The 142864-nt window shown below is 45.3% G+C and overlaps 3 protein-coding genes across 9 annotated transcripts in view; all 3 read left to right on the top strand.

Moving 5' to 3' along the window:
• The first annotated feature begins 1855 nt into the window (after positions 1–1855).
• On the top strand, positions 1856–30802 carry ZNF367 (zinc finger protein 367). The gene is made up of 5 exons (XM_039474995.2): positions 1856–2606; positions 20658–20808; positions 22086–22205; positions 24541–24679; positions 28304–30802. Exons 1-5 carry the CDS (start codon positions 2196–2198, stop codon positions 28524–28526), a joined length of 1044 nt encoding a protein of 347 aa, XP_039330929.1. The 5' UTR covers positions 1856–2195; the 3' UTR covers positions 28527–30802.
• Positions 30803–33544: 2742 nt separating this feature from the next.
• SLC35D2 (solute carrier family 35 member D2) lies at positions 33545–96062 on the top strand. Of its 7 annotated transcripts, none has more exons than XM_074395591.1 (13): positions 33551–33779; positions 47767–47800; positions 52390–52476; positions 55244–55345; positions 56726–56793; positions 63655–63726; positions 64954–65022; positions 69167–69269; positions 70545–70637; positions 76923–76990; positions 92315–92393; positions 94386–94468; positions 95424–96062. In XM_074395591.1, exons 1-13 carry the CDS (start codon positions 33622–33624, stop codon positions 95521–95523), a joined length of 1116 nt encoding a protein of 371 aa, XP_074251692.1. In that variant the 5' UTR covers positions 33551–33621; the 3' UTR covers positions 95524–96062. The 7 variants fall into 7 exon arrangements, with proteins under 7 accessions (XP_039331180.1, XP_074251692.1, XP_074251693.1 ...); XM_074395592.1 differs by lacking the exon at positions 95424–96062 and adding an exon at positions 95261–95417; XM_074395594.1 differs by lacking the exon at positions 33551–33779 and adding an exon at positions 33853–34135.
• Positions 96063–116779: 20717 nt separating this feature from the next.
• The window catches only part of HSD17B3 (hydroxysteroid 17-beta dehydrogenase 3), a 70398-nt gene continuing 44313 nt past the window's right edge, over positions 116780–142864 (top strand). Inside the window, exons 1-2 of the mRNA XM_003938172.3 lie at positions 116780–117005; positions 120074–120120. Of these exons, the coding sequence (XP_003938221.2) occupies positions 116852–117005; positions 120074–120120 (201 nt within the window). The 5' untranslated portion in view covers positions 116780–116851. The remainder of the gene's footprint in view (positions 117006–120073; positions 120121–142864) is intronic.

The following is a 142864-nucleotide window of genomic DNA, read 5'->3' on the forward strand; positions in this document are numbered from 1 at the left end:
CAGACCCATTCTTCCAAAGGATTTATTATGTAATCTTGCACAAGCCTCAATTTTTCTCATTTGTAAAATGGGATTAATAATATACTGAACTGCTGGGTGAAATGTGAAACATCCATATAACATTGCATATCAGTACATACATGCTATTTTTGTAGTAGGCCTCCAGAAAATGGAGGCTATATACTGCTTCTCTTTCCCTCTCTTTCTTTTCTTTTTTCCCTTTCTTTTCTTTCTGGACTACAGGCGCCGCCCGCCACCACGGCAGGCTAATTTTTTGTATTTTTAGAAGAGACAGTTTTACCCTGCTGGCCAGGATGGTCTTGATCTCCTGACCTTGTGATCCGCCCGCTTTGGCCTCCCAAAGTGCTGGGATTACAGGCGTGAGCCGCCATGTCCGGCCCTATTTCTTAAACGGATACTTTCACTTGGTTCAAATTTCGAAAGATACAGTTACATGTTGTAGCTCTTGAAATCTTTTCACTTCTGTTCCCAGCCACGTAATTTCCCTCCATGATGTGTTAGTTTCCTTTCCATCTTGCCAGATATTTTGTATACATCTAAAAGTAAAAATGTACCTATTTTCACTGCTTTTACAATTTTACAGAATATCACATTATTGCCTGTTTTGGCTTTTAAAATAAAAATACATTCTTGAAATTGTTCATATCAGTATTTGCTTTTAAACAATTGAAGCTTAATGTAGGCATAGCCGTGCATCTGCGTGTCCCTCGCAGAAAGGCTCTTCGGCGTGTGCAGGCGAGTTCTAACCTCATTACCAGTGCGAACCGTTAGTCACTGGATATTCATTCACGCAGTCAGCAAATATTTAGAGACCCTACCGCGAGTCAGCCAGGGCCCTGGGAATCTGTATTCCCAAGAACAAAACGCAGCTCCCCAGCCCACACCCAGCGGGTAGAGTGGGCGCCCCCTCCAGCCGGTCCCCCGTCGCGCCCTCCGAGCCCCTCCCGGGCAGCGGCCGGCGCCCGCCAGGCGGGGCTGGGGTCGGGCGGGCAGAGGGCACCAGGACTCCGAGCGTCGCGGCGCGAGGACCGGGACGCTGCCAGGGAGGTGGGGGCTGCGCAGAGCGGGGTCGCCAGGGTGGGCGATCCCCGAGGCGACTTCCGGGCCTCGGTCCAGGGTGAGAGCGGACAGTCGTTCGGCTCCTGTGTCCTCCGCGCCGCAAGCGGCCCGCGGGGACTTCGGAGGCCGCTTCCCGAACTCCCCACTCGCCACAGACAGGGAACCCGAGGCCCACAGTGGGCAGGGGGCAGCGAGAGCTGCGCTGGCAGGGCTGGCGCGCAGCGCGTGCAGCAGCTGAGCAGACGAGCTCGATTTCGAAGCCGGTGCCCACCAGGACCTCGGGCGGCAGCGGCTCCGGCCGCCGGGCTGCGGGCGGGGCGGACAGCGGGCCCCCGGCCCTTTAAACTCGCTGCGCGCGGGAACCGCTGCCCAACAACCAACGGCGGGTGGGGCCGAGCGGGGCGCGCGCTCTGCCGCCCAACGATCGCCCCGACCCCGCCCCGCCGCCGTCCAATCAGCTGCCCTCTCGCCGCCCGTCTCCCGGGCCCCGCGAACCACGCGGAGGGAAGGCGGGGCGGGGCGGCGGGCGGGTGTGTCCCGGCGAGTGCGGACGCCGCGCGCTTCGCCAGAGTTTCGAACGCTGTTGGCCCTCGAGACGGAAAAAAAATACAAGAGCGGCGGCCAATGGCGAGGTGGGAAGGACCCGCGCGCGGCCCCGGCCCCGCCCCCGCCGGAGGGAGAGACGGCCGGGCCTGGCCATTGGCTCGCGCCGCCTGTCACTCGTCGGTGCGGCCAGCGGGCAGCGGCCTCGCGGTGACTGGTTCCGCCCAGGCGCGAAATGTAACGCGGGAAAAGCCAGGGCAGGCGCCGCGGCGGCAGGTTGTTATTTTTGGGGGCTCGGCGCCGCGCGTCCCGCTTGCCTGTCACCGCCGGTGCCCGGCCGTCCGCTGCTTCCCGCGCCGCGGAGGGCGCTCGACCTGGGGCCGGGGTCCAGCCCTGCCCGCGGGCGCCGGCCGCTCCGTTCCTCGGGTGGCCGCCGCGCAGGATCCCGGGGCGCGTCCGTCTGCGATGAGCCGGCGGCACTGAGCCGGCGACGCGGCGCAGAGCGGGCGAGGGACAGCGCGGGGCTCGGGGGTGCGGCCCGGGGCCGCCGGAGCTGCGGGTCGGGCCGGGCGATGATCCGGGGCGTGGAGGCGCCCATGGCGGAGAACCCGCCGCCGCCGCCCGTCATCTTCTGCCACGACTCCCCGAAGCGGGTGCTGGTGTCGGTCATCAGGACGACCCCGGTCAAGCCGGCGTGCGGAGGGGAGCCGGAGCCGCCGCCGCCGCTCATCCCGACCAGCCCCGGCTTCAGCGACTTCATGGTGTACCCGTGGCGCTGGGGCGAGAACGCGCACAACGTGACGCTCAGCCCCGGGGTCGCGGGGGCCGCCGCCTCGGCCGCCCTGCCCGCCGCCGCCGCCGCCGCCGAGCACCCGGGGCTTCGGGGCCGGGGCGCGCCCCCGCCCGCCGCCTCGGCCGCCGCCGCCGCCTCGGGAGGTGAGGACGAGGAGGAAGCGAGCAGCCCGGACAGCGGCCCCCTCAAGGTGAGCGGCGCGGGCGGGCGGGGCGCGAGGGGGCCGGGGCCCGTTAACGGCGCGGCAGGCGGGGCGGACTTGAAAAGGCGAGGTCGCTCCGGCCGCGGCGGGGGCTGCGGCTGACGGGATGCTGACGTCACTACCGCGCGCCAAAAACCGGCGCCCGGCGCGGGGGGGGGCGCTGTCACGTGACAGGTGGGAGCGGCGCGGGAGGCGGGCCCGGAGGCAGGTGCAGTGGGCGGGAGCGCGGCCCGGGGTCGCTGGGGAGACCGGGTCGACGGCCGCCGCCATCCTCCCGGCGGGCTGCCGAGTCCTTCCGACAGGAAGGGAGCGGGGTGGAGGCCTCGAGGCGTCCCACCGAGCGCGAGCGGCCAGGGAGCGCGCAGTGTCCGCTCGGTGACTGCAGATCGCCCGGGCCCTGTTAAAAGTTGCCCTGCAGAGACGGCCGAAGAGCAGGGAAGGACCCGGGGGCGTCCTCTGCGGCTGCGGCTGTGCCTTCGCTGCCTGTCGTGTATCCAGCATGCTGCTTGCTGGGTGTCCAGAGCGCATAGTGGAATGGGACGCTAAACTTGCTGGTCGTCTCAGACTGCTTAAAGCTGGGAAGGTTGTGACCGCTGGTTCAAACCTACATTTTTCAGGTGAGGCAGCTGAGGCTCTCAGTGATGAGTGAGGCGACCTCCCCACCATCGCACAGCTCGATAATGGGAGCGCCAGGACTAGGTCGAGGGTTTGTGGCCCTTAGTTCTGCCTGTGTTTGCGGGGGGCTTTTCTGCTGACTTATCCTGGACTCTGTACACTGTAAGCTCCAGGAGAGCCAGGAGTATTTCCATCTGCAAGACCATATGACTGTTGTATAATATACTCTGTAAATGCTCAATAAAGGTGCTAAAAAATACCTGTGTAATGGGTGCTAACAGGAGGTTAATATCCAGGTTCCATTTGTTAAGTGGCTGTATAAGATAAGCAATTTGCAAGACATAATAACGAGTAAATCACATAGTGGATATCTGCATCTGTACTAGCACATGATGTGTAAGTTGAAACGAGTTTGATCATTTTACATGCAGTCACAATGATGAAACTCTACATTGAGTTTTGAGGAAATTGATATATTTCGTGTGGCGTTATTATTAAATATAAAGTTATAAAACTACAGGTTTTGACACACTTCAACTCTGGAAACTGCACCTCAGGAAACATTTGAAAGAACAGAGCCTGGTGAGGTAGCTCATGCCTGTAATCCCATCCAGTGGCTGAGGCTGGAGAATCACTCGAGGCCAGGAGTTCCGGATCAGCCTGGGCAACATAGTGAGACCCCATCTGGCACCCTGCACCTGTAGTCCCAGCTACGTGGGGTACTGAGGCAGGAAGATCACTTGAGGCCAGGAGTTTGAGGCTGCAGTGAGACATGATAGCACCACTGCACTTCCGCCTGGGTGACAATGCAAGATTTCAACTCTTTAAAATAATTGAAACTTGCTGGGTGTGGTGGCTCATGCCTGTTATCTCAGCACTTTGGGAGGCTGAGGCGGGTGGATCACTTGAGGTCAGGAGTTCGAGACCAGCCTGACCAACATGGTGAAATCCTATCTCTACTAAAAATACAAAAATTAGCCGGATGTGGTGGTGGGCACCTGTAATCCCAGCTACTTGGAAGGCTGAGGCAGGAAACTCGCTAGAACCCAGGAGGTGGAGATTGCAGTAAGCCGAGAGCATGCCACTGCACTCCAGCCTGGGGGATAATGAGACTTCGTCTCCAAAGGAAAAAAAAAATTGAAGAAACTAATGATAAAAGCATTAATAATATTGCTGAGTATTGCTGAAGGCTACAGTTAGATGTATGGGTATCCTAGATATTTTTGTGGTAATGATTTATAAGTTTTAGTCTTTTTTAAAAAACACATTAGGTTATATAGTTGAACGATATAAAGGCATTTATCCACAAATTCTTTAAGATTTTGCCTTTATGATTTTATTATAAATCTAGTTCTGGGTCACCCAAGAAGATTAATGTTATATAAATGAAATCTATAGATACGTTGTTTTTGGCCTAAAACAGACTCATCCTCACTCACCCAAACATTTTATAAAAGTTGCTAACAGTGGCTGGGCACCATGGCTCATGCCTGTAATTCCAGCACTTTGAAAGGTTGAGGTGGGTGGATCATGAGGTCAAGAGATCGAGACCATCCTGGCCAAAATGGTGAAACCTCGTCTGTATTAAAAATACAAAAATCACCTGGGCGTGGTGGCGCATGCCTGTAATCCCATCTACTTGGGAGGCTGAGGCAGGAGAATTGCTTCAACCTGGGAGGCGGAGGTTGCAGTGAACTGAGATCGCGCCGCTGCACTCCAGCCTGGTGACAGAGTGAGACACTGTCTCAAAACCAAAAAAAGTTGCTAACGAGATGCATAGGTTTGAAGTGTATTTCCTGATGTATGCCTCTTTTCAGAGGTAAAGTATACCAGAAGTGAAAAACATGTAAAAGTGAAAAGGCTGTTTTATAGTTCTGCTTTTTTCCTTTCTCATGCAGTTTTTCCTATTGTAACTTTCATAAATTATTTGATAAATTGATTTGAATGTGTCTTTCTATTGAGGAAGCAATCCACATGCAGCTCCGAAAATTCCTTTGTTTAGCTTTCCCACGGCAAGAGAGAAGGGTCTGGAATATATCTTTATTTAAGGAAGTTGCTAGACTGTTTTGTGGGGCAAGAAAAAAAAGAAAAAAAATAAGGAAGTTGCTTAGTTTGATTTGTGGTCAATACACTGAACTTAAAAAGATAGGGAGTCCCAGCCCCTTTTCTCTGTTTTGCTTCTTTAAAGTATTTGTTCTTTATCTCCATGTGTATCATAGGAGAATTGTGCTGACTGAGGCTGCTCATTTTTGGGGAAGACAGGAGGCAAGTTAACATGCTCTCAATATGCCACATAGAGGCACTAACAGCTGTGGGTTTGAGAACAGCATTTGTGTTCATTTACTGTCTATTCTTTGCCACTGCTCCCAGAGGAGGTGTTAACATCTGAGTCCTGCACACCCTGCGTCAGTTTTCTCTTTGCCTTTTGTTTGTTCCTGCCCCACACTGCCTCCCTTGCCTGTGGGAACATCTACCGGCTTCTTCTGGCTGCTCATCACACGATTGCTTAGCACTGTGGGCGTATAATTATATATTGTCTTATTCTGGATTGTAGAATTCTGAGAGAGAAGAAGGTAGCTCTAACTGCCTTCTGCCACAGGATCTTCCAAGACTCCCCACCTTGTCCCTCTACTCAGACTGTATTTGAAGTACTTCTCCACTGTGGGGCTGGTGGGGTGTGGGTTCTCAGATACTGTTCACCCTGCAGGATCTACCAGCTTCCTATCCTGTTTCCCTTTTCTGTGTCACCTGAACACTACAAACACCTAGACTGCACATACTGTTACGAACAGCTGGCTTCTAAATACTTTTTGCATAATACATAAATTCATACTACTGATGAATAGTAATCTTTGAGCAGCATGTTAAACCTAACATGTTAATGTAGTAAGCACTGTTTATTGCCTGGCACAGAGTAAGCATTTCATAATGTTAGCAGCAAACTAATGGGCTCTGTGTTGAGCATTTTGAATTCTTTAATTCATTTTATCCTGTTTACCTGGTGAGGAATGAGAAATTGAAGAGTCCTCAAGACAAAGTTTAGTTAAGATTGTATGATAAGTGGCAGAACTGATTGGAACCTTCCAGAGTCCCTATTCTTACTTTGTATACCACACTGCTCCTGGGACTATCATGTGTAAATGGACTTCAGGGTTTGTTTGTTTATTTATTTATTTATTTTTGAGACAGAGTTTCACTCTTTTTTTTTTTTTTTTTTTTTTTTTGAGACGGAGTTTCGCTCTTGTTACCCAGGCTGGAGTGCAATGGCGCGATCTCGGCTCACCGCAACCTCCGCCTCCTGGGTTCAGGCAATTCTCCTGCCTCAGCCTCCTGAGTAGCTGGGATTACAGGCACGCACCACCATGCCCAGCTGATTTTTTGTATTTTTAGTAGAGACGGGGTTTCACCATGTTGACCAGGATGGTCTCGATCTCTTGACCTTGTGATCCACCCGCCTCAGCCTCCCAAAGTGTTGGGATTACAGGCGTGAGCCACCGTGCCCGGCCTATTTTTACTTTTTTTTTTTTTTTTTTTTTTTTTTTTTTGAGACAGAGTTTCGCTCTTGTTACCCAGGCTGGAGTGCAATGGCGCGATCTCAGCTCACCACAACCTCTGCCTCCTGGGTTCAGGCAATTCTCCTGCCTCAGCCTCCTGAGTAGCTGGGATTACAGGCACGTGCCACCATGCCCAGCTAATTTTTTGTATTTTTAGTAGAGACGGGGTTTCACTATGTTGACCGGGATGGTCTCGATCTCTCGACCTCGTGATCCACCCGCCTCGGCCTCCCAAAGTGCTGGGATTACAGGCTTGAGCCACCGCGCCCGGCCTCTATTTTTACTTTTTAAATATTAAGCCAATATAAGTAGACATAAGACATAACTGGCCAGGCATGGTGGCTCATGCGTATAATCCCCGTACTTTCGGAGGCCAAGGTGGATGGATCACTTGAGGTCAGGAGTTTGAGACCAGTCTGGCCAACATGGTGAAACCCTGTCTCTACTAAAAATACAAAAAAATTAGCCGGGTGTGGTGGTGCATGCCTGTAGTCCTGGCTACTCGGGAGGCTGAGGCAGGAGAATCCCGTGAACCCTGGAGGCAGAGATTGCAATGAGCTTAGATTGTGCCACTGCACCTCCAGCATGGGCGACAGAGTGAGATTCTGTCTAAAAAAAAACAAAACAAAACAAAACAAAAACCATACTATTTATGGCTTATCTATATCTCAATTGAGGTGCTTTATAAGAGTGCACTCGGCTGGGCGCGGTGGCTCAAGCCTGTAATCCCAGCACTTTGGGAGGCCGAGGCGGGTGGATCACGAGGTCGAGAGATCGAGACCATCCTGGTCAACATGGTGAAACCCCGTCTCTACTAAAAATACAAAAAATCAGCTGGGCATGGTGGCTCGTGCCTGTAATCCCAGCTACTCAGGAGGCTGAGGCAGGAGAATTGCCTGAACCTAGGAGGCGGAGGTTACGGTGAGCCGAGATCGCGCCATTGCACTCCAGCCTGGGTAACAAGAGCGAAACTCCGTCTCAAAAAGAAAAAAAAAAAAAAAAAAAGAGTGCACTCAATTCAGTGAACTGGAATTAAAATTTGAGAAGTTGTGAAGATAGGTCAGGATGGGAAGCAGGGTTAGGAAGAACTTATGCGAGTCATGGAAAGTTTGTATCTAAATCTAAATGCGAAAAGGTTCATACGCCTCCCTCTGAGACCTATTTTTGTTTTCCTTCTAGGTTGTGCTTGTACCCTTTTTGAATTCTACTTAAAAATGTGTCAAGGACTTTTAGGTTTTTTAGTTATCATATGACTAAACACTTTCAAAATCACTAATCTACATTCTAGAGGTATGGAGATTATTTTTAAAATTACATTTACTAAGGTATGCAAAAGTTTTTTGGCAGTTTAATTTTGTATTGCAAATTGTCAACAGTTTTGACAAGATTTGCCCCTTAGCCTACGGGCACACCTGGCTGCTGATGAGTATAATTGTCTGAAGATGCCTAGAAACATAGTTTTCTTATCGTTAAGGCCAAAAGGAAGAGGGTCCTCTAAGTAACATTGCTTATTTTAATATGTATCGTTAAAAGATGGTATTTATTCACGTATTTAGCACATTATATGATTATTTGTCTTCTCTTATTCTCTCAGATAAAAGAATGCACTTATTAATTAGCCAGGCGTGGTGGTGCATGCTTGTAGTCCCAGCTACTTGGGAGCCTGAGGCAGAAGAATCACATGAACCTGGGTTGCAGTGAGCCGAGATTGTGCCACTACTCTGGCCTGGCAACAGAGCAAGATTCCGTCTCAAAACAAAAACAAAAACAAACAGAAGAACACACTTAGTGAAACCCTTACCTGTATATGGCCAGTGTGTTGTATTATGCTGTACCCTTCAGCACTGCATTTCTCATTTGGAAAATATAAATGTGTTGCTGTTGGCGGAAACAGTCTCAGAGTTGCTAGGAGGCAGCCATTGGTTAACTTTTTTTGTTTTTCGAGATGGAGTCTTGCTCTGTAACCCAGGATGGAGTGCAGTGGCGCAATCTCCGCTCACTGCAACCTCTGCCTCCCGAGTTAAGGCGATTCTCAAGTCTCAGCCTCCCAAGTAACTAGGACTACAGGTGTGCATCACCATGCCCTGACACTTTTAATATTTTTAGTAGAAACAAGGTTTTACCATGTTGGCCAGTCTGGTTTCCAGCTCCTCACCTTGGGTGATCTGCCAGCCTTAGCCTCTCAAAGTGCCGGGATTACAGCTGTGAGCCACTGCGCCTGGCCAGTTTTTGTATTTTTAGTAGAGACGAGGTTTCACCGTGTTGGCCAGGCTGGTCTCAAACTCCTGGCCTCAAGTGATCTGCCTGCCGCAGCCTCCCAAAGTGCTGGGATACAGGTGTGAGCCCCCATGCCCTGGCCCATGAATGGTTAACTTTTAATGTTTCCCATTATTAGACATGCTTATTAATAGTAATGGTTAATCTTAAATTTTTGATATTAACTAGTCAGTTATTTCAGATTGCAAGAGTCAGCAGTATGTTCTTGCATATTTATTCGTTGACTTGTTTTTTATGTTTTTGAGACAAAGTTTCACTGTCAGCCAGGCTTAGTGCAGTAGCACTCTTAGGGCTCATTGCAGCCTTGAAATCCCAGGCTCAAGAGATCCTTCCACCTCAGCCTCCTGAGTAGCTGGGACTTTAGGTACATACCACATCTGTCAATTTTTTTTTTTTTTTTTTTTCTTTTAGACAGGGGTCTTGCCATGTTGCCCAGGCTGATCTCAAACTCCTGGACTCAATCCTCCCGCCTCAAATTTTCAAGTGGTAGCGTTACAGGCATGAGACACGGTGCCCAGCCTTTCTTACATATTTAAAAATACTAATTTTTTTTTTTTTTTTTTTTTTGAGACAGAGTTTCGCTCTTATTACCCAGGCTGGAGTGCAATGGCGCAATCTCGGCTCACCACAACCTCCGCCTCCTGGGTTCAGGCAATTCTCCTGCCTCAGCCTCCTGAGTAGCTGGGATTACAGGCACGCGCCACCATGCCCAGCTAATTTTTTGTATTTTTAGTAAAGACGGGGTTTCACCATGTTGACCAGGGTGGTCTCGATCTCTTGACCTCGTGATCCACCCGCCTCAGCCTCCCAAAGTGCTGGGATTACAGGCGTGAGCCACCGCGCCCGGCCAAAAATACTAATTTTTAAATGGATTTTTTTTTTTTTTTTTTTTTTTTTTTGAGACAGAGTTTCGCTCTTGTTACCCAGGCTGGAGTGCAATGGCGCGATCTCGGCTCACCGCAACCTCCGCCTCCTGGGTTCAGGCAATTCTCCTGCCTCAGCCTCCCGAGTAGCTGGGATTACAGGCACGTGCCACTATGCCCAGCTAATTTTTTGTATTTTTAGTAGAGACGGGGTTTCACTATGTTGACCGGGATGGTCTCGATCTCTCGACCTCGTGATCCACCCGCCTCGGCCTCCCAAAGTTCTGGGATTACAGGCTTGAGCCACCGCGCCCGGCCTAGATTTTTTTTTTTTTTTTTTTTTGAGAACTTTAGCAAGCAAGACTTGAGCTAAGTGTGGCTACTGAGGATCACAGCCAAGGAGTAAAGAAGATGAAAGAATTTGATGACCACCAGTAATTGCCACAAGTTGATTTGTTAATTTGTGCTTTAGTGATAAGTCATGGTCTTTTTAGGATCTTGATAATTCTTGCTTCATTATACATGGGAATTTCTTGAATTTAGTAAGGATGGGAAAAGACATCAGTTATGTACCTCTTTCTGCATTCTTAGTATCAACAAATAACTGATGAGCTCTTTATTTCATCAACAGACATTTGTTACTAACACACTGAGTCAGTTAGCTTAGGCTAAAAAGCAGGCTGCAGAATGAAACTTCAAGATGGCAATCTCAGCCTCAACGTGGCTCATGTTATATGTTCTGGAAGGGTTAACCACAGGTGTGTTTCTATTCTGTTCGTTCTAGAACCTGAAGGAATCTTTCCAAGCTGGGACAGATGGGTCTCAAAGCAGAGAGAAAAGAGAGATGGTAGAACTATGTGTTGTATTAGTCTGCTTTGCATTGCTATAAAAGAACACCTGAAGCTGGGTGATTTATGAGGAAAATAGGTTTATTTGGCTCATAGTTTTTCAGGCTTTACCAGAAGCATGGCACCAGAATCTGCTTCTGGCAAGGGACCTCAGGGAGCTTCCAATCATGGCAGAAAGCAAAGGGGAGCAGGTTTCACATGGTAAGAGAAGGAACAAGAGGGAGGGGGGGAAAGTGCAGGCTCTTTTTAACAGTCAGGTCTCACGGTAACAGTGTGAGCAAGGACAACATCCAGAAGTCCATGTGGGATCTGCCCTTATGACCCACACACTTCCCACTAGGCCCTGCTGCCTCCAATATTAGGGATCAGATTTCAACATGGGATTGGGAGCGGACAAACATCCAAACCACACATGCTATTTTCACTCACATTTTATTGGTCAAAGCAAGTTATATGGTTAAGTTCTACTCTGGACCCACAGTGAGAGGGGCACTGAATGTTTTTGCAATAATGTCTGCCACAGTGCCTTCTCACATTTTAAAAACGATGGTTAAAAACCCCAAAATATTTACCACCTTAACCATTTTTAAGTGTAGGGTACAGTAGTGTTAACTATACATAAATGGTTGTGCAACAAGTCTCTAGGTTTGTTCCTCTTGTAAAACAAACTCTATACTCAACTGAACTCGCCTTTCCTCCCTCTCTCTACTCCCTGGTGACTGCCACTCTTCTAAGAGTTTGATGACCTCAGATACTTCATATAGGTGAAATTATGCAGAGTTTGTCTTTTTGTCACTGGCTTGTTTTACATAGCGTAATTTCCTAAAGATTCATCCATGTTATGGCATATGGCAGGATTTCCGTCTCTGAAGGCTGAGTAATAATCCATTGTCACTCACACACTGAATCAGTTAGTTAGGCTAACTGTATATAGCACGGGTTATCCATTGATCAGTCAGTGGACATTTGGGTTGCTATGGATTGTGAATAATACTTACTGCAGTGAACACAGATGTGCAATATCTCTGAGATCCTGTTTTCCTTTCTTTTGGATATGTAGCCTTCCTACATCTGTTTTTTTTTTTTTTTTTAAATTAATTAATTAATTTTATAATAGAGACAGAGTCTTGCTATGTTGCCCAGGCTGGTGACCTTCAAGTGACCCTGTCACCTCAGATTCCCAAAGTGCTGGGATTACAGATAGGAGCCATTGTGCCTGACCCCACATTCTTAATCATTAAAAAAGTTAACTGTAATGGGTAATGAGAATTTATACTATCAACGAAAAACATATTTCTTCAGTTATTAATAATTTTTAGGTGTTTCTGTTTAGTACACTGCCTGTTTCTAAAGGAAAAATAGGTAAAGATTCCATTAAATCCTTTGAAAACTTTCTATAGACTTAGAATAAAAGTAAATATACAACTAAGTTGAATATTCATGGTATAAGACTGAAATTAGGTCATTAAGTTGTGCTGAATATAGATTTTGTTATCTAAGGATTTTCTTTTTTTTTTCTTTTTCTTTTTTTTTATGAGACGGAGTTTCGCTCTTGTTAGCCAGGCTGGAGTGCAATGGCGCGATCCCGGCTCACCGCAACCTCCGCCTCCTGGGTTCAGGCAATTCTCCTGCCTCAGCCTCCTGAGTAGCTGAGATTACAGGCACGCGCCACCATGCCCAGCTAATTTTTTGTATTTTTAGTAGAGACGGGGTTTCACCATGTTGACCGGGATGGTCTCGATCTCTCGACCTCGTGATCCACCCGCCTCGGCCTCCCAAAGTGCTGGGATTACAGGCTTGAGCCACTGTGCCCGGCCCTTCCCTTAGGTTTTTAATCAGGGTGAAATTACATAACAATCATTTTAAAGTGTACAATGCAGTGACATTTAGTACATTCACAATGTTGTACAATTTCAAAACATTTTTATCACCTCAAAAGAAAACTCAGTCTATTAAGCCATCATTCCCTGTTCCCTACTACATGCAGACTTTGGAAACCAACAGCCTACTTTCTGACTCTATAGGTTTACCTACTCTGGAGATTTCATTAAATGAAATTATATAATATGTTGCATTTTGTGCTTGGCTTCTCTTTTTAGCATACTGTTTTTTAGGTTCATCCACTTTGTAGCACATATTGTTTTCATGACTAAATAATTCTATTATATATGTATACATATTTCATTGCATATGTATATGTATATATATTGATACAAAACTATCAAACTTTTCCACAGTGGCTGAGCCATTTTACATTCTCATCAGTAGTATATGCTGGTTCCAATGTCTCTACATTTTTGAGAAAAAGCTATTTCCTACTTATTTCCCTTTTCTCCCCCGTTATAACCTTGTTGGTGCAAAGTAGTATTGTGGTTTCAATTAGCATCTCCCTAAATGATGAATGATTTTGAGCATCTCTTGAGACAGAGTGTTGCCCAGGCTGGAGTGCAACAGTGCAATCTCGACTCATTGTAACATCTGTCTCCTGGGTTCAAGTGATTCTCCTGCCTCAGCCTCCCTAGTAGCTGGGATTGCAGGCAACCGCCATTGTGCCCAGCTAATTTTTGTATTTTTAGTAGAGATGGGGTTTCACCATGTTGGCCAGGCTGGTCTTGAACTACTGACCTCAGGTGATTCACCTGCCTTAGCCTCCCAAAGTGCTGGGATTACAGGCATGAGCCACCATACTCAGCCGATTTTGAGCATGTTTTTGTGTATTTGCTGGCTATATAACTGCATTTGTTGGCCGTATAACTGCTTTGGAGAAATGTCTGTCCAAGTCATTTGCCTATTTTCTAATTGGATTTTTTTTGTGATTTTTGTTGTTGTTGAATTGTAAGAGGTCTTTTTGTATCCTTTATACTAGAACCTTATCAGATGTATGGTTTGCAAATATCATCTCCCATTCTGTAGGTTGCCCTTTCATTTTCTTCCTAATGTCCTTTGATGTTCAAAAGTTTTGGCTGGGCGCGGTGGCTCAAGCCTGTAATCCCAGCACTTTGGGAGGCCGAGGCGGGTGGATCACAAGGTCGAGAGATCGAGACCAACCTGGTCAACATGGTGAAACCCCGTCTCTACTAAAAATACAAAAAATTAGCTGGGCATGGTGGCGCGTGCCTATAATCCCAGCTACTCAGGAGGCTGAGGCAGGAGAATTGCCTGAACCCAGGAGGCGGAGGTTGCAGTGAGCCGAGATCGTGCCATTGCACTCCAGCCTGGGTAACAAGAGCGAAACTCCGTCTCAAAAAAAAAAAAAAAAAAAAAAAAAAAAAAAAAAAAAAAAAAGTTTTACATTTTGATTCAGTCCAATTTATTTATTCTTTCAATGCTTAGCTCTTGGTGCCATATCTAAGAATCCATTAAAAACGAAGTCATGAAGATTCATCTCTATGTTTTAAGAAAGTTACAGGTTTTGTTTGTTCATTTGTTTTTTTCAGACAGAATCTAACTCTGTTGAGCATGCTGAAATGCAGTGGCGTGATCTTGGCTCACTCAACCTCTGCCTCCTGAGTAGCCGATGCTCCAGGCACGCGCCACCCTGCTCGGCTCATTCTTTGCATTTTTGGTAGAGATGAGGTTTCGCCATGTTACCCAGGCCGATCTCATACTTTTGGGCTAAAATGATCTACCCACCTCGGCCTCCCAAAGTGCTGGTATTACAGGGATGGGCCACCATGTCCAGACATGATTTCTATAGTTTTAGTTCTTATATTTAGTTCTGTGGTACATTTTCAGTTAGTTTTTGTATATAGTGTAAGGTAGGCGTCTAACTATCCTTTTGTGTATAGAAATCCACTTATCCCAGAACCATTTGTTAAAGAGACGATTCTTTCTCTATTGAAAGTTCTTGGGTCCCTTGTTGAAAATCAATTGGCCTTTCATGTATAGGTTGGTTTCTGTACTCTCAAATTTTGTTTCATTGGTCTATATGTCTTTCTTTATACCCTTACCACACTGTCTTGATTACCAGTGCTTAGCAGTAAGTTTTGAAACTGGGAAGTGTGAGTCCTCCTGTTTTGTTCTTTTTCAAGACTGTTTTGGCTCTTTGGAGCCTCTTATAATTCCATATGAACTTGAGGATTGCCTTTTCCATTTCTGCCAAAGAATGGAAAACCAAACCGGAATTTTAATAGAGGTTGCATTGTGCCTGTAAGATTGCTTTGGATAGCATTGCTATCTTCAATATTAAGTCATCTAATTCCTCAACTGTATCCTATAAACTTTGGTATGTTATGTTTTTGGCATTATTTGTGTCAAAGTATTTTCTTTTTTCCCTTGTGATTCTTTGACCCATTGGCTATTTAAGAGTTTGTTAGCCGGGCGTTGTAATCCCAGCACTTTGGGAGGCCGAGGCGGGTGGATCACGAGGTCAAGAGATCGAGACCGTCCTGGTCAACATAGTGAAACCCTGTCTCTACTAAAAATACAAAAATTAGCTGGGCGTGGTGGCACGTGCCTGTAATCCCAGCTACTCAGGAGGCTGAGGCAGGAGAATTGCCTGAACTCAGGAGGCGGAGGTTGCGGTGAGCCGAGATCGTGCCATTGCACTCCAGCCCGGGAAAGAAGAGCGAAACTCTGTCTCAAAAAAAAAAAAAAAAGTTTGTGGCAGGGCGCGGTGGCTCAAGCCTGTAATCCCAGCACTTTGGGAGGCCGAGGCGGGTGGATCACAAGGTCAAGAGATCGAGACCATCCTGGTCAACATGGTGAAACCCCGTCTCTACTAAAAATACAAAAAATTAGCTGGGCATGGTGACGCGTGCCTGTAATCCCAGCTACTCAGGAGGCTGAGGCAGGAGAATTGCCTGAACCCAGGAGGCGGAGGTTGCGGTGAGCCGAGATCGCGCCATTGCACTCCAGCCTGGGTAACAAGAGTGAAACTCCGTCTCAAAAAAAAAAAAAAAAAAAAAAAAAAGTTTGTTGTGCTGGGTATGATGGCTCACACCTGCAATCTCACCACTTTCAGAGGCCGAGGCGAGTGGATCACGAGGTCAGGAGTTCAAGAGCAGCCTGGCTAATATGATGAAACCCCATCTCTACTGAAAATACAAAAATTAGCTGGGTGTGGTGGTGCACATCTATAGTCCCAGCTACTTGGGAGGCTGAGGCAGGAGAATTGCTTGAACCTGGGAAGTGGAGGTTGCAGTGATCTGAGATCATGCCACTGCACTCCAGCCTGGGTAACAGAGCAAGACTGTCTAAAAAAAAAAAAAGAAAAGAATGTATTATTTAATTTCTATATATTTGTTCCTGTTTTCCTTCTGTAAAGTTTCATTCCATGTGGTCAGAGAAGATACTTGGAATGCTTTCATTCTTTTAAAATTCATTGAGACTTGTTTTGTGGTCTAACATATGGTCTATGTTGGAGAATATTTTTGTGGATCTTCTGCCTAGTTGTCTTATTCATTATTGAAAGTAGGGTATTAACTGGGCACAGAGGCTCATGCCTATAATCCCAGCACTTTGGGAGGCCAAGGTGGGTAGGTCACTTGAAGCCAGGAGTTCAAGACCAGCCTGGCCAACATGGTGAAACCATGTCTCTGCTAAAAAAATACAAAAATTATCTGTGTGTGGTGGCATGTGCCTGTAGTCTCAGCTACGAGACCAGCTTGGCCAACATGGGGAAACCCATCTCTACTAAAAAAAAAAAAAAACAAAAAACAAAACTCCAGGTGTGGTGACAGGCGCCTGTAATCCCAGCTGTGCGATCCTGAGGCAGGAGAATCGCCTGAACCCAGGAGGTGGAGGTTGCAGTGAGCCGAGACTGAGTGCACCACTGCATTCTAGCCTGGGAGACAGGAGTGAGACCCTGTCTCAGAAAGAAGAAAAGAAAAAGAAAAATCAAAGAAGTAGGGAGCTCTGGCTGTTTTTGAACTATTTCTTCCTTTTGCAGGGGGCTCTGTTCTTCGATATATGTGTATTTATAAATGTTAAATGTTTTTGTCTTTTCACTTTTTTCTTTTCTTCTTCTTCTTTTTTTTTTTTTTTTTTGAGACGGAGTTTCGCCCTTGTTACCCAGGCTGGAGTGCAATGACGCGATCTCGGCTCACCGCAACCTCCGCCTCCTGGGTTCAGGCAATTCTCCTGCCTCAGCCTCCTGAGTAGCTGGGATTACAGGCACGCGCCACCATGCCCAGCTAATTTTTTGCACTTTTAGTAGAGATGGGGTTTCACCATGTTGACCAGGATGGTCTCGATCTCTCGACCTCGTGATCCACCCGCCTCGGCCTCCCAAAGTGCTGGGATTACAGGCGTGAGCCACCGCGCCCGGCCACCACCTTGGCTTTGATAGTGGGTAAAAACTCTACTCCTGTGTAGCTCTGTCCATCCCTTTCTTTAGCTTGTGTTTAAGTTGTTGCTGTGACAAATTAGAAATTGTTGTCCCATTAACATGGATTTATAATTTCTTTTTATTTTATTTTTTTTGAGACAAAGTCTCTCTCTGTCACCCAGGCTGGAGTGCAGTGGTGTGATCTTGGCTTACTGCAACCTCCACCTCCTGGATTCAAGTGATTGTTCTGCCTCGGACTACCAGGTAGCTGGGACTACAGTTGTGTGCCACCACACCTGGCTAATTTTTGTGTTTTGTTTTGTTTTGTTTTGTTTTGTTTTTGTTTTTTTTTTTAGAAGAGACAGGGTTTCACCATGTTGGCAGGCTGGTCTTGAACTCTGACCTCAGGTGATCCACCTGTGTTGGCCTCCCAAAGTGCTGGGATTACAGGCGTGAGCCACTGCATCTGGCCATAATTACTGTTTTATGCATTTGGCATTTGTCTTTTATATAGGAAAGACAAAAATGCAATAATTCTGGCTTTTGTATTTATGTAGTTACCTTTACTAGTGTTCTTTACTTCTCCACATAGCTTTGAATTACTGCCTAGCATACTTCTATTTTTGTGTAAAGAACTCCCTTTAGCATTTAATGTAAGGCAGGCAGATTTATTGGCAATGAACTTTGATTTATCTAGGAATGTCTTGATTTCTTTATTACCTGAAGAATTGTTTTGCTGGGTATAGCATTATACTTTTTCCTTTCAGCATTTTAAATATGTCATTTCACTGTTTTCCAGTTTCTCCTGGGAAATCAGCTGTTAATCTTTTTCTTTCTTTTTTTTTTTTGGAGACGAATCTTGCTGTGTTGCCCAGGCTGGAGTGCAGTGGTGGAATCTCGGCTCACTGCTACCTCCCCCTTCCAGGTTCAAGCAATTCTCCTGCCTCAGCGTCCTAAGTAGCTGCGATTACAGGCACATGCCACCCTGTCTGGCTAACATTTGTATTTTTAATAGAGACAGGGTTTCACCACGTTGTTCAGGCTGGCCTTGAACTCCTGACCTCAGGTGATCCACCTGCCTCATCATCCCAATCTGCTGTGCATAATGAACCACTTTCTTTTCTTTCTGAGACCCTGTCTTGTTTTGTCCCCAGGCTGAAGTGCAGTGGCGCGATCATGGCTCACTGCAGCCTTGTCCTCCCAGGCTCAGATGATCTTTCTTCCTCAGCCTCCTGAGTAGCTGGGACTACAGGCATGTACCACCACACTTGGATTGTTATTATTTGTAGAGATGGGGTCTCCTTATATGTTTCCCAGGCTGGTCTCAAACTCCTGGATTCAAGTGCTTCTCCTGCCTCAGTCTCCTAAAGTATTGGGATTACAGGCTTGAGCCACGGTGCTTACCCCAAGTCACTACTTTCTTGCTGCTTTCAGGATTCCTTTTGTCACTTGACAGTTTTGATTACATGTTTTGGTGTGGATCTTTTTATTTTTCTTGAAGTTTATTGAGCTTCTTGGGTGTTTAGATTTGTGTTATATCAAATTTGGGAAATTTTCAGTCATTATTTCTTCAAATATTCTTTCTTCTCTTTTCTCTCTTGCCTCTGTGACTCCAGTTATACATATGTTGGTATGCTTGATGGTGTTCCATAGGCATCTTAGACTGTTGATTTCCTTTCATTCTTTTTTCTTTCTGTTCTTCAGACTGGATAAATTCAACTGACCTATCTTCAAGTTTGCTGAGATTCTTCTGTTGGTTCAAATCTGCCACTGAAACCCTCTAGTGAAGTTTTTTTTATTTGTTTGTTTTAATTATTGTAGTTTTCAGCTCTAGAATATCTATTTGGTCCCTTTTTAAAAAATAATTTCTGTCTCTTTGTTGGTTTTCTGTTTGTTGGGACATTGTTCTCCTGGTTTCTTGTCATTCTTTTTTTCACTTTTCCTTTTTCGTTTTTTTGAGATAGGGTCTCACTCTATTGCCCAGGCTAAAGAGCAGTGGTGTAATCATGGCTCACTGCAGCCTTGACCTTGCAGACTCAAGTAGTTTTCCCTCCTCAGCCTCCCAAGTAGCTTGGGAGAAGTGCCACCATGCCTGGCTAATTTGTTTTTATTTTTATTTCCTGTAGAGAGAGGGTCTTGTTATGTTACCCAGGCTTCTTGTTATTCTTTGTCCGTGGTTTCTGTTAGCTTGTAGAACATATTTAAGACAGTTGATTTAAAATCTTCGTCTAGTAAGTCCAGTGTCTATTCTTCTCAGTCTTTTTCTGTCAGTTTCTCCTGTGTATGTACCATACTTTAAAAAATTTATTTGTATGCTTGGTAACATTTTGTTGAAAACTGGATGTTTGTTTTGAGACGGAGTTTTGCTGTTGTTACCCAGGCTGGAGTGCAATGGCGCGATCTCGGCTCACCGCAACCACCGCCTCCTGGGTTCAGGCAATTCTCCTGCCTCAACCCTCCTGAGTAGCTGGGATTACAGGCACGCACCACCATGCCCAGCTGATTTTTTTTTTTTTTTGAGATGGAGTTTCGCTCTTGTTACCCAGGCTGGAGTGCAATGGCGCGATCTCGGCTCACCGCAACCTCCGCCTCCTGGGTTCAGGCAATTCTCCTGCCTCAGCCTCCTGAGTAGCTGGGATTATAGGCACGCACCACCATGCCCAGCTAATTTTTTTTGTATTTTTATTAGAGACGGAGTTTCACCATGTTGACCATGGTTGGTCTCGATCTCTCGACCTCGTGATCCACCCGCCTCGGCCTCCCAAAGTGCTGGGATTACAGGCTTGAGCCACCGCGCCCGGCTGAATGCCCTAATTTCCAAAAGAAACTTTCTCCCAGCTTTTCCTCTCAGGCTGTTGGTGTGTCTGTTTCCCTTAACTGAAATCTTTTGCCCCAGGTGGCTGCAGATTGTTATTTAGGGTACAAGGTTTTTGAGCAATCCCCTCTAAATAGACCCCTCTTTGCGCTTTTCCAAGTTAGGGAAGACAAAGACAAACATATTATGTCAGTCCTTAAGGTAACCTTAAGACGCAAAACAGGGAAACTCAATTCTTTCAAGTAAGTTACGTTCTCCCTCTGGAAGCAGGGACTAGGGAGTAGGTTCCCAGAATGAGAATGCAGACTGCCGTCTTCAAGACTGCCACTGGGGAAGGGAAAGAGAGAGGGCAAGTCAACATGCGGCCAACCTTTTCTACTGTTTTTAGTTGCTTTTTTATTGATTCAGTTTGCTGAGTTGCTATAAATGTATTTTCTGCAGTTGCGACAAAGCCGGTTATGACAGTTTTTGCTTGATTTTTCAGTCATCTGTGGAGGGGTGGGCCGTTAAGAGTTAATCTACTTCATCATTTTCACTGACGTCCCTTAAGAAAGACTTCCTCTGTTTTTGGAGACAAAACAAACCTGTTTTGTGCTATGTCGAACTCCTGGCCTCAAGCGATACTCCTACCTCAGCCTCAAGCAATACTCCTACCTCAACCTCCTAAATAACTGGGACTATAAGTGTGTGCTGCTGTGCCCAGCTCCCAAGAAAGATTTTTAAAAGTTACATTATGATATGTTGCTTTAATGAGTAGAGTTCAATAAATTATATTAATGTTTGCAAAAATTGTCCACAGGATGCAATCCGACGTGGTAGACCCAGAGCAGATACTGTCCGCGATTTAATAAATGAAGGAGAGCATTCATCCAGCAGAATCCGTTGTAACATCTGTAATAGGGTATTTCCACGGGAGAAATCGCTCCAGGCTCACAAAAGGACTCACACAGGTAAGTTGAACAAAGTTTATAGAGACCGACAGAGGTAACACTTCTTCTTCTTCTTTTGAGACAGAGTCTCGCTCTTCTCCTCCGGGCTGGACTGCAATGGCGCGATCTCAGCTCTCTGCGACCTTGGCTTCCCTGGTTCAAGCGATTCTCCTGCCTCAGCCTCCCGAGTAGCCAGGATTACAGGCCCCCGCCACCGTGCCCAGCTAATTTTTGTATTTTTAGTAGAGACGGGGTTTCACCATGTTGGTCAGGATGGTCTCGAACTCCTGACCTCATGATCTGCCTGACTCGGCCTCCCAAAGTGTTGGGATTACAAGTGTGAGCCACTGCACCTGGTCAGAAGTAACACTTAACTGAAAGCTGATTTGAGATTGGATAGTAAATTGTTAGTTGGCTTATATTTTCTTATATTACCACTATTAGTTGTGAAGTTTTCTAAAAAGCCGGTATGGTTAGTTTCTTTTTGGTGGAGAGTGGTGGTCTACAAATACCAGTTCCATGTGATTCCTCAAGTTATGGTCATTAACCTAGATATCATAGTCATGTTATTGGCAAATTTAGTTTTATCTTCTACCTACCTGAATTTTACTTGATACGCTTTTATCTGTGTCATTGTTAAAATTCATCTGTAGGCTAAAAACAGTTAATTGTCAAGTTTTTAATAGAATTTCTAGAGTCTTCAATGTGCTATCAGAACGTTTGACCTAAGCATTAAATCTGTGGTGAACTATGGTAGGCAGCCATCCCAAGATTATTGTATGTCTTTATTTGCATGTGGAAATTATATCAGAGAGCCAATATATATGTGTGTATATATATGTATAGAGGGCCCTTGTTCTCGTTATAAAGTTGGCCCCAAAGGAAGGAACCTTTTAGTTCATCTAGCAGTTTACAGGTGAGGAAACTGAGGTGCCAAAAATCCAACTACTGCTGGCTTACAATCAGTGTCTCATACCTTCAAGTATAGAGCTACACCGCCCCGTCCAGGAGCCACCGTGACTCCTGAGCACTTGAAATGTGGGTAGTCTAAATTGAGATGGGCAGTAAATATAAATGTAACCTCAACGCCTAAAGCACAGATTGTGCTCCCCAGCAGGTAGCTGCTTGGTGCCACCCGAGTGCTGCCGTTAGCGTTTCCACCTGCAGCTCAGTTGCGAGTGTGGCATGTTTTATTGCTACTGGGAGTCATGACCTATATAAAGACTGAGTCTCTCCCCATCACCCTCTTCTTCTAGCCTTAGTGTCTCAGATATAATATCTAACATCTGTTTACTTAGGTGAGAGGCCTTATCTGTGTGACTATCCAGACTGTGGAAAAGCCTTTGTTCAAAGCGGACAGCTCAAAACACATCAGCGTCTTCACACCGGAGAGAAACCTTTTGTTTGTTCGGAAAATGGTATGGTGTTAGAAGTTAAGTTTATGGAATAACTAGTTGTGACTTAACAGTTAAAATATCTTTTCCTTGAATTTTTTTTGGGGGAAAGGTTTTTAAAAATAAATTTTATAAAACTTTATAAGTTTTCTTCTTTGATAATTGTGATCCATGCTGAATTCCTCAGAAATGATTGAGGAATGTTTGTTTTCATTTTTGTGAATACATAATAGGTATACATGTTTATGGGGTACCTGAGGTACTTGATACAGGCATGCAGTGCATAATAATCACATGGCAAATGGTCTCTCCATCCCCTCAAGCATGTGTCCTTTGTGTTACAAATAATCCAGTTATATGCTTAAGTTATTTTAGAATGTACAGTTAAATTATTATTTATCGACTATAGTCACCTTGTGCTGTAAAATACTGGGTCTTATTCATTCTCTCTATTTTTTGGTACCCATTAACCATCCCCACCTCCCTCACCCCCAGCTCCCTTCCCAGCCCTTGGTAACCATTGTTCTACTCCACTCTCTGTCTCCATGAGTTCAACTGTTTTGATATTTAGATCCCATAAATAAGTGAGAACAAGTGATGTTTGTCTTTCTGTGCCTGGCTTAAGAAATGATTGATTTTTTTTTTTTTTTTTTGAGACGGCGTTTCGCCCTTGTTACCCAGGCTGGAGTGCAATGGCGCGATCTCGGCTCACCGCACCCTCCGCCTCCTGGGTTCAGGCAATTCTCCTGCCTCAGCCTCCTGAGTAGCTGGGATTACAGGCACGTGCCACCATGCCCAGCTAATTTTTTGCACTTTTAGTAGAGACGGGGTTTCACCATGTTGACCAGGATGGTCTCGATCTCTCGACCTCGTGATCCACCCGCCTCGGCCTCCCAAAGTGCTGGGATTACAGGCTTGAGCCACCGCGCCCGGCAAGAAATGATTGATTTTTAAATAAAGTAATCTTTTTTAATGAAACTTTAAAGGGCAATTAAACATACCATATCCAGTTGCAGGCAGTAGAAAAATCTGTTAAAGTAAATACAGCCTTTGGAGCAACATTTTTAACTTTTTTATTTATGAAACTGAAGTAAGCATATTATCCTAAGTGATTTTCTTAATCTTTTATCAGTTTCTAAAGATGCACATGTTTATGCAGTTACAGCATATTTGAAATTCAGTGCAGTCTGTCTTGTTGCTCTGTACTTTTCTTGATTATCACAAATGTTCCAAAGGTCTGCCAACTTTTCATCTAGCAAGTTTGCTTAAGCCTATACACAGTGGTTTCCTCTATGTTGGATAATGAGTATTTATTTAATTTTTTTTTTTTTTTAATTGTTTTTAATCAGAGTCTTGCTTTTTGCCCAGGCTGGAGTACAGTGGCGTGATCTCGGCTCACTGCAACCTCTGCCTCTCAAGTTCAAACAATTCTACTGCCTCGGCCTCCAGAGTAGCTGGGATTACAGGCATGTGCCACCACGTCTGGCTAATTTTTGTATTTTTAGTAGAGATGGAGTTTCACCCTGTTGGCCAGGCTGGTCTCAAACTCCTGACCTCAGGTGATCTGCGTTGGCCTCCTAAAGTGCTGGGATTACAGGCATATAATCCCACCTGATTCTCTCCCTATTACTGTTCCTGGCCTGAATATTTAATTTGTTTTTTTTAAATGTTCTTGTTACCAGCAAAGCTGAGGGGAATGTTTGTACACTTGTAGCTTTATTCATCTTTTTGGATGCTTCCTTATGATAGATTCCACAAATAGAATTCCCGGCTCTGAGGTTTTGAACTTTTTTCCCCCCTAGATGGAGTCCTGCTCTGTTGCCCAGGCTGGAGTGCAATGGCTCAATCTTGGCTCACTGCATCCTCCGCCTCCCTCTCAGGTTCAAGTGATTCTCCTGCCTCAGCCTCCTGAGTAGCTGAGATTTACAGGCACAGGCCACCATGCCCGACTAATTTTTGTATTTTTAGTAGAGATGGCATTTCGCCACCTTGGCCAGGTTGGTCTCTTAACTCCTGACCTCAAGTGATTCGCCCACCTCAGCATCCCAAAGTTCTGGGCTTACAGGCATGAGCTACCATGACCTGCCATTTTGAACATTTTGAATTCATGCTAATAAACCACTTTCCAATGGTGTTGGACACACATGGCCATGACCAAAATGTGACTGTCTTCCTGTCCCCGCTTCGGCATTGATGAGACTGTGCTAAGGCTGGTTTGGTTGTTTTCTCCTCCAAATTATAGATCCTAAATTTCACAGTGTTAATTTACCTTTCTGGATACCAGTGAAACTGAATGTTGTCCACATGTCTGTGTGCTGGATGTCCAGATCCTGACAGGTGCTAACCTTGTGTTTTGAAGGCTGCCTGAGCAGATTCACCCATGCAAACCGCCACTGTCCGAAGCACCCCTATGCCAGGCTGAAGAGAGAGGAGCCCACGGACACACTCAGCAAGCATCAGGCTGCCGACAACCAGGCCGCGGCCGAGTGGCTGGCAAGGTCAGGAGTGCGGCCTTCGGTCCGCCATAAGGATGTGCAGCGCGGGCTTGGGCTGTGTTAGGGACTCGGGCACGCCTGTCCTTTTAAATAAGCTGTATCTGTGCACATTTTGTAACGTAATTAGAAATGACCTCCGATTTTCTATAAAATGGTTATGAGTGCTATTAGCATCTTAGAATCTGTGTGTGATAGAAAATTACAATATAATTAGAGTGCCCAGACCACAGTTTATTTTAAAAGGAAGAATTTTCCCATTTTGAAAGAATGTTTTAGGTGTATTATGTTTCATTTGTCATGAATGCTACCCTTCTTCATTTTCTTTATGTTAGCATTAGCGATGTGCCAATTAAAACAGGGATAGGCAGCTGGGCGCAGTAGCTCACACCTGTAATCCCAGCACTTTAGGGGGCTGAAGCAGGTGGATGACTTGAGGTCAGGAGTTTGAGACCAGCCTGGCCAACATAGGGAAACACCATCTTTGCTAAAGATACAAAAATTAGCTGGGCGGTAGTGGTACGTGCCTATAATCCCAGCTACTTGGGAGACTGAGGCGGGTGAATCGGTAGAGCCTGGGAGGTGGAGGCTGCAGTGAGCCGAAATGGCCCCGCTCCACTCCTGTACTCCTGCCCTCCAGCCAGGGTGACAGACTGAGATCCTGTCTCAAAAAAAAAACCGGGGATAGATGGTAGTGGTTCTTCTTAGGTGAGGTTCCAAAGATACCAATTTAATTTTTTCCAACGGCAACAAGGGGGCCAGTATAAAAGAATTTCTGTAAGTATATTTTTGTCGAAAGACCTGTCTGCTGTGCACAGGCTGGCAGCAGCTGCTCAGGCCTCTCCAAAGCTTCACTGGCTGCTTAGGGGGAGTCCAGGATTCTAGCTGTGCTGCCGAAGTCCCGCCTCCCTCTGGTAAGGCAACTGTCCCCTGTCACACTGGGCTGTGGGTTTCTCAGCACAGCTGCCTTTGTGTCAAGGCCCATGTGCACCCTCCTCCCTCTGCCTGGAGCACTTGCTCCCCACTTGACTTAGCCTCTTGCGTACCTTCATCTCTTAGTCAGGGAGGCTTCCCTGACCTGCTCACCAACTCTTGAAACAAACGGGCTGGGACCCACTTAACAGATGCTTTCCTTTTTCTTTTCAAAACATCCATCACAGTTTTATTTGTTCATTGTCTACCTTCCCTGCCAGACTGGCAGCTTCCCGGGGCAGGGATGTTTGTCTTGTTTATTGCTGTAAGCCTAGGACCTAGCATAGCTTATGGGCCTTGATAAATATTTGAAGGAATACACTCTGTTTTGTTTGGATAAAAATACATAAGAATTAGGTAATGGAATCTGGAAATGCTATTTGATTATTCAAGTCCAGGGAAATTTGTTAGCACTGTCATAGAACTTGTCTGTTTAGGTGGGCTGTTCTAGGAGCACCTTAAACTAAGTATCTCCACCACTTCCGTCTCTTTCTCCTGGTTGGCTCCTATTGCCCCGTTATTTCTAATTTCGTTCAGGCCAGAAGCTTACTGGCCATCCTTGTCTTTCTTTCCTTTTTTTTTTTTTGAGACAAGGTCTCACTCTTGTTGCGGCTGGACTGTAGTGGCGGGACTATTAGCTCACTGGAACCTTGACGTCCTGGGTTCAAGTGATCCTCCACTTCAGCCTCCTGAGTAGCTGGGACCACAGATGTGTGCCATCATGCCCAGCTAATTTTTTAGTTTTTTGTAGAGACAGGGTCTTGCCACGTTACCACACTACTCTCAAATTCCTGGGGTCAAGTGATTCTCCCAGCTTGGCCTCTCAGAATGTTGGGATCACAGGCAGAAGCCGCCGCACTGGCCTCTGTTGTCTTTTTCCTTGTCTTTCTCCTGTCTACTCAGTGACCAAGTTATGACATCTGCCTCCTTAGTAACTCAAATTCAGCCACTTGAATGCTCTCAATCCGTTTTTCATGCTGCTGCCAGAGGGATCTTTCTAAAATGTCAGTATGATCCTCAGCCTAAAGGCTAAACCCCTGATGACGGAATTCAGAGCCCTTCGTCAGCTGGCTCCTGCTGACTTGCTGAACTTACCTTTTACCATTCTCCTTTTCTAGTCATTTTTCAAGTCATACTGAACGATTTGCACCTCTTTTTTTAGACCTCTGTGGGCATTGCCAAAACTTTTCTACTTTGAGTAGTCTGGATTTCCTGAAATCTGGTAGTTGTATTATTGTTTTCTGTGTGTAATTTTTAAAAACAGCTTTGTTGGGGCTGGTGCGGTGGCTCACACCTGTACTCCCAACACTTTGGTTGAGGTGGGTGGATCACTTGAGGTCAGGAGTTCGAGAATCAGACTGACTAAATGGCAAGACCCCATCTCTACTAAAAATACAGGCCAGGCGCGGTGGCTCACGCCTGTAATCCTAGCACTTTGGGAGGCTGAGGTGGGCAGATCACCAGAGGTCAGGAGTTGGAGACCAGCCTGGCCTACATGGAGAAACCCTGTCTCTACTAAACATACAAAATGAGCTGGGTGTGATGGCGGGCGCCTGTAATCCCAGCTACTCAGGAGGCTGAGGCACGAGAATCACGTGAACCCAGGAGGCGGAAGTTGCGGTGAGCCGAGATTGCGCCTCTGCACTCTGACCTCGGTGACGGAGTGAGACTCTGTCTCAGTAAATAAATAAATAACTGCTTTGTTGGTATATAAGTGACATACAAGAGATTATGCTACATTTAAAGTGTACAATTTGATACATTTTAAAGTATACAGTTTGACACATTTTCAAGTGTACAATTTGATACATTTGACATATGTATATACTGTGAAACCATCTCCACAATCAAGATGGTGAACATATCCATCATTTTCAAATTTCCTCGTGCCCCTCTGTGACGTGAACCACACATTCCTCCCTGTTCCCCTTCTCTTCAAATAACACTGATCTGCTGTCACTGTAAAATAGTAGTTTTATACAAAAGCAGTTTGTTTATTCATTTACTTGTTGATGGGCATCTGGGTTATTTTTGCTATTACATATAAAGCTACTATGAATATTAACATACAAGCCTTTTTTTATTGTATGTTCTGTTACTGTCATTTAAATATGCATTTTTAAAGTTACCAAAGAGTTGAACATTTGTGTTTTCTCTTGTAAATTATCAGTTGGCTTTGTAATAGAATAAGGGTAGTGTTTTCAAGTTTTTGAATAAACTCTGTCCCAGATCTTAATCACTTTGTCATAGTCTGTGACTTTAATACTTTACAGAGTTAATGCTGTCAGTTACCATCCCTCTGTGGATAGGATAAATAAGTTTCCAAAGACTTTTTTTCTACTATTTCTGTATTTCACTTTAGTCCATTTCACACAAGATCTTTAAGGCAGCAATAGTTTAATGGCAAAAACGTGATTTGAGAGTGAGTAGAAGATCTAGAACCGCCAGGTTTATTATAGAAACCTGAGCACATCTCTTATCCTTGTTGAACTTCACTTTCTTTCCTCTATAAATAAGAAATGTAAGTTAAATCACTTTATAACTTTATAAACTGAATCACATAAAAGTAATATTGTGGTACAGAACTTTTTTAAAAGAAAAGTAAACATTTGGCATTTCATGTCTGCCATGTAACTAATTCAGCTGCATTTCACATAGGTATTGGGAAATGAGAGAGCAGCGCACCCCCACCTTGAAAAGCAAGCTGGTTCAGAAGGCTGATCAGGAGCAGCAGGACCCTCTGGAATACCTTCAGTCTGATGAAGAGGACGATGATAAGAGGGGGGCCCAGCGCCGGCTGCAGGAGCAGCGAGAGCGCCTGCACGGAGCCCTCGCTCTCATAGAGCTTGCCAACCTGACCGGGGCACCCCTCCGACAGTAGCCTGGACACTGACTGTTCCACTGTACAGAATTACTGCCCAGCGTCCTTAAAAAGTAGATCCGTGGGCATAAGCTCAGCACCTTATTTGCTTATCATAGGCTGCTATTCTGTAGAAATTTATGAAGAATGTTATTGCCCCAGAATATGGGGTGAGAGAGAAATGCACTTTTTTTATATGGAAATTGATCTGGTGTAAAGTTTAAAATATTTTGTAAATATGGACTGCACAGTACAGGGTAGAAAACTACAGATTGTGGGAAGCCAGATTTTGCAAGTTTAATGCATTCATTGGAAGCAGTTCTCACAGGAAGCACTTTCTGAATAAGACACTTGCATAAAAAACAGAATGGTACAAATAACCAAAGAAGGTTGAAACATTATTTATAAGATCATTTTTAACAATGTATATTGGTATGTTTCACAATACTGTAAACACTGAAGCAAGCAAGAAAGTATAAGATATGTAAGATAGATAATTTTAAATTGCAAAACACTGCGCCCACTAAGGCTAGAGAAATGGAAGGCTGACTATTTTGGAAGATGTTCTAATGGACTTAGAAGAAAATAGATATTGGAAGATCTTGGTAAGATGCACAATAGTTCAGAATTTTTGAAATTGGAGCAAAATCAGTCTTATTCTATCTTTCTGGGGCTTTACAACTCAGTATAATGTTTAAGTTTGAAAAGCACTTGTCATCCCTAGCATGTTAACTTGGGAACTTTTGCACATTTCATATTTCTCATTGGCTGAAATGGAGTGATTAATCTTGCAAAGTCTAGGTAACATAGCGATGGTTAATTTTAAAGTAACATTAAGGGCCCTGTCATGAGATTCGGCACTTGGATTTTTACTAAAGGGTCACCTACAGGGTCGTTTTGTAGTGAAATGTTTTAGATCTCTTGTTAGCAAACACTACATTTTAGTTGTACTGCTTGTTTAGAATTATTAGAAGATTGAAGCCTCCATATTTATATTTTCAGTGCATAAAGCCACTTTCTTGCTTTACTTCGGAGTAACATGCCAAGTATTTTATGTTCACTAAATTTAGCTATCAGTTAAACACTGCAGAAAATATTAGCTACTCAAATAAGTAGGCTTCTGAAATAGTTTTAACTGCAAGTGTGTTAACTTGTATGGTGGTTTTAAGCCATTTTTCTAGATAAAGTTATTAAACACCACTTTATGTACTGAAGCATGAACAGAAAAATCAAGAGCTGAGCAGACCACCTCCTTTATGTAGGCAAAAACTTCCATCATTTTGGCTTTTGACATGCATAGCATGGTAATTTACAGATTGCTTAATTGGAGTAAAACTCAGAGTAGTAGAGGGAAATATGGGCTCTTCAGTGCCTTTTTAGCTTTTTTGAGTTGAAAGGGTTCCTACAGATGTAGTTTAAACATTAGAAAGTAGGCTTCTTTCTCCAAAAATCCCAATGTGTCACAGTACACAAATAGTTTAAACTATGTAGCCTTGGGGAAGGGGAGGCATGTAAATGTCTTGGAAGAGGAGAAAAAGTATGAAAGAAGAGATGATAGTACAAATAATGTGTATGACGAGGACATACTTTAAAAATGTAATTCCTCCGTACAGTAAATTACAAATCTTTAGGGATTTTTTTAAATAAGAGAATTTATATTTGTAATGGTCTAAGAATTTTGTTTTTAATGTGGTATATAGAATTTTAATTTGGAGCACTTACAAGCTGGTGAGAGAGACTCCAGCATCTGAATTGCCTTGGTTTACGTTTCAGCATTTCCTCCAGAAGTTTTCTTCTCAAATATGTGATTTAATGAACTAAAAACAACACTCATCAGTCTTAGGAAATTTAAACTTTGATCAACTTAACTAAAGAAGGGTAGTAAGAAGTTTTCAAATACAAGTATTTCCCGACTCACAGACGATAGCACTTAAGGCCTTCAAAAGTAAGGGTTTTCTTTGTTTCTCCACTCGGCTTTTGTCAACTAATAGGTTTTTCATAAACATGTTTTCTTTGTATAATTACAACAGCTTAAGAAATTACTACAACTATTTGCTATAGAAACATTTAAAATGTTCTTTTTTGATATAAGCTATATACTTGGATAAAATTGGTATCTAAAATTTGAGGTGTGTTAAGACTGCTTTTTGTTTTAAAAAATGTGGTTTACATTCAAATTTTGGAAGTGTTATATGCTTCATATGGCTAAGATGTAGCTTGGCAGAGTTAACAGCATAAGAATAAACATGCTGTAATTTTAAAGGATGCTTTGAATAAAAATTTATTTTAATTTAAAATTTGAAGTACATGGTAATTCTTTTTTTGTTTTTTTTTTTTTTTTTTTTTGTTTTTTTGAGACAGAGTTTCGCTCTTGTTACCCAGGCTGGAGTGCAATGGCGCGATCTCGGCTCACCGCAACCTCCGCCTCCTGGGTTCAGGCAATTCTCCTGTCTCAGCTTCCTGAGTAGCTGGGATTACAGGCACGCACCACCATGCCCAGCTAATTTTTTGTATTTTTAGTAGAGACGGGGTTTCACCATGTTGACCAGGTTGGTCTCGATCTCTCGACCTTGTGATCCACCCGCCTCGGCCTCCCAAAGTGCTGGGATTACAGGCTTGAGCCACCGCGCCCGGCAGTACATGGTAATTCTTAAAGCCTGGATAATTTGTTTTCCTATCGAAAATACAGTAACCATGATATGAAAAATTTTAAATGAGCAACATCACCTACAGTCTTATGTTCATCCATCAGCGTTATTTCAGTACATGTTTGCATAGTTGTAATTACAGTGTGAATTGTTTTTCTTACTTTAATTATGGCCTTTAAGATTATAGATGTTTAACTTCCTATCTGGTTCATTACTACAGTATTAAAAATATACTGCTGCTATGGATAAGTATTAAACTATTGCCACCCCATCTTCAGGCCTTAAATTAGGGTAATAAGAAACTGGGATTTCATTTTACTTATATTTAGGATGGGTTGACTCTGGGGTCACCTCCTCCAGAATCCTCTTAAAGCCTGTGTATTTTTCTTTCTTTTTTCATCAGTTATTTCTGGTAGATCTTTAGTTATGTATTTGCAATAGCAAGGGTCAGTCTGTCCTACCCTTGTGCAGCAGAATATCTCAAGCGACTCGTTAGTGTGAGCTGCGGTTTAAACAGTAAGGATGAGATTTTGGCAGGTAAGGTCCTGGAAGTATTTATATGCAAGCAGATTAAATGCAATTATGATGAAGGCCATCATTAAAGGGGACTTTAAAATATTCTTTTTGCAGTCAAAACATTTGGAGACTCACACGGAACGGCAATTAACCAAAATGACTGTTAAACTTTAATACAAATTTTCTTTTTTTTTTTTTTTTTGAGACGGAGTTTCGCTCTTGTTACCCAGGCTGGAGTGCAATGGCGCGATCTCGGCTCACCGCACCCTCCGCCTCCTGGGTTCAGGCAATTCTCCTGCCTCAGCCTCCTGAGTAGCTGGGATTACAGGCATATGCCACCATGCCCAGCTGATTTTTTGTATTTTTAGTAGAGACAGGGTTTCACCATGTTGACCAGGATGGTCTCGATCTCTCGACCTCGTGATCCACCCGCCTCGGCCTCCCAAAGTGCTGGGATTACAGGCTTGAGCCACCGCGCCGGCCCGAATTTTCTCTTTTAAAATGGACTTAAATGTCTTTTTTTTTTTTCTTCTTGTTTTCCATAACTTGGGTTCTGGTCTTTTCAGTGCTATTTTTACACGTTCTGCTTTAGTTCTTACTTATCAGGGCTTAAAATGTTTCTCAGTTTTCGGCCGGGCGCGGTGGCTCAAGCCTGTAATCCCAGCACTTTGGGAGGCCGAGGCGGGTGGATCACGAGGTCAAGAGATCGAGACCATCCCGGTCAACATGGTGAAACCCCGTCTCTACTAAAAATACAAAAAATTAGCTGGGCATGGTGGTGCGTGCCTGGAATCCCAGCTACTCAGGAGGCTGAGGCAGGAGAATTGCCTGAAACCAGGAGGCAGAGGTTGTGGTGAGCCGAGATCACGCCATTGCACTCCAGCCTGGGTAACAAGAGCGAAACTCCGTCTCAAAAAAAAAAAAAAAAAAAAAAAAAAAGTTTCTCAGTTTTCATTCTTCTCGTTGTTCAGTGCCTTAGAAAAACAATTCTCTGGGCATCCATGCAGTTAGGCCCCAACTTTGGTTTAACTTGGAATATTCAGGTTTTCTAAGAAGCTGTAAGTTTGTATTTTTAAAGACGAGACTAGGCAGTTCTGAGTTCTTCAAGTGACCTGGCGCAAAGGCAAAGGGCCCTCCCTTGAATGGAGCTCCCACAAAGCACCCAGCGGACATCCAAGTCCCAAGGCTTCACCCACCTTGCTCCCAGCCACGCCACTCCTAGATGCTTATTGAAGAGAAATGAAAACACAGGTCCCACAAACGATCACGAATTTTCCTGGGAGCATTTTTCCTAATGGTCCTAAGCTGGAAACAATCAATGGATACACAATTTGTGATGCTGCTCAACAATGAAACAAGCCACATGGGCGAATCTAACACATGGAGTGAAAAACCCTGAGAGCACATGCTCATTCATAAATTCTAGAAAGCACGCTGTTCGTTTGAAATTGCGGAAAAGGCAAACCTAACTGACAGCAACAGCGATGAGATGCGGGCGTTAACTCCAAACGGGCTGCAAAGAGAACTTGGAGAAGTTACTCGGGTGGATGCCCTTGCCGAGGCTCATCTCACGCTGTGGACTGGCAAGATGTGTACATTTCATTGTACGTAAATGAAACGCTAAACAAAAAAGCTGTAGGAAAAAAAGCAGAACAAGCCCTGAGACTTGCCGAAGCGTTTCTTCCCCAGGAAAGTCTGCAAGAAGGCAGCGCTTGTCGACCCCCCAACGCGTTTCTGGCCCTGGAGACCGAAGGACGTGCCTGGGGCCAGGGCGAAGCCCAGCGCGCAGGGCCCTCCAGCACCGGCTTCGGGGCGCTCGCAGGGGGCGGGCCGGGACCTGGGGTTGCGCCGGGCTCTTCCTGTTCCTGCCGCGCCCTCTTCCCCGGCCGGGCCGGGCGGGACCAGTGCGCGGCGGAGGCCGGCGGGCGGTGGGGTCCGCTCCGCGGCGGGAGATGGCTGCCGGCGGCCAGGCCGAGGCCGAGGGCGCGGGCTCGGAGCCCGGCGCGGCGCGGCTGCCCTCGCGGGTGGCCAGGCTGCTGTCGGCGCTCTTCTACGGGACCTGCTCCTTCCTCATCGTGCTGGTCAACAAGGCGCTGCTGACCACCTACGGGTGAGGCGGGCCGGGGCTGGGGGCTCTGCGGGAGCGCGGGGCTGCCCCTGCCCTCCGTGCGCTGCGGCGGCTCCCGGGCCAGGGCGGGTGGGGACAGGAACCCTGGAGTCTCAGCTGGGCACACTGGCCGAGTGTCCCAGGCGCCCTCCTGAACTCGCGCAGATTGCTGCACTCAGGCCACAACCTGACAAAGTCGTTCTCTGCCCGAGCCCGCCTGCTCTGCCGCGAGGCGCCCGGTCCTGGGCGGGCTGGTGGCGCTGGGACAGATGATTTCACACACCCAGCGAGCTGAAAACAGGGGTTCAAATGCCTGCCTCACAGATCCCGCTGTTCACCGGTCAGGTATTCCCGTGCCAGTAAGTCTGTTTGTGTTAACTGACTGTTCGTTCTCAAATGACCAAAGTGTTCACGGAAAACTCGGAAAAACAATTGGAAGTTCATATGAAGTACTTTTTTGGGTTAGTGTGAAGGAAACCAGCCAACTTGTGATTGCCTTGAACCGATTTGTAAGGACTAGAAAATCCTGCTTAATTCTGCTAGCATTGTAGCGGCGCTGACAAAATCGTGGATTTAGCCTCGGCTATGCCGGCTAACAGCTGTCTCTTTGGACCAGTCGCACAGTCGGCAATTTTTTTCGGATGCAAAAACGGAATGATTCCAATCGTGTTAATTACCTTCCAGGGCTCTGCATGAGCTGTACATGAAGGCTCTTTGTAAACTCTACTGTGCTGCAAGAATGTACCATCAATATTTCAGAGCCGGAAGAGACCTAGAGAGTATCTTTGCTAGAAAGTATCTTAGAGTATCAGCTTTCTTACTTATATATGTGTGTCCCGATTGAACTTATGTGGGTCTCAGTTTTCTCGAATATAAACTAAGAATGCTGAGGTTGGATGAGGTGGTTTGCAACTGTAATCACAGCACGTTGAGAGGTGATTTTATATATATATATATAATTTTTTTTGAAACAGGATTTCACTCTGTTGCCCAGGCTGGAGAGTAGTGACAAAATCATTGCTCACTGCAACCCCAGCCACTCGGGTTCAAGCAGTCATTCTGCCTCAGCCTCCAGAGAAGCTGGGACCATAGGCGTGCACCACTATACCAGCAATTAAAAAAAAAATTTTGTAGAGGTGGGGTCTCAGTGTGTTTCCCAAGCTGGTCTTAAATTCCTGGCCTCTAAACCTGCCTTGGTCTCCCAAAGTGCTGTGATTATAAGTGCAAACTATCTCATTCAATCTCACATTCTTTATTTTGTATTTGAGAAAACTGAGACTCACATAAGCTGGATTGGTTGCACCTCCAACAGATATTTACTGAGCACCTACTAAGTGCTGAACCCATTGCAAACACCACAGAATCCTCTGTGAGCAGCACAGAGACCCTGCTCTGGAGAGTCTGCTTCAGTGGTAGAGACAGGAAATAAACAAGTAGCTTCATGAATAAACAAGACCACTTTCAGATCTGACATGAGAGGGCCTGGGCTGGAGCAGCTGTCAACAGAGCATTCCAGGCAGAAGTGTGCAATGTGCCGAAGTGGACGGGAGCTTGGCTGCTGGAGGAACAGAGAGAAAGTCACTGTGGCTGGGCATGGAGGTAGGCAGGGAAGGTGGGAGTCAGTGCTTTATCTCATTCCATAGCTTTTGCTAAGCCCTGTGATGCGCCAGCACTGTCTGGGGAGAAAAGTATTTTCCCACTGTTCTTGGGAAAGAAAAGTGCAGAGAGCAGATCGGAATCCCTGACCTCTTGAAGCTGCATCCTTGTGGACCAATAAATGAGCCAGTAATATTCACATTATGTCAGATGTGGCCAAGGTGCTGGGGGAAAAATAAAACAGGAGAGCGAGGGAGGGAGAGAGGGAGGGGAGAGTATGCCGTGTGAGCGTGATCAGTGGAGCCTCAGGAGGAGGTGGCATTGGAGCTAAGACCGGAGTAAGGTGGGGACGTAAGCCGCACTGGGGGACGAGGAAGAGCATTCCAGGCCTGGAGGAGCAAAGCATTTGAATGGGAATGGTACCAGATGGGGTCTGAGAGCAACGGATTGCTGGCCTGTGTGGGGCCTTCGAGGCCACTGTGAGGGCTCTGGCGTCAGCTCTGAGTAAGGTGGCAGCCACGCAAAGTATCGGACAGGGGAATTACATTACCTAAATCACTCTGGCCGGTGTGTTGAGAGCAGATATCTGGGACCAGGGTGGAAGGATGAGACTGGAGAGTTTTAGTTTCATGCTAAATGCAGTTGGAAGTCCCTTAGAAGGTTACGACATGGGAGTGACCTGACACAATTTGTGTGATTAAAAAGATCTCTCTTTGGGGGGAAATGGGGGAGGCACGGTGGGGTGGGGAGGTGGGGAGAGATAGCATGGGGAGAAATGCCAGATACATAGGTGAAGGGGAGGAAGGCAGCAAGTCACACTGCCACGTGTGTACCTATGCAACAATCCTGCATGTTCTACATGTGTACCCCAAAACCTAAAATGCAATTTAAAAAAAAAAGATCTCTCTGGCTGACGGGCGGGTACAGAACTGACAGTACTGGCAGCAGGGAGAGGGACTGGAAGCCACTGCAGGGTTCCGGGTAAAGACGGTGTGGACCGAGCAGCTGTAGCAGCAGAGGTGAAAGGAAGGTGGATTGGGGGTATTTTTTGGTGATCCCGTGGCTGTCAGTATTCTTGACAAGGTCTCTCCAGTGTGTTGCAGCCTGCTGCCTGGTGTCCATGGAAACACAACCCTGCCTCAAGGAAATGAACACGGACATACTGTACCTAAACCTGGAGCGTTTCACACTGAAGCTAATGAAGGAAAATGAAAACTTAAACAGGATTAAAAAAAAAAAAAAGGCGGGTGTGGTGGCTCATGCTTGTCATCCCAGCACTTTGGGAGGCCAAGGGGAGCAGCTCACCTGAGGTCAGGAGTTCGAGGCCAGTTTGGCCAACATGGTGAAACTACTTTTTTCTGTATTTGTCTCTACTACAAATACAGAAATTAGCCGGGCGTGGTAGCAGGTGCCTGCAATCCCAGCTACTCGGGAGGCTGAGGCAGGAGAATCGCTTGAACCCGGGAGGCAGAGGTTGCAGTGAGCTGAGATAGCACCATCGTGCTCCAACTTGGGCAACAGAGCAAGACTGTCGCAAAAAAAAAAAAAAAAAAAAAAAAAAAAAGAAAGAGAAAGGAAGAAAGACTCTAGCCTATCCATCTTTAAATTGTTGAGTTTCATAATTGAAGGAGAAAATGGAATTCTGGCCTTAGGAAGGCCAAAACCCTCATAATCCTTTCAAGTCAACATTTAACATTTCTGTAATGTAATATACAGCTGGAGAGCCCTTGTCACATAACATTGTTCATTCTTTCCTCTCAGAACGCTTTAAGCACACATTATTGGTGGGGGAGGGCTGGGGTGATGTGGTTACAAGAAACCATGGAAATCAGATCCAAGCATGAGCTGTGTGAAGATAGAATGTGTTGTAGGACAGAAGAAAGGACGTTTTGGTCGTTACCTAACTCACAGGGTCGTGGGAATGTAGCTCGGGGGATGCTTTTTTCTCTTTCTTTTTGGGCAGATAGTTTCTGGTCTGGGTACAAAAGGAATGGGTGATCTGAGTGATTGGTTCGTTTTGCGGTTCATTGTAATGCCAGATTTACCTGGTTGGACAGAGAGGCCTTTGAAGGCTGTGAACTGTGACAACCTATTGGGGTGGGAGGGGAAAATAAGGGCATTTAAGAGTTTGTGGCCAGTTGGTTATGCTCTTGTGTTCTTTTGAGAGAGGGTCTCGCTCTCTCCCAGACTGGAGTTCAGTGATGCCATCACAGCTGATCTCAGCCTCTACCTCCTGGGCTCAAGTGATCTTCCCACCTCAGCCTCCTGAGTAGCTGAGACTACAGGAGCGCACCACCACACCTGGCTAATTTTTGTACAGATACGTATTTTTATAGAGAGGGGTTCTCGCCATGTTGCCCATTCTGGTCCCAAACTCCTGGGCTAAAGCAGTCCGTCCATCTTGGCCTCCTGAAGGGTTGGAGTTACAGGCATGACCCCCTGTGCCTGGCTTGATTGTACTCTTGGTCCTTTGGGATCAGGTTCATAAGGGTTGTGTACTTGTTCTGGAGTTGTGGAGTTTTTTCTCTTCTTTCTTTTGAGATCGAGTCTTATTCTGTCGCCCAGGCTGGAGTACAGCGGCATAATCAAGGCTCACAGAAGCCTCGACCTCCTGGGCTCAGGTGATCTTCACACCTCAGCCTCCTGAGTAGCTGAGGCTACAGGTGTGTACTACCACTCCTGCATAATTTTTGAATAAAAAAAAATTTGTTTTGAATTTTTAATTTTTGTAGACATGGAGTTTTGCTATATTGCTCAGGTTAGTCTCAAATGCCCGGGCTCAAGTGATCCTCCTGCCTCAGCCTCCCAAAGTGCTAAGTTTACTAGCGTGAGCCGCCACAGCCAGCTGGTCTTTTCAGTTTCAATATTGTACTCCTAGTCTATGACATGGAAAATTTACTAATGATGCTTAATAAAAATGTCTAACTTTGCTGTATTCATTTTAACAAGTATTTGCTATATATGTTTATTATGCATCGAAAGGCTTGATATCTTTTTTTTTTTTTTTTTTTTGAGACAGGGTCTTACTCTGTCACTCAGGCATAATTTCAGCTCACTGCTCAGGCAATCCTCCAAATTCAGCCTCCCGAGCAGCTGGGACTGCAGGTGCACTCCACCATGCCCAGCCAATTGTTGTTGTTGTTTTTTTTTTTGTAGAAATGGAGTCTTAATATGTTACTCAGGCTGGTCCCGAACTCCTGGGCTCACATGATCCACCCGCCTTGGCCTCCCAAAGTGCTGGGATACCAGGCATGGGCCACCATGCCCAGACTAGACACAGTAATTTCCAAACCTGCCCAGTAGTCTGAATCACTTGGAGAGCTTTTTTTATTTTTTATTTTTTATTTTTATTTTTTCTTTTTTTGAGACGGAGTTTTCGCTCTTGTTACCCAGGCTGGAGTGCAATGGCGCCATCTCGGCTCACCGCAACCTCCGCCTCCTGGGTTCAGGCAATTCTCCTGCCTCAGCCTCCTGAGGAGCTGGGATTACAGGCACATGCCACCATGCCCAGCTAATTTTTTGTATTTTTAGTAGAGACGGGGTTTCACCATGTTGACCAGGATGGTCTCGATCTTTCGACCTCGTGATCCACCCGCCTCGGCCTCCCAAAGTGCTGGGATTACAGGCTTGAGCCACCGCGCCCGGCCTGTTTTTGTTTTTTAATAAAAGCTACTGAGTTGGAATCTTCACTGGTGGGAACTGGAATTCTATATCCGAAAACAAAAGCAAGTCCTAATGGGCTCTTACTTTAATGAAAACCTGGCTCTGTCCCGAAGACGCTGCTCCCTTGAGCACCCTTGATGGAGCTGGGTCTTTGCCTCACCCACCAGGCCTGGGCCAGGAGATGAGCTCGGGTCCTAGCTCCCAGCTGCTCATGCTCTGTTGAGACTCTGGATGTGCCATCCTTTCTGCCCCTTGTAGAATCGTGCCTGAGCCTCTGGTGATGGATTCTGTAAATCTTAGCCTTCCTCTCCCCCCAGCTCAGGTCAGCTTTCCTGTGGTTTCAGGGTTCCCATGCTGAGCTGTCACAGTCTACTCTGATCCCCAGCACACTCTCCTGAATCCTGCTTCCCACGACCCTCTCTGCTGCCGGGATCCTCTCCTCACAAGTGTCAAACTCAGTAAAAATGTGGAGACAAGGCTCTAAATTTAATATTTTATTTGGGAAGAAAGAATTGCAATGTGAGTCATACATGCAATCTAGGTGGTCTTTGGTATGTCTGAGGAACAAAGAGAAGGTTCGAGGTTTTATTGGAAAAGAAGAAATGTTACGTACGGTGCTGGGAGGAAGATGATTGGCACTGTCAGGGTTCGGGGAGCTGGCGGGCTCTGACTGGTGAGCGAAGATCATGGGCAAAATGAGTCCGGAAGCTGCAGCAAGTTGTCTCAGAAGCTAGAGATAAAACTGGTTTCACGTCACAACGAGCAGTTCCAGCAGTTGGGCTTGCAGAGAATTACATTCTTGGAGCAACGTTTTGTACTCTGAGTGCTTTTCCTACCTGGCTGCTGTTTTAGTTTGATATGACAACAGTGGCCCATTTTGGATGATCAACAGTAACTCCAGTAACCGCACTTCTCCGAGGTCTCCCCTGCAGGCTGTCACCTCCCCGGCCTCCTCCTTACTCCCTTCCCGTTGCTGTGACTGTGCCTCCTGGCATTGCTTCTCTGCTTGGTCCGCTGAGAGCCACTCTAGGAAGGACGCGTGAAACTCCATTCCTCTCACCTCGGCATCTGCTTGTCTTCTGCTTGCTTCTTTCAGCACTTGAACAGCTCTTGAGCCAAAAACCACATCTGGCTAGCTGCTTTGCTTTTAAATTGTTGACCCCATGGCCAGGTGCAGTGGTTCACACCTGTAATTCCAGCACTTTGGGAGGTCAAGGCGGGTGGATCACTTGGGGTCAGGAGTTTGAGACCAGCTCTGGCCAGCCAACGTGGTGAAAATCCATCCTTACTAAAAATACAAAAATTAGCCGGGCCTGGTAATCCCAGGACAATTGGCATTGCAGAGGGGAAAGAAGGAAAGAAACTTTTTATCTATGGGATTATCAGGCAAAGAGAGGCTGTGGAATGTAACAGTAGTCGTATCAGGACTCAGGAGTGCATATCAAACTCAGGAGTGCAGTGGCATGATCTCAGCTCACTGCAACTTCTGCCTCCTGGGTCCAAGCAATTCTCCTGCCTCGGCCTCCTGAGTAACTGGGATTACAGGTTCCCACCACCACTCCTGGCTAATTTTTGTATCTTTAGTAGAGACAGGGTTTTACCATGTTGGCCAGGCTGGTTTCAAACTCCTAACCTCAAGTGATCTGTCTGCCTTGGCCTCCCAAAGTGCTAGGACTACAGGCATGAGCCACTGTGTTCCACTCCTGGCTAACTTTTGTATTTTTAGTAGAGATGGGGTTTCACTATGCTGGCCAGACTGGTCTCGAACTCCTGACCTCAAGTGATCTACCTGCCTCGGCCTCCCAAAGTGCTGGGATTACAGGCCTGAGCCACTGCGCCCAGCCAGAATCAGAAGACTCTTGAAAGAGTTCTGTCCACACGATCTTCACTTTCTCATGTTCACACCTGCAAGAACTCAGTTAAAACATTGGGGATACAGAAATGAGCAAAGAAGACAATAATAATTCCCACTACCTAGAATTAATACCTTTTTTTTTTTTGAGACAGAGTTTTGCTCTTGTTACCCAGGCTGGAGTGCAATGGCACAATCTTGGCTCACTACAACCTCCGCCTCCTGGGTTCAAGCGATCCTCCTGCCTCATCCTCCTGAGCAGCTGGGATTATAGGGACCTACCACCACGCCCAGCTAATTTTTGTAGTTTTAATAGAGGCAGGGTTTCACCATGTTGGCCAGTCTGGTCTTGAACTCCTGACCTCAGGTGATCTATTTGCTTCAGCCTCCCAAAGTGCTGGGATTACAGGTATTAGCCACCATGCCTGGCCATCATTACCTTTTAGAAGAAAAGTTACTCTGTTGTCATTATTATTAAGAATTCAAACAAGGGCCGGGCGCGGTGGCTCAAGCCTGTAATCCCAGCACTTTGGGAGGCCGAGGTGGGCGGATCACAAGGTCAAGAGATCGAGACCATCCTGGTCAACATGGTGAAACCCCGTCTCTACTAAAAATACAAAAAATCAGCTGGGCATGGTGGCGCGTGCCTGTAATCCCAGCTACTCAGGAGGCTGAGGCAGGAGAATTGCCTGAACCCAGGGGGCGGAGGTTGCGGTGAGCCGAGATCGCGCCATTGCACTCCAGCCTGGGTAACAAGAGCGAAACTTCGTCTCACACAAAAAAAAAAAAAAAAAAAAAAAAGAATTCAAACAAAATAGAAATATTAGGGTGAAATTTAAAAAAATTTACTATAATGCACATGAGGCAAAAATTTCATATATCTTTTTGGGTGGATGGATGGATACAGATAAATAGATGGAGGCAGAAACATAAATGAATTACTTTTTATAAAAATTGATTCATATTATAGAAGCTATGTATTTGTAAATTATTTTCTTTAATCCAAAAAAAGTTGAAAAGGGGGGGCTTTAATTTAATTATTTAACTTTTTTTCTTTAAAAAAATTTTTTTTTTTTTTTAAGACGGGGTTTCACCATCTTGGTCAGGCTGGTCTTGACCTCCCAACCTCAGGTGATCTGCCTGCCTTGGTCTCCAAAGTGCTTGGATTACAGGCATGAGCCACCACGCCCGGCCTAATTATTTAACTTTTATGAGGATTACTTAGATTCCTCCTCCCCCAAACTTTTTTTTTTTTTGAGACGGAGTTTCGCCCTTGTTGCCCAGGCTGGAGTGCAATGGCGCCATCTCGGCTCACCGCAACCTCCGCCTCCTGGGTTCAGGCAATTCTCCTGCCTCAGCCTCCTGAGTAGCTGGGATTACAGGCACGCGCCACCACGCCCAGCTAGTTTTTGTATTTTTAGTAGAGACGGGGTTTCACCATGTTGACCAGGATGGTCTCGATCTCTTGACCTCGTGATCCACCCGCCTCGGCCTCCCAAAGTGCTGGGATTACAGGCTTGAGCCACCGCGCCCGGCCCGAGGCTCAAGTTTTTAAAGAAAAAAAGGGCAAATCAGGGGAGGGGTGATTACCAAAGCGGTTTGTCAGGAATTCTCACTGGTTTGCAGAAATAACATTGCTTAGTAATTGGCTACACATTGTCCAACTATAGAGGGTGTGTGACATTTTATAGCTACTTGGTATCAGTCTAGCTCCCACGTAGCAAGTGGCTTTAAGAGGCAATTATTTAGCTCAGAGAGGAGTGATATGACTGCTGTTACATTCCAGAGCCTCTCTTTGCCTGCTAATTCCTTAGATAAAAAGTTTCATGTCTCCTTTCCACCCCCACAATGCCAGTTGTCCCAAAGATGTTTTTATGGTTTTATGATACAATCAAGGATCATGCAATACATACAGGTTTGTCTTTTTAGTTTCTTTTAATATAGAAAAGTTCCCTATCTCACTCCCTCCACATAATACTGACTTTTTGAAGAGCCTGGACCAGTTGTTTTGTGAAATGCCCCACATTTTGGATTGTCCAATTTATTTTTTGAAGTCTCAATTAACTTATTTTCTGCTATTTTCTAGCTGAAAGTTAGATCGAAAGAATTGATTTCATTTGGTTTAAACATTTTTTGGCAGTAATACTTGATACCCACCCTGGGTGTTTCATCTAGAATCGCATCAGGAGTGGCCACGGCGTGAGTCATGCTGGCTGCACTCGAAGAGTTATTTAGATGGGGAGTGCCATAGCACGCGTGTATGAAATTTAGTCTTAACTGAATTGAATGGAGAAAAGAGATAGAAGTTCAACTGAAAGAATTGTTGACTTTCGAATATATATTTCTTTATTACAAAGATTAATGTGTCTTAAAAGGGCCAGGTGTGGTGGCTAACTTTGTGAGGCCAAGGCAAGTGGATCATGAGGTCAAGAGATCGAGACCATCCTGGCCAACATGGTGAAACCCCGTCTCTACTAAAAATACAAAAATTAGCTGGATGTGGTGGTGTACGCCTGTAGTTCCAACTACTTGGGAGGCTGAGGCAGGAAAATTGCTTGAACCCAGGAGGCGGAGGTTGCAGTGGGCGGGGATTGCATCACTGCTCTCCAGCCTGGGAGACAGAGTGAAACTCCATCTCAAAAAAAAAAAAAAAGTCTTGAACGTTCCCTCTAAATTTAAGAGGTCTAAGATCAGTAAAAAAGTACTAAAAACCAGCCGGGCGCGGTGGCTCAAGCCTGTAATCCCAGCACTTTGGGAGGCTGAGGCGGGTGGATCACGAGGTCAAGAGATCGAGACCATCCTGGTCAACATGGTGAAACCCCGTCTCTACTAAAAATACAAAACATTAGCTGGGCATGGTGTCACGTGCCTGTAGTCCCAGCTGCTCAGGAGGCTGAGGCAGGAGAATTGCCCGAACCCAGGAGGCGGAGGTTGCGGTGAGCCGAGATCGCGCCATTGCACTCCAGCCTGGGCGAAACTCCGTCTCAAAAAAAAAAAAAAAAAAAAAAAAAAAAAATTAAAAACCTAAGGTCATTATGTTTCCTTTAGACCCGTGTTTCAGGTTTATTTTCATATTTTTTTGAGACGGAGTCTCACTCTGTCACCCACGCTGGAGTGCAGTGGCACGATCTCAGCTCACTGCAACCTCTGCCTCCCGGGTTTAAGAGATTCTCCTGCCTCAGCCTCTCTAGTAGCTGTGATTACAGGTGTGCGCCACCACACCTGGCTATTTTTTGTACTTTTCAGTATAGACGGAGTTTCACCATGTTGGTCAGGCTGGTCTCAAACTCCTGACCTCAGGTGATCCACCTGCTCAGCCTCCCAAAGTGCTGGGATTAGAGGCGTGAGCCACTGCATTGGCCTATTGAGTAGTTTAATAACTCAGTAAGGTGATTCAACTTTATAGGGTAGAATTCAATATAAAGTTCTGGAATATAGTCTTCTAAAGTTGAGGCCCAGTAACCAGCCCTGTATGATGGTGGTTTTCTGTCTTCCAGATTGATTGATCTTTTAGAGTTGTTTTCCTCTGCATGCACTATGATCACCTCAGGTGTCAATGATTCTATTTCCAGCAGTGGCCATTTAGCTCCTGGGTGTTTCTAGAGGTATTTCCTCATGTGGCAGTTAGGTTGTGGGGTCCTCAGTTGGTTTCCTTAGGTCTGCATGCTTTTTTTTTTTTTTTTTTTTTTTGAGAAGGAGTTTCGCTCTTGTTACCCAGGCTGGAGTGCAATGGCGCGATCTCGGCTCACCGCAGCCTCCGCCTCCTGGGTTCAAGCAATTCTCCTGCCTCAGCCTCCTGAGTAGCTGGGATTACAGGCATGCGCCACCACGCCCAGCTGATTTTTTGTGTTTTTTTAGTAGAGACGGGGTTTCACCATGTTGACCAGGATGCTCTCGATCTCTCGACCTCGTGATCCACCCGCCTCGGCCTCCCAAAGTGCTGGGATTACAGGCTGGAGCCACCACGCCCGGCCTCTGCATTTCTTTTAATCTCCTTTGACTGTTTCATCAAGTTAACTTTGAGCTCTTGTTTTTTTGGTTTTATTATTTCTGAGGTGTTGTGTGGCCTGAAGCAATTAGGAAGACTTCCTTCTCTTCCATGCATTTTATTTTCTTCTAGGCTGGGCTCTTTGTCTTGTCATCTGTGAGTCTTTTTGTTGTCGTTTCACTGTTTGTTTATTTCTTCAAAATTAATTAATTAATTAATTTTTTGGAGATAAAGCCTCACTGTGTCGCCCAGACTGGAATGCAGTGAGTGGCATGATCTCAGCTCACTGCTACCTCCACCTCCTGGGTTCAAGCCATTCTCCTGCCTCAGCCTCCCGAATAGCTGGGATTACAGATGCCCACCACCATGCCCGACTAATTTTTGTATTTTTAGTAGAGACGGGTTTTACCATATTTGGTCAGGCTGGTCTCGAACTCCTGATGTCAGGTGATCCACCCCCCTCAACATCTCAAAGTGCTGGGATTACAGGCGTGAACCACCGTGCCCAGCAGCTATGTGACCCTTTTTGTTGTTGTTTTACTGTTTGTTTATATTGTTGCCTTGTGATTTTGCTTCATGTGACAGGTTGTATTCTCAGAGGTGTAGGAAGTGTGTTGGAAAGTGATCCTGGGAAGCAGAATTAGGCAGAGGGAGAAGTCGAGCTCTGATGCAGTTACAGCAAAGGCCTCGTCCCAGGGGCTGTAGAGCCAGACTCCTCTGCAGAGCTGTCCTGAATTGGGGCTGGGCTGTAGCCGTTACACCCCTGCAGAGACCAACAGTTAAAATGCAGGCTATGCTCAGGGAGTATACATGCTACTATCAGACAGCTTTCTTCAGCAGAGGGCCCAGCTGGGGAATGGGTGCTTCTATGAGGAAGGAAGTGTATTGGTGGGGTGACCTACCACTCACTAGAGTTAATTTTATTTGCACGCTCTTACTGTTTAGCCATTCATTCTGTTTTCTCTGACAAGGTAGATTTGTTCTTTATTCTCTTCTTAGCCTGTCTGAGATAGGTGTGTTTCCCCTCCAACATGCAGATTGATGGCTGAGTTTTTTTTTTTTTTTTTTTTTTTTTTTGAGACGGAGTTTCGCTCTTGTTACCCAGGCTGGAGTGCAATGGCGCGATCTCGGCTCACCGCAACCTCCGCCTCCTGGGTTCAGGCAATTCTCCTGCCTCAGCCTCCTGAGTAGCTGGGATTACAGGCACGTGCCACCATGCCCAGCTAATTTTTTGTATTTTTAGTAGAGACGGGGTTTCACCACGTTGACCAGGATGGTCTCGATCTCTTGACCTCGTGATCCACCCGCCTCAGCCTCCCAAAGTGCTGGGATTACAGGCTTGAGCCACCGCGCCCGGCTGATGGCTGAGTTTTATGGGGTGTTCCAGCTTTGTAAGTAGCCTGAGAAGTGACTGGGAGCCAATGAAGGGTTGAGCCAGTGCAGGTGCGGTCCTGCCTTGTTAAATATGATGTGAGGTGGGGGTCAGGAGTCTGCATCCAAATCACCCAGTGCTGAAAGACCTGGGTTTGCTGAAAGATCTTTTCCCCACTGCTCTGCAGCAGCATCTGTATCATAAATCAGGTGCCCATATACGTGTGTCTCCGTCATGACCCCTGTTCTTCTCCACTGTCCCACTGGATTATCTTTGTGCAACTACCACACAGTCTCATTTATTGTAATTTGAAAATGGATTCTGACATCCATTAGAGTAATTCCTCTGATTTTGTTTCTCTTCAGGATTGTCTTGGGTGGTTTGTGCTCTTTGCCTTTTTTTCATTCAGGTTTAGGATCAGCTTGTCAGTTTCCACAAAATATCTGTTGATATTTCTGCTGAGATTGCATTGATTCTATAAATAAGTTTGGGGATAATGGACCTCACTACAATATCAAGTTTCCAACCCATGACCTGTATTTAGATCTTTAATTTTTAGAATACCGATGTATAATGTTTTATATAGATGCCTTTCTTGCAAATCTTTGATTATATTTGTTCCTGGGTATATTATCTTTTAAAACTAGTGTAATGACTCACTATGTAACTATTACCCAGAGTCCACAGCTTTGCTGCATTTGTATCCCTCTCCCACTCACTCCACTGTTGCCCCCCTAGAGTATTTTGAAGCAAATTAAAAACATATCATGTTTAGCTGGGCACAGTGTCTCCCGCCTGTAATCCCAGCACTTTGGAAGGCTGAGGCAGGCAGATAACTTGAGGTCAGGAGTTTGAGACCAGCCTGACCAACGTGGTGAAACTCCATCTCTACTAAAAATACAAAAATTAACTGGGCATGATGGCACAAGCCTGTAATCCCAGCTACTCAGAAGGCTGAGGCAGGAGAATCACTTGAGCCCGGGAGGCGGAGGTTGCGGTGAGCTGGGATTGCAGCAGTGTACTCCAGCCTGGGTGATAGAGTGAGGCTCCATCTCAAAAAAAAAAAAAAAAAAAAAAAATACACACACACACACACATACACACACACACACACACACGTTTACAAAATATATAATATATGTATGTATATATAGTTTAGCTAGGTGTGGTGGCATGTGCCTGTGGTCCCAGCTACTAGGGAGGTGGAGGTGGAAGGTTGGCATGAGCCATCACACCACTGCACTCCAGCCTGGGTGGCAGGAAGCTGAGGTGAGAAACCTTCTGAGCTCAGAAGGCTGAGACTCCAGTGAGCCGTGTTTACACCACTGCATTCCAGCTAGGGCAACAGAGCAAGACACGGTGTTAAAAATAAAATTTTAAAAAAGAAATAAACGAAAGTGAACAAGTTTGATAAAGTTTCATTTTCTCAGACTTTTTAATGACTTGTCTTTATTTATTATGTACTACCTTCAGACTGTTATCTTTGCTTAACTGATTTGTTGTTCTGTGTTCTTTGTAGTTTCCCGTCACCAATTTTCCTTGGAATTGGACAGGTGAGTGGAAAAATGGAATTAACTTCCCATTTTGTCATCAGTGTACATAATGACATTTTGTGTCCTTTTGTTTAAAGCTGTGGTTTGCAAATTTATTCAGCTGGCAGAGGACCAGAGGCTCATGGTACTCTTGGTGGGATAACAGGACTTATTTTATTTTGAGTCCACAATTTAGGAACACTTGTATTTATGGGAAAAGCAGCTGCTTATTTTAAGTTCCTTAACTGAATTTAATTACTCTAAAGCAGGGGAATACAAGACTCAAAGCCTCCAAGGCCTGGCGGGTAACACGAGTTGACTGAGCACTGGGTGGGAGACAGAATACTTGTCGCACTTAAAGTGTGAGGTTGATACTTAGTTTAAGCCACTGTGCCTGATAGGAAGAGGGTTGGGAGGTGGCATGGGACTCACCATGCTGCCCTTATTATTAGCATCGGGAGCTTTTCAAGAGAGAGTTTGAATTTTTTTGTTTCTTTAGACAGAGTTTTGCTCTTGTTGCCCAGGCTGGAGTGCAATGATGCGATCTTGGCTCACTGCAACCTCTGCTTCCCTGGTTCAAGAGATTCTCCCACCTCAGCGTCCTGAGTAGCTGGGATTACAGGCACTTGCCACCATGCCCAGCTATTTTTGTATTTTTAATAGAGAAGGGATTTCGCCATGTTAGCCAGGCTGGGCTCGAACTCTTGGCCTCAGGTGATCACCCACCTTGGCCTCCCAAAGTGCTGGGATTACAGGCATGAGCCACCACGCGTAGCTGAGAGTTTGAATTTTTTTTTTTCGAAACGGAGCCCAGGCTGGAGTGCAGTGGCACGATCTCGGCTCACTGCAACCTTTGCCTCCCAGGTTCAAGCAATTCTCCTGCCTCGGCCTCTCAAGTAGCTAGGATTACAGGCACGCGCCACCAGGCCCAGCTAATTTTTTGTATTTTTAGTAGAGACAGGGTTTCACCACGTTGGCAAGGCTGGTCTTGAACTCCTCACCTCGTGATCCACCTGCCTCGGCCTCCCAAAGTGCTAGGATTACAGGTGTGAGCCACTGCACCCGGCGAGAGTTTGAATTTTTACATCAAATCTTCAAATTCACAAATGCTGGCAACTGACTCAAGTTTTTATAAAACTCTCTGTGTGCCAAACAAAATGTTGGCAGTTTACTTCCTGGAGTTTGTGATTTTTGCTTTGAAGTACAACGATGAGCTTGGGTAAGCTTTCAAACTACGCCCATTTGGCAGTTTCTGAAATTTCCCATTCATGTTAATTTGTGGCTCATTTATTCTTGTGGTTGTATCCTGGTGATTTCCAGATAAACAAGTGTAACAGGCCCCAGTGTTTTTTGTTTGTTTGTTTTGATGTTGCTTTAATTTATAGAGGGAAAAGCTTAACGTTATGAAACTAATATCTGTTAACTAAATTTTTAATTGTGAATCTGGAAAAGCCTGTTGTTTATGTGGGTAAACATTATTCTGATTAAATGTCTTGCTAATAAGTAACTCTTTGCAGCATCATTTTAGGGAGAAAAATTATAAGAAGAATTTTCTTACGGTAAAAAAATTACCTTTATGTTACAATGTAAAAATATTAGAAAAAAGCACATTTAAAAAAAAATTCAGGCCGGGCATAGTGGCTCATGCCTATAATCCTAGCACTTTGAGAGGCCAAGGTGGGTGGATCACTTGAGGTCAGGAGTTCGAGAGCAGCCTGTACAACATGGCAAAACTCCATCTCTACTAAAAATACAAAAATTAGCCAGAAATCACTTGAACATTCACTGTGAGGCAGAGGTTGCAGTAAGCTGAGATTGCACCACTGCACTCCAGCCTGGGAGACAGAGCACGACTGAGTCTCAAAAAAAAAAAAAAAAAAAAAAAATCAGTGATAAGGTGCCTTTTGTAATCACCAAGTGAAATAAACTCATTACTCTTTAACTCACTGGCTTATACTCAATGGTAAAGCCTTTCTGATTTGCAATTTGTTGAGGGAAAAGGCCAGTCAGACCTAATTTTAAAAGTCTGAATTACATTTATTTTAAGTAAATGTTTGTACATTTATTTTATTTTATTGTTTTTTGACAGTGTCTGGCTCTGTTGCCTAGGCTGGAGTGCAATGGCATGATCTTGGTTCACTGCAGCCATGACCTCCTGGGCTCAAGTGATCCTCCTGCCCCAACCTCTCAAGTAGCTGGGACCACAGGCATGCACCACCACACTGGCTTCCTCCTTTTTTAAAATTTTTATTATTTATTTATTTTTAAATTTTTTTTTGAGATGGAGTTTCGCTCTTGTTACCCAGGCTGGAGTGCAATGGCGCGATCTCGGCTCACCGCAACCTCCGCCTCCTGGGTTCAGGCAATTCTCCTGCCTCAGCCTCCTGAGTAGCTGGGATTACAGGCATGCGCCACCACGCCCAGCTAATTTTTTGTATTTTTAGTAGAGACGGGGTTTCACCATGTTGACCAGGATGGTCTTGATCTCTCGACCTCGTGATCCACCCGCCTCGGCCTCCCAAAGTGCTGGGATTACAAGCTTGAGCCACCGCGCCCGGCCTAATTTTTTAAATTTTCTGTAGAGATAGGGTTTTGCCATGTTGCCTAGGCTGGTCTCGAAGGTCTGGGCTCAAGTGATCTGCCCACCTTGGCCTCCAAAGTGTTGGAATTATGGGCATGAGCCACTGTGCCTGGCAAATGTTATTGTATGTTTTTAAGAATTATAAAGTTATTGTATGTTTTTAAGAATTATAAGTACAAAGTACAGTTATAATTTAGGGTGGTCTTAATTACATAAATGTATGATAGATATGAAGTTTGTAAACTCAGGAGCAAGGTATGGGATTATAATCATGTTGAAGGAGTCTTAAATTTTTGCATTTTAATACAGAGAGAATTAAGTTCCAACACTTGCATGGAAGATGACATTAAATTCTTTAATTTCGGCCGGGCGCGGTGGCTCAAGCCTGTAATCCCAGCACTTTGGGAGGCCGAGGCGGGTGGATCACAAGGTCGAGAGATCGAGACCATCCTGGTCAACATGGTGAAACCCCGTCTCTACTAAAAATACAAAAAATTAGCTGGGCGTGGTGGCGCGTGCCTGTTCCCAGCTACTCAGGAGGCTGAGGCAGGAGAATTGCCTGAACCCAGGAGGCGGAGGTTGCGGTGAGCCGAGATCGCACCATTGCACTCCAGCCTGGGTAACAAGAGCGAAACTCCGTCTCAAAAAAAAAAAAAAAAAAAAATTCTTTAATTTCGTAATAATGATACGGAGTATTTCCGGTATACAGAGGGTACTCCAGATTCAGAGGATTTGAATGAGGCATTCTTGCTATACCAGCTAGACTGAAAAGTAAATCTCTCTTTAACCTTTTTTTCCTCTTTGTTAGTCTTCTATTTTATGGAAATAATGGACTTTTAAAAAATGTGCTTATGTGTGGAGTTTCTTTTAAAAGAATGTCCCTGTGCCTTTATGGGGGAAGATGACTGTATGTTTAGTGTACGGGAAGCAAGGTCCAGGATCAATGTGTCACCTCACTGACTCTGGTCACTTCTGTACATTTGTCACTGTCAGGGACACCACTCGCTTTCTCCTTCTGCCACAGTTCCGTTCCTAGAGCCCCTTGAGATAAGTCTATTTGATATTTTGTATATTTATTTTATTTTATTTATTTTTTTTGAGATAGAGTCTTGCTCTGTCACCCAGGCTGGAGTGCAATGGCATAATCATGGCTCGCTGCAGCCTTGACTTTCCAGGCTCAGGTGATCCTCCCACCTCAGTATCTTGAATAGCTGGGATCACAGGCACACGTCACCAAGACTGGCTAAGTTTTTGTATTTTTTGTAGCGATGGGTTTCATCATGTTACTTAGGCTGGTCTTGAGCTCCTAGGCTCAGGTGATCCTCCCACCTCAGTATCTTGAATAGCTGGGATCACAGGCACACGTCACCAAGACTGGCTAAGTTTTTGTATTTTTTGTAGCGATGGGTTTCATCATGTTACTTAGGCTGGTCTTCAGCTCCTAGGCTCAGGTGATGCTCCCACCTTAGCTTCCCAAAGTGCTGGAATTACAAGCATGAGCCACTGCACCGAGCTGATATTATCTTTTTTTTTTTTTGAGACAGTGGTGTGTCACTCTGTTGCCCAGGCTGGAGTGCAGTGGCGCAATCTTGGTTCACTGCAACCTCGGCCTCCTGGGTTCAAGTGATTCTCAGGCCTCAGCCTCCTGAGTAGCTGGAATTATAGGTGCCCACCAACATTCTTGTCTGATTTTTGTATTTTTAGTAGAGACGGGGTTTTGTCACTGGTCTCAAACTCCCAGCCTCAAGGGATCTGCCCGCCTCAGCCTCCCAAAGTGCTGAGATTATAGGTGTGAGCCACCTCACCCTGCCCGACATTACATTTTTTTGCCTAGAGTTCTGATGGAATCTGTACTGTGGCAAGAAAAACAATTTTAATATTCTAAGAAATCGTTATTTTTTCTGGAACCTGGAAAATGACTGTTTTGCCGCGTTTCTTTCTGATGAATGTGTTTGCTTCTGATAATGTCATTGCCCCGCAAGCAATCTGCAGACATCTTGCTGAAGGTTCTCTCTCCCCTTTTCTTCAGATGGCAGCCACCATAATGATACTGTATGTGTCCAAGCTCTATAAAATAATTCACTTCCCTGATTTTGATAAGAAAATTCCTGTAAAGGTATGTAATAAAAAGTATATACAACTGTGATGGAAGATGGGAAAATATACATTGGTTTTAGAGTACAGGTCCATTTCTTTTTTTATTATTTCTTTTTTATTTATTTTATTTTTTAATTTTTTTTAATTTTTTTTCTTGAGACGGAGTTTCGCTCTTGTTACCCAGGCTGGAGTGCAATGGCGCGATCTCAGCTCACCGCAACCTCCGCCTCCTGGGTTCAGGCAATTCCCCTGCCTCAGCCTCCTGAGTAGCTGGGATTACAGGCACGTGCCCACCATGCCCAGCTAATTTTTGTACTTATAGTAGAGACGGGGTTTCACCATGTTGACCAGGATGGTCTCGATCTCTTGAGCTCGTGATCCACCCGCCTCGGCCTCCCAAAGTGCTGGGATTACAGGCTTGAGCCACCACGCCCGGCCCTATTTTTTTTTATTTTTTAAGACGGGGTTTCACCATGTTGGTCAGGCTGGTCTTGAACTCCCGACCTCAGGTGTTCCGCCTGCCTTGGCCTCCAAAGTGCTTGGATTACAGGAGTACAGGTCCATTTCTATACACACTGTACTTCCTTCCTGCACTTGATAGAAACTTCTTTTTTTGTTTCAGACGGACTCTTGCTCTGTTGCCCAGACTGTAGTGCAATGGTGCGATCTCTGCGCACTGCAACCTCCGCCTCCTGGGTTCAAGTGATTCTCCTGTCTCAGCCTCCTGATTAGCTGGGATTACAAACACCTACCACCACACCTGGCTAATTTTTTTTTTTTTTTTTTTTGAGACGGAGTCTCACTCTGTCACCAGGCTGAAGTGTAGTGCATCTTGGCTCATTGCAACCTCTGACTCCCGGGTTCAAGTGATTTTCCGGCCTCAGCCTCCCTAGTAGCTGGGATTACAGGCAGGCACCACCATGCCCAGCTAATTTTTGTATTTTTAGTAGAGACGGGTTTCATCATGTTGGTCAGGCTGGTCTCGAACTCCTGACCTCAAGTGATCCGCCTACCTTGGCCTCCCAAAGTGCTGGGATTACAGGTGTGAGCTACCTACCGCTCCTGGCCAGGAAACTTCTTAATAAAGATTGTATATCATTCAGTTGTTCATTTATGTAATGGAATAGTAGTAAAAGTATATGCTTAACAACAGACATCAAATGAATGAATATTGTGACTGTGTGTCTTCTGAAGTGAGAGAACTCTAAATTAAGGGTTGGCAAACTTTTTTGGTAAAGTATCAGATCATCTCTTGTAATCATCCACCTCTGCCGCTGTACTATGAAAGTAGCCCTAGGTGACATTTAAATGGACTGATGTCTATGTGCTCTAGTAAAACTTTACTAACATAAACAAGAGCTGGGCTGGATTTGGGCCCTAGTTTACTGATTTCTGTTTTCAGTGTTCATTTTTAGCCCGGACTGACAAAAGCTCTGAGTGGAATGAAGGATGCAATTTGATATACATAGAAATACGGAGTTTTTTCCGTCATGGAACTAGAAACAAAATCTGCCATTCCTTCCTGGACTGTGGAATGGAACTAACATTTGTTGAACAGTTACTGGGTTCCAGACATTAGGGCAGGCATTTAGTTCTTGGACCAGTCCCATACATCAGGTGGGATTAAATGGATTATGACTATTTGGATTTGAATTAGACTGTCAGTTCCCTGAGGGTGAGGACCCCGTGTGGCTGGTTTGCTGCTGTTTCTCTAATGCTTGGAAAAATGTCAGCATCTAACGGTGGATTATTTATCAGACAGACTAAAGAAGACATGCTTACGGCATCAGTAATCGGGGAGCCCCGTGTGGTGGCTCATGCCTGTAATCCCAGCAACTCCGAAGGCCAAGGCAGGAGGATCACTTGAGGCCAGGAGTTGGAGATCAGTGTGGGCAGCATAGTGAGATGTTGTTTCAAAAAAAAAAAAAAAAAAATTGAGGGACATCCAGAAAGAGAAATAAAAGGTTGAAGTATATGAAAGCTGTCAACCTAATCATCATGAGAAAAAAACAGAAAATTGCTGGGCTTGATTACTCTTATTTATGGTATATTATACTTTTAAAATGGCAAAATCTGATCTATACATAGAGAAAAAGGCATCCTATTTGAATGTGTAGTTGAATGAATAATTAACCTTGTAAAACATTACTTAGGTCATGAAATGGGATCACAAAGTCTTCCTTACCCACTATCCTAACTTTTCTAAGAATAATTTTCTTACTTTCTTTGTAATTTTTCTAAATCTAGATGCATCCCTAAATTCTTACCTGCTTTTTAACTTGAGATAAAGGGAATACACTCTATGTTATTTTGTATCTTGCTTCTTTCACTTACTGTTACAATAGTGAAATTCATCTGTGTTGTGTGGCTGTATTCTTTTCATGTATGAATATACCACAATTTACTTATGTGTTCTATTGTTCATGGTAATTTGGATGTTTCCAGTTTGGGGGCTAGAAAAATAAGAAGTACCACTCGGACCATGCTTATAGTTGGACCCTGGTGTACATGTGTTACCCGGGGCTGCCATAACAAAATACCCCAAGCCGGGCGGCTTCAGCAACAGAAACGGATCTCCTCCCAGTTCTGGAGGCTGGAGTCCAGGACCAAGGTGCTGGCAGGGCTGACTTCTGGTGAGGCTTTGCTTCCTGGCTTGCAAATGCCACGTTCTCACTGTGTCCACAATGGCCTTACCTCTGTGTGTGCACTTCCTGGTATTTCTTCCACTTCTTTTTTTTTTTTCTGTTTTAATTTTCATTATTATTATTATTATTATTTTGAAACAGGGTCTAGCTGTGTTACCCAGACTGGAGTGCAGTGGTACATCTACAGCTCACTGCAGCCTCGAAATCCTGGGCTCAAGTGATCCCTCTGCCTCAGCCCCCCAGGTAGCTGGGACGGATGCATTTGCTACCATGCCTTGCTAATTACGTTTTTTTGTTTGTTTGTTTGTTTTGTTTTGTTTTGTTTTAAGAGACAGGGTCTCACTATGTTACCAGGGCTGGCCTTGAACTCCTGGGCTTAAGCTGTCTTCCCGCCTGGGCCTCCCAAAGTGTTATGATTACAGGTATCAGCCACTGTACCTGCCCTCTTCTCTTCGTATAGGGACACCAGTCCTGTTGGTCTAGAGCTCTGTCACTATGTCCTCATGTAACCTGAATTACCTTGGATGAGACCTCATCTCCAAATACAGTCACACTGGGGATTAGGCTTCAGCATATGAATTTGGGGAAAGACAAGATGCAGTCCATAACAATGCATATGAGTGAGGAATATGTCCACTAGGGAGTGGACCTGCTGGCTCCTGGGGTGTGCGTATCTTCAGCTTCCGTATGTGATGCTGAACTGTTCTTCATGGTGGCTGCAGCAGTTCACGTTCTGACAGGCATGCATGCAGGTCCCTGTTGCTTCAGATTCTTGCTATGCGAGTCATTTCAAATGTTGCCAATCTGGGCCGGGTGCGGTGGCTCACACTCATAATCCTAGCACTTTGGGAGACCGACGTGGGTGAATCACCTCAGGCTGGGAGTTCGAGACCATCCTGGCCAACACGGCAAAACCCTGTCTCTACTAAAATACAAAAAATTAGCCAGGCATGGTGGCAGGTGCCAGTAATCCCGTGTACTCGGGAGACTGAGGCAGGAGAACTGCTTGAACCTGGGAGGTCAAGGTTTCAGTGTGCCAAGATCACACCATTGCACTCCAGCCTGGGCAACTAGAGTGAAACTCTGTCTCAAATAAATAAATAAATAAATTTTGCTAATCTGGTGTGTCGTTAACATCTTATGGGCTTTAATTTGCATTTCCCTGATGACTAGTGAGGAGGAGCACCTTTTCTTTCTTTCTTTCTCTTTTTTTGTTTGGGATGCAAAATACAAAAAATCTCGCGCTGTTGCTCAAGCTGGACTGCAGTACGATCTCAGCTCACTGCAACCTCTGCCTCCTGGGTTCAAGCGATTCTCCTGCCTCAGCCTCCTGAGTAGCTGCGACTGCAGACATGTGCCAACATGCCTAGCTAATTGTTGTATTTTTAGTAGAGATGAGGTTTTGCTAGGTTGGCTAGGCTGGTCTTGAACTCCTGACCTTGTGATCTGCCTATGTCGGCCTCCCAAAGTGTTGGGATGCCACCACGACCTGCCAGAATTATTTTTTAATGCCTTTTTGAATATCCTCTCTGGTGAAGTATCTGCCACCATTTTTATATGTGTAGGAAAATGCCTGTTGGAGTTCTAACCAAATATTCATTCTTTTTTTTTTTTTAATTGAAGCTATTTCCTCTGCCTCTCCTCTACGTTGGGAACCACATAAGTGGATTATCAAGCACAAGTAAATTAAGGTAGAGTGCGGGATTATGGCTGTGCTGCCGATGGTACAAAGACCGAGTTTGATTTTGCCATTGATAACTGCTTGTACTACATATAGAAGACAATAATGTTTAGTAATTTAAGAAAGCAAGGTGGAGTTTTGAGTTTAATTTGTCGATGATTTTAGGAATGTTAAAAAGCTTATGTTTTGTATTATATTCAAGCCTGAACATAGTACCTGAGAGCTGTAACATTAAGGTAGAGAAAGTCTGATTTATTCAGTAGGATTGTTGGTATGAATGTGGTTTTGTGTGACTTTGGTTTCATGTCAGTTTTATAAGAGCAGGAAGATCCTCTCAGGCTTGGTGTAGACCAGGTTTGGTGCAGGGAAAAATAAATGGCAGATATTTTCAAGTGTGCTATGTAATTCTGAAATTTGCATCTACATTTATTTCCGTTTTTTTCTTTTTTTGTGAGACAGAGTCTCACTCTGTAGCCCAAGGTAGAGTTCAGTGGTGCTATATCAACTCACTGCAACCTCTGCCTTCTGGGTTCAAGTGACTCTCCTGCCTCAGTTTCCTGAGTAGCTGGGATCACAGGTGCCCGCCATCACGCCCGGCTAATTTTTGTATTTTTAGTAGAGATGGGGTTTCACCATGTTGGCCAGGCTAGTCTTGAACTCCTGACTTCAGGTGATCTACCTGCCTTGGCCTCCCAAAGTGCTGGGATTACAGGTGTGAGCCACCGTGCCTGGCCTATTTCAGGATCTTTTGTTTATGGGGCACATAATACCTTGTCCTTCTTGGAATGCTATTATATGGATCAGTTTCACTGTTAATGATTTTATAGGGTTGATCTCTTGTCCTTTCCTTACAAGGTTCACGATCAATATAAATTGTTTTAGCAGCTGTTGATAATCATTGTCTAAATTTATTATTTAATTACAAATCACAAAATAGTTACCTTCTGCCTTTATTGTCTAAACATTTTATTTTTCACTTTTTTTTTTTTGAGATGGAGTCTCACTTGGTTCCAGCCTGGAGTGCAGTGGCACAATCTCGGTTCACTGCAATCTCTGCCTCCCGGGTTCAAGTGATTATCCTGCCTCAGCCTCCCAAGTAGCTGGGATTCCGTGCCTGCCACCGTGCCCAGCTAATTTTTGTACTTTCAGTAAAGACGGGGTTTCAGCATGTTGGCCAGGCTGGTCTCGAACTCCTGACCTCAAGTTCTCTGCTGGTCTTGGCCTCCCAAAGTGCTGGGATTACAGCCACCGTGCCTGGCTTAAACTTTTTCAATAAGGACAAATTTTCATGACTTCATATAGGAAAAGCAGGATAAAAACTTCCTTTATCAATGTTCAGACTATTAAGTTAGTGTCCTGACACCTTCATTAGTGACCGGGGAGGGTTGTTTTTGTTCGCTGTTTTTTCCTATCATGGATTTAAGGTTTTTCATTTACTTGTTACAAGTCCTTTATCAAATATGTGTTTTGCAAATTTTTCTCCCTAGTTTGTGGCTTATCTTTTTGTTTAATTAACACTGTCTTTCACAGAGCTGAAGTTTTAAATTTTTTTCGAGATGGAGTCTCGCTCTGTCGTACTGGCTGGAGTGCAGTGGCACCATCTCGGCTCACTGCAACCTCCGCCTCCCGGGCTCAAGCAGTTCTCCTGCCTCAGCCTCCCGAGTAGCTGGGGCTACAGACGCGTGCTACAACGCCCAGCTAATGTTTGTATTTTTATTTTTATTTATTTATTTTTTTAACACCTATTATGCCATGAATTCATAGGGAATAGGGTCCAGCAGCTCAGGCCCCTTCCCAGTGGTTCTCACAAAGCGTGCTTCTCTGGGTGGGGCAGGCTGGCGCTTCCGTTGGACCAGGTGCCTTTCTCTTTGGCTTCTTTCTTTTTCCGATCATTTTCCTTCACACGCTTTAGGAAGCTGTCTCGGCTCTTAGAGTGCTCGATGTGCTCAATACGCCCATTACTTCTCTTGGCAACAATCTTGCCCTTAACTTGTTGGTTTACAGCAATGCCAACAGCACGCAGGGGAACATTGCAGACCCTTCCGGTTTTGCCATGATAGCATTTGTGGGGCATTCCTTTCTGAACCGTACCCATTCCCTTGGTGTCTACAATATCACCTTTCTTACAGATTCGCATATACGTGGACAACTCCATGTTTTCTAAAAGGCCTGGAGAACACGTATCGAGCGCCTCTCCTCTTTCCCTTTGTGTTCGTCATTTTGGCGAATTACTGGAAGATGGCGGTTCAAGTTTGTATATTTAGTAGAGACAGGATTTCACTGTGTTAGCCAGGATGGTCTCGATCACGTAACCTCGTGATCCACCCACATTGGCCTCCCAACCAAAGTGCTGGGATTACAGGCGTGAGCCACCACACCTGGCCTTGAAGTTTTTAATTTTAATGAAGTTCACAATCAATTTTTTTCTTTCATGAATTATGCTTCTGGTGTTGTATTTGAAACTCATCCTCCAACCAAGATCACCCAGATTTTCTATGCTATCTTCCAGATTTTTTATAGTTTACATTTTACATTTAATTCTCTACCAATTTGCCTACTGTAGACATCTCATATAAGTGGATTTGTACAATAGTTTTGTCTTTTTTTGTCTGATTTATTCACTTACATCATATTTTCACGGTTTATCCAGGTTATATTAGGTATCAGAATTTAATTCCTTTTTCAGGCTGATTTGTATTTCATTGCAGGTATATATATTACATTTTGTTTATCCGTTTATAAAAATGTTATTTCTTTATTTTTTGAGGCAGGGTCTCGCTTCATTATGCAGGCTGTAGTGCAGTAATGCTATCATAACTCACTGCAGCCTCAGCCTGCTGGGCTCAAGCCATTCTCCTATCTCAGTCTCCTGAGTAGCTGGGGCTGCAGGTGTGTGCCACCATGCCAGGCTTATTTTTATATTTTTGTAGAGACTAGGTCTCACCATGTTGCCCAGGCTGGTCTTAAACTCCTGAGCTCAAGCAATCTGCCTGTCCCGGCCTCCCAAAGTGTTGGGATTTCAGGAATGAGCCACTGTGCCTAGCCTAGAAAAGTTTTTAAATTTTTATGAATTCCAGTTTTTCTATTTTTAATGTTTTGTTGCTTGTGTTTTTGATGTTTTATCTAAGGCTTTGCCTAACCCAAGGGTCACAAAGATTTACTCCTATACTTTCATCTAAGAATTGTATAGTTTTGGCTTCTATATCCAGGTCTTTAATACATTTCAGTTAATTAAAAAATTATTTGTTTTAAGTGATGGGGCCTTTCTATGTTGCTCTGTTACCCAGACTCAAATGCTGTAGCTATTCACTGGTACAGTCATGGCTCACTGTGCCCTGAAACTCCTGGGTTCAAATGATTCTCTACCTCAGCCTCCCGATTACCTGGGACTACAGGCACATGCCACAGAACCCAGCTCGTGGGTTAATTTTTTATATGGTGTGAGATAGAAGTTCAGATTCATTTTTTCGCATGTGATACCAGTTGTCACAGCACCATGTGTTAAAAAGACTGTTGTTTTTCCATTGTATTGTCTTGGCAGCCTGGTTGAAAATCAATTGATCGTAATTTTAAGAGTGTATTTCTTGACTCTCAATTCTATTCTATTGATTGCATATCTATCTTTATTATTATTTTTTTGAGACAGGATCTTGATCTGTCACCCAGGCTGGGTGTGGTAGCACTGTCGCCACCGACTACAGCCTTGACCTTCCAGGCTCACGAGATCCTCCCACCTCAGCCTCCCAAGTAGCTGGGACCACAGGTGCGCCCCACTACATGTGGCTAATAATTTTTTTATTTTATTTTTCGTAGAGACAGTGTTTCACCGTGTTGCCCAGGCTGGTCTTAAACTCCTGGGACCAAAGGATCTGCCTGCCTCAGCCTCCTCAACTGCTGGGATTATTGGCATGAGCCACCATGCCCGGCCATATCTATTTTTATATCTTTAAACCAGTACTAGCTAGTTTTGATTGCTGTAACTTTGTATTAAATTTTGACATGGAAAGTATGAGTGCACCAACTTTGTTCTTTTTCAAGATAGTTTTGATTTTTTGATTCCCTTGCATTTCCTTATTAATCTTAAAATTAGCTTGTTAATTTCTGCAAAAAAAAAAAAAAAAAAAAAAAAAAAGATCAAGCCAGCTAAGATTTGATAGGGATTGTGTTTAATCTGTGACTTAGTTTGTTAGTGTTGCTGTAAAGGACTACCTGAGGCTGGGTAATTTATGAAGAAAAGAGGTTCATGTGCTTCACAGTTGTGCAGGCTGTGCAAAAATCGTGGTACCAGCATCTGCATCTGGTGAGGGCCTCAGGCTGCTTCCGCTCCTGGGAGAAGGGGAAGGGGAGCCAGTGTGTGCAAAGATCCCGTGGCAAGAGGGGGCAGGTGCTATCAGGCTCCTCTAACAATCAACTTTCATGGGAACTCTAGTTTGAGACAGGTGTTCCCTCTGTTGCCCAGGCTGGTCTCGATCTCCCGGCCTCAAGCAATTCTTCCACTTCAGCCTCCCAAAGCGCTGGGATTATAGGCATGAACCACCGTCCTTGGCTTCTTTAATTTTTTTAAACAATGCTTTGTAGTTTTCTCCACACAAGTCTTATGCTTCTTTTGGTCAAAATTGTTTCTAAGAATTTTATTCTTTTTGATGCTTTTGATGCTATTGTTGATGAAATTGCTTTGCTAACTTCTTTTTTTTTTGATACGGAGTCTCGCTCTGTCACCCAGGTTGGAGTGCAGTGCTGTGGCCTTGGCTTACTGCAACCTCTGCCTCCCAGGTTCAAGCAATTCTTCTACCTTAGCCGTCTGAGTAACTGGGATTACAGGCATGCAAAACTACGCCCAGCTAATTTTTTGTATTTTTCATATAGGTAAGGTTTCACCATGTTAGCTAGGCTGGTCTCAAACTCCTAACCTCAAGTCATCCACCCACCTCGACCTCCCAAAGTGTTGGGATTACAGGCATGAGCCACTGTGCCTGGCCTAATTTCATTTTTGGATTACTCATTGCTAGTGTATATTTAGAGTTGACTTTTTTTTTTTTTGAGACGGAGTTTCGCTCTTGTTACCCAGGCTGGAGTGCAATGGCGCGATCTCGGCTCACCGCAACCTCCGCCTCCTGGGTTCAGGCAATTCTCCTGCCTCAGCCTCCTGAGTAGCTGGGATTACAGGCACGCGCCACCATGCCCAGCTAATTTTTTGCACCTTTAGTAGAGACGGGGTTTCACCATGTTGACCAGGATGGTCTCGATCTCTTGACCTCGTGATCCACCCGCCTCGGCCTCCCAAAGTGCTGGGATTACAGGCGTGAGCCACTGCGCCCGGCGCCATAAGTATATATTTTAAGGCAGTATAGCCTCATTACATAAAATTTGGGGAAGAATATCACCCATAATTCTACCCTTTAATACACAATTTTAAATACTCATTTTCAGCCCAGGGTGGTGGCTCACACCTGTAATCCTAGCACTTTGGGAGGCCAAGGCGGGTGGATCACCTGAGATCAGGAGTTTGAGACCAGCCTGGCCAATGTGTTGATACCCTGTCTCTACTAAAAATACAAAAATTAGCCGGGTGTGGTACTAGGTGCCTGTAATTCCAGCTACTTGGGAAGCTGAGGCAGGAGAATCGCTTGAACCTGGGAGGCGGAGGTTGCAGTGAGCTGAGATCGTGCCACTGCACTGCACAGCCTGGGAGACAGAGTGAGACTTTATCTCTAAATAAATAAATAAATAATCATTCGCAGCCTTTATCCGTATACAGAATGTATCTTGTAACAGTTGTAGACCGTACATGGTTTTGTATCCATTTGTTTTATTTAATATTCATTCTTTAGTAGTATTTGTATTATAGAGTTATAATGTCACGTTCCCTCAAGTACGTATCCTAATTTATTTAACCATTGTGATGCTGTCTGACATTTATGTTTTCCTGATGTTTTTCCCACAGACACTGCAGTGACATCATTTATGCATGTGTTTTTTTCCCTTTCTTTAGATTATTACCTTAGAATAAGTTTCCTAACAAGAAGTAATTAGGCCTTTTTTTTTTTTTTTTTTTGAGACAGAGTCTTACACTGTTGCCCAGGCTGGAGTGCAGTGGCGCGATCTTGGCTCACTGCAACCTCCATCTCTCGGGTTCAAGCGAGTCTCCTGCCTCAGCCTCCTGAGTAGTTGGGACTGTAAGTGCCCACCACCACACCCGGCTAATTTTGGTACTTTTAGTATAGATGGGGTTTCACCATGTTGGCCAGGGTGGTCTCGAACTCCTGACCTCAAATGATCCACCTGTCTTGGCCTCCCAAAGTGCTGGGATTATAGGCGAGAGCCACTGCTCCCAGCTGGTCAGGACCATTTAATGATTGCTGATGTGTATGCCTGACTGGATTTGTCGAACGATGTATCAGTTCACATTGTGAAGTAGTTTCAGCACAACCTTTAGGATGGTTGGACAGTATGGTGTTTTAAATTGCCAAGTGAAGACTGGGTGCAGTGGCTCACACCTGTAATCTCAGTGCTTTGGGAAGCTGAGTCAGATGGGTTACTGAGGTCAGGAGTTTCAGACCAGCCTGGCAGAAGAATTGCTTAAATCTGGAAGGCAGAGGTTGCAGTGAGCCAAGATTGCGCCACTGCACCGCAGCCTGGGCAACAGAGTGAGACTCTGTCACCAAAAATAAAAAATAAATAAATTGCTAAGTGAAAGTGGTATGAAATTAATCTCCATGTATTATTTTTTTTATTATTCCATGTGATTTGTTGATGGTAAATGTGAAAATTGTTTTGGAAAATTAATAAGCTTAATTAAAAATATATAACATGTAAAAGAAAAAACCACTCAGCCAACCCGGTGTCTGATACTTCGCTCTTTTCCTGGCAGCCTGCCGATGTTCACCGTGCTCAGGAAATTCACCATTCCACTTACCCTACTGCTGGAAACCATCATACTCGGGTGACTTTGTTTGTCCTCTGTTCTTCCAGTGTGTCTCCCATCGCCTGCATTTCTTTTGCCCAGCAAATTCTAGTGGCCGTTGCTAGTTGCAATAATTTGAGGACAAATGGTTTATTCACTTAACGGTAGTTGCTGCTTCTGGGATTCCCTAAGAACTTAATGAGGGATTTTTTAAAAGTTGTAATTTTACTGTAGCCAAATAATACATGTTTATGGTAAAAAATCATAAGAAAGAAAGAAGAAAAACACTCCAAAACAGGCATGAATATGTATCAGCACTTGTTTAGTATATAAACTTTCTCCTGTTTCCTGAGCCAGATGGAATATATACCAGTTTTCGGACGCCAAAGAGAAATTGTCCATGTGTACATACAGGATAGGTGGCAGGGTATTGGGATGTCAGTTCTGACGCAGTGATTATAATATATCAGAAGAAATTAATTTTTATATTGTTGGTATAAAATTTCTCACAAGGATATTTAGTCTGATATCTAAAAAGGTGATTCTTGATTTTGCTGGAAGGATTATTAGAAATGAATTTTGGCCGAGTGCGGTGGCTCACACCTGTAATCCTAGCACTTTGGGAGGCCAAGGCAGGTGGATCATGAGGTCAAGAGTTCCAGACCAGTCTGTCCAAGATAGTGAAACCTCATCTCTACTAAAAATGCAGAAATCAGCTGGGCATGGTGGCGGATGCCTGTAATCCCAGCTACCTGGGATGCTGAGGCAGGGAAATGCTTGAACCCGGGAGGGGGAGGTTGCAGTGTGCCAAGATCGCGCCACTGCACTTTAGCCTGGGCAACAGAGTGAGATTCCATCTCAAAAAAACAAACAAACAAACAAACAAAAAACCAAAAAAAAACCTTTCGTTGGTGGTTCAGTGTTTTAAGCCCTTGTGTTGAATTTTATCTTAATCTTTGAATACTCACTCTCAGTCCGTACAAACTAGCTCCACCAGCAGGACTGCTTCTGTATTTTATCCCAATATCTCTCTAGTGAGAACTGAGAAATCAGTTTGTAATTAGATTAAGAAAACTGCTTCAGAAATAATGTAAAGTTAGTCTGACTTTGAAGCACCTTTAGTTCTTTCTCTACATCAAGTACAGTCTACTAGATGTTAACTATAAAGCTGTTTACGTCTATTTTCAATTTGCTTAAAAAATGCAATCGTATGTCAATGCTCTCCTCCCTGCTCCCTTTCCTTTCTTATTCACGTGTTTATTGCAGGAAGCAGTATTCGCTGAGCATCATCGTCAGTGTCTCTGCCATCGTTCTTGGTGCTTTCATAGCAGCTGGGTAAGACTTTGGACTGTTTCTCCTGCTCAATAACTTCTTTGTGTCTTTGACAATAGGCCCAGCCCCATCCTCAGTTTTTCATTTTCCATCTGGCTGCAGCTGAATTGAGCAGCTAAGAGACAAATCTGTTGAAATTAGCGGAATCCCCATGTGTTCCTGTGGAAGTCAAAGTGGGTCCCATGTTGGCCAGGAACTTTCTGAGAATATATGAGGAGAGCATGGCGAGATGTTAATATCGCTTTTCTTAACAAAAAGCAGCGAACTGTCTACGGTTCTTACCGAATGCGTGCCTTCAATATCACAACTTTACTCGAGAAGCTTGTAGGCATGTGATTAACAATCGCAGACTTACAAAGCCTTTGTGTGCTGATATATTTTATTATTCCATGATACCTTTGCAGTGGCTATTTCCGATGGTAGAATGCTAAATGTATTTGTATTTTTGGGATATGAGCCACAATACTGGTGCACAACTACTACTTTAATAATTATTTTGTAAAAGGAATAATGAGGACTCTAAGGCTTCATGTGCAGGCAGGTGCTCAGATTCCTCTGTTATAGAATGGTGGACAGTGCATGTGAATAGTTACATTCCCTGGGTTCAAAACTGAGCTGGAGGCTGGGTGTGGTGGCTCACCCTATAATCCTAGCATTTTAGGAGGCCTAGGTGGAAAGATCACTTGAGCCCAGGAGTTTTAAGACCAGCCTGGGCAGCAGACCCTATCTCTACAAAAAAATAAAAATAAAGAAAATTAGCCTGGCATGGTGTTGTATGCCTGGAGTCTCAGCTACTCTGGAGGTTGAGGCAAGATCTCTTGGGCCCAGGAGTTGGAGGTTACAGAGAGCAATGATTGCTTCACTGCACTCCAGCCTGGGCAACAGAGTAAGATACTGTCTCTAAGAAAAAATAAAATCATGCTTATTGTCGTTATAAATGTATTTAGTCCATTGTGTAGACTAGGGTTGATTACTTCCATTTCACCTGTACCTTTCTGTTCCCTAGTCCTGGCTGTGGGTTGAAAGCTGGCCCTGTAGTCCCAGCGTTCTGGTTCATGCCACGGGTATAGTGCCAGCACACACTAGACAGCAGTGCTCAGAGCCTGGTCTAGTCATGATAAGCTTTTTTTGGAATGAAATTTTATGAGTAAAGAAGTTAAGGCCGGGCACGGTGCCTCACGCCTATAATCCCAGCACTTTGGGAGGCCGAGGCGGGCAGATTATGAGATCAAGAGATCGAGATCAACCTGGCCAACATGGTGAAACCTGGTCTCTACTAAAAAATACAAAAATTAGCTGGGCGTGGTGGCGCACGCCTGTAGTCCCAGCTACACGGGAGGCTGAGGCAGGAGAATTACTCGAACCTGGAAGGTGGCGGTTGAAGTGAGCCAAGATCGCGCCACAGTACTCCAGCCTGGGTGACGAGAGCAAGACTCCATCTCAAAAAAAAAAAAAAAAAAAAAGTAAAGGAATAAAAGAATGGCTACTCCATAGAGCACCCTGAGGGCTGCTGGTTGCCCATTTTAATGGTTATTTCTTGATGATGTGCTAAACAAGAGGTGGATTATTCATGCCTCCCTTTTAGACCACGTAAGGTAACTTCCTGACATTGCCATGGCATTTGTTAACTGTCATGGCGCTGGTCGGAGTGTGGCATGAGGACGACCAGTGGTCACTCTCGTCGCCATTTTGGTTTCATGGGTTTTTGGCCAGCTCCTTAACTGCCACCTGTTTCGTCAGTAAGGTTTTTTTTTTTTTTAATCAACAAGGTCTTTATGGCCTGTATTTTGTGCCGACCTCCTATCTCATCCTGTGACTTAGAATTCCTTAACAGTCTAGGAATGCAGCCCAGTAGGCTTCAGCCTCATTTTACCCAGCTGCCCTGTAAGATGGAGTTGCTCTGGTTCACATGCCTCTGACAGTCCAGCACTTTGGGAGGCCCAGGTGACAGGATTGCTTGAGCCCAGGAGTTCAAGACCAGCCCTGGCAGCATAGTGAGTCCTGTCCCTACAAAAATAAATATATAAAAAATTAGCCGGGCATGGTGGCACATGCCTGTAGTCCCGGCTACTCAGGAGACTAAGGTGGGAGGATCGCTGGAACAACTGCAGGGGTTACATAAATCTTCTGTAATTGATTAAATAAGTAAATTCTTCAGAAACGTCTGTGCTGTCGCCACTAGCCTTAACAAACAGTGGGTAAGCCACCTGACAGTGGTCCCAGCTTCTGAGAGTGGGAACCGCACTGCTGGGAACTTCTGGTCCCCTGCAGCTCTCTGAGGAGGTGGGCCCCCCCCCCATATCCTGTCCCCTCACTCAGCTCTGCCATCTCAGGGGCGCCAGACTCTGCTGTTCTTCTCTCTGAACCACATGTGGGTAGGTAAGAGATTTGGAGGACCCTTATTTTGGAGAAAATCCTTTTTTTTTTTGAGACGGAGTTCCGCTCTTGTTACCCAGGCTGGAGTGCAATGGCGCGATCTCGGCTCATTGCAACCTCCGCCTCCTGGGTTCAGGCAATTCTCCTGCCTCAGCCTCCTGAGTAGCTGGGATTACAGGCACACGCCACCATGCCCAGCTAATGTTTTGTATTTTTAGTAGAGACGGGGTTTCACCATGTTGACCAGGATGGTCTCGATCTCTTGACCTCGTGATCCACCCGCCTCGGCCTCCCAAAGTGATGGGATTACAGGCTTGAGCCACCACGCCCGGCCAATCCTTTTTTTTTTTTTTTTTAAACTGTGACTGAGAGAGAATTCTGACTTAGGATGACCTAAAATTAATCCCTTTTCACAAATATATTTGTAGATAATAATGTGTGGAAGCCTGAAGCCAACATCTAGTTTAATTTGCGTTCAGAGTTTGGTACAATTTTTGCTCTCTGTTTCATTCTCTTTGGTTAGAGATAATCTTATTTTGACATTGAAGAAGATTCAGGATATGCCACTGCAAAATATGCCACTATGGGATCAGGATTCTTTTGAGCTGAGGACAGTTAAGAATCAACAGATGCAGGAAGTTTGCTGCCTTCTCCTTTCTGCCTAAAAAGCCATTTAATTGATAATGGTATCAATTTCCCATTGTGAAGGGGGTCCCTTCTCCCATCTCAGCAAGAGGGAAGCAATTCCTATACTGAACGGAGGGTCAGCCCTGCGATTCATCTGCATAAACAAACCCTTAAATAACCCTTCTCATTCATCATTTCCACCGTAGATTTCCTAGTTACTTTTTAATCATTACACAATTTATTTGTCCCTTGAAGCCCAAATCCTCTTTCCTTTGTTAAAACATAAGTCCCCAAGTCTAACTGTTTCTTTGAGTTTCACTTCTTTTCTGTGAACTCCGGGGAACATATTAATAAGATGTGTATTCCGTTTCTCCTGTTAATCTGTCTTTTGTCAGTTAAATTAGCGGGCCCGCAGGCACTGAACCTAAGGGGGTGCGGGAAAAGGCTTTCCTCCCTGGCAATGTATAGTTCTGAATTATGACATGGGTCTAGCACTGTTTGCAAGGACCCAGTGCAGGCGGTGAGCTCCTGTGCGTCCGTCCTTCCTGACATAGCTCCCAGATGTTTTACGCTGGTGCTATTTACCATGGAAATGGGATCTTTCAAAAGAATGGGAAGAAAGGAGCCTTAGAGGGGTAACATAGAAGGATGGATACCTGCCTGGCCATTTTGGTGGACAGGGTGCGGTTTGGTCCAGATGGAGGTGACGCTGTCTCACACGACCCCTCCCACCCAGTCTCTGCCCAGCTGCCCCTCACTGGCTGCACCCTGGGGTTGGAACTGTTCTCTACAATAAGCAAAGCCCCTGGGTGGGTTGGGGCGAATGACTCCCCTTCGGAAAGTCAGGGCTCACCGATTATTATGCGGATTCGTCAGCTAGCCAAAGAAAGGGGTTGCAGTTGAAGGAAGATGGTTAGTGTCCCTCTGGTTTTAAGCCATTCACAATGGAACGGAAGCCACCTGATGGCCGTTTTGGTTTTTGTCTCTGGAGGCAAAGCAGAGGAATTAACCATTCACTACCACAAAGCGGGGAAAGTGTGCCACAGAAAGGCGGGTTTGATTAGCAAAAGATAGAACAGGCTGGCTTGGAGGCCAAATTGTGAGTTTTTGAATAATCATTCTCCTTTTGTGGTCTCCTTCCCAGGTCTGACCTCGCTTTTAACTTAGAAGGCTATATTTTTGTATTCCTGAATGATATCTTCACAGCAGCAAATGGAGTTTATACCAAACAGAAAATGGACCCAAAGGTATCAGATCTTGCCTATGGCGTTTTGGCTGTATCATCTGGCCCCTAGAATAATATGCAAAGTGAAAATGAATGTGTACAGCTGGTCCGTTACTTAACCTATATAATATGACCTGTAAATTACGAATTCTTTTTAATTATCTGTATAAGTTCTTATTATTTGCAAAATTTTGGATGAAAATGAGATAGGATGGGCAAAGCCAGTAGTTTAGATGCACACTCAGAATATATAAAAAGAGATGATTTTGACAGGCAAATTAATTTTTATGCCAGCATTATCAGTGACCAAGGCAAGGTCAGGAGTCACGGTGTTTGTTCTGAGAGCACCAGTTTGGGGTCTGGAGATGTGGGTTTACAGACACAAGTGTTGCCGCCTACTGGCTGTTGTGACTTTGAACCGTAACTTCTCCAAACTTTGGTTTCCTCACCTGTGGAGTGAAATGACTGGAATGGATAATTTGTAAGGTCCCCTCCGGCAATAGCTGCTGCGTCTGATGACGAGGGGCTGGGGCAGAGGAGCTCTGCTTTTGTGTGTCTGACTGTCACGTGGAGGCCCCGTCCCTCCCCCCTCCCCCCCAGCTGTTAACAGGAAGCCGGGGAGGATGAGTCAGGCCTGTGTTTCTTTGTTCCAAGCTCTTTGTGTTGGATGAGGGAGTTCACTCTGACCAACAGGCTTATTTCCATGAGCTTTTTTTTTTTTTTTTTTTTTAATCTCCACTGCTTTTTTTTTTACCCCTCCCCCCGAATGGCTTTTTTTTTTTAATGGTGGCAGTTTTACAAAAACTGGCTTGTTGTCTTTTGCGAATCACAATATGTGATCCTTTTTTGAAAATGGTGAAGTGGGGTGGCCACTTTAATGAATGTAAATATAGAATGCTGCTGTTCTCTAGCGGAAAGAGCAGATGTTTTTAAAAGCGTTTTGTTTATATTCACATTTTTAATGTTCTTGATTTCATTCCTCATTCCCATGTTGAATAACATGCTTTTAAAAAGCCCACACAATCAGAATGCTGCAGACGCAGGGGACCCTAGAGGCTTTCCACTGCCATATGTTTTCTCTGTAGTTTTGGTGTAAAACAAATGTTTATTCCAAAATCTCAGTACCTTCAAAATGAAGCATTTTATGTCAGAAATTGGCTGAAAATATTCCAATAGAGTTGCTCAGAATGCGTATTCTAACTTTGTCTGAATCTGCAGTTGCATGAGTGGCTCCAGGAAATCTATGCCTCATGTCTGTAAAATTGAGTGGTTTTCTTTTTTGTTTCTGTTTTTGCAGGAGCTGGGGAAATATGGGGTGCTTTTCTACAACGCCTGCTTCATGATCATCCCAACTCTGATTATTAGTGTCTCCACGGGAGACCTGCGGCAGGTGAGCTGATACAATCATTCCTGTCTTCCTTAGCCGGCTTTAGAAAGTTTAATATTTCACATTTGGTATGCACTGAAATAAAACGTGTCGAGGTAGCTAGGACTGCCAGGAACGGTGTGTCAGAGGAAGGTGTTTGGTATTCCTAACAACACCTTTTGGCAATACTCTTGCATTGGCATGCATCCTTGGCCACGTATCAAGGCGGGCCAAGAACTCTGGACTTGGAACTTTTTGGAAAACAGCAATAAGAATCTGAGTTTGAGTTCTGTATCCCCCTTTGCTAATGTGGGGGCCCTGGGAGAGCTACTTACCCTAGAAGGGGATTTTGATAGTTTCAAAAACTAGGGTTTTTTTTTTAATTTGTGTGACTGTGTATTATGGACATTTTGAAACATGCACAAAATAGAATAATTCAATGAGTTGTCACAGACCCACCCCCAGCTTCAACACCTTGACGTTTTTCTATCTTATTTTATCTGTTCTCCTCTACCTGCACGTTTTTGTCCCTCTGGAGTATTTTGAAACCTATCCCTGCCATCACGCCATTTGACCTCTAAATATTCCAGGATGCACATTCGAATTTTGGGAAGGTGGTGTCCCTTCAGTATTTGCCCTGGTAACCCTATCTGCTGCTGCTGAGAGACAAATCAAACGGAGAAACAGTAGTAAGATCCGAGGCCCGGTGGGGTGGTGGAGGCCACGTCTCTTAGGAGGTATGGACATTCACCATAGTGACAGCCACAGTGCCCACCCTTCAGGGTGCAAGCCCAGACTTCTTCAGGAAGTCACGGACCACACAGCCTCTGAGAATTTTGCTGGATGTGTAACTGAATCTGAGAAACGAGTGTGATGAGTAAGACCCTCCTCAGCGGGGCCTCCACCCACAGACTCAACTCCAGACACAGCCCTGCCCAGCCAGGTGGTAAGCCCGCATTGCTGGCTCGAGGCTGGGGCAGCACCCATTCACCTTCGCACAGGACCCCGTTTCCGTATTTAGCGATCAGCATGGGTGTGTGACGCACACCTGTTGAACGTCATCCATTTGCGGCCCTTTTAGGGTCGGAGTGACTCTGAACCTGGGCGGCTGGTGGTTCTTTCTCCAGCTGGGCTTTCTCACTTGTCAGTTCCCTTCCCGGAAGGAGGGATCAGCAGAAGGGCTTAGCAGCCTCGTCCCCGGACATAAACAGCCATTTTCACGGGTTTATATGGAAAACCACCAAGTGGCACCAACCTCAATAAAGAGCTCTCTGTTTCAGGTTAGTGAGAACATTGTGAACCTGGGCCTCCCTGTTAATTCCGCGTTGGAAGATAAAGCAGGCACCTGCACCTCTCTCCTAGGAATGAGCAGGGCAGGATATCTGAAAACGCAGTATTTGTTTTTCAGCTACCATCAATCAATTGTAAACTGAGTCAGTGCCAGCAGCATTACACAGAACAGAGTTATGAACTCTTGGCCAGGTGGTGTGGCTCACATCTGTAATCCCAGCACTCTGGGAGGACGAGGCAGGTGGATCACCTGAGGTCAGGAGTTTGAGACCAGCCTGGCCAACCTGATGAAACCCCCGTCTTGTAGAGTATTTTAGGTAGTAAAATACAAAAAGTAGCCGGGCATGGTGACACGTGCCTATAATCTCAGCTACTTGGGAGGCTGAGGCAGAAGAATCACTTGAACCCAGGAAGCAGAGGTTTCGGTGAGCGGAGATTGTACCACTGTATTCTAGCCTGGGTGACAGAGTGAGACTCCGTCTCAAAAAAAAAAAAAAAAAAGAAAAAAAGAAAAATTTTGAACTCTTAATGTAGTGGTCCTAGTGGCTTGTCTTCTTTCATTATTATAAAAACAACTTTCTTTTTTTTTTTGAGACGGAGTTTCGCTCTTGTTACCCAGGCTGGAGTGCAATGGCACGATCTCGGCTCACCTCAACCTCCGCCTCCTGGGTTCAGGCAATTCTCCTGCCTCAGCCTCCCGAGTAGCTGGGATTATAGGCACGTGCCACCATGCCCAGCTAATTTTTTGTATTTTTAGTAGAGACGGGGTTTCACCATGTTGACCAGGATGGTCTCGATCTCTTGACCTTGTGATCCACTCACCTCGGCCTCCCAAAGTGCTGGGATTACAGGCTTGAGCCACTGCGTCCGGCCACAAGTTTCTTTTTTTAAATTTAAATTTTTATTTTTTTATCACTGCAGTTTATCTGTTCTGAAATTCTGGCTATATATATATCTCCAGACATAGAAATCTAGAAACTCCTAAAGATTGTTAAAACATTTTCTTGGGATTAAAAGCACATTTCCCCATGGGAACAACACTGTGAAAGGCATAAGTGACCAGAAACTGAATTTTATGTACTTTAGGAGTAAAATAGATTAGGTGTATTATGTTAATAATATATAACGTTGTTTCAGAAGATATAAGTGTTCTCATGTCAATCTCCTTGACTTCTAAACTTGTAGCATGGTGTTTTCAAAAGTTTCCGCCTGCCTGAAATGATCATCATGCAGAATGCTTCTACTTTCTCATGTAATAATAATACTAGCTAATATTTGTTGAGGGCTTATGTCAGACATTTTTCAAAGCATTGTTCATGAACCGTCTCACTGCATTTCCACAACAGAAGAGAAGGTCCCGTTACTATTTCCATCGTATAGGCAAAGCGTCTGGGGCACTGTGTTTAAATGTCTTCCCAAGGATAGCAGGTGGTCAATCCAGGTGCTCCTGCTCTAGAAACACATCCTCCAATGTCATCTCAATTACTTTATTTGTCTATGAAAAGTGTGTGAAAAACATATCCCTCCCTTATATAAAGTACAAGAGACCTAACATAGACTTCATTTTTATTTATTTTATTGTATTTTTTTGAGACAGAGTCTCATTCTGTTGTCCGGGCTGTCATGGCAACTGCAGTCTTGACCTCTTGGGAACAAGTGATCCTCCCAGGTGGCACTTTTTTTTTTTTTTTTTTTGAGACAGAGTCTCACTGTGTTACCCAGGCTGGACTGCAGTGGCGCAATCTCAGCTCACTGCAACCTCCACCTTCCAGGTTGAAGCCATTCTCCTGCCTCAGCCTCCCGAGTAGCTGAGGTTACAGGCATGCACCACCACGCCTGGTTAATTTTTGTATTTTTAGTAGAGATGGGGTTTCACCATGTTGGCCAGGCTGGTCTTGAACTTCTGACCTCAAGTGATCCACCTCCCTCGGCCTCCCAAAGTGCTGGGGTTACGGGGGTGAGCCACTGCACCTGGCTGACATATACTTTGATTTATTAAATCCTAAAGCTTTAGGAGAATATCCTCCTCCTATTCTGGCTTGTGGTACTGGAATATCCCAATATATACCCTATCTAGCCTCTTCTATTTGACCAGACTCCAAAGATTTCAAATAGAAGTTCCTTTAGAATTTCTCTAAGTGCCTTAGAGCCCCCAGAAGGATTGCTAATCGTCGAGATTCCAGAATGACCAAAGTGCTAACTATATGATTTGTTTTAAAAAACCTATCAGAAAAAATATAATTAGAAGAAAATAAGAGTATAGTTATAACCATAAGAAAAGGCCTTCTATAAAAAATGACAAAGTACAAGTCATGGAGTTAAAAAATTTACTAGTTTTTTTTTTTTTTTCTTTTTTGAGATGGAGGAGTGTCGCCTAAGCATGTAAAAGTTCTTGAAAACAGTTTATGAACTTAAATTTTCCTTGCCAACATTATTAATTCAGAATAAACTTTTTGACTGGGTGTGGTGGGTCATGCCTGTAATCCCAGTACTTTGGGAGGCCAAGGCAGGCTAATCACTTGAACCCAGGCTGGAATGCAGTGGTGTGAACTCGGCTCACTGCAGCCTCCACCTCCCAGGTTCAAGCGATTCTCCTGCCTCAGCCTTCCGAGTAGCTGGGATTACAGGAGCGCGCCACCATGCCCAGCTAATTTTCGTATTTTTAGTAGAGACGGGGTTTCACCATGTTGGCCAGGCTGGTCTCTAACTCCTGACCTCAGGTAATCCGCCCACCTTAGCCTTCCAAAGTGCTGTAATTACAGGTGTGAGCCACTGCACCTGGCCCCAAAAGTTTGACTAGTTTTTTTAAAAGTACTGTATGACAAGACAGGCCAAAATATATGAGACACTCACTGTAATCTGCAAGAAAAAAGCCATCAACCCTGTAGGCAAAAGGGCAGACTTCTTCCCGTTGGTCACTTTGACCATGGCGGAATTTATTTTAGATTGCAAGCCAAATAGAAAAAAGAAATGAATTTATGCCATTAGGTGTGTTAGCCTGTAATATAAGATTGCTTTTTGTTTACCAAGTTTGGTTGGACTGTTCTGAAAGCTAATTAATGAATTAGAGCAAAATGTTAACTTCTCTTGTTAATGGAAAGAAACTTGATGAGTCATTTTCCCTGGTTAACTGGGACGAGGAGAGGTGGAGAGTATGAGAGATTGTGGTAAATACGTGTGTGACTCACTCTTCGGGGAATCCAAGACTTTGGACTTAACAGTCAATAGATCTGTTAACAGTGCCTCATTCTATCTCAGATGAACCAAGTCAGAGATGACAGCTTCTCTTGTTAACAAATTAGGCCCTTGGAAAATGCTCAGTGGGTGCTTTCTTTAGTATTTGAATCACTGCAGTAGGTTCAAAGTACATCCAGTATAGGGATGAATAATAGGACTTTTTTTTTCCTGATTAAACAACCCTGAGTACAAAGTGAAAAAGACTCATATTCCAATACACTTTTATGGCCCTAGTAAATCTAAAGGAAGAAGGGCTTTATTGTTAGTTACCTTTAATTATTTCTATTTATTTATTTATTTATTTATGGAGATGGAGTTTCACTGTTGTTGTCCAGGTTGGAGTGCAATTCGAGATCTTGGCTCACTGCAACCTCTGCCTCCTGGGTTCAAGCGATTCTCCTGCCTCAGCCTCCCCAGTAGGTGGGATTGCAGGTGGGCACCCTGACGCCTGGCTAGTTTTTTGTATTTTTAGTAGAAATGGAGTTTCACCATGTTAACCAGACTGTTATCGAACTCCTGACCTCCTGATGATCTGCCCGCCTCAGCCTCCCAAAGTGCTTGAACTTAAACTTTTCTTGCCCACATTATTAATTAAGAATTAACTTTCTGGCTGGGTGTGGTGGCTCATGGCTGTAATTGCAGTACTTTGGGAGGCCAAGGCAGGCAGATCACTCAAGCCCAGGAATTTGAGACCAGCCTGGGCAACATGGCAAGACCCTGTCTACTAAAAAAAAAAAAAAAAAAAAAAAATTAGCCAGACATGGTGACTTGTGCCTGTAGTCCCAGCTACTCAAGAGGCTGAGGTGGGAGGATTGATTGATCCTAGGAGACAGAGGCTCCAGTGAGCCATGATCACACCACTGCACTCCAGCCTGGGTGACAGAGCAAGACCTGGTCTCAAAAAAGAAAGAAAAAAAGAAAAAGAGGGAGAGATAATAAACTTTCTTCTGAAATTATTTATAAAAAGTAAACCCAACCTTGAATTTGGGACCACAAATTAAATTAGCAAAGATGTATAAAGTCCATGAATCAGCAATAATAGCCATCAGGATTTTGTGCTGGTCGTCTGCACAGCCCTAAACAATTTCATTCCGTCCTTATATCAGCATTTTGAGGAAGGCTTTCTTTTTAAAAATAATCTAATTTTTTTTTTTTTTTTTTTTTTGAGACGGAGTTTCGCTCTTGTTACCCAGGCTGGAGTGCAATGGCGCGATCTCGGCTCACCGCAACCTCTGCCTCCTGGGTTCAAGCAATTCTCCTGCCTCAGCCTCCTGAGTAGCTGGGATTACAGGCACGCGCCACCACGCCCAGCTAGTTTTTTGTATTTTTAGTAGAGACGGGGTTTCACCACGTTGACCAGGATGGTCTCGATCTCTCGACCTTGTGATCCACCCGCCTCGGCCTCCCAAAGTGCTGGGATTACAGGCTTGAGCCACCACGCCCGGCCTAAAAATAATCTAATTTTTAATCTCCATTCTGCAAATGGAGATTAGTCATGCTAATGTCCCATTCTCCAAAATATGATGTTGCCGATTGATTTCTGAAAGTTTGTCTGAAATGGAGTCAGCGGACATTTCAAGTTCAATGCAAAGTGAATCTGAGGTTCAGGGAAGAAAACTAATTTGCCCAACATCACGTAACTAGTATCACCTGGGATTTTTAGCATTATATTTTCTGTTTGGGAAAATGGTTCCTGTATCAAAATGCAGTTTGGTAAAACCAATAAATTTAAACTGCAATGTAATTAACCTAATCATTAGCTTTTTTCTTTTTTAATAATAGGCTACTGAATTCAACCAATGGAAGAATGTTCTGTTTATCCTACAGTTTCTCCTTTCCTGCTTTCTGGGGTAAGAAACCTTAGATAAGTAGAAGCATTGGTCGACAGTTATCTCTTGACAAGTCAAATCAAGATGTGCCTCTGTTTATTCTGTCAGAATCCCTTTGTGTTTCTGACTTTCTCTGGAAAGTCACCTCCCTGCAGCAAGGGAGGTGGCTGGACCTGGGATACCTGGAAACCCAGCCCAAAAGACCAGGAGCAAGCATAAAACTGTTGTTTCTGAAAGTCACGCTAATGTCCCGTTCTCCAAAATATGATGTTGCCGATTGATTTCTGAAAGTTTGTCTGAAATGAAGTCAGGGGACATTTCAAGTTCGATGCCGAGGATTTTTTTTTTTTTTTTTTAAATAGAGAGATGAGGTCTCACTGTGTTGCCTAGTCTGGACTCAAACTCCTGGGCTCAAGCAATCTTCCTGCCATAGCCTCCTGGTTAGCTGGGACTACAGGCTCTTGCCACCATGGCTGGCAGTAATACATTTTTGTCTTTGTCACCATGTCCTTAGTTTTTCAAGATCCCTGCTTCACGTCATTGTGTGGCTATGACAGCCATTTCCCATAGCGCTGTACCTGCTATAGTCAGGAAAATTTCTAAAGAGAGACATCCAGGCTATTCTACTGTCCAACAGTTGGGCTTTTTTTATCTTGAATTTTTTTTTTTTTTTTTTTTTTTTTTTAAGATAGAGTCTTGCTCTGTCGCCAGGCACCAGGCTGGTGTGCCGTGGCGGGATCTCGGCTCACTGCAACCTCTGCCTCCTGGGTTCAGGCAATTCTCCTGCCTCAGCCTCCCAAGTAGCTGGGACTATAGGCACGTGCCACCATGCCCAGCTAATTTTTGTATTTTTTAGTAGAGATGGGGTTTTACCATGTTGGCCAGGATGATCTCAGTCTCTTGACCTCATGATCTGCCCGCCTTGGCCTCCCAAAGTGCTGGGATTACAGGCGTGAGCCACCGTGCCCGGCCAACGTTTTCTTTTTTTTGAGTTGGAGTCTCGCTCTGTCACCCAGGCTGGAGTGCAGTGGTGTGATCGCAGCTAACTGCAACCTCTGCCTCCCGGATTCAAGCGATTCTCCTGCCTCAGCCTCCCAAGTAGGTGGGATTACAGGCACCTGCCACCACACCTGGCTGTTTTTTTTGTATTTTTAGTAGAGATAGGGTTTCACTATGTTGGCCAGGCTTGTCTCGAACTACTGACCTCAGGTGATCTGCTTGCCTCAGGCTCCCAAAGTGCTGGGATTACAGGCATGAGCCACCGTGCCTGGCCAGCTGCGCCTTTTATTTCTTTAGGTGTCACGCACAGCTATTCTATATTCTGTATCTGACAATCCCAGCATCTACAGCTCTTGAGAATTTAGGTAGGTAGGTTTTTGTTTCAGGTGATGTTCACTGTGATTTGCTTTCTTCTGTGTTTGGTGACCTGTGATTGTAGGATTTTGCTTAAATCTTTTCTTTTTTTTTGAGGGAGTGTCTCTGTCACCCAGGCTGGAGTCCAGGGGCATAATCTTGGCTCACTGTAACCGCTGCCTTTTGAGTTCAATCGATTCTCCTGCCTCAGCATCCCGAGTAGCTGGGATTACAGGTGCCTGCCACCACACTTGGCTGATTTTTGTATCTTTAGTAGAGACGGAGTTTTGGCACGTTGGCCAGGGTGGTCTCGAACTCCTGTCCTCAGGTGATCCTCCCCGCTCAGACTCCTAAAATGCAGGAATTACAGACATGAGCCACCACACCCAGCCAATTTTGCTTGATCTTGATCAGTCCTTTGAGCTGAAATTGGGAATTCAAGAACAGTTTTCTAGAGGGACAAGTTGAATGTGCTTCTGCTGGTTGCTCCAGACCTCGGCCCCTTCAGGCCTTTTGAGAGTCTGGGCTCAGTATCCCCTCCTTTCCCTAGAGTTTGGCCCCAGGTCGAACTTCCCCCTCATTTGTGGAAAAATTGTCTTCCACAAAACCAGTCCCTGGTGCCGAAAAGGTTTGGGACTGCTGCCTTAGAGCACTTAGCCATTGTTGGAAGCATAAGTTTAGTTAAATACCTGTAGTTTTCCCAGTTGTTGACTGAGAACATTTAACCTTGAAAAAAAAAATCGAAGCCATGTTTGCGAGTCACCCTTTGCCAAACCATCTCGTATTTTTCACTCTAATTGAAAAATAAGAAGTCAACCCATAGCATACAGACTTAGACTAGCACCTTTCCTTGGCTAAGCCCATATTCATCTGTGAACAGTAGAGCGAAGTTTCTGTCTCCTCCTGTCATTGTAAACTGGACGAGATGTTGGGTGTTTTTGTTTGTTTTTTGTTTTCAACATGCACTTTGCCCTTTAACCATTCCACGCAGGAAATCAAGAAGTGGACCCTGTGGGGTCAGCTGTCCTCATTGGGTGAGGGCAGGCATCCTTGCGGTGAGCTGTCCCTCTCCAGGGCTTGCCCGTGAGAGCCTTGACCCCATTTGTCTACAATGTCATACTTTTTCTTCCCCATTTAATAATGTGTTTCTTCAAAAACAAATGCCCTTTTGATAAGAATGATCAATATTTTATCAGTAGTCATTTTAGAAAATGGAAATTCATAAAGGTATAGTAATTATAAGTAAATCAGTAAAAATGATGAAATCGTAACATTTCAGGTTTACTCAAGTTCGATGAAACAAGATGGATGTCAGTTTCCAAAGTGGGGTTTTTTTTGTTTTTTTTTTTTTTTAAGATGCAGCCTTACTCTTGTCACCCAGGCTGAAGTGCAGTGGTGCAGTTTCTGCTCACTGTAACTTCAGCCTCCTGGGTTCAAGAGACTCTCCTGCCTCAGCCTCCCGAGTAGCTGGGATTATAGGCACCCGCCACTGCGCCTGGCTAATTTTTGTATTTTTAGTAGAGACAGGGTTTCACTATGTTGGCCAGGCTGGTCTTGAACTCCTGACCTCAGGTGATCCTCCTGCCTTGGCCTCCCAAAGTGCTGGGATTATAGGCATGAGTCACGGCGCCCAGCCCTAAAGTGGGTCTTTTGAGGACACTAAGATCATGGCCCCATTCCAATCGTTAAGTGCCTGAATCTTGGAATGGAATGGCCTGGGTTTGAATCCCAGCTTTGCCACTTACTAGCTCTGGGTCCTTTGATCAGTTACTTAACCTTTCTGAGCCTCAATTTCCTTATCTTTAAAATGGGAACTAGTGAAAGTACCTGATTCTTAGGGTGTGGTCGTGTGGACTGAATGAGTCATGATGAAGAAGACTGAGGCCAACGCTAGACTCACAGAACATGTCCAATAAGAAATGCTGCTTTTGTTAATATTTCTGTTTCTTAGCCCAGCCTGTTGATTTTTGGCTATCTTCTTTTCACTCCAGCTAGATTTGGCTCTACCTACTGCTCTTGGCTTTAACAGTTTTCCTTCTTTTACATGAACTTTACTTTTTTTTTTTTTTGAGATAGAGTCTCGCTCTATCGCCCAGACTGGAGCGCAGTGGCATGATCTTGGCTCACTGCGATCTCCACCTCCTGGGTTCCAGTGATTCTCCTGCCTCAGCCTGCCAAGTAGTTAGGGTTTCAAAATGCATGTGCCACAATGTCCGGCTAATTTTTTATTATTGGTAGAGATGGAGTTTCACCATGTTGGCCAGGGTGGTCTTGAACTCCTTACCTCAGGTGATCTGCTTGCCTTGGCCTCCCCAAGTGCTGGGATCATAGGCGTGAGGCATCACACCCAGCCAACGTGAACTTTACCTTTAATGGTGAAGTTTTAAGTCTGAAACCGCACTGCAAGAAAACTTCCGCGGCTTCAGAATCCTGCTTTCTTACAGTTTCTCAGTCAAAGTACGCTAGGATCTGATCGTCTGCATCTCCATAGTAAGCCTCTCAGCACATGCTTGGTTTTGGAAACTGGTGCTGTGTTCTCGAGCGCACTCAGCCTCTTACTTATTATCACCTCATTCAGGTTTGCATTTCAGACTTGCATTTTTCAGCCAGCAAACCTGTATCCTGAGTTGGAAATATAATTAAAAAATTATTTATTTATTTGTTTTTTTTTTTGAGACGGAGGTTCGCTCTCGTTACCCAGGCTGGAGTGCAATGGCGCGATCTCGGCTCACCGCAACCTCCGCCTCCTGGGTTCAGGCAATTCTCCTGCCTCAGCCTCCCAAGTAGCTGGGATTACAGGCACGCGCCGCCATGCCCAGCTAATTTTTTTGTATTTTTAGTAGAGACGGGGTTTCACCATGTTGACCAGGATGGTCTCGATCTCTTGACCTCGTGATCCACCCGCCTCGGCCTCCCAAAGTGCGGGATTACAGGCTTGAGCCACCGCGCCCGGCCCTAAAAAATTATTATACTTTGAAAAGTTTTGTTAAGAAGTCGATAGAATGGTGGAAGGGCCCGTGCAAACCACGATCCTGAAAGACTGCATAAACCAGCAGCCCCCAACCTTTTTGGCACTACGGGCTGGTTTCTTGGAAGACAATTTGTCCGTGGATGGAGGATGGGTAAGGTTGGTTTTGAGATGAAACTGTTCCACCTCAGATCGTCAGGCATTAGATTCTCCTACGGAGCACGCAGCCTACATGCCTCAAACGCACCGTTCACAGTAGGCTTTGCGCTCCTGCAAGAGTGAATGCCATCCCTGATCTGACAGGAGGCGGGGCTCAGGCAGTAATGGTTCCCAACTGGCTGTGGACTGGTAGGGGTCTGCGGCCTGGGGCTTGGGGACCCCTGCTGTAAACCAAAAAGTGTCTGAGACAGGTCTCAATCCATTTAGAGGTTCATTCTTCCAAGGTTGATTGAGGATGCACTTGGGGAAAAAGAGACACGAGTCACAGTAGGATCTGTGGCCTGTGCTTTTTCCCAGGAGGGGGTTGAGGATTTCAGTATTTAAAGGGCAAAGCGTGGCGGGGAAAGCGGGGGCAGGGAAAAAGGAAAACAGAGAGGGAGGGTGTGTTGGGAGGTGAGTGCTTACATTCTGGCAAGACTTTGATTAGTGCTCACTGAATCCACATGTTACCTGTGAAAGGAGGGGTTGGGGAACAGTTATTCATTGGCCGGGATTTCAGCAAATCTACATTTTACATAAGATAAACGCAAGCACAGAGGAGGAGGAGGCCATCATGCATTTGTCTTGGAGTGGGTGGAGGGATGATTTCTAGTTCCGTCCAGTACCTGCTTAAGATAAGCTAAACATTTACATTATCAGCCCGGCCTGGTGGCTCACGCCTGTAATCCCAGCACTTTGGGAGGCTGAGGTAGGCAGATCACTTGAGGCCAGGAGTTCAAGACCAGCCTGGCCAACATGGCAAAACCCTGTCTCTACTAAATATACAAAAATTAGCCAGGCGTGGTGGTGTGCACCTGTAGTCCAAGCTACTTGGGAGGCTGAGGCAGGAGAATCATTTGAACCCGGGAGGTGGAGGTTGCAGTGAGCCAAGACTGTGCCGTTGCACTCCAGCCTGGGTGATATCACAAGACTCTGTCTCAAGAAAAAAAAAAAAAAAAAGAAAATCAGGGTGAAATTCAGCAGAATTCTGTTTTGGGGCAAAGATTTTGGGAGCTGCAAGGAATTTCCTTGTGAGTGATTTGTGAGGGAGGCCACCTGGGGAAATATGGGACCCTGTTTCTTAGCAGCTATCTACTTAGGAACAAAATGGAAGGAGTTTTTGTGTGACTCGGTTTCCAGACTTCTTCCTTTGGCATCATGAGTCTGGGGTCCTGGTTAATTTTCCTTTCACAACACTATTCTGAATGCCATAACCCCCCCAAAATCTTAAGTTCCAAAAAGTATAATTCTGAAGGAGTAAAATCTCAAATGTTAAAATCCTGAAAGCTGAATTCTGGGGAAGGGATTGTGTATTTGGTTGTATGCAGGATGGTTACATCATGGATGCAACTAAATAACACAATTCCTTTGTTATTGTCTTCACTGGGAAACCAAGTGTGGTTTAAGGCGATGCATGTGGGTGCCGGGTTGACAAGCAGGGAATCGTGGAGTTAATTTCAGGTATCAACTCGACTGGATTAAGGAATACCTGGAAACCTGGTGAAGCGTTATTTTAGGTGTGTGTCTGTGGGCGGGGGTTTCCACAGGAGATTGGCATGCAAGTCTGAGTGGACCAGGTGGGAGGATCTGCCCTCGTGGCTGGCAGGCACCAGCCAATTGGCCATGGGTGCAGAGAGATCAAATACAGAAGGCAAATCCATCCCTCTTTGAAAGCTGGGACAGACTTTCTTCTGCTGCCTTGGACATCAGAACTCCCGGTTCACTGGCCTTGGGAATCTCGGGCTTCCACCAGCGTGTGGTCAGGAGGGCTTTGGCCTTGCACTGAGAGTTACACCGAAGGCTTCTCTCATTCTGAGGCCTTTGGGCTTGGTCTAAGCCACGCTACCGGCATCTCAGGGATTCCAGCTTGCAGCTGGCCTGTCTTGGGACTTTTTAGCCTCCATCATTGTGGGAGCCAATTCCCCTGATAAATTCCCTCTCACTTACCTATGTATTCTATTGGGGAACCCTAATATAGATTCCTCTACTGAGGAAGCCAAATATCATTCCTTCTTACTGTATTCCTAACAACACAACAGAAGAGGTCCATGAAAATGTTCCCTCACAAAAGGGCTGTGAAACATAACAGTTTAAAAGCTAGTTATTATTGGTGCTGCAAAAGCAGAACATGGCTTAATTGCAATGACTGAACAATAATCAAACTTGCAAACGGACAGCTTGTGCTTACAAAATTCGGAGCCCACAGCCCACTCTCCAAGGACCAGTGCAGGAGTGTTTTGAAGATAATAGATGAGAAAATGCAGGTGAGAAATGTAAGAAATCTAGGCCAGACACAGTGGCTCATGCCCGTAGCCCCAGTGCTTTGGGAGGCTGAGGTGGGAGCATCACTTGAGGCCAGGAGTTTGAGACCAGCCTGGGAAGCATATGAGAACCCATCTCTACAGAAAAAAGTAACCAAATGTGGTGGTGTGTTCTTGTGGTTCCAGCTACTCAGGGGGCTGAGGCAGGAGGATTGCTCTAGCCCAGGAGTTTGAGGCTGCAGTGAGCAGTGATGGCAGCACTCCACTCCAGCCTGGGCGACAGAGGGAGAGCCTGTCTCTAGAAAAAGTCTATGTGTCCAGGAGCGGTGGCTGATGTTTGTAACCCCAGAACTTTGGGAGGCCGAGGTGGGTGGATTGCCTGAGCTCAGGAGTTTGCAACCAGCCTGGGCAACACGGTGAAACCCCATCTCTACTAAAAAAATACAAAAAATCAGCTGAGTGTGGTGGCGTGTGCCTGTAGTCCCAGCTACTTGGGAGACTGAGGCAAGAGAAAATTGCTTGAACCCAGGAGGCAGAGGTTGCAGTGAGCCAAGATTGAGCCACTGCACTCCAGCCTGGGCAACAAAGCATAAATCTCTCCTGCCAAATTATTCAGTCCTTTAGAATTTCTGCCCTTAAAAGTCACAAATAATGTTTTGGTTTTTTAAAATTTTTTTTAGTTTTTTTTTTTTTTTTTTTTTTAAAGAAAGAATGCAGTAAGACCTGTGTGGAAAAAACCACTTCTAAGGCACATTTTTCAGGTTAAGAAAAAAAAAAGAAAAGCAGGCCAGGCGGGATGGCTCACGCCTGTTATCCCAGCACCTTGGGGTGCCAAGGCAGTCAGATCGTTTGCGGTCAGGAGTTTGAGACCAGCCTGGCCAACATGGTGAAACCCCGTCTCTTTTTTTTTTTTTTTTTTTTTTTAAAAAAAGAATAAAGAAGAGGAAGAAAGAGAAAGAGGAAGAAGGAGAGAGGATGGGGGTATTGCTTTATTGCCCGGGCTAGAATGCAGTCTAAATATGGGTATGCCTATAATTGTCCTTAATAATGGAGACATGAAAGAAAATGAGGGAAGAGAATAACAAACAAGGAGCCAACCAACATTTCGTTTAAACTTCTAAGTTGATATGATGTGGTACTGATAAGAGTGTATATTTTGTATATTTAAAGTGCAGAGTTCTATAAATGTTAATTACATTTACTTGTTCCAGATCTGAGTTCAAGTCCTGAATATCGTTGTTAATTTTCTGTCTCATTGATCTGTCTAATATTAATGTTGAAGTCTCCCACTATTATTATGTGGGAGTCTAAGTCTCTTTATAAGTCTTGTATGTCTGCGTATTCCTGTATTGGGTGCGTATATATTTAGCATCTTTAGCTCTTCTTGTTGTTGCATTGATCCTTTTATCATTATATAATGTCCTTCTTTGCTTCTTTTGATCTTTGTTGCTTAATTGTAACTTCTGCTTTTTATTTATTTATTTTAGCTCTCTGTTTGGTTGGTAAATCTTTCTCCATCCCTTGTTTGGAGTCTTTGTGTATCCTCGAATGTGAGATGGATCTGGATGCAGCATACTGATGGGTTTTAGTTTTTTATTCAAATTGCCTGTCTTTGGATTGGGGGATTTAGTCAATTTAAATTTAGAATTAATAATAATATATGTGAGTTTAATACTGCCATTAGCTGGCTATTTTGTCCATTAGTTGATGTAAATTCTTCATTATATTGATGCTCTTTTTGATAATTTTTTTAGAAAGGCTGATACTGTTTGTTCCTTTCATATGTGTAGTGGTTCTTTCAGAAGCTCTTGTAAAGCAGGCCTGGTGGTGATGAAATCTCTGAGTGCTTGCTTATTCACAAAAAACTTTATTTTTCCTTCACATGTGAAGCTTAGTTTGGCTGGATGTGAAATTCTGGGTTGAAAGTTCTTTTCTTTAAGGATGTTGAATATTGGCCCCCACTCTCTTCTGGCTTGTAGGGTTTCTGCTGAGAGATCTGCTGTGAGTCTGATAGGCTTCCCTTTGTGGGTAACCTGACCTTTCTCTCTGGCTGCCCTTAGTATTTTCTCCTTCATTTCAACCCTGGTGAATCTGACGATTATGTGCCTTGGAGTTGCTCTTCTTGAGGAATATCTTTGTGGTGTTCTATGTATTACCTGGAGTTGAATATTATCCTGCCTTACTAGGTTGGGAAAATTTTCCTGAATAATGTCCTGAAGCGTATTTTCCAGCTTGGATTCATTCTCTTCGTCACATTCAGGTACACCTATCAAGCGTAGATTAGGTCTTTTCACATAGTCCCATATTTCTTGGAGACTTTGCTCGTTCCTTTGTATCCTTTTTTCTCTAATCTTGTCTTCTTGTTTTATTTCATTGAGTTGGTCTTCGACCTCTGATATCCTTTCTTCTGCTTGATCAATTCGGCTGTTAAAACTTGTGCATACTTCACGTAGTTCTCGTATTGTGTTTTTCAGTTCCATCAATTCACTTATATTCCTCTCTAAATTGTGTATTCTTGTTAACATTTCGTCAAACCTTTTTTCAAAGTTCTTAGTTTCTCTGGATTGTGTTAGAACAAGTTCTTTTAATTCACAGAAGTTTCTCATTATCCACATTTTGAAGCCTGCTTCTGTAATTGGAACACACTCGTTCTCCATCAAGCCTTGTTCCGTTGCTGATGAGGAACTGGGATCCCCTGCTGAGGGAGAGGCGTTCTGATCTTGGGTATTCTCAGCCTTTTTTGGCTGTTTTCTTCCCTTCGTTGTAGATTTATCCATCTGTGGTCTTTATAATTACCGTCTTTGTAATTGGGTTTCTGAGTGGACGTCCAACTTACTGATTGTCAGCGCCGAAATCTGAGCAACCCACTGCGCCGACCAAATCAGCGGCGTTAAGATTGATGGTGCTTTTCTGACTCTGCACCGAGAACCGTCGCTCCAAGGCGCCGGCAAAACCGCCTCGCCGGTCACAAGAGTCGCGCTGGCGACCCGTGGGGCTCCTCCGCTGGGAATCTCCTGGTGCGTGAGCAACAAGAATTCATGTGAAGCTGTGGCGTCCTCTCGTTCTTTGCGCTTTCAGTGGGAGCTACAATCCCGAGCTGTTAGTGATCAGCCATCTTGGATCTCTCTCCCAGGCTTCTTTGTTTCAGAAACTTTTTTAGTTTTTTGAGATGAAGTCTCACTCTGTTGCCCGGGCTGAAGTGCAGTGGTGTGATTTGTCTCACTGCAACCTCCTCCTCTTGGGTTCAAGTGATTCTCCTGCCTCAGCTTCCAGAGTAGCGGAGATTATAGGTGTGCGCCACCACACCCAGCTAATGTTTGTATTTTTAGTAAGCAGAGATGGGGTTTCACCATGTTGGCCAGACTGGCCTTGAACTCCTGACCTCAGGTGATCTGCCTGCCTGGGTCTCCCAAAGTGCTGGGTGGGATTAGAGGCATGAGCCACCGCGCCCTGCCTAGTTTGCCTTTGCGTTATGATGAAGGACTCAGTGCTGGGAAATGGTCCTGTGTGTAACCATGGGTTTGGAAATGGAACATGTGGTGGAGTGAATTTGCTTCAGGAATTAAAACTGGATTCGGGGAGCTAAAATAACTTAATGCAGTCAAAGGTAAGATATAGACTGGAATTTAAGTTGATAAACTAGATTTTTAGCAAAATGAGGTCTGCAGATCTTTTTTGCGTTGCTGAGAAATTACAGGTTCCAGTTCTTTCCTGTCAGGGCGGCACCAGCACCTGGGGGTCCTGAGAGAAGTCATCTAACCTGTACCTGCACCAGGAGCGGCCCTTTCACCCTGCAGAAGAAGTAATTTGTGTCTTAATTGAAACAGAAAACAGTCAAATTTTCCCTACAGTAAAAGAAAGTTATAATTTTTAAATCTTCAACTTGTACGACTGTAGATACACTGTACAAGAGAAAACAAAATGTTCCTTTTTTTTTTTGAGACGGAGTTTCGCTCTTGTTACCCAGGCTGGAGTGCAATGGCGCGATCTCGGCTCACCGCAACCTCCGCCTCCGGGTTCAGGCAATTCTCCTGCCTCAGCCTCCTGAGTAGCTGGGATTACAGGCACGCACCACCATGCCCAGCTAATTTTTTGTATTTTTAGTAGAGACGGGGTTTCACCATGTTGACCAGGATGGTCTCGATCTCTTGACCTCGTGATCCACCCGCCTCGGCCTCCCAAAGTGCTGGGATTACAGGCGTGAGCCACCGCGCCCGGCAAAATGTTGCTTCTTGCTGGGCACAGGAATGACGACTGCAAAGTGTACCCGCGTTCCCGTCATCCCCCGGCAAGGCAGATCTCAGTGGAAAACCCATGCCCCAAAGATGTACCGTATTTATCCCATGACCTGTGCATCTCGGGCGCTCCATGAGTTCTTGGGGTAGGAGTGAGTTCTTTCCAGAGATGGTGAGGATGAGGTTCCTTGGGATTCTTTGAAATCTGGAATTATAAGAGAATGAGGTGCTTCGGGGCCCTGGTGGTTGGTGGAAGGAATGTGAAAGTGACCTGTGAATATTTGAACATCTGTGTTGAGTTTCCGTATTTGTTGAGGTAGGGGACGATAATCAGTAACGAGGTGTCAACTAGGTCATCTGAGTTCTGTTTGTGACTGCCGCAGTGTTGGGTAAGTCAGTTTTTTTGGTGCTGTTTTTAGAACAGGAAGAAACCTTTGTGCAGAGCTGCTGGTCCAGCGGTTTCTACTCAGGCACCTCCACCCTGGGGGCCCTAGAAGCAAAACAGTCGTCTGGCCTATGTTGCTTGAATAAATGTGCGTCAGATGTTATGTTTCAAATGTACACAGATGATAGCATGACTTCAAAATACAGAGCGGGCTGGGTGCTGTGGCTCACACGTGTAATTTCAGCACTTTGGGTGGCCGAGCCCAGGAGGTGGAGGCTGGCTCATCTGAGCCCAGTGAGTTGTGATTGTGCCACTGCACTCCAGCCTGAGTGACAGGGTGAGACCCTATCTAAAAATATATAGGATGGAAGGAAAGGTAACTAAGAATTTTAAATACCTTTGCATTTTTTAAATTAAATTTTATTCATCCACAGATGGTGAAGTCAAAGCTAGTCATGTGGAGGTTGACATTTTCAGTGTTAGAAGTGGTGTGGTTTCCCTTGTACTGAGTTAACGAGCATTTTTTAGTTCAGAGTCTTGGTTTTGGCCAAAGCACCGTACAAGTATTTTTTTTTTTTTTGCATAAAAATGTAATATGCTGCTACTTTGAGCCCAGTGGTTCTATATTTGGCCTCTCTGGAGACATCTAGTGGGTATATTAAGAAGTGCAAGCTGGAAGTGGGGTAATCCCAGCACTTTGGGAAGCCGCGGAGGGAGGATAGCTTGAGCACCGGAGTTCCAGACCAGCCTGGGTAAGATAGCAAGACCCTCTATCTAGAAAAAAATTTAAAATTTAGCCAGGTTTAGTGATGTGTACCTGTAGTCCCAGCTACTTGAGAGGCTGAGGTGGGAGGATTGCTTGAGCCTGGGAGGTAGAGGCTACGGCGAGCCACGATCGCACCACTGCACTCCAGCCTGGGCGAAAGAGTGAAACCTTGTCCTAAAAATTAGGAAAAAGGAAAGAACGAAAGAAAAAAGAAGGGCAGTTTTTCTGTCGAGTCGTCATCTGTTGCTAAGGAGGATGGCTGCTCATTGAGGCTCACTTCGGAGTGTTAGCGAGGGGTCTCCATGCCCTGGCTCAGCCTGGCTGGTGAGTGATGTCCTAGTCACCCACAATCATGACAGATGGGTGCTGGCATCTTAGATCCGTGGTGTCTTCTGATCCTGAATGCAGACCGGGATCTTTAAGATGGAGCAGGGTGTGATGGCACACATTTCTTTAAGATGGAGCAGGGTGTGATGGCACGCATCTATAGTCCTAGCCACTTGGAAGACAGGTGGCAGGATTGCTTGAACCCAGGAGTTCAAGTCCAGCCCGGGTAATACAGCCAGACCCTGTCAAGGGATGAGGTTCCCTCCACCACTTTTTTTAAGAAAAAAATGTAGGATGGAGAAAATGTTGCATGATTGGAACCCTTGAGTTGGAATTTTAAAGCAAAAGTGGAAATAGAAAACATCCATGCTGTCTGTGGCTTAAGGCTGCACCGGTGCGTGGGCGCCTGCAGGAAGCTGCTCTCTGCCCCGGTGTGGGGCTGGGCCCTGGCTGTGCTCTGGCTGCTGTTCGGCTTTCTCTTCTGATCCGGGTCTGAGCGCCTCTGGACAGGCGCTGTGGATGGTCCCCTTCCACGGCCAGGGCCTGGCAGAACAGGCACCTAGTGGCATCAGTTTGAATTTTAACTTTTTTTCATTTTATGTGTAATTCTTGTTTTTATTTTTTTTTGAGACAGAGTTTCGCTCTTGTTACCCAGCCTGGAGTGCAATGGCGTGATCTCGGCTCACCGCAACCTCCGCCTCCTGGGTTCAGGCAATTCTGCTGCCTCAGCCTCCTGAGTAGCTGGGATTACAGGCACGCGCCACCATGCCCAGCTAATTTTTGTATTTTTAGTAGAGACGGGGTTTCACCATGTTGACCAGGATGGTCTCGATCTCTTGACCTCGTGATCCACCCGCCTCGGCCTCCCAAAGTGCTGGGATTACAGGTGTGAGCCAATGCACCCGCCCAGCCAAAGCTAACAATTTTTCTATAAAATAACATTTACTTTCATTATTTGATAAATGGTTTATTAACTCAAATTTAACTGATTAAAATCCCTAAACAATGTACTGTAAATCAGTTTCATTTGCAACTCAGTGAATTGAAAGAATTTAAGCATTTTAAACTGCTTTAACAAATGGGAGCTGTCTATTTTTTCTTCAGCATTTTCCAACCCCCGAGGCCAACTGGCAAAGCTAGTAGATTGTTTTCTGTACTTAAACAACTCTTGGAAATCTAATAAACCAAATTGGAAATGGGATAAATCAGCTTCTTAAAAACATTCAAATCCTGGCTGCAGACTTTGACGCTCTTCTTTCAAGTTTCTAATATCAATTGCATATTTCAAATTAGGACCACTTGTTTTAATTACCTTAATAACTAAGGCAATAGTATTCCAAAGATGACAACATTTAAGTTTGAAATTAAGTTTATTCTTCAACCTGTAAAACTTGACATTCTAATTTTTTCCCTCTGCCTCCTCTGGTAATAAGCACACTCAGGCCAACAGAAGTTGTTGTGTTGAAGGTTTGTGACTCTGATCTCCATCAGATTTGAGCCTAGGGCCAAGACTGGGTGTTACATCGAGCAGGATTCTAGAATTAAATAAATTCTGTGCTTACCCAAGTGTGGGTACACCGAGCCCTTTCCCAGAGTTGAGTTCACTTCTCTCTGTCAATGGGGGATCCAAGCTCCTGCCTTTGACATGGGATTGATTGAGTGAGTGAGTGAAACTGAGTCTCGCTCTGTTTCCCAGGCTGGAGTGCAGTGACACAATCTCAGCTCACTGCAGCCTCCGCCTCCCAGGTTCAAGCGATTCTCCTGAGTAGCTGAGGTTAGAGGTGTGCCAGCATACCCGGCTAGTTTTTGTATTTTTAGTAGAAACAAGGTTTCTCCTTGTTGATCAGGCTGGTCTCGAACTCCTGACCTCAGGTGCTTCACCCACCTCTGCCTTCTAAAGTGCTGGGATTACAGGCATGAGCCACCAGCCCAACCTGAGCTGGGATTTAGCTTTCAAATCTCACACATCTTGTGCTCTCCCTGTACATTCTGTATTTCCTTCTCAGCTGGTTTGTAATCCCCTTCATGATCAGATCTGAGCTGCAGCTTAGGTGAGGTTACAGCTAATGTCCATCACTACTTAACTGGAATTAGCTCACTTTACGTGACTGGATTCGGCATTCTTTTCCTGTGTATGTGTTTTCTTGACTGGTGCATGTTCATAGGCTATAGTCATTTTATTGGCAAGTAAGTATCAATATCTACTGTCATATTAAGTGCCAGAGTTAACTTTGGTAACAGATACAGGAGCACTATCCACACGTGGAATCTATTTCTATTTCAATCTCCCCTGTCTGAAGGCAGCAATCGCTCAGCTGATTTTCTCCTCCATCACCGCTCTGGCTGCAGGTCAGAATCACCTGAGGACCATTCGTATCGTGCCCGGTCAGGGCCCCACCTCAAACCATGTGAAGCAGAGCCTCTGTCAGGGCATCGTTGTGTATTGAAAGTGCAGCAGGTGATTCAGACACACAGAGGATTAAAAACCCCAGTCCTCAACTTTATTTAACATGTTGTGAAATGAGAGATTTCAGGTCATTAAACAAAGCTTGTTCTCCTTACCCCCATGTTGTGGAAACATTCATGGGAAATGTACAGAGAAAATGAGGATACCTTACATAGAAGGTGTAGCTAATTCACAGCTCAACTGTTTTCCTGTCATAAGACCAATAGCAAGATATCTTAAGGTGTGGGTTACAGAGCCTTTATGATATGTGTTTCTTTCTTTCTTTCTTTTTTTTTTTTTTTTTTTTTGCTTAAAGTGCTCTTGTGGGGGTCAGTGCTGACCGTAAGTATTTATTACGGCCCAGCGTAGTGAGGTGCGTATTCTGGTGTCTGCTCCCTTGCTGCAGGTTCCTACTGATGTACTCCACGGTTCTGTGCAGCTATTACAATTCGGCCCTGACGACAGCAGTTGTTGGAGCTATCAAGGTGAGTGGATGGAGCCATGGAAGGAACAACTGAGTTAAGGAGTGGACTGTGAATCCAGATTTTCTGTTGGAGGCCAGGTGTGATGTTGGTGGTGGCGGTGGTGTAAGAACAGGAGCTGTGACCTTTTCAGGTGGACCTGTGTGATCCTGTCTTACTACTTTTTTTTTTTTTTTTTTTTTGAGGCATGATCTTGGCTCACTGCAACCTCCCGGGTTCAAGCAGTTCTCCTGCCTAAGCCTCCTGAGTAGCTGGGATCACAGGTGCCCGCCACCACACCTGGCTAATTTTTTAATATTTTTAGTAGAGACAAGGTTTCACCATGTTGGCCAAGCTGATCTTGAACTCCCGACCTCAAGTAATCCATCTGCCTCAGCCTCTCGAAGTGCTGGGATTACCGGCATGAGCCACTGCACCCAGCCCCATCTTACTTCCTGTAATCTATTGCATAGAACAGAGGGATAGATTGCTAATTTATAAAGGAGAGACCAGTGATAATTTTTGAAGTCAGGGGTGACTTGGAGGGGATGGGTCTGGGAAAATGAAGTAAAAAGCTAAAAAATAAACAACCAATCCAGCTATCAATGATCAGTAAGGTACCTTGTGAACCACAGTGTGATTTTCTGGGAGAATCTGCCCACTAAGAAGCAGAGCCCTTGTGGAGAACCATTTTCCATGTAGGTGTGCACTGTGTTATGAGGCATGAACCTGTGGGTTGGTGTGTGTGTGCGTTTGCATGTGTGGATGCATCTGAATACACACACACACACACACACACACACACGTGAATGAATAGGGGGAGATGTGTTCTGGATTCTGTTCGATACTTGCTTTGTTTTTCTATTCACATGAAGTCCTAGAATGCATAAAGACACTGTCTGCTTCAAGAATTCACCTGTCCCCTGACTACCCAGAGGTCTCCCAGAATGCAGTGGGCAGAGCACAGCATGAAATTTAATGACTGCCTCTACTCGGTTCAAATTTGGGGTCAAGATAATTAACTCACTCCTTGGCCCTGGTGTGCCCACAGACTGCAGTGCAGTGTGGGAGCTCAGGGTTGAAAAAAAAAAAGAAAAACGAACCTGGCGCAGTGGCTCACGCCTGTAATCCCAGCACTTAGAGAGGCCAAGGCTGGTGGACCACCTGAGGTCAGGAGTTCAAGACCAGCCTGGCCAACATGGTGAAACCCTGTCTCTACTAAAAATACAAAAATGAGCCAGGTGTGGTGGCAGGCGCCCTGTAGTCCCAGCTACTTGGGAGGCAGAGGCAGGAGAGTTGGTTGAACCTGGGAGGCGGAGGTTGCAATGAGCCAAGATTGTGCCACTGCACTCCAGCCTGGGTAACAGAGTGAGACTCTGTCTCAAAAAAAGAAAATCCCAAAACCCAATGATGGTAAAGAGATAGGGCCTGGCAAGCAGATGACAGCCACTCTCTTCTTCTTTTGCCTGCATGCCAACTGAAACGGGAGACAATAACACAATTTTCTGTTGTTATCATACCATGATTTACTTTATTTATGAAGCTCCCTATTTAATGGCTTATTTATTTATTTATTTTTCTGAGGCAGGGTCTTGCTGTGTTGCCCAGGCTGGAGTACACTGGCATGTAGCTCTCTGCAGCTTTGACCTCCTGGGCTCGAGCAGTCCTCCCACTTCAGTCCTTGTGGAGTAGCTGGAATTGCAGGCATGTGCCAGCCTGCCTGGCTACTTAAATTTATTTTTTGTAGAGATGGGATCTCACTGTGTTGCCCAGGCTGGTCTTAAATTCCTGGGCTCAAGTGATCCTTCCACTTCGACCTCCCAAAGTGTTGGGATTACAGGCGTGAGCCATCATTCCTGGACTGGAATGGTGTTTATTTTGTTCAACCCCCTGTGGATATCCCTCTGTACAAGCCTGTATGCAAAGTAACTGCAATGTCTAGTTTCAGGTTTTAGCATACATGTTTTCCCCTAAATATTTTACTTTGAAAATGACGAATCCTCTGTTTTTCTGCAGAATGTATCCGTTGCCTACATCGGGATGTTGATCGGTGGAGACTACATTTTCTCTCTGTTGAACTTTGTAGGGTTAAATATTTGGTGAGTGGGAATTTTTAATGGACTCGCTTTGGGAAAACAAGAATTGTAAACAGTTTGGTTAATATGTCATAAGCATAAGAGCCCAGAGAAGTCTTTCATGTTAAGCCAGGAGGTGTTTGGACATTCTAATTTCTTTTTTTTTTTTTTTTGAGATGGAGTTTCGCTCTTGTTACCCAGGCTGGAGTGCAATGGCGCGATCTCGGCTCACCGCAACCTCCGCCTCCTGGGTTCAGGCAATTCTCCTGCCTCAGCCTCCTGAGTAGCTGGGATTACAGGCATGCGCCACCATGCCCAGCTAATTTTTTTTTTTGTATTTTAGTAGAGACGGGGTTTCACCATGTTGACCAGGATGGTCTCGATCTCTTGACCTTGTGATCCACCCGCCTCGGCCTCCCAAAGTGCTGGGATTACAGGCTTGAGCCACCGCGCCTGGCGACATTCTAATTTCTAAGCTAATGTTACTTAGATCGCTGGGTTCATCCTCATGCAGATCCATGGGGACACGTGTGGTGACAGTTGGAGGGGCTGGGATGGAATTTAACTCACCTGTCTTCCTCACCGAAGGCCTGCGTCCTCTGCTCTCCTCCCAGAAGTGGGGTGTGTTACCTTTGTGCCCACGAGGCTCGGCATGCAGGGGGTGTGGACTAAGCCAGCTTTGGAAGGCATTTGGGGTCTCAGCAGCGGGATGCGATTTAAGGCTAAGGGTATGCAGTTTGTTCAGTAAAAACCGTGCGCTTATTTTCTCTCCGGAGTTCTGCATTAGCTCTGATGACTGTTTTTCTGCCTCCAAAGGCTCGTAAATAAGATGGGAAATTCTCATCAAGCCGTGTGTCAAGTTGAGGATACTGGAATAATTCCCTCTGCACGAAGCAGGCTGTATTGTTGAAAGTGCAGCAGCTGCTGGTAGCCCCTGTGAAATTCCCATTTACTTTCACTTTCTTTCCACTCCTTTTAGCATGGCAGGGGGCTTGAGATACTCCTTTTTAACACTGAGCAGCCAGTTCAAACCTAAACCTGTGGATGAAGAAAACATCTGTCTGGATTTGAAGAGCTAGAGTCTGCAGCGGGATGTAGACTGACTTGCGACTGGGGTCTGGGGGTTATTCCCACTAGGAGTGTGAAGCCAGAGGTTTCAGATTCAGGACATCTGCCCCCAGGGCAAGCAAGAACATCTGCAAAATGCAAAGAACTACCTCATCCGCCCGCACCATGAGCCACTGGCAGTCCTGAGAAATGTACTCGGGCCGCACCTTACTAGCAGAAAGCAAAGCTTTTCAAAAGAAGCCGCTGGGACTCGGTAGGTGGAGCCCCGGGCGCTCTTCTAGGGACCAGTGGCGCCTTTGTGGCATCTCCGTGCCATGGGCTGGGGAGGAGGTCGATGTGATGGCGACTCCTTTCTGATTAGCACCTTGGCCGTGATTTGCCAGGTCCCGGCTACAACAAAGGGCCAGTTGTTTCAGTTTAAACAGACATGCCTTTATTTTAATAAAATTAGTCAGTTGACTGCCAGTAAAGTTATTTGTTAGCTTTGATGAAAGCTATGTTGGTATCTTTTCCTAATCATCAAACTAAAATAAAAAATTATTTCTGCGTATGTCTCATGCTGTGATATGACTGGAGGCAGAAAATAGTGCCCATCATTCACAATGTAGCAGAATATGTCACTTTGAAGGGATAATTCCAAACTCTTTTATGACTTGACCCTGGGGAGAGCTACTAAGTAACTCAATGGGGAAAAAAATACTCAGGCTTTATCCTGTTCGCCTTTTTTTTTGTTTCTTTGTTTTTTTGGAGACAGTCTCCCTCTGTCCCTCAAGCTGGAGTGCAGTGGTGTGATCTCTGCTCACTGCCACCTCCACCTCCCGGGTTCAAGTTACTTTCATGCCTCAGCCTCTTGAGTAGCTGGGATGATGGGCACCTGCTACCACGCCTGGCTAAGTTTTGTATTTTTAGGAGAGACGGGGTTTGGCTGTCATGTTGACCAGGCTGCTGTCAAACTCCTGACCTCAGGCGATCTGCCCACCTTGGCCTCCTGAAGCGCTGGGATTATAGGTGTGAGCCACCACCTCGAGCCTCTGGAGTAACGGGGACTACAGGCTCCCCTGCCTGGCTGCGTTTTTAAGGGCTCACCTGTTTTGTTTCTCCTCATCTCCCTCCAGGTTCATTCCGGAGCTTTAGCCAAAGGGATATTTCCTCACTGGCTCGCCTACCTCCAACCTCTGGTGTATGGGTGGGGTGCCGTTACCCTCCCTGTGTGGCAATGGGTGTCCGCACTGGAATTGGAGTGCAGGGTAGAGCCCCAGTCTGGGAGTCAGGAGCCAGACTAACTAGCCTTGTCCCTGCTATGAAGCTCGGGAGACCTTTCCCAAGTCCCTCTGCCCATCGCGGCCTTCAGTATTTTAATCTGTAAAATTAAACTACAGCTAGTGCTCGACTTAGGACCACGATTGGTTCCGACAGACCGGTCGTAACACAGTTTGGTCGTAAGTTGAGTAGGCTATATGTACAGTACTGTGAAATGATGTTATACAAATCTTTAAGTCATATTTTATCATAGTTTTCTTTCATTATTGTTATATATCATAATTTTCTTTGTTCATTTTATGCCACTGTATCATCTCTACACCATTTTGTTTCTTATTTTTACATTCGTCAGGTTTAAGTAAAACACTGCATTGCCAGTACAACTGGTTTAATATTTGTAAAACATACAAAATTACAAAATACGGGTGCATACAAAAATACGTTGAGGCGTAGACAAAGACAATTTCCTCTTGGTAGACATCTTGGGAGGGGTTTGATGAAAAATATCCAAGACACAAAACACAAATTGCTGTACTGAGTCTGGGATAACAGTTGAAATGGTGCACGTGGAGATGGTAGTGCTGCCGGAAGCTGGTCCGCACCGTCGTACGCCCAGCTGGGCAACGTTGGCGCTGCCAGACGCGGAGCAGTCGTGGCTGGCGATTGTGGTCGTAAAGTCGAATGGTCTCAAGTTGCATAGGTTGTAAGTTGATCAATACCTGTAGATCTCTAAATCCCTGCGAGCTGCAGCTTTCTAAGTTTCGAGAAGCTGAGTCAGATCTGGAGCAGGCCAGCATAAGAAGGAATCATTGCGTGGATGTGTTGTTTCAATCTACTCAAAAAAATTGTTTTTGTGGCTGGGCGCAGTGGCTCATGCCTATAATCCCAGCACTTTGGGAGGCTGAGGTGGGAGAATCACTTGAGGCCAGCCTGGGCAACATGGTGAAACACCATCTCTACAAAAACAAAAACAAAAACAAAAAAAACCCAGATGTGGTGGCACACACCTCTGATCCCAGCTGCTGGGAAGACTGAGGTGGGAGTATGGCCTGAGCCTGGGAGGTGGAGGCTGCAGTGAGCCAAGATCATGCCACTGCACTCCGGCCTCAGTGACAGGGTGAGACCCTGTCTCGAAATTAAAAAAAAAAATTGTGGTAAAGGCCGGGCGTGGTGGCTCACGCCTGTAATCCTAGCACTTTGGGAGGCCGAGGTGGGTGGATCATCTGAGGTCAGGAGTTCAAGACCAGCCTGGCCATCATGGTGAAACCCCATCTTTATTTTAAATTTATTTTAATTTTTTTGCGACAGAGTTTCGCTCTTGTTACCCAGGCTGGAGTGCAATGGCGCGATCTCGGCTCACCGCAACCTCCGCCTCCTGGCTTCAGGCAATTCTCCTGCCTCAGCCTCCTGAGTAGCTGGGATTACAGGCACGCGCCACCACGCCCAGCTAATTTTTTGTATTTTTAGTAGAGACGGGGTTTCACCATGTTGACCAGGATGGTCTCAATCTCTTGACCTCGTGGTCCACCCACCTCGGCCTCCCAAAGTGCTGGGATTACAGGCGTGAGCCACCATGCCCGGCCCCCCATCTTTATTTTTAATTAAAAAAAAAAAATTGTGGTAAAATACACAACAAAATTTACCAATCTAACCGTTTTAAGTATATTCAGTCCAGTAGTGGTGAGCATACTCACTGTGCAGCGCACTTCCAGAACTTTTTCATTTTGCAAAACTGAAACGCTGTACCCATGAAACAAAGACTCCTCATTTCCCCATCCCCCCAGCCCCGGCAACCCCCTGTTCTACTCTCCGTCTTTGTGAGTTTGACTATTCGAGATACCTTATCTAAGTACAATCATAGGATTTGTGTTTTTGCGACAGGTTTATTCACTTAGCATTATGTCACCAAGGCTCGTCCCTGCTGTATCTGAGCCTGCCCCTCCTTAGGTCTGAATATCGGGTGTGGATTCGCCACATTCTGTTTATCTGGCCATCTGCTGATGGCCACTCAGCTTGCTTCCACCATTTGGCTATTATGAATAATGCTGCTATTAATATCGGTGTACAATATGTCTTCAAGACTCGGTTTCAAATTTTTTTAGATATACGCCTAGAAGTAGAATTGCTGGATCCTACAGTAATTCTATGTTTAATTTTTTAAGGAGCTGCTATGCTGTTTTCCGTAGTGGCTGCAGCATTTACATTCCTACAGTTGAGGATTCCAATTTCTCCACATCGTCAGTAACATTTGTTATTTTCTGTTTCATTTTTACTTGTAGCCATCATAATGGATGTTTTTTTTTTTTTTTTTTTTTTTTTTTTGAGACAGAGTTTCGCTCTTGTTACCCAGGCTGGAGTGCAATGGCGTGATCTCGGCTCACCGCAACCTCCGCCTCCTGGGTTCAGGCAATTCTCCTGCCTCAGCCTCCTGAGTAGCTGGGATTACAGGCATGTGCCACCATGCCCAGCTAATTTTTTGTATTTTTAGTAGAGACGGGGTTTCACCATATTGACCAGGATGGTCTCGATCTCTCGACCTCGTGATCCACCCGCCTCGGCCTCCCAAAGTGCTGGGATTACAGGCTTGAGCCACCGCGCCCGGCCGGATGTTTTCAAAAGTCATTTATTTTTGTTATATTTTGTTCTTAGAGATGGGGTCTCACTATGTTGCCCAGGCTGATCTGCAACTCCTGGGCACAAGTGATCCTCCTGCCTCAGCCTCTGGAGTAGCTGCGACTACTGGCTCAGCTGCCTGGCTGTGTTTTGGTTTTGATTTGTATTTCCCTAATTAATCGATGAATGGTGTTGAGCATTTTAAAATGTCCTTGTTGGCCATTTGTTTATCTTCTTAAATAAATGTCTGTTCAAGTCCATTGCTCATTTCTTTTTTTTTTTTTTTTTGAGACGGAGTTTCGCTCTTGTTACCCAGGCTGGAGTGCAATGGCGCGATCTCGGCTCACTGCAACCTCCACCTCCTGGGTTCAGGCAATTCTCCTGCCTCAGCCTCCTGAGTAGCTGGGATTACAGGCACGTGCCACCATGCCCAGCTAATTTTTAGTATTTTTAGTAGAGACGGGGTTTTACCATGTTGACCAGGATGGTCTCGATCTCTTGACCTGGTGATTCACCCGCCTCGGCCTCCCAAAGTGCTGGGATTACAGGCTTGAGCCACCGCACCCGGCCCATTGCTCATTTCTTAATGAAGTTGTTTGTTTTATTGTTGTTGAGTTGTAGGAGTTCTTTACTGTTTCAATATGCTTCTTAATTTATTTTATTACTATTATTTTCGAGACAGGGTCTTACTCTGTCTCCCAGGCTGTAGTGTAGTTGCATGATCTCAGTTCACTGCAGTCTCCACCTCCCAGGCTCAGGCGATCCTCCCACCTCAGCCTCCTGAGGAGCTGGGACCACTACTAAAAATTTTTCCTGGGTAATTTTAAATATTTGTAGAGATGGAGTCTTGCCCTGTTGCCCAGGCTGGTCTTGAACTCCCAAACTCAAGTGATCCTCCCACTTCGGCCTCCTAAAGCGTAGGAATTACAGGCGTGAGCCACTGTGCCTGGCCTTCAATGTGCTTTTAAAAAGCGTCTGGAGGGCTGGGCATGACAAACAAGATTCTATGTCTACAAAAAATATATAATAAGATAAAATAATTAAAACTTCTGGAGTGTGACCTTGGGCCTCTCAAACTTCTGCTTTTTTTTTTTCTTTTTTTTTGAGATAAAGTCTTTGTTGCCCAGGCTGGAGTGCAGTGGCATGATCTCAGCTCTCTGCAACCTCCACCTCCCAGGTTTAAGTGATTCTCATGTTTAGCCCCCCAAGTAGCTGGGATCATAGGGGTGCACTACCATGCCTGGCTAATTTTTTCATTTTTAGTAGAGATGGGGCTTCATCATTTGGCCAGGTCGGTCTCGGACTCCGGGCCTCGGATGGTCCACCCGCCTCGGCCTCCCAAAGTGCTGGGATTACAGGCTTGAGCCACCACACCCGGCCATCCAAACTTTTGTGAACTACCTCCTGTTGCCTCAACAACTACCTCCCGTCGAATCCCAGAGACCAAAGATGCTAAGCAAAACAAACACAAACTAATTTTTTCTTTCTTCCAAAAAAAATTTTTTTTTGACATTTAATTTTTATTCTTGGAATTCTTGAAGATGTTTGTAAGACTTTTACTACTGCTTCCATATGTGGCCAGCAGAGGGCACCCTAAGAGCAGCCCAGCAGCCCTAGCCGCTGGGTTGCAAGTGGCAGTTCGCTGCAGGGCTAAAGAACTCGGGTTTAAAAGGAAGCTTCAATCAGGCGTTTGAACCAAGCTTAGGTCAGGGTGCTGAAGGTGGACAAGCGGTATGGAAAGGCTCTGCAAACCCCGTCGAGGCGGAATTAAAAATGTAGGCCCAGTGACCCAGGTCTCCAGATTTAATTTTTCCTGGTAAAAACATTGTAAAAACCACTAGTGGAGGGTCAAAAAATATATTTAATTTCCTTGATATTTTGCACACTTCTTGCCATGGTACTACGGATCACAGTTACACCAGCTGTGACATTGGACTGCTTCTGGCTGTTTTAATGCTTTATCTATATATTAAGTACATATATCTCAAGCATAGGAGTTTTTTAACAGCTGAGGTTGATAACAAAATAGGACCTAGTTTAGAGAAGAGTTAAATGTATTTTTTTGTTAGGTAAGGTACATTTGTTAAGAATTTCAAAGTCTTTAGGCCTGGCAAGGTAACTCATGCCTGTAATCCCAGCACGTCGGGAGGCCGAGGCAGGTGGATCACGTGAGGTCGGGAGTTTGAGACCAGCCTGGCCAACATGGTGAAACCCCATCTCTGCTAAAAATACAGAAATAAGCTGTGCGTGGTGGTGGGCGCCTGTAATCCCATACTCCGGAGTCTGAGGCAGGAGAATGGCTGTGACCTGCCAGGCGGAGGTTGCAGTGAGCTGAGACTGTGCCACTGCACTGCAGCCTGGGTGACAGGGTGAGACGCCGTCTCACAAAAAAAAAAAAAAAAAAAAAAGCTGGCGGGGTGCAGTGGCTCATGCCTGTAATCCCAGCACTTTGGGAGGCCAAGGTGGGCGGATCAGCTGAGGTCGGGAGTTCAAGACCAGCCTGACCAACATGGAAAAACCCCCACTGCACATACAAAAGCTTAGCTGGGCATGGGGGCAAATGCCTGTCATCTTAGCTACTTGGGAGGCGGAGGTTGCGGTGAGCCAAGATTGCACCACTGCACTCCAGCCTGGGTAACAAGAGCAAAACTCCCTCTCAAAAAAAAAAAAAGAAAAGAAAGTCTTTAGTTGCTTTTTTCCTTCTGCACTCTCACCTGCACTTTTAGGGCTTGGTGACTTGCACCTGTGAGTTGTCGCTACTTTCTGTGAAAGGTCACGTGGTGTTGTGCATGCAGTCTGTGTGCTGGGACCTACCTGACCAGCGGCCGCTGCTGCTCTGTGGGAGCCTTCGGGCAGGTCAGAATCTCCATGCATGTTCGTCTCTGCCGTCAGGCACTGACGGAGAAAGAAAGCGTGCCCTTGAGGATGAAGCCGGAAAACTCCAAGCCATTGCTGGAGACTCCGAGGACCAGGAGACGCCAGCCCAGCTCTGACCTCCACCCCAGGTTGAAGTTGTCACCAGGATAAACCCTGAAGCTTTCGTCTGCAATTTGCCGTCCTTACACCAGAAGTGGCATTGCTAATTTGGGGCATCGTAGAAATGCAGACTCTTGGGGTACATTCTCCGAATCAGAACCTGCATTTATCCCCCGGGGAGTTGAGAAGCACCAGCCACCCCAAGCTGTTGGTCCAGACCATTCCCTCACACGTTTTTTTTTTTTTTTGAGACAGAGTCACGCTCTGTTGCATAGACTGGAGTGTAGTGGCTTGATCTTGGCTCACTGCAACCCCTGACTTCTGGGTCCAAGGGATTCTCCTGCCTCAGCCTCCTGAGTAGCTGGGATTACAGGCGCGTGCCACCATGCCTGGATAATTTTTGTATTTTTAGTAGAGATGGGGTTTCACCACGATAGCCAGGCTGGTCTTGAACTCCTGACCTCATATGATCCACCTGCCTCAGCTTCCCAAAGTGCTGGGATTACAGGCGAGAGCCACTGTGCCCCGCCTGGACCGTTCTTTAAGTAGTAGGGGCTCTTAACCCGAGGTTCATGGACAAGATTTAGTGAGCTGGTGCACACAGCCGGGGAAAGAATACATCTGGATTTTCCCTGACCTCTAACCAACATTTCGCATTTCTTTCTATTTGAACGTAGGTGAAATCACAGTAGTATTAGCTGTACCTGTGACTTTGTTACCAGCAGAATTTAAGATATTTCCATATCCCATTACAGGTTTTACAGAAGAACCGTTTATACCTTACTTGTCATTTACTAGTTATTAGACTCTGCATTAGTTCTTGTTATTTAATATGTTCATAAAAAGGCATGTTTTTAGTACCTCACATTAAAAAATAGTGTATAACTGGTTTTTGGTAATTGGTTTCCTTACATTTAACTTTATGCATTTAGAAACAGTATTCAAAGAAGGAGGCCATAACTAGACTGCCAATGTGGTCCGTGGCATGAAAAAAAAAAAAAAAGGATCTAGCCAGGTGCAGTGGCTCACATCTGTAAACCCAGCACTTTGGGAGGGCAAATTAGAAAGATCCCTTGAGTCCCGGAGTTCAAGACCAGCCCTGGCAACATAGCGAGACCTCATTTCTACCAAAAAAAAAAAAAAATTAGCCAGGCATGGTGGTGTGCACCTGTGGTCTTAGCTACTTGGGAGGCTGAAGGGGGAGGATCGCTTGAGTCTGGGAGTTCAAGGCTGCAGTGAGCTAGGATCACATCACTGCACTCCAGCCTGGGTGACAGAGTGAGACCCTGTCTCAAAAAAATGACCCCTGCCTTAAAGGGATAGAGCAAATTCCAAATTCATACGTTCTCTCAGGAAATTGTTCCGCTTTTGGCCTCAGTGCTAGTGGAGGCTTGCTCCTTGAATCGGTGTAGATGAGGACAAGTGTGTGTTAAGCATCTGCCACCCGATGTGGTCATCCTCCAGCCTGAAGCTGGATGGGGAGCGAGAGAGACAGAGAGAGGAGACGGGATAGGGCAGCTAGGCTTCACTGCCATCTCCTCCCTGTCCAAAGGTCAAATGAGAGATGTGGATCCCCAGCTGGGCCATGGCACGAAGCCTTATTCTTCAGACTCTGTGACTACTTACCTGGAGCGTAATGTTAAAAGTCTATGAAATTCAGGCACAGTGGCTCATATCTACAATCTTAGCGGCCAAGGCAGGAGGATCACTGGAGCCAGGAGCTTGAGACCAGCCTGGGCAACACAGTGAGACCCCCATCTCTACAAAAAAGTACAAAAGTTAGCCAGGCATAGTGGCACATGCCTGTGGTCCCAGCTACTTAGGAAGCTGAGGTGGGAGGATAGGTTAACCTTGGGAGGTTGAGGCTGCAGTGAGCCATGATTGCAATGAACCATGATTGCACCACTGCACTTCAGCCTGGGTTACAGAGTTAAGACCTTGTTTTTTGTTTTTGTTTTTGTTTTTTTTTTTTAAATCTGTAAGTCGCTGGGCATGGTGGCTCACGCCTGTAATCCCAGCACGTTGGGAGGCTGGGGCGGGTGGATCACGAGGTCAAGAGATCGAGACCATCCTGGTCAACATGGTGAAACCCCGTCTCTACTAAAAATACAAAAAATTAGCTGGGCATGGTGGCGCGTGCCTGTAATCCCAGCTACTCAGGAGGCTGAGGCAGGAGAATTGCCTGAAGCCAGGAGGCGGAGGTTGCGGTGAGCCGAGATCGCGCCATTGCACTCCAGCCTGGGTAACAAGTGAAACTCGGTCTCAAAAAAAAGAAAAAGAAAAAAAAAAGTCTGTGAAAAGGTCAGATGGCAATGTGAGGGGTCCTGTGGACTCACTCTTCTGTGAAACAAGCAAAGCTGGCAAAAACTATCTATAAAAAGAAAAGTAATTGAAGTAGCCAGACATTACAAGGGCAAATGAGGAAACGTAGATTCGGGTAAACCTAGGAACACTTGCTGAGAATGGGAGGCTGTGGCATTTGAAACTTTCCCTTCTCCCAGCTCAGCTTGCTGGAAACTCTGCCTCAGGTGGGCACAGCCAAGGGGTCTTTCTCCTCTTGGTTCTGAATCGATGGATCCAACTGGGAGGGGGAGGCCGCCAGAATTTCTCACCCTAAGTTGAAGATGTGCTTTTTAAAAAATTTAATTTAATGTGATTTTAAATTCTGGGATACATGTGCAGGAAATACAGGTTTGTTACGGAAGTAAATGTGTGTCGTGGTGGCTGGCTACACCTATCAACCCATCACCTAGGTGTTAAGCCCCACATGCATTAGCTATTTATCCTGATGCCCTCCCTCCTCCCGCCCCCCGACAGAGCACAGTATGTGTGTTCCCCTCCCTGTGTCCATGTATTCTCACTATCCAGCTCCCACTTATAGGTGAAAACATGTAGTGTTTGGTTTTCTGTTCCTATGTTAGTTTGCTGAAGATAATGGCTTCTATCTCCATCCATGTCCCTGCAATGGGTATGATTTTGTTCCTTTTAATGGCTGCATAGTATTCCATGGTGTATATGTACCATGTTTTCTTTATCCAGTCTATCATTGATGGGCATTTGGGTTGATTCCATGCCTTTGCTATTGCAAATAGTGCTGCAAGAAACATACACATGCATGTATCTTTATTTTTAAAAATCTTTTTTTAAAGGCAGAGTCTGGCTCTGTTGCCCAGGCTGGAGTGCAGTGGCATGATCTCAGCTCACTGCAACCACTGCCTCCTGGGCTCAAGCGATCTGCCCTCCTCAGCCTCCTGAGACCTGTGGTCTCAGCTACTCAGGAGGCTGAGGAGGGCACACACCACTATGCCTGGCTAATTTTTGTGTTTTTAGTAGAGATGGGATCTTGCTATGTTGCCTAGGCTGGCCTTAAGTGATCCTCCTGCCTTGGCCTCCCAAAGTGCTGTGATTACAGGTGGGAGCCACCATGCCCAGCCAGAGATGCTCAATTCCTGGCGAGTGCAGCTGAGGGACTAGGGCCCTCTCTACTAAACCCTTATCCATGAGATGCAGGCTTTACCTTAAGTGCAGCAGGCCACAAACACTGGGGTCCCAGTTACCCTTGCCCCAACTCACTTGGAAGGCTGGTCCATGCTGTGGAGAGATGAGCTGACAAGACCATTGGCTACCACCTTGCCCAGCACCCAGAGGAGTGGCTCAGAGAGGTTGCCAAGGGAAGATGCAGCCTGTGCAGTAAATAATTTAATTGTGCCCAAAAAGATCTCTGGTCTTTGCCCTCAGCTTCTTGGAATATCATACCTAATAGGAGTGTCTCTGTTTGCCTGGGGACCTTGGGTCCCATTAGGTATGTGACTTCACATGGGGGCTGGCCACACCAGAAAGACCAACAGCGTGTTTTAGGCTGAAGGCTTTGGGTGATGCCTGGGGAGTCTAGAGACAGAGATCAGCCATGTGGGCAATCAGCGAAGCTTGTGTCATGAAGCCCTAATAAAAACTCTGAACACTGAGGCTCGATTGAGCTTCCCAAGTTGGCAATACTCCATGCGTATTGCCACACATTGTTACTGGAAGGGTGATGATGTGTCTCAACGCTGTGAGAGAAGACAATGGAAGACTGTCCAGTCCAGTGCTATTCTTGGCTCATTTTAATCTGTATTTCTTCCTCATAACAGTCACCACAAGTATAATAGCTTTCTGTGAGGTCTATGAGTCCTACCAAATGATCAAAATGGAGGTTGGTTTTGAGAACTCCCCAAACTTGCAGCTGGTATCAGAAGTGAGGGTCATCCCATGAGAGCTGTGTGCCCTTAAACAGTGTAGTTGTCCAAGCGAACACAAAGTCCATTAGAAAAAAGAGCTCCAGAGCACTCCTTAAAGGCACTGACTTTATTTGAAGCAGAATGTGGGGGAAATGCATGCCTAAGAGACCCTTGGAAACAATGCCTCTCTTAATTAAGAACAAGCTAAATCATAGTCCAGCTAGTTCACTGGGGAGAACCAGGGAAAGAAACAGCAAAGAAGTGGTCTCTTATGGGGTCAGAACAAACCTCAAAGATGGGCCTCTATAACTACCCCTGCCGGAATTTAATTGGATCAGACTACTGGGCAGTTTATGCCCCAGGGCACTGTCAAAAACAATAGAGCAATCAACGAGTGATTGAGGCCTGATGGGCTGGTGTACCACCAAATCAAACAGACAGCTTAAACTAGAAATCAGGGAAAGAGGCAGTCACAGAGAACCCCCTTAAACCCAATGTCACTGCAGGGTGACAGTGTGCAACTCAAGCCTCACCCTTCAAGGAGTGACACCAAAGGGGAAAATGGATTTTACTAAAATATTTTAGTGTCTAACAAAGTCACAAAATGAACAACAGAAACAAGCTCCGGGGAGCAGGGAGGGGAATCGGTATCTAGAGTTCCTGCAATATATTACCTAATATGTCGAACTTCAACAAAAAAGTATAAGACATTCAAAGAAACGTGAAAGTGTGACCCATAAAAGCAGGCAATAGAATCAGTTTATGAGAGGGAGCATATTTTTTAACAGACAAAGACTTCATTATAAATAAGTTCAAAGGACCAAGGTGCTCATGATTAAGAAAGGTATGAAGACAATGTTTTATCAAATAGGGAAATCAAAAAGTGTAAGTATTAAAAAAGAACAAAATAGATATTGTGGTGTTGAAAAGTACAAAACCAAAATCAAGCATTTATTATGGGGGCTTAGCAGTAAATTTGAACCTACAGAAGAAAAAAAATCTGTAAATTTTAAGAGAGATCAATAAAGATTATTCAGTCTAAAGATTGGAGAAAATAGAATGAAGAAAAACGAAAAGAAAGCACATCAACATTTGCATAATTGGAGGTGCAGAAGGAGAAAAAGAGGAGAAAAGAGTTAAAAAATTGAATAATGGGTAAAAACGTCCTAAATTTGATGAAACACGAATCCACACATTCAAGAAACTCCACAGACAAACGCAAAGAGATCCACGTCCAGACATCAATGTAAAAATGCTAAAAACCAAATACACAGAAAATCTTGGGAACAGCAAGAGGAAAAAAGTACTCATCAATTACAAAGGTACCTCAATAAGATTGACAGCTGACTTCTCATCAGAAGTGGTGGAGGCCAGAAGGCAGTGGAACAACATTGAAAGTACTGAAAAGAAGTCGTGAAAAAGAATAGAGTGTTTCATAGGCACGATATTAGCTCTCGCTGACTTCATCATGCATACGCAGTGATATGGTTTGGCTGTACTGCCACCCAAATCTCATCTTGAATTGTAGCTTGCATAATTCTCTCATGTCATGGGAGGGACCTGGTGGGAAGTAATTGAATCATGAGGGTGGGTGTTTCCCATGCTGTTCTCGTGATAATGAATAAATCTCACGAGATGTGATGGTTTCATAAAGGGGAGTTTCCCTGCACATGCTGTCTTGCCTGCCGTGATGTAAGACATGATTTTGCTCCTCCTTCACCTTTTGCCATGATTGTGACGCCTCCCTAGCCATGTGGAACTGTGAGCCAATTAAACCTCTTTCCTTTTTTTTTTTTTTGAGACGGAGTTTCGCTCTTGTTACCCAGGCTAGAGTGCAATGGCACGATCTTGGCTCACTGCAACCTCCGCCTCCTGGGTTCAGATAATTCTCCTGCTTCAGCCTCCTGAGTAGCTGGATTACAGTCATGTGCCACCATGCCCAGCTAATTTTTTGTGTTTTTAGTAGAGATGGGGTTTCACCATGTTGACCCGGATGGTCTCGATCTCTTGACCTCGTGATCCACCTGTCTTGGCCTCCCAAAGTGCTGGGATTACAGGCTTGAGCCACCGCACCCGGCTAAACCTCTTTCCTTTATAAATTACCTAGTCTCAGGTATGTCTTTATTAGCAGCATGGAACAGACTAGTACACTTAGAAATACTTCTATATCTGTCATGCCTTCACATAGAATAGTAGACAAACGGCTACATAAGAAACACAGTCATATTCGTCTCCTCCCTCCACCCCAGGATCTGAGAAAACCCTGTTCATTAGCTCAGTGACATCAGTGAAGTCTTAGAAGCCATGTTCTAAATATAAATATCTTTTATATTTTATTTTTAGTAATGAGGTTTATAAGCTCTGGTAACTGTAAGCAATGGGCAGCAAAATGGCTTGCAGAGCTCCGATTGGCACTGTTCAGTAAAACTTTCTGCACTGAGGGATGTGTTTAAATCTGTGCTGTTGAATACATGTGGCTGTTGACCACCTGGAACGGCCAGTGCCACTGAACAGCTGAATTTTAAATAAAATAAAATCAAATTAAAATTTAAATAACCACATATGGTCAGTGGTTAGTGATTTGGATAACGCAGCTCTGGCATCTCCAAAACCTCTTTATTTTCCCCTGGCTATCTTTCTTGAGTAAAGTATGTACCTTATTTTGTGTGGTGAGCCTTAGTTTAATAAACATTTTCAACATAGATAAGAATAAATTGCCCCGAAAAAGAATAGTGAGAAACATTAGAAGCACTTGCTACAAAAAAGCTTGTTGCTATTTGGCTTTTAACTGATTCTGGGACAGACAGATGCTGTGATTCCTAAAGTGGAATTTATGCTCATAAAGCTGGCTCTAAAAACTCTAAACTGAGTAGAACAAGGCCTGGTACACAGTGGGTACAGAAAAATACTTGTAGGCTGAATGAATAGACCATATAGTCAAAGGGCAAGCTGCATGATTTTTGTTTGTTTGTTTGTTTTTTGAGACAGAGTTTTGTTCCATTGCCCAGGCTGCATGCAGTGCAGTGGAGTGATCTCGGCTCACCGCAACCTCTGCCTCCCAGGTTCAAGTGATTCTCCTGCCTCTGTCTCCCAGGTAGCTGGGATTACAGGCCTGCACCACCATGCCTGGCTAATTTTGTATTTTTAGTAGAGATGGTGTTTCATCATGTTGGTCAGGCTGGTCTTGAACTCCCGACCTCAGGTGATTGGTCGGCCTTGGCCTCCCAAAGTGCTGGGACTACAGGCACGGAGGAGAGGCCAGTTCCATTGCATCCTCATGAGCGCTGCATGAGAGCCTGATGCTCTATTTACTAGCTTATGTGTATGTAGTATTTTACTGATTCATTCGACATTTCTAATAGTTAAATATTCCAAACATTTGCATACTAGCTGTATTTCTTCACTTATTTTTCTGCTCACGTCTTTTACTTCAGGATGTTCTTTGACCTCTGAGTTGCTCCCTTACGTCCTGAATCTAAGGCCCTGTTCGGATCCATATCCGGGCTAGGTTTACTGACTTTATGTCTTGTCTCCGTGCTCCCAGCTCTTCCATGTTTGTTCTCGTCTCTGCTCCTCCTGCCTCTGCTGTAGTGCTGGGGAGAGGGCACTCGGTGAACTTGGTTATTGAGTTCTGTTGACTGTCTCCTCACCCGCTTCAGCCCCAGCCCCGCTGCCCGCCAAGCACATGCACACGGCACTTCACTAAGTTAATTCAGCTGCTTCTTTTTTTTTTTTTTTTCTTTTGTGACGGAGTTTTGCTCTTGTTACCCAGACTGGAGTGCAATGGCGCGATCTCGGCTCACCGCAACCTCCGCCTCCTGGGTTCAGGCAATTCTCCTGCCTCAGCCTCCTGAGTAGCTGGGATTACAGGCACGTGCCACCATGCCCAGCTAATTTTTTGTATTTTTAGTAGAGACAGGGTTTCACAATGTTGACCAGGATGGTCTCGATCTCTCGACCTCGTGATCCACCAGCCTCGGCCTCCCAAAGTGCTGGGATTACAGGTATGAGCCACCGCGCCCGGCCCCCAATTCACCTGCTTTATCTGAAGCGTCAGACCTTTCATCCATGGGCCCTGGGTGGCCTGCAGATGTGTTTTGTCCACGCAGTGTTAACATGGTTTTGGAGTCTGTTGCTTCATATTCCAGTTGTTATTTTCATAACATCTTTTATAACAATGGATAAACGTCTCATTAGAAACTGGATTTTTCATGACTTAAAAAAAAAATCGCAATTTGCCAACGAGGCCACAGTTTCCACAGGACAATGGACAGCTGGAGCTGGGGTGGAGTGGATGGTTTCCGTTTCATCTTGTTCTCCACGTTCCCTGTTCTCAGCGTCCCAGTAGTGTAGGCTCAGGGTCAGAATCTATCCTTCAGAGTGTTTGTAGCGTCATTTCATTGAAATAGAGTTGAGAGGAAAGCAGGAAAATAAAAGCTAACTCAAGACAGCCACAGTTTCAGAGAAAATGAAAGAGAGTGATTTGTCTGTGGAAGTGAACATTATACCTGCTCTGCGTCTGTGGGAAACAGTGCAGCACAAGGTTCCTGCCCTGTTCAGGGACGTATTTCACCGGCCTTCCACTGCTGTGAGCATCTGAGTTTATGATCCCTGTTTCAAAGACCCAGTTTTCAAACTATTTTTCTCTGCATAGCAACTATGCAGAGTTGCTAGATGTATGGTTAAAAAAAAATTTTGGGGGGGTGCCGGGTGCAGTGGCTCATGCCTGTAATCCCAGCACTTTGGGAGGCTGAGGTGGACAGATCATGAGGTCAGGAGTTCAAGACCAGCTTGACCAATATGGTGAAACCCCGCCTCTACTAAAAATACAAAAATTAGCCGGGCATGATGGCGCATGCCTGTAGTCCCAGCTACTTGGGAGGCCGAGGCAGGAGAATTGCTTGAACCTGGGAGGTGCAGACGTTGCAGTGAGTCAAGATCGTGCCACTGCACTCCAGACTGGGCGACAGTGTGAAAAAAAAATTTGGTTACTATTTACTGAGTTTTTAAAATGATGTATTTAGAAGTTTTACATTGGCATTATAGTTATTACTATAATAATGTCAGTTGCATGTCTCAAGCAGAGAAGAAAACAACAGCAATGTATGCTGGGGAAATAACACATCTCACAGTGAAGAATTTAATTTTTAAGTGCTCCCGTGTACTCTGTGTTGGCTAGGGCTGCTGTAACAAAATGCCACAGACCAAGTGGCTTAAATGACAGAATCTTTTTTCTCACAGTTCTGGAGGCTGAGAAGTCCAAGATCAAGGTGGTGACCCACTGGGTTCCTGGTGAAGGCTCTCTTCCTGGCTTACAGACAGTGGTCTGCTTGCTGTGCCTTCATGTGGTGAAGACAGAGACAGAGGGGGAGATCTCTGGTATCTCACCCTCCTCCTCCTCACCCCTCCCCCTCCCCTCCCCCTCCTCCCCCTCCTCCCCTCCCCTCCCCCTTCCTCTTCTCCCCCTCCCCCTCCCCTCCCCCTCCTCCCCCTCCCTCTCCCCCTCCCTCTCCTCCTCTTCCTCCTCCTCCTCCTCCTTTGAGACAGAGTCTCATTCTGTCACCCAGGCTGGGAGTGTAGTGGCACAATCTTGACTCACTGCAACCTCCGCCTCCTGGCTTCAAGCAATTCCTGTGCCTGAGCCTCATGAGTTGCTGGGATTACAGGCGGGTGCCAACATGCCGGCTAATTTTTGTCTTTTTAGTAGAGATGGGGTTTCACCATGTTGGCCAGGCTGGTCTGGAATTTCTGACCTCAGGTAATCCACTTGCTTCAGCCTCCTAAAGTGCTGGCATTACAGGCGTGAGCCATTAAGCCCAGCTTTGTGTCTGTTCATATAAGGGCACTAATCTTACCATGAAGGCCCCACCTTCAAGATCTTATCAACCCCCTCAAATGTCCAAATATCATCACATAGGGGGTTAGGCCTTCAATGTATGAATTTTGGCTGGGGCAGGAGAGGGGCACACAAATCATAGCATCTTGTAAATAGGAAAATACACATTTATTTAAATGCTTTGCTGAATTCACAGTCAGATATTGGTACATAATTTCTCAGCCTATTACATGGGGTTGGATATATTTTTTAATGCTGAAAAGTAAAAGTGAGAAAATCTTGTTCTGAGACCAAGCACACAAATGAGCTACTGTGTACGATTCTGGTAACGGAATTCTAAATTATCTGCCATCCAAAGAACAATGGCAGGATAACATTTGTTTAACGTTTCAATATAATTTACATGAAATTAATTGCACAGACCTTAAAAGTGTACAGTACAATGAGTTTTGATTAGGGTATACCCTTCCAAACACATTACTTATAAAAATATAGAACATTTTAATCAACCAGAAAAGTTCCTCATGACGCTTCCAGCCAATCCCTTCACCTCTTCCAGGCCAACCAGTGTTCTGATTTTGTTTTGCTGAAGATTATGCTTGTCTGTTCTTTAACTTCCTATAAGAACATACTATAGTATGTTCATGTTGTTGGCAGTTTCTACACTGGATCTCAGTGGTCCCCACTCCCTATGTTCACTCGCTTGTGTGATCTTTTCCCTTTGAATATGGAGTCCATCTAGGAACTTGCTTCTAATGCACAGAATACAGCTAAAGTGATGGAATGGCGCTTCCACAATCCGATTACTAGAGTGTGGCTTCTGCCTCCTCTCTCTGTCTCTTTGATTCTTCTCACTGGCTTCCTCATCTGATGGAGGAGGCTGCCCTTGGGAGCTGCCCTGTGAGGAGGCCCACACAGAACGCAGGGACAACCAAATCCACGAGTGACTGGGCTGCTCTTTCCCCAGGTGAGCCAGGAGATGATGGCCACCTGGCTGGACTTCATTGCCACCTGTGAAAGACCTTGAGCCAGAGGACCCAGCTGATCCAATCCTGGATTCCTGACCCACAGAAATCATGAGAAAATAAACGGCATTGTTTAAACCACTAATTTTTGGATTAATTTGTTATGCGGAATAGATAACAAATGCAGTACTTCTCTGTGTTTGACTTCTTCTGCTTGACCAAATGTGATTCATCCATGTTTTTGTGGGTAGAAGAGATATTCTCAAATGGCTTACTAAAAGCATAAAACTTATTAAGATAGTCAGCATAGGTTGGGTGTGGTGGCTCATGCCTGTAATCCCAGCACTTTGGGAGGCCGAGGCGGTGGGATCACGAGGTCAGGAGCTCAAGACCAGCCTGGCCAATGTAATGAAATCCCATCTCTACTAAAAATACAAAATATTAGCCAAGCACCTATAAATCCAGCTACTCAGTAGGCTGAGGCAGGAGAATTGCTTGAACATGGGGGGCAGAGGTTGCAGTGAGCTGAGATTGTGCCACTGCACTCCAGCCTGGGCGACAGTGCAAGACTTCATCTAAAATAAAAAAAGATAGTATAAGAGAAAGCAGCAATATAGAGAGGGAAACTGGGCACTGAAGCCACATTAGCCCTGCATTTGCTGGATGGGGTGAAGGGGAGTTTCAGTGCTGATGGTATGGGACAGAAATGAAGGTCAGGAAGAGTCTAGTAGATGAACATTCAATAAAGCCGGGGTCCCGAAAGGTTTCTACATCCTCAGGGTAAGTGTGGTCCAGAATCAACATGTTCCCAGACTGCAAGGAAATGTGCCTTGGCACTGAGCAGAGGGGTGGTGGTGACTGGAGATGACCAGAGAGCCACCCTATGGGTTTATCCACACAGGCCAGTGTGGTGTGTCATGGCAGACCAAATTCACTGCACCTGCATGGTTTAAAAAACAATGTATTTAGCCATGAATTTAATTCCCCAAATTGGAAGTTCCTCTAGGTATCTTGTAGAAGCAAATCCAGCTCCTCTGCGGAGGAACACAGCTTTATCAGAAGACCTCACAGAGAAATTTTCAAGCAAAATGGAATGTGCACAGGTGAAAATGATCAAGCACACAAGGAAACAGGGCACCATGAGTGAGACCCACCAGAGATTGGAGACAGCAGCAGAAAGGCGGATACAGGCACTGGAGTTGTTAAAGCCAGATCATAAGACAATTATGCTAAGGTAAGAAAAGTCAAAATTAAAAACACCTGTATGGAATAGAAAACCATAAGAAACAAAAGCCTCAGTTTTGAAAAAAAGAAAAGGAACTTTTAGAAATAAAATTGGTATCATTAAAATAAAAACCACAATGGCCAATTTAGCAATGATCAGACACATCTGAAGAGATAGTCAATGAACAGGAAGGACAGAGTGAGCAGGTCGAATTTCTGTCTAATCAGAGTTCTGAAACCATCTCTAAATACAGAGAAGGGAAAGACCAAAAACCACATAGAAAACAGGCAGGAGAGAGAAAATTCACAAAGAAAACAGTAAAAATAGCACTTAGGTTTATGAAAATATCTCCAATCTGGCTATTAAGATAATTTAAAAGTAAAACAACATTGGATGCTACTTCTGACCGACTTGGTGGCAAAAGTCCAAAGCTTGACAACATGCTCTATTGCTAAGGCAGTGGGAAAATGAACACCCTCGTGCACTGTTGGTGTGAATCCAAGATGAAGGCAGATCTGACAATATCTTTTTTTTTTTTTTTTTGGAGATGGAGTTTCGCTCTTGTTACCCGGGCTGGAGTGCAATGGTGCGATCTCGGCTCACCGCAACCTCCGCCTCCTGGGTTCAGGCAATTCTCCTGCCTCAGCCTCCTGAGTAGCTGGGATTACAGGCACGCGCCACCATGCCCAGCTAATTTTTTGTATTTTTAGTAGAGATGGGGTTTCACCATGTTGACCAGGATGGTCTCAATCTCTTGACCTCGTGATCCACCCGCCTCGGCCTCCCAAAGTGCTGGGATTACAGGCGTGAGCCACCGCGCCCGGCAGATCTGACAATATCTAGCATAAATACGTATGAATCTTTGCTCTGGCCAACAATCCTTCTTCTGGGGTGAGCGCAAGACTGTTGACTGCAGTGCAGAGTGAGCTGAGAGGGAGCACAGGCAAGAGTGAGAGAAGGCTGAGGACTGATCCCGGGCCCTCTGCATGGAGGACGTCAGCGTCCTGGCTGCCCATCATTTAGTTGTTACACCCACCCTCCAACCCACCCCCAAAAGGACATCTTCCCTCAGCACCCAGAGACCTTTTAAAAGCCTAATTCAGAGTATGTAACTCTATTTGCCAAACCCGTGCAATGGCTTCTGGTTGCTCTGAAGTCCACACTCACCGGGAGGGCGTGGCTCCTCCCTCCTGCTCTGACCTTTCCTCTCTTGCTCTCAGCGGCCAGTCCCTCTGCTGTGTGGCCCTAGTTCCTATTCTTCAAATACACGGAGCTTTCTCATTTCAGGCATTGTGCTAGCTGTCCCATTAGCCTGCAAGAGGAACCTCATCTTTGTGGGGCTGGCTCCTTTTCATTCAAATTTCAACTAAAAATGCCACCTCTTCACAGAATTCCTTCCTGAACACCCTCTCTGAAGCATTCCCTGAGTAGCCAGCTACTCAAACTCTTCATTCAATAGCGCTTTTTCATAGCACATATATGCGATGTTATCTTTTTTTTGTTTGTTTTTGGAGACAGAGTCTTGCTCTGTCGCCCGGGCTGAAGTGCAATGGTGTGATCTTGGCTCACTGCAACCTCTGCTTCCCAAGTTCAAGTGATTCTCCTCCCAACTAGCTGGGATTACAGGTGTATACTGCCATGCCTGGCTAATTTTTGTATTTTTAGTAGAGATCAGGTTTCACCATGTTGGCCAGGCTGGTCTCAAACTCCTAACCTCATGTGACCTGCCTGCCTCGGCTTCCCAAAGTGCTGGGATTCATTGCCTGGCCTGAAGTTATCTTATTTATCTGTTCATCATCTGTCCCCGCTACCAGAATCTAAGCTCCAAACCAGAGAGACCCTGTTTGGTCACCATTATCTTCCTAATGCCTTCTGGAGGGGATTCCACCCGGTGGGCAGTCAATACCTAGAGCTAAACAAATGAATGAATGCCTTGGATTCTGAATCCTTTTTAAGTTTCCAAATTCAGGGAGAGACCCCTGGGCTGCCATTTTATATTTGTCCGGGCTTTGTTTTCCCCTTCATGGCCACCTTCACCAGCTCCTCCACGGTAACAAAAGCCTTATTCAAAGGCTTGTGAATCAGAGGATTATGTAAAGGAGTTACTTTAATCTAGATGCCCCTGACTTGATGGAACACACCCAGTGACTCCTGGAAGAATATCTGGAAGTCTCCAGAGCAGCGCGGTCCCAGGCGGCACGCACAGAGGGCCACGGCCAGGGCTGAAACAGTCTGTTCAGTGCAGCCATGGGGGACACCCTGGAACAGTTCTTCATCCTCACAGGGCTGCTGGTGTGCCTGGCCTGCCTGGTGAAGTGCGTGAGATTCTCCAGATGTGTTTTACTGAGCTACTGGGGTGTTTTGCCCAAGACTTTCTTGCGGTCAATGGGACGGTGGGCAGGTAAGGGAGCATTCCATCTTGCGTGTCTTTTTTTTTTTGGCTGTTGTTCCTGCTTATTATTATTATTTTTGAGACAGAGTATGCTCTGTCACCCAGGCTGGAGTGTAATAGTGTGATCTCAGGTCACTGCAACCTCCACCTTCGGGTTTAAGCAATTCTCCTGGCTCAGCCCCTTGAGAAGCTAGGACTACAGGCACCTGTCACCATGCCCGGCTAATTTCTTGTATTTTTAGTAGAGACAGAGTTTCACCATGTTGGACAGGCTGGTCTTGAACTCCTGACCTCAGGTAATCCACCCACGTCGGCCCCCCAAAGTGCTGGGATTACAGACATGAGCCACCGTGCTCGGCCCCTGCTTATAAAAGAGATATTGCAACTTTTCTCTTTGAGAGCAGAGAAGTAATTCCTTTGGGCAATTTTAATTGGGGGGATTAGAAAATGTGAGTGAAATCAGAATGGTCTGCAACCCAAGCTGTAGGGCATTAGGGCAACACTAGGGAAGAAGTGGCCCTTGCTAGGCATCTGTCCTCTCAACCTCATTAGACGAGTTTTCTTCTTTCGGAGCTTCTTGCTGGTGCAATTAATAAATAATGCAGAAATTTCTACATCTTCATTTCCAGATTTACAAAAAGCCCAGGGTGCTTTCATTTTATTAAAAGATGTTTCCAAATTTTGAAATCTAAATAATTTCAATTCACTATGTTAAAAAAAAAAAAAGATCCAAGTGCTTTTAAGAAGTGAAGGTGTTACGAAATCAAAGCAACATGTATCTCTATGGAGCCACGTTTTCAGGATTGTATGGAATGGAATCTGGGTCTGGCTGGTGTCAGTTAAATGCTGCCTCCCCATGGGGCTAATCTACCGGAACCCGCATGCCTAACTTCAGCCCTGTGACTGAGGTTAAGGTGAACGGCATGAGACCATTGTTTCAGGATCTCCTTGAATAAAATGCTAAGGTCTCTGCAGGGGCTTATATTTCAAAATTGGACACCAAAAAAAAAAAAAAATCCAATGACAAAAATGATTAAGTGACTTTAGAGACATTATCTAGGCAAAACAGGAAAACTTCTAATACCCTTATAGGGCTACCAGATAAAATACAGGATACCAGTTAAATTTAAATTTTAGAAAAAAAGGAATAGTTTTTTAGTATGTTATAACCCACATGTTGCATGAGACATATATTAAACAATTCATAATTTACCTGAATTTCAAGTTTAAGTGGGCATTCTGGATCCTTATTTGCTAAACCTGGCAGCCTTAAACATTTAGTAATGGAAATTAAAAAAATTACCATGTGAGAAATTGTTTGGGATAACAAATGGCTTTTTGACTGCTTCTTACATTTGAAGTGTGTGTGTGCGTGTGTGTGTGTGTCCTCTCAGGGTTTTATCTTAACTTGCTCAGCAGCTTGACCTGTGTGTTCTGGATTTAAACACCCCACTCCACACAGATCCAGATGTCCATATATGGGTGGACATAGCATTCTGCACAGCTGCTGTTCATTTGTGTAGGGAAAGCCCTTCTAAGAACCCACATTCTAAAAGAAGTTCAAATGGGGCCAGAGACTTAGAGCATTTGGTGACTCAAAGTCAAAAACCTGATCTTCACCTGTTTTTATGAGTCAGGACGGATAGAGATACCTCTAGCAGGAGTAAACTACGTTTGGGCGTCGGCAGACAGCAGGGAGATAATATATTTCCAGTAAGGGAGAAAAAGGAAATTCAGGTCCTAGAGGCTAAAGTTTTAATTCCTCAGACAGGGTACGCTGAGCTCTGTGCTGGATTTCCTGATGATTTCCTTAGTATATATTTACAGACTTGAGGGCCCCAAGGTCAGACAGCCTGGGTTCAAATCCTTGCGTCATCATTTTTAGCAGTGTGACCTTAAGTTACAAACTTTTTCCCCTTGACTGCCTCATTTATAAACTAAGGATAGTGACGGTCCCTGCATTTTAGGCTTGTTTTGAACATTAAATGAAATGATGCATCTAAAACACTTGAAGTAGTACATGGCAAGAGTTGAGCGTGTGACAGTTTTCCGTCGTTATTATTGAGGGCATCGTCTTGCAGGCCCTGTATTGGGTGAGTTGAAGATTTCCGAAACCGAGAGGAAGGTATTTCGGCCCAAGATGGCCCTGAACATAGTTCCTCCACCCCGAGCCACAGACGGTGTCACGGAGCCTCTTAGAAGTTCCTAAATGAACAGACACAGTATTAGTAATCACGAAAGCCAGGGTGCTTCGGTCAGTGTGGTCCGTGAGGCTTGTACAGCCTGGCCTGCACTCACTCTCAACTAAGCTAAATGCATCTTTTCACACTTTTTGAAAGCATGCCCTGTAATTGCTGTTGCAAAAGTAAACTGTAAGTTTACAATCTACCGAACTGTAGTGGATTTTGAGATTGTGACGCTCTCATGAATGAGGCGTATCCTAGAGCTCAGTCATTAGTTATTTCTGCAACGTTGAGATAAAAACACCAGAAGACCTATTTGATTGCTGTATATGAACAGATTGTTCTATTGAGTACCAATTCTTCAGGTCTCTCCATTGCACTGCATTTTCTTTTTGTATTTTTGTCTTTTCCTCTCTGCTAAATTCCCTACCTTCCGTAGGCCTTTAATTGCTGCTGTGGGGTGGAGGAGAGAAGGGGGCAGAGCTCCACTTTTAGGAGGAACCTTGAAATGTCCTTACAATGACAGATGGGTGCCAGGTCAGAGATAATGAGGAGCACTGCCTGCCTTTGCAGAGAGAAGGCTCGGAGCATCTGCGACCTCGCGGGGCCTGCAGGAGATGTTTCCTGGCTGCGGCTCCTTGTTTCATTTTGCAATACGTTTTCCACAGCCTCGACAAGCCCTCCAAAAACCTGCCGAGCAAGCAAGCAGCGAAACAAACCCTTCACCTGAATGTTTGATGAGGGGCTTCAGGGGCGTGGGCTGGAGAACACGTGGGGCTGCGCCTTTGGAGGACTGACCGTCCCGGAGACTAGGCTTGCGAGAAAACGTAGCTAGCGAGAACGAGAAGCTTTAAGATGAGTTCTGTCGTTTAAAAGCGTTCCTGCTTTTCACAGTGATCACTGGAGCGGGCGATGGAATTGGGAAAGCCTATGCCTTCGAGGTAAGCTGTCTTCCTGGGGGCTTCCGCCTCCCGTGTACTGGACACATCACCGTCCCGAGACGTCCACCCCAACACTAGATTTTTCCATATAAAAGCAGTACGCATTCATTTAAAGGAGAAAATATTTTTTATAGAAAAGTCACCAAAAAGATGATAATCTCACTCCCTGGAGTGAGATTTTTTTAAACACAGTGACACTCAAAGGTGACGGACAGTAGTACCTCGCCTTAGGGATTGTTTTGGGAATTTGCGGGGCACTGGTATTTTCTAGTGTAATTGTGCCATGTGAATTTATATACTTAGATATAATTTTTTCAAAAACATTATAAATGACTTTCCTTTCATTTATTCTTTACATTAAGGTAGGGCATATATTGATTTTTAAAAAGTTATTTGTTTAGGCAGGACATACGATCAATGCCTTTCATTTCAAAGAGATTAATGGCATTACATAATATTCTATAAAAAGAAAGTGTGATAGAGCCCAGAGTCACTAGAATACAATTAGTATTTTTAGGTATTTTCTTCCAAGCTGATTTCTCTGTAAATAGGCAAATAGATTGATAGTTATACTTTTAAAAATGCATTTATAACATATGTGGTTTTATGTGCCATTATTATTACAAATTTAACATTTTCATTAATAAAACATTATTTCCTAGCATTCCTATACATTTTATTTCTTCCTCATGTCTATTACACTGACTTCTAGAACCATGTCAAATACAATAGAAGAATAGAAAGAATTCTAGAAACTGTAAGAGGAAGGCTGTTAAAAATCAATAACACGGGCTGGACGTGGTGACTCATGCCTGTAATTCCAACACTTTGGGAGGCTGAGGCAGGTGGATCACCTGAGGTCAGGAGTTCAAGACCAGCCTGGCCAACATGGTGAAACCTGATCTCTACTAAAAATACAAAAATTATCAGGGTGTGGTGGTGAGCACCTGTAATCCCAGCTACTTGGGAGGCTGAGGCAGGAGAATCTCTTGAACCCGGGAGGCAGAGGTTGCAGTGAGCTGAGATCACATCATTGCACTCCAGCCTGGGCAACAGAGCAACACTCTGTCTCAAAAAAAAAAAAAAAAAAAAAAAAATCAGTAACACCTTAAAAATATAAAGAAAAAAATTTTCATTTGGAATAGAAAAATAAGTAATCCTAGAAACACGGTTACTATAAAATTTGTAGGCCTTTTTCAAGAAAACTATAAAATTCCATTGAGAAATATAAGAGCTATTTCAAATAAGAGAAAAAAGTACCACATTCTTGAAGAGAAAGATATTTGAAACCTACAGTTTCTCCCAAATTTACCTGAAATCCCAAATTATACATAGCATTATTTTAAAAATATTACATTGGGTTGTGAGCATTTTCTTACATCAAAACTGTGTTGTTTTTTGTTGTGGTGGTTTTTTGAGAGAGGGTCTTGCTCTGTTGCCCAGGCTGGAATGCAGCAGTACAAACACTGCTTACTTTGGCCTTGACCTTCTGGGCTCAAGTGATCCTCCCACCTCAGCATCCCAAAGCAGTGTGTCCTCCTGGAACAACAGGTTCACGTATTATTCGTAGGGACAGGGTCTCACTATTGTTCTGTTGCCCAGGCTGGTCTTGAACTCCTAAGCTCGAGCAGTCTGCCTGCTTTGGCCTCCCATAGTGTTGGGATTACAGGCCTAAGCCACTGCGCCCTGCCCCAAACTGTGATTTTTAAGTGGCAACATAATATTCCATCAAATGGATGGTCCAAAATTTAACCATTTTCTTGTTAGGATTTTTTTCCCTAATTTTTCTTCATTTTATATAAAATTGGGAGTCAATACAGAAACTTTTCTGCTCATCTCCAATTATTTTGGGAGCTATTTTCCTTGAGGTGGCCTTGCTGGGTCAGAGGTTGTGAATATATGTCAGGCTCCGGTGCTTTCCACTACGTTATAGTAATTTACACCCATTTCTGAGAGAGATGTTGTCTTCATCAGCTTGAGCTGCTGGAATGAATTCCGTAAGCTGGGTGGCCTAAGCGAGCACGTATTTCTCACAGTTCTGGAGGCTGGTAAGTCCAAGAATGAGGTGCCAGCAGATCTGATGTCTGGTGAGGGCTCTCTTCTTGGTTTTCCGACAACTGTCTTCTTGACGTAGCTTCACAAGGCAGAGAGCAGAGACAGGGGAAGTAAGCTCTCTGCGGTTTCTTCTTTTACTTTTCGGAGACAGGGTCTTGCTCTGTCGCTCAGGCTGGAGTGCAGTGGTGCAAACACAGCTCACTGCAGCCTCAACCTCCTGGCCTCACGTGTTACTCCCACTCAGCCTCCTGAGTATCAGGGGCTACAGGCGTGAGCCATCATGCCTGGCTAATTTTTAAATTTTTTGTAGAGACGGGGTTTCACCATGTTGCCCAGCCTGGTCTTGAACGCCTGTGCTTAAGTGATCTGCCTGCCTCAGCCTCCCAAAGTACTAGCATGAGCCACCATGCCTGGCCTGGTGTTTCTTCTCATAAGGACATTAATCTCATTGTGAAAGCCCCAGTCTCATGACCCGATTACCTTCTGAAACCCCTACCTTCAAGTATCATCTCACTGGGGGTTAGGATTTCAACATATGTATCTTGGGAACATTTGATTCATATGAAAAATGCATTCAGCCACAGCACAGTACCCATGAATTTCTTGTCGCAGAAGGTTTGCATCATAATAAAACCATCTTATCTGAAACGACATTGCAAGGCATCCTGGACGCACTTGCTAGAAACTTTGGGGATGTTAACAAACCTCAGCCATGCCCGTTAAAAAAGCCCCTCGTGCTGATCTTTCAGGTCTGCCCCCCATCGTTCATCCACTGCTGCTGATTTTTTGACACTCACCCTTCTGTCTCAACTGTGTTTATTTTTAAGATAAAGATTTCTTTACTCTTATCCTAATTCATGTATAGCAACTTACTGGTGATCAAGTTGCTCTACATGAATTAGGATAAGAGCGAAGAGCTCCATATCTTAAAAATAAACAGAGTTGACACTCGGTAGATGAGTGGTCATATTTGAGTGTTGAAGTTGGAGAGACCACCCAGGAACCACCTTTCAAAACAACGTGTCTTCCATCCCACAAATCAAAAGGAAAACGTTTCTAGCTATTTGTATTAAAACTATATAACTTTTTATATAATAATTTCTCACCTTGGACCATGTTTTGGAAAGACCTAATATGTCAACAAAAGATTCTTCATCTTACCTCTACATTCCCTGGATTGCCAAGCGATTCTTCATGGTTCTCCAGAATCTTTTCTCAAGGTCATGCTCACCTAACTGACCTCTGTGTGGTCCTCTGCTATTTCAAGACTCAGATACTCTTCTTTCTACTTAGAGGAGACCCCACGTGGAAGCTCTCCTTAGCCATTCATTTTTTTTATTGTTTCGTAAGACAAAGGACCTGGAGGTCAGAAGCTGTAGGTTTCAGTCTTCACTGTGATACTGTCTGGAGAATTCGGACAAGTGACACATTTTTTTTTCTGCGCTTCTGGGTCTTTGCCAACTTTGTGTTGTGTCCTTGACTAATTCTTGCTTTGCACTTCTCCTCGTGGACTTTTTCCCATCTCTTTTTATTTTATTTTATTTTGTGTAGAGATGAGGTCTCAATTTGTTACCAGGCTGGTCTCAAACTCCTAAGCTTAAGCAATCTTCTTGCCTTGGCCTCCCAAAGTGCTGGGATTCTAGGCATGAGTCACTGTGCTAAGCCTCCTTATGCTCTTTACTGACGCTGGGTTAAACAATTTTCTGGGCTCCCAACTTGTCCTTCATGCAGTCTTGTCCCCCTTCCAGAGAGCCTGTTCTCTCGCTGCTAACTGCTGCGCCAAGGAGTGCAGCTGAGCCTGTGATGCTGTGGATTGTAACGGGTAAAAGCCCGAGGTTGGGACCCGATCAGATGTATGTCAAAGCCTCCCGTGGGGCTCGCTGGCTGAATTTTCACATCAGAGAGCTGGAGGTGATGATAATCTCATTAGGCTTTTGTAAGGGTTAAATAGGATGACGCTGGCAAAATGGTTTGCATAGAGTAAGTGCTCCAAGCTTAGGATTGGTTCTCGTTGGCTATTTAAACTAGGATTCCCTTCACATGCACTGCTTTCTTATTTTTGGAGAATGTATGAGTTATGGGTCTCCAGAAAGACAGAATCAATAGGGTGTGTGACACCCACACACACCCACACACACACACACACACAGCTGGCAGTGGGAATAGGGGAGGAAGGAAGAGATGGAGGGGGAGAGAGTGAGAGAAAGAGAGAGGAGAGACAGGTTGATTCATCTGAAGGAATTGACACACGTGATTATGGAGGCTGGTGTGTCTATCTGCAGTGAGGCTGGCAGGTTGGAGACCCAAGAGGAGACAGAGCTGCAGCGCACGTCGCAGGTCACCTACCAGGTGACAGAATTCCCTGTTCCTCCAGGAAGTTCGATCCTGCTGTCACAAGGCTCTCAGCGGACTAGACAACACCCCCACCCCCACCTCCCATTATGGAGTGTCATAGGCTTTACTCAAAGTCTGCTAATTTAGATGACAATCTCATACAAAGCTATCTTTACAGAAACACATGTAATAATGTCTATTTATTTATTTATATATATTTTTTGAGACGGAGTTTCGCTCCTGTTACCCAGGCTGGAGTGCAATGGCGCGATCTCGGCTCACCGCAACCTCCGCCTCCTGGGCTCAGGCAATTCTCCTGCCTCAGCCTCCTGAGTAGCTGGGATTACAGGCACGTGCCACCATGCCCAGCTAATTTTCTGTATTTTTAGTAGAGACGGGGTTTCACCATGTCGACCAGGATGGTCTCGATCTTTCGACCTCGTGATCCACCCGCCTCGGCCTCCCAATAACGTTTGACTAAGAATCTGGGTATCAGCCTGTAATCCCAGCACTTTGGGAGGCCGAGGCGGGTGGATCACGAGGTCGAAAGATCGAGACCATCCTGGTCAACATGGTGAAACCCCGTCTCTACTAAAAATACAAAAAACTAGCTGGGCGTGGTGGTGCGTGCCTGTAATCCCAGCTACTCAGGAGGCTGAGGCAGGAGAATTGCCTGAACCCAGGAGGCGGAGGTTGCGGTGAGCCGAGATCGCGCCATTGCACTCCAGCCTGGGTAACAAGAGCGAAACTCCATCTCAAAAAAAAAAAAAAAAAAAAGAATCTGGGTATCATGACCTAGCCAAGTGGACATACAGCGTCTCCACCATGGAGAAGAATCTTGTACCTACCAGGATTTTCTCCTTCTGTTGCTCTTTCTTCCTTCCCAATGTCCCAAGATTCTGTTTTTCAGTCATTTTTATTTCTGTTCATAGAATTTGCTTTAGCTATTACTTTAGGGTTGGTCTACTGGCAACAAATTCACTTAGTTTTTTTTTTTTTTCATTCCAGAATGTCTTCGTTTCCTCTTCGTTACTTAAAGATAGTTTTGCTAGATACAGGATTTGCAGTGGACAGTCCTTTCCTTTCAGCACTTGGAAAAGATTGTGTCACTTCCTTCTGGCCTCTGTGGTTTCTGGTGAGAAATCTGATTTTCTTTGAATTGCTTTCCCCTGATACATAAGGGTTTGTTTCTCTCTTGACTTAAAAAATTCTTTGTCTTTATTTTTCAAAAGTTTAAAATGCTATTTCTTGGCATAGATTTCTTTGGTTTTACCCTGTTTGGGGTTTACGCAGATTCTAAATCGGTAGGTTTACATCTTTTCATAAATTTGGGCTGGGCGCGGTGACTAATTTCAGGACTTTGGGAGGCCAGATGGGTGGATCACCTGAGGTCCGGAGTTCAAGACCACCCTGGCCAACACAGTGAAACCTCGTCTCTACTAAAAATACAAAATTTACCTGGACATGATGGTGGGGGCCTGTAATCCCAGCTACTTGGGAGGCTGAGGCAGAATTGCTTGAACCCAGGAGGCAGAGATTGTGCCATTGCACTCCAGCCGAGGCGACAAGAGCAAGACTCCATCTCAGAAAAACACAAAAACACATTTCAAAAACTTTCATCCATTATTTATTTAAATACCATTTCAGCTCTGCCCTCTTCTCTCCTTGTAATACTCCAATGACATGAATATTAGACTTTTTATAGTTCAACGGGTCCTTGAGATTCCATTCAATTTTTTCAGCGTATTTTTTCTCTGTTGCTTATGTTGGGTAATTTCTATTTTTTTAAAACTTCAAGTTCACTGATTCTTTTCTTAGTCCCACTCATTCTGCTACTAAGCCTATCCATCCAGATTTTAACTTTAGTGATTGTATGTTTCAGTTCAAGTGTTTTCATGTATTCTTCCTTACTTCTGTTTCTTTGCAGAGATTTTCTGTTTTTGCCATTTGCTTTTTGTGTCTATAATGGCTCACCGAACTTGTTTTTTCTTTTTTGAGAGGGAGTCCTGCTCTGGCACCCGGACTGGTTTGTAGTTGTGTGATCTTGGCTCACTGTAACCTCCGGCCTCCCGAGTTCAAGTGATTTCCTACTTCAGCCTCCCGAGTAGCTGGGATTACAGGCGCCCACCACGACGCCCGGCTAATCTTTGTATTTTTAGTGGAGATGAAGTTTCACCTTGTTGGCCATGCTGGTCCCAAACTCCTGATCTCAGGTGATCTGCTTGCCGTGGCCTCCCAGAGTGCTGGGATTACAGGCATGAGCCACAGCATTCAGCCTACAGAAGCATTTTTATGCTCCAAACCTTGTCATGTCAGATAATTCTGAGGTCTGTGTTATTTCTGTGGTGGCATTGTAACCGGATTTGCAGCTTGAGCTCTGGGCTCAGGTTCTTGGCTTCCCTTGCTGGAAGAATCAAGCAGAGGGCCTTACTCCCACGGTGAGTGTTCCAGCTCCAAACAAGTGTTCGTGGCCCAAGAGAGTGGGCAGCAATGCAGTTTATTGAGCAAGCGAACGTCAAAGCTTCCACAGCATGGAAGGGTGGAAGGGGGCCCGGGAGGGTTGCCGTCGATGGTCAGGGCTGCCTGGCTTATGTCCCCAGGTAATTCTGAGTTGCCAAGTGTTTGCCCCCTAGTCCTGTGTGGGGAGGGGGCGTGTGACCGTGAGTCACCTCATCGCTCCTTCTGGTGGTTGTTTCCTAGTTTCTGTTGAACTTGCGAGCAGTATTAGAATGTGGTTGAGCAGGTGACTGACACTTTGAACAGAGGCTTCTGATATGGTCAAAGGATGGTGCCCTTTTTCCGTGCTAGGATTTCCAAAAGGTTCCCCATCGACCCAAAAGGTTTTATTCCCTCAGTGCCCCCTCTGAAGAGGAAAACCCAGCTGCTGGTGGGAAGGGGGCAGACGAACGCTCTTGGAACACTGCCGTCTGAGCAGGGGCGGAGAAGGGGCCCTGCAGCCGAAGTTTCCTCCAGGAAGGAGGCTTCGTGGTTGGTGGGTCGATGCAGGGGTTTACGGTAGATGTTGGGAATTGAGGTCATTTGGGGTTTCATTTGCAGGACCATTTGCAGTTTTAGGGATTCCATTCTAGAGAAAATGAAACGGATTAAGGTATTGAAAAGGCGTGGGCTAAAGGCCACGCCCAGGATGGGCTGTTAGGAGGGTTTCGAGAAGGGAAGGAGCCCGAGGAGGGTTTACTGTCTTACCACCGGGCAGTTGGCTGGCCCCATCCTGAAGTTGTTTAGTGCCTTCTGGGACTATTCCGGCCTTACTGACAGAGAAATATTTTTATTTAGAAAAAGGCACTTTTTTGGGGAGCAGTGAGGTTTAGTGCCCACCTGTTTTGAAGGATCACAGCTGCTAGTGGGTTTACTGGGTTCAGGATTAGAGTAAGCTGGAGGGAGATTTTATTTAGGCTGGCTTTTGATTTCTTGGAGAGTGTTAAGGACACCTTTAATTTAGCGATCCCTGTGCCTAACGTGGGAGCAACCCCCCGCCTGGCCAGCAGGGGAAGCAGCGTGATTGCCCTTGGGCAAACCCTGGCATGAATGGGCACAGCTCCTGCATCCTCTGAGCAGGAGTAAGTTATGGCGGGGGGGCACTAGGTAGGCTAGAGTGCAGGTTTCTGTCCGGCTGGTAGGAAGACAAACGTAGAAGGATTTACCACATACGATGTCTTCTCGTCGGGGAAGTTAGATTATTTTCTTGGGTGGAAGAATTCTGGGCCTTGGTGGTATTGGCGCTGTGTAGGGCAGCTGATGTTTCCACCCATACACTGCGAGGGCTTGGGACAGCTGGACACAGGGGAGCGACGGCCTGATGGATACTTTTGAGGTCCTGCATCAATCTTTCTCGTTCATTCGGTTTTTGTACTCCTAAAACAGGAGTGCGGCACGGACTGTTACATGGCTTTACTAAGCCCTCGGCTTTAGGTTTTTAACAATTTTTGGTAACCCTTGTTGGGCTTTGGGTCTGAGAAGGGTACTGCCTTTGGTAGGGAAAAGAGGTGGACGTTTTTAGTTTAACCTGAACAGAACGGGCGATTTTTGCTTGGTCGTATTGTTCGTTTGTTGCCCAGACCTTAGGATTAATTCCCTCCTTGAGTAGAGAGCAGCCAACAGGTGTTTTTTCATATGTATATATGGAAACACCTGTTCCATTATATACATATACGTATATGGTGGCTCCTGCTTTTGTTAGAATGTCCCTTCCCAATACAGGAGTAGGGCTTTTAGGCATAATGAGAAAGGCATGTGAAGAATAGAGTTTCCCAGTTACGGCTTAGTGAGTGGGAGAAATACCCAGTGACTGGTTGCCCTAGGACTTCTTGGATGGTGACAGACCTGAGGGACAGCTGTCCGGGACAGAAGGGTAAAACTGAGGAGGCTGCGCCAGTGTCCAGGAGGAGACTGACCTCCTGGCCCTCTATGGTCAGCTTGACCCGGGGCTCGGTGAGGGTGATGGCTCGTGCTGGTGCTTGCCCCGGGCACCCTCAGCCCTGCTGTTGGGTCATCTGGTTAGCCACCTTAGGCCCTGGGAACCTTTGCCCTCTGGGACAGTGTGCTTTCCAGTGGTCCCCTTGGCGCAGTGGGCAAGGACGATGAGGTGTTCCATTCCTCTTGGGACAATCTTTCTCGAAATGTCCTGGTAGGCCACCATGGTAGCAAGCTCTGCCAGACCAGCAGCTAACCCAAGCCTCTCCCTTTTCCGAGCCCCTTGGGTCTGCCTGCCTGAGGGCGGTGACTAGGGCCACAGCTTTTTCTTGTCCCTCCCGTCCCTTTTAGCCTGTTCCTCCTGATCTCTGTTATAAAACACGGAAGTTGTCAGATTTAGCAACAATTCTAGGCTTTGTTTTGGCCCAAAGGCCAACTTCTGGAGCTTCCTTCTAATGTCCGCTGCTGACTCTTAATACATTTGTCCTTTAGCATCAGCTGACCCTTGACAAGAGTCTGGTTACGTGAGTATGAGTGTATTTTCTTAAGGTCTCTGCGTAACCGCTCAAGGATGGTTGTTGGATTTTCTTCCTTTCCCTGAGTCATGGCGGATACTGTTGCATAGTTCCTGGGCTTCTTTTTAGTCTGTCTTAATCCCTCAAGTATGCAGGTCAATAGTTGCCTACGATTCCAGACCCTATGTTCTGAGTCAGGGTCCCAGTAAGGGTCTGTCCTAGGGACTGCCTGTTTACCTGTAGGGAATTTATCCCTTTCCTTTGACGTTATTTTGTTCCCAAACTCTTAAGCCACTATTAGAGCAGCTTCTCTCTCACTGTTGGTTAAGGTCTGACTAAGGAGTAACACGATATTTTTTAAACCTAGTTCACGGGACTGCCCCAGGCCCTGCAGAACATTTAGGTACTTGTCTGGGTCGTTTGAAAATTTTCCTAAGCCTGCCTTGATCTGCTTTATGTCAGAAAGTGAAAAGGGAGCGAATGCTTCAGTTGGGCCAAGGTCCCGTCCTACCGCTTCTAGAGGGCAGAGTTGGGGCATCCAAGTAGCCTGAGGTCCCTGGTTGTTTGGCATTTCCCTGGCCCCTCTTGGGTCGTAGGAGCTGAGGAGACCTGGTTAGTGCTGGTGGAGGGAGCTACGGGGAGGGGCCAGTAGGGCATAGGTTGCAAGCCTCACATAGTTGAGGATTATCCTGTAGGAAACAGAAACTTGCACACAGGGGACCTCAATCCATCTACCTTCCCTTTTACAGAAATGATCTAATTGTGTAAGGGTGTTATAATTTATACTTCCCTCAGGTGGCCGGGATTCTCCACTCTGCAGCAGATACTGGGGTCATGCCATACTGCAGAAAAAAATGAGCCGCTTCTTCTTTAAAGATCGTGGGTCAGATTGGTTCCGATTATCCAGGATATACTTTAAAGGGTGATTTTGCCTTGGGAAGAGCAGCACCCATCTGAAATTGAACACAGGGATGCCCACACCCCGGTGATTGCTTGCAGCTGCCAGCCCTGGGGGCGTCCCCAGCTATTCAGCACTTTGGAGTTTTCCTGCACCCTAGATGTGTGATCATTTCCTGGGCCTCCCTCATGTGCCACGTTTAATCATGCTCACTGGCATCATGGACACCCTGTCTAATGTTCTATTTGGCCACCTTAAAGGACAGGTGGACTGCCAGCCTTAGGGACCCCGTAACTGGTGTGTCCTTAAAGTACTAGGCTGGTGAGGCTTGGGTGATGGGTGCCATTTATATTCCCTAGCAAGGGTCCAATTAACATAGGCCTTACCATAAAACTGGCCCAGGAGGATAAATTCCTTGAGAATGGTCTCTAAACATAACAATCTTTATTTATTTATTTATTTATTATTTATTATTTATTTTTATTATTTTTTTTTAAGATGGAGTTTCACCATGTTGGTCAGGCTGGTCTTGAACTCCCGACCTCCGGTGATCCACCCGCCTTGGCCTCCAAAGTGCTTGGATTACAGGTGTGAGCCACCATGCCCGGCCCTACAAAATAATCTTAAAGAAGGTAATGGCTGGCCATGTGGCCAAGGCTGGGATAATGCCCTGTGGACCAGAGCCTTCTCCCCCCACTTTCCATTATAGGAATATGCCCTAGGGTTGTGGGCCCTTTAATTAGCTATTTGAGTCTCAGGCCAGGTCTGACTCTAGATGGAGAAGTTCTGCCGTAGAGAGTCGATCCTAAGCAGGACAAATTGTACGTCATTAGATCCTGGCACCATTCAGTTGGATTGGGAAATTGCGGGTGGCAGAAAACAAAATGTGCTATCGCCTCCAGCACCCACTGATAGACCTTGGTTCTGTTAGGACATAGCCTAGCACAGCGGACTAAGGGAATTGGTCCTGCGTATTTATACTGTAGGATGTCCTTATTGGCATAAGCCTGAGGACACCCTGGGCAAGGGTCCCTGGACTGCCACCCCAAGAACCTTCAAGTCCTAGCAAGAAGAGTCAGGGCCTCGTGTGTAGGAAATAGCTTAGAGGAAAGAACGTGGAAGAAGTTTGCCTCGCGGATATCTGGACCCAGGAGGTCGGCGTCTGGAAGACTGGGCTTGGCTCGTGTGGGCAGCTTTTTTTTTTTTTTTTAAGGAGGTCTAAGCGAGGCCACAACCTTGACTGGATTGAACTGGGAGTTTGGGACCATTGCCCTTTGCCCCTTTGCCACCTGGCTGACAGGTGCCCGGTTTTATATTTTCAGTATGTTTTATAGGACAGAAAAAGAACAGCAGGCGAAGGAGGTCTGAAGTTCCTCACCGTGTGGGAGATTGGACGGTGCACCTGGCTGGCTCGCCAAGTACGTAACCGGATTTGCAGCTTGAGCTCTGGGCTCAGGTTCTTGGCTTCCCTTGCTGGAAGAATCAAGCAGAGGGCCTTACTCCCACGGTGAGTGTTCCAGCTCCAAACAAGTGTTCGTGGCCCAAGAGAGTGGGCAGCAATGCAGTTTATTGAGCAAGCGAAAGTCAAAGCTTCCACAGCATGGAAGGGTGGAAGGGGGCCCGGGAGGGTTGCCGTCGATGGTCAGGGCTGCCTGGCTTATGTCCCCAAGTAATTCTGAGTTGCCAAGTGTTTGCCCCCTAGTCCTGTGTGGGGAGGGGGCGTGTGGCCGTGAGTCACCTCATCGCTCCTTCTGGTGGTTGTTTCCTAGTTTCTGTTGAACTTGCGAGCAGTATTAGAATGTGGTTGAGCAGGTGACTGACACTTTGAACAGAGGCTTCTGATATGGTTAAAGGATGGTGCCCTTTTTCCGTGCTAGGATTTCCAAAAGGTTCCCCATCGACCCAAAAGGTTTTATTCCCTCAGCATCTGCTGTTAGTATTTTCTCATTCGTCTCAGGCATCTTTCTGGGCCTCTGCTAATACCACTCTGACTGGAAGGGGCAGGAGCACCTCTTGACTGCTCTCTACAAGGCCTCCGCTGACACTTGGGAGGGATGGTCTCATTCCGTGGGGCAGTGGTGGAAGTGCTGGCTCTCCATGAGGACATCTCCGGTATCATTTCAGGCAAAGGGAGATGACAAAAGGGGAGGAGGTGCTCTGTCACTGCCAGGTGGGGGTGGGATTCGGATCTCCACTGACATGGGCGGGGATGGTGGCAGCTGGGATAAAAGTCCCAGGCTCCTTGACACAGAGCCTCCCCAGCCTGGCAGTGCCAGCTCCCTACCCAGCCCCTACTGGCAGGAGTGTCGGTGGGGTCATAGCTTTTCCCAAGGTGTTTGCTTGGAGTCGAGCAGCTGTTGTCTGAAGTGTTTTCTGTCTCACTAGGCATCCCCTTTTCTGGTCCTCTAGTTAGAGTGGGCAGGATTTTGTTCAGACTTTTTTTTTTTTTTTTTTGAGAGGGAGTTTGGCTTTTTCAGCCAGGCTGGAGTACAGGGGTGTGATCTCAGCTCACTGCAACCTCTGCAAGCAAAGCTCCTGCCTCAGCCTCCCCAGTAGCTGGGATGACAGGCACCCACCACCACATCTGGCTAATTTTTGTATTTTTAGTAGAGATCGGGTTTCACCATGTTGGCCAGGCTGGTCTGGAACTCCTGACCTCTTAGCCGCCTGCCTTGGCCTCCCAAAGGGCTGGGGTTACAGGCATGAGCCACTGCACCTGGCGAGACTTGTTTTTACATCTGCACCTGTGGCATTTCTGAACCGTCAGCTGCTCCAGGAACGTCTGGAATAGGCAAAGAAAAAGCCCAGGAAATACCACAGTGCCCTTCCTCAGGCTTCCAGGCCCCTAAACGAATCTCTCCTCACGTTTTGGAGTCTTCTTCTGTTTGTTTTATGCATGGTGTCAGGTTTTTTGGGATGTCCTTAATGGTGTGACTAGGGAAAGTTCTTCTCCTCCACCCACCCTTGCCGAAGCATTCTGCACTGCGTTTCACCGAATCTGCACTTCCATTTACAGTGGCAGGAGAGGCTTTGCTTCCTGTTCAAAGAATTTCAAGCATGACTTGAGGCAGGTGGGAAAAAATTGAGGCGAGGGACCAGCCAGGGGCGGAGGGAGGCTGACAGTGGCCCGCTCTTGTGCACCTAGGAAGCCACTGCTCACCCCATTCTTCACCCCATTTCCACTCCTTTGGCACCTGAATTCAAGCCCTTTCTTTGATTCTCGGCCACACAGAGGAAGCCCTGTTTTTCCCTGGCGTTCCCGCTACCCGCTGCAGATGAGCAGCTACAAGCACCTTCCTTGACCCAGGCGCCAACATACAGGAGAAGGAAAACAAGGCCCATCCATCCCCGGGGGCCGTTCTGCGTCAGGACGGGGCCCAGCAGTGAATTTTGGGAAAGGGAGGCTTTTGCAGCTTAACTTTCTGAAAAGAGGGTGGCAAAACCGGTGGATGGAGCCTGTCAGCCTGGACGTTCTGGAAATAAGATTGAGTCCTGTTCAAGCAGACAGAGGGAACAATGCAAGCCCAGACAAACAAGTATTCTCCGCCCCCGCTCCTGGCCCAGACCACTCCACGTGGAGCCTCTAACAGGCCTGCGGGTCTTGAGAGAAACCGCGCAATTCAGGAGAGGCTGGAAGCCCACCAGGCAGAGAGCATCCTTTGTGCTGAAAATGCAAATGGTCTTTCATTTAGTGGACAACCTCCCCTTCAGGAGGCTGACGAAGTGAACTGGGAGACAAAGGTGCCTAATTCTTTAGCCATCCTGTTGATGGATTCCAGGACTCAGAAATGGAGGCTAGGGGTGGGGGTAGGGAATGTTCCATGGAGAGAACAAGAGAGGAGACTTGGGGATGTCATTGGCAGGGGTCAGTCCTGAAATAGGACTGTCCTTGGTTTAGCGGTTTTTTTAAAAATGAAAAAGCTTTTTAAATCGGCTTTTATTTTTTAGAGCAGTTACAGGTTCATAGAAAAACTGAGCAGATGGTACGGAGGTGTCCCGTAAGCCTTCTGCCCCAACACACGGAACCTCCCGTATTATCTACTTACACACACACACACACACAGACGCACGTGCACACCCACCCACACCCACACCCACACCCACACATGCACACATACACAGATGCACACGCACGCACACACACGCACACACAGATGCGCGCGCACACCCACACACATGCACACATACACAGATGCACACACACGAACACACACATGCACACACACAGATGCACGCACACACATGCACACAGACACGTGCACACACACAGACACACAGACGCATGTGCACACCCACACACTCATGCACACATACACAGATGCACACACACACGCACACGCACATAGACGCGTGCGCACACACATATGCACACATACACAGATGCACACACACACGCACACACACATGCAGATGCACACACACACGCACACGCACATAGACGCGTGTGCACACACATATGCACACATACACAGATGCACACACACACGTACACACACATGCACACACACACAGATGCGCACACACGCACATGCACACACAGATGCGCGGACACACACAGATGCACACACACGCACACACATGCACACATACATAGATGCACACTCACACACACACACACACCAGGAAATCAACTGTTTACAGAAACAATGCAGCAACTAGTGACTGCTTATTTTGTGTGTGTGTGTTTTTGGTTTTTTTAGAGACAGGGTCTCGCTCTGTCATCCAGGCTGGAGTGTAGTGGTGCGTCCTCGACCTCCTAGACTCAAGTGATCCTCTCATCTCAGCCTCCTGAGTAGCTGGGACTATAGGCCAAGCCACCATGCTCAGCTAATTTTTTATTTTTATTTTTTTAGAGATGATGGTGGAGGTAGGGGTGTCTTGCTGTGTTGCCCGGGTTGGTCTTGAACTCCTGGCCTCAAGTGATCCTCCTGCTTTGGCCTCCCAAAGCTCTGGGATTACAGAAATGAGCCACCTCACTTGACCTAATTGCTTATCTTTTTAATGAAGTGAAACCTCACTGCGCGGATTGCAGGGTGGGGGATCTTGTGACAATACCTTTGTGCTGCTTCCACTTTCTGCTGTCCAGAATCATGGCTGAAGATCACCTGTGAGAGTGAACTTTTAAAAACGTCATTGATGGCGTCAGATACATGTGGGTCAGTTAGTTTTTTAATCTTGAACAGCTTTTTGAGATATAACGTATATACCATAAAATTCACCCATACACTTCAGTAATTTTTAGGAAATTAACTGAGTTGTTTATCATCACCACCTTCCCGTTTTGGAAGCTTTCCATCACTGGGTTAAGATCACCTACACCTGGTTGCTATTAATCCTCCATTTCTATGCCTTTTCTAGACATTTCATATGAAGGTCACCATCGTACGTGCAGCTCTCTGAGACTGTTTTCTTCCACTTAGTATATTGTTTTTGAGGTTCATCCATGTTGTAGCATGTGTCAGTTAGCTCTTTAAATTTTATCACAGAATAAAATTCCATTGTATGGATGTACCCCATTTTGTTGATTCATTTTCCAGTTGCCGAGTGTCTGGGTTGTTTCCATTTTTTTTTTTTGGCTATTTTAAATAACGCTACTGTGAATACTGACACTTCAAGTTTTGTGTGGACACATTTCTCTTTCCCTCGGGTAGATTACCTGGCAGTGGAGTCTCTGGGTTGCGTGGTAAACTTTCCTTTCAGGTCGGCGGTGACAGTCACATTTCTGTAGCAGGTGGGTAGCAGCTGGAGCACCCTCGTCTGCTCTGCCCAGTGGCAGTGTGTGTTGGTCTCTCCTGCCTGCCCCTGTGGATCCAGCTTCTGCCCGGGAGGCTGACCTGTACCACTGGGCACCCTTGGCTTCTGGTTTCAGCCGGGTTGGCTAACAGGAAACACTGGCAACAGGTAGGGGAGAGATAGAGCGGGAGACTGGGCGGTCTCCCTGGTCGGGGAGGGCAGCTCGTGTCCTCTGCTGAAGGTCACTGCCCCTGTTGGGTGGGCTTCTCCACATAGCTCTTTCTTCAACACTTTCAGGCGCCTGGTTGTTACAGGAAATGGGCCCTGACCCAGACCCCAAGAGAGTGTTCTTGGACCTCCTGTGAGAAAATTCAGGGCAAGTCCATAAAGTGAAAGCAAGATTATTAGAAAAGTAAAGGGATAAAAGAATGGCTACTCGCTGCTGGTTGTCCACTTTTACGTTTATTTCTTGATGATAGGCTAAGCAAGAGGTGGATGATTCATGCCTCCCCCTTTTAGACCATATAAGGTAACTTCCTGATGTTGCCATGGCATCTGTAAACTGTCATGGCGCTGCTGGGAGTGTAGCAGTGATCTTGGTTTTTCTTTTCTTTCTTTTTTTTTTTTTGAGACAGAGTCTTGCTCTGTTGCCCAGGCTGGAGTGCAGTGGCGCAGTCTTGGCTCACTGCAACCTCTGCCTCCTGGGTTCAAGTGATTCTCCTGCCTCAGCCTCCCAAATAGCTGGGATTACGTATGTGTGCCACCATACCTGGCTAATTTTTGTACTTTTAGTAAAGCTGGGGTTTCACCATACTGAGCAGGCTGGTCTTAAACTCCTGACCTCAAGTGATCCACATGCCTCGGCCTCCCAAATGTGCTAGGATTACAGGCATGAGTCACTGAGCCCAGTTGGGTTTGGTGGGTGTTAGCAGGCTTCTTTACCGCAACCTGTTTTTTTTTTTCTTTGAGACAGTCTCACTCTGTCACCTAGGCTAGAGTGCAGTAGGCGATCTTGGCTCACTGCAATCTCCGCCTCCCCAGTTAAAGTGATTCTCCTCCCTCAGCCTCCTGAGTAGCTGGGATTACAGGTACCCACTACTGTGCCTAGCTAATTTTTGTATTTTTAGTAGAGACAGGGTTTTGCCATGTTGGACACCCTGGTCTAGAACTCCTGACCTCAGGTGATCTGCCTGCCTCAGCCTCCCAAAATGCTGAGATTAGCAGGAGTGAACCACGGGCCTGGCCCCAACCTGTTTTATCAGCAAGGTCTTTATGACCTGTTTCTTGGGTTGACCTCTTATCTCATCTTGTGACTTAGAATGTCTTAACCATCTGGGAATGCAGCCCAGTAGACCTCAGCCTCATTTTACTCAGCTCCTACTTCAGATGGAATAGCTCTGGTCCAACTGTCTCTGACATTCTGCCCCCCACCTTTCCTTTTATAAGAGAACCCTTAATCCTAAGGGTTGCAGTGGGATGAAGATCCATCGTCCGTAACTTCTTCAGGCTGAATAGGGGCAACAATATTCCTGCCTAACTATTAGGGGCTCTTGTGCTCAGGGTAGAGAGGAGCTCAGTGAGAAAGCATCAGCATGGTGAGCATCATTCATAACTCCGAGTTCCAACAAAAGGCGCTATCTGGAAGATTAGTAAGTGTCCAGTTTAAGAAAGCATTGAGTCAGCTTGTCTTGCATTTCTACACAAAGTGTACAACTGTGATGTATTCCACACCAGCAAAGCAAAATTAAAATTATCCCAAGTAAACTAACTTAGAAGGCTTTCCGTGAACGGGGAAACTGTTGGAACCAAGCTAATAGGGGGTTGCTAGCTGATTCCAATGTGCCCAGAATTAGAATACTGATTCAGATGTTGACATTACCCGTTCCTCTCGTTTCTTCTGAGCAGCAGTCAGATATTACTGGTTGGTTCACAGGAATAAACAAGGTTAGTTTAAATTGCAGAAACAAACTTAAAAACAGCTGATGAGACTAGAATTTACTAACAAGTGTACTGTGGTTCTCGAAACATAATATTTCTTGCTCCATTTCCCCATTTTTACTAAAGACAAATCGTGGTAAAACCGATTGGCTTTATTATACTTGGCCTGATTATTTGTATAAAGTACAGCAAGAATAATTATTTTCACACAAGCTTTTTTAAAACTTGGCTTCAGTTGGGTGTGGTGACTCACGTCTGTAATTTTTTATTAAGAAGGGCCTCTAACACACTCTGTCTTAGGAGAGACTGTAACTCTCCTAAGTTGGGCCTGTAACCCAATCCTATCCTTTACTTGGGTATATGCACCCCACTTACCCAAAGCCATCTGATCAGTGCTGCAGTCTATTTTCTTCGGGTCTGGGGGCTTCTTTAGTTTTGTGTCTTCAGGGTTCATGAGGAAGATGTTATTGGACTCACCACTTAACCAAAGTTAGCCTTTGGGAAGGGATTTCCCACACTAGAGTCCCTTCGTGGTCGCCGGAAAGATGCAGGCAAGGGGACCCGATCCCAACTCCAAGAGAGGGTTCTTGGGTCTCGTGCAAGAAGGAATTCAGGGTGTGTTCGTAAAGTGCAGCAAGATTATTAGGAAAGTACAGGAATAAAGGAATGGCTACTCCATTGACCGAGCAGTCCTGAGGGCTGCTGGTTGCCCATTTTTATGTTTATTTCTTGATGATATGCTAAGCAGGAGGTGGATTATTCATGCCTCCCCTTTTTAGACCATATAGGGTAACTTCCTGATGTTGCCATGGCATCTGTAAACTGTCGTGGTGCTGGTGGGAGTGTAGCAGTGACGATGACCAGAGGTTACTCTCGTCACCGTCTTGGTTTTGGTGGGTTTTAGCCAGCTTCATTACTGCAAACTGTTTTATCAGCAAGGTCTTTATGACCTGTATTTTGTGTTGATCTCTTATCTCGCCCTGTGACACAGGATGCCTTAAACCATCTTGGAATGCAGCCTAGTGGGTCTCAGCCTCATTTTACCCAGGTCCTATTTAAGATGGAGTTGCTTTGGCTCAAATACCTCTGACACGATGACAGCAACTCAGGGCTGCCAGCCCCGCGGTATTGCACTGTCCCCTGTGGTTTCTCCCTGTCAAACTCTCTCCAAATTACTCAGTTTGAGTCTGCTATCCATTTCTGCCAGAACCCTGGATAAATTGAGTTTTTAGTTCATTTTAAAAAATGACCAATCAGAGTTCATCAACATCTATGCCTCAGCTAACTTGACCTTCATTGGAGGGCTTGCTAGCCTAGCAGATGTTATAAGTAATTTTCCTAAGGAAATTATTCATACTGAGGAAAAGCCATTCAAAATAAGTGGATTGGTTAAAAAATGCACAGGTGTGGTGGCTGGGTGTGGTGGCTCACGCCTGTAATCCCAGCTCTTAGGGAGGCAGAGGCAGGAGGATAGCTTGAACCCAGGGGTTCAAGACCAGTCTGGGCAATATAGCGAGACCTTGTTTTCCACAAATAGGGGGGAAAAAAAAAACCAGACCAAAAAAAAAAAAAAGAGTGTAAAAATGTTGTACGGGCACTTCTACCCTTGTATGAACAAAGGTGTGTAAACCAAAAATAAAATTCTAAGTCCCCCAGCCAATCGAATGGACCCCTCCTCTTGGCTGCGTGCATTCCTAAGTTAACCTGAAAAACCAGTTCAGGCCGTGATGGGGACGGGTGGTTGGACATGCCTCATTGTGTCATCGTCCCTTTGGAATTCAGGCACAGCCGAGCAGTGTTGACATCAACACAGAGACCTGAAGGCTGACAAAGCAGGCGCATCGAGCAGTGAGTCACCAGCATCACAGGTAGCTCCGAAAGAATCCAAGTGTTTACCCCCAAATGTATTTCTCTGACACATTTTGAAGTGGCCTTGCAAAGCTCTCTCTGGTGGGGAAAATCTGTGGTCTGTAGAGAATCCCTGTTTCTTTCCAGGTGATTTTCCTGATTCAGGAGAGAATTAACTGAGAGTCTGATAAGAAACATCTACAACATCCTCTATCTGACGCCCGCTACCTGGAGCCTTCATCTGCATAATAACATCCTTGGTCTCCCCAATCTCTTCTCTTAACCCAGACACTCGGTTCTCCTGATTCCAGGTCTTTCTCTTTCAGCCAATTACCAATTAGGAATCTTTGAATCCACCTATGACCCGGCACTGCACCCCCACCCTACGCCCACCCCTTTGGGTTGTTCTGCCTTTCTGGACTGATGTCTTACATGTATTGATGGATGCCTTACGTCTCTCTAAACCATATAAGACCAAGTGGTAGCCCAACCATTTTGGGTACACATTTTCAGGACCTCCTGAGTCTGTGCCACAGGAATGTGTTTAACCTTGGCAAAATAAACTTCTGCAAGGATTGAGACGTGTCTCAGACACTTTTTTTGTTTACAGGTGTAATATCTGTGGGTATAGCATAGTAGCATTCATGGCCTTGAACTGTGATTTGGTCCCATGTCCTGCCACATAGTGGAGGTTTCTGCCACCTGATGTAGCTAGAAAGTTCATTGTCTCCATCCCTTAGAATAGTTTATCTACCTGGTGGGAGCCCTCATGCAAGACATTTAGTAAACTGCCTAAGGGATAGAGAGCCAGGACTCCACTGAGCTTTCAAGAACAGGTTCCTGACTCTGATCCAGCTTGATGTTTTATGTGTGGTAGAGTTCATCTTGCTTGCATTGTAAGGCACCGTCTGCGGGCTGGGTTTGTGGGGAGCAGACCCACAGCCCTCATTTACCTCTAATTACTGGAGGCTATGAGAAAAACTCAATACTTATGAGCAGCCAAATAGCCTTACATCAAATAATGGCCTCAAATTAATGGCCTGCCATGCAAATTTCCCATCATTTCTGCCCAGTTGTAGACAGGTTCCCTTAGGGCAGGCGTCCCCCAACTATGGCCCGCGGGCCGCATGCGGCCCCCTGAGGCCATTTATCCAGCCCCCCGCCGCACTTCAGGAAGGGGCACCTCTTTCACTGGTGGTCAGTGAGAGGAGCACAGTATGTGGTGGCCCTCCAGCCGTCTGAGGGACAGTGAACTGGCCCCCTGTGTAAAAAGTTTGGGATGCCTGCCTTAGGGAGTATGTGCCATTACTCTGGCCTTAGAAAATTACTCATCCCAGCCGCCACAAGCAGGGTGGCCACACTCAAGCCCCAGGCAGCACCCACCCTCTCCACACACACCCCTATGCCTGTTTCAAGAGCACCACCATCGGATTTTCGTGTATTTATTTTATTCTCCTTTAACTTAAAAACAATTGAATCTTCCCTCACACCTTTATTGTTGGATAATTGACAAATAAAAATTATATATATTTAAGGTGAATGACTTCTTAATATATTGAAATATGTATATATTGTGAAATAATCACCATAATCCAGTTAACGAACATATCTATTATTTCATATTGTTACTGTGATTTTTTTTTCTTGTTCTTTTTTGGGAGGGATGAGAGAATCAGATGTACAGTTCTTAGCAAATTTCAAGAATACAATACAGCCTTGTTAACTATGTCCACATTGTTGTCTATTAGTTCTTTAGATCCCATTCATTCTGCGTAACTGAAACTTTGTATCCTTGACCAACATCTCATTATTTACCCCTCCCCCAGCCCCTAGCAGCATCAGTCTACTCTGTATTTCCATAAGCTTGACTGTTTCAGATTCCATGTATAAGTGAGATCATGCAGTATTTGTCTTTCTGTGTCTGGCTTATTTCACTTAGCATAATGTCCCCCGTGTGTATCCATGTTGTCATAGATGTCAGGATTTCCATTTTTTAAAAGGCTGAATGATATTCCATTGTGTGTGTGTGTGTGTGTGTGTGTGTGTGCGTGCACTCACATGTGTGTGCCACGTTTTCCTGATTCATTCATCTGTTAATGGATACTGGGATTATTTCCATATCTGGGCTATTGCGAATAGTGCTGCAATGAACAGAGGAGTACAAATACCTTGAAGACATACTGATTTCATTTCCTTTGGATATATAGCCGGAAGCTGGATTATAAAGTAGCTATACTTTTGCTTATTATTATTGTTTTTGTGTGAGCCAAAGACTGATTTCTCCATTTCTTGCATTTGAAGTACTCTTCGATGACATCTTTGGCCTGAGACTCCTTGTCATAGTCCTTAGCTAATACACAACTGCAATTCACCACTTTACGGGGCTTCCCCTCTCTGTCAGTTTTACAGAGGCCGACCCATTCCCCTAGTGTCTTGTCTTCAACTTTAATTAGGTTGATTTGGTGTTCAGCACAAAGCGCCTCCATCAACTTGATATACATAGGCTCATCACAGTTGGATGCTCTCACACAAAGATGGGCTTGGCGTTTGTCTAAGTCTTTGGGAGCCTCGCGAATTCCACGTGCTAGGCCATCGTGGATGAGGGTGGTCTTCAGCACCTCTTGTAAAGCGGTATTAACGTGCATTACACCTTCCTCGGCCGTGGCGGTGGGTTACGGGTGAAGCCGAATCTTGAATGCACCCCAGCCTCCACCTCTGCACGACGTGGCAGTGGCAGGAAAAGAGCATATTTTTAATTATTTGAAGGAACTTCCATACAGTTTTCCATAATGGCTGTACCAATTTATATTCCCACCATCAATGTACAAGAGTTCCCCTTTCTTTGCATCCTCACCGATACTTATCTTTTGTCTTTTTTATAGTAGCCATTCTAACGAGTGTGAAGTGATAGGTCACTGTGGTTTTCCTTGATGATTACAGATATTGAGCATCTTTTGATATGCCTACTGACCATTTGTATGTTTACTTCTGA

The sequence above is a fragment of the Saimiri boliviensis genome, chromosome 2, assembly GCF_048565385.1.
Source record: "Saimiri boliviensis isolate mSaiBol1 chromosome 2, mSaiBol1.pri, whole genome shotgun sequence".
Classification (NCBI taxonomy): Eukaryota; Metazoa; Chordata; class Mammalia; order Primates; family Cebidae; genus Saimiri; species Saimiri boliviensis.

What these genes read in the sequence shown, in the direction of transcription:
- SLC35D2 (XM_074395591.1), top strand. Translation starts at nt 33,622, where the DNA reads ATGGCTGCCGGCGGCCAGGCCGAGGCCGAGGGCGCGGGCTCGGAGCCC. An exon ending in CCTCTGCCTCAGCCCCCCAG is followed by an intron (nt 55,346 to 56,725) that starts GTAGCTGGGACG and finishes TTTTAATTGAAG; the next exon opens with CTATTTCCTCTGCCTCTCCT. An exon ending in TTTGTAGGGTTAAATATTTG is followed by an intron (nt 94,469 to 95,423) that starts GTGAGTGGGAAT and finishes CACTCCTTTTAG; the next exon opens with CATGGCAGGGGGCTTGAGAT.
- ZNF367 (XM_039474995.2), top strand. Translation starts at nt 2,196, where the DNA reads ATGATCCGGGGCGTGGAGGCGCCCATGGCGGAGAACCCGCCGCCGCCG. An exon ending in CGGACAGCGGCCCCCTCAAG is followed by an intron (nt 2,607 to 20,657) that starts GTGAGCGGCGCG and finishes AATTGTCCACAG; the next exon opens with GATGCAATCCGACGTGGTAG. An exon ending in TTTTGTTTGTTCGGAAAATG is followed by an intron (nt 22,206 to 24,540) that starts GTATGGTGTTAG and finishes TGTGTTTTGAAG; the next exon opens with GCTGCCTGAGCAGATTCACC.